At 39.5% G+C, this 144,179-nt stretch overlaps 2 protein-coding genes and 1 pseudogene across 9 annotated transcripts; 2 read left to right on the top strand and 1 right to left on the bottom strand.

Moving 5' to 3' along the window:
- Positions 1–47,350: 47,350 nt before the first annotated feature.
- LOC107516377 lies at positions 47,351–48,766 on the bottom strand (annotated as a pseudogene).
- Positions 48,767–75,181: 26,415 nt separating this feature from the next.
- Positions 75,182–79,307, top strand: FOXA2 (forkhead box A2). 3 transcript variants are annotated; one of them, XM_016156064.2, is made up of 3 exons: positions 75,182–75,301; positions 76,271–76,340; positions 77,345–79,307. In XM_016156064.2, exons 2-3 carry the CDS (start codon positions 76,272–76,274, stop codon positions 78,647–78,649), a joined length of 1,374 nt encoding a protein of 457 aa, XP_016011550.2. In that variant the 5' UTR covers positions 75,182–75,301; position 76,271; the 3' UTR covers positions 78,650–79,307. The 3 variants fall into 3 exon arrangements, with proteins under 3 accessions (XP_016011550.2, XP_016011551.2, XP_016011549.2); XM_016156065.2 differs by lacking the exon at positions 75,182–75,301 and adding an exon at positions 75,936–75,995; XM_016156063.2 differs by lacking the exon at positions 75,182–75,301 and having other exon boundaries at positions 76,170–76,340.
- LOC107516391 (ubiquitin-like protein 3) lies at positions 76,301–136,197 on the top strand. 6 transcript variants are annotated; one of them, XM_036229729.1, is made up of 6 exons: positions 76,301–76,340; positions 92,000–92,518; positions 105,177–105,309; positions 113,518–113,626; positions 124,169–124,285; positions 135,439–136,197. In XM_036229729.1, exons 5-6 carry the CDS (start codon positions 124,178–124,180, stop codon positions 135,787–135,789), a joined length of 459 nt encoding a protein of 152 aa, XP_036085622.1. In that variant the 5' UTR covers positions 76,301–76,340; positions 92,000–92,518; positions 105,177–105,309; positions 113,518–113,626; positions 124,169–124,177; the 3' UTR covers positions 135,790–136,197. The 6 variants fall into 6 exon arrangements, with proteins under 6 accessions (XP_036085622.1, XP_036085621.1, XP_036085623.1 ...); XM_036229728.1 differs by lacking the exon at positions 76,301–76,340 and adding an exon at positions 81,877–82,034; XM_036229730.1 differs by lacking the exons at positions 76,301–76,340; positions 92,000–92,518 and adding an exon at positions 81,877–82,034.
- Positions 136,198–144,179: the final 7,982 nt, after the last annotated feature.

Genomic DNA, 144,179 nt, shown 5'->3' with positions numbered 1-144,179 from the left:
GCTTAATGTCTTCAAGTTTCATCAATGTTGTAACATATCAGAATGTCATTTTTATTTAAAATCAAATGATATTCCATTGAATGTATCTACCACATTTCTTACCCATTCACCTTTCAGTGAACACATGGGTGGCCTTCATCTTTTGGCTATTGTGAATAATTTTACTCTGAAGATAGGTGTACAAATATCCCTTTGAGGTCCTGCTTTCATTATTTTAGATATATACCCAGAAGTAGCATTTCTGGATTATATGGTAATTCGATTTTTAATTATTTGAAGAACCACCATAACTGTTTTCCATTGCACCATTTTGCATTTCTACTAGCAATGTACACGGGTTCCAATTTCTCTACATCTTTACTAACACTTGTTATTTTCTGTGCTTTTTGATAATACCTATCCTAATGGAGGTGAGGCGATATCTTCTCATTATCATTTTAATTTGCATTTTCCTAATAATTAGTGGTATTAAACATCTTTTCACATACTTATTGACAATTTGTAGATCTTCTGTTGAGAAATATCTGTTCCAGTTTTTTGCCCTGTTTTTAATTGATTTGTTTGTTTGTTTTGGTTGTTGAGTTGTAGGAGTTCTTTATATATTCTGGTTATTAACCCCTTATCATACATGTAGTTGGCAAATTTTCTCCTACTCTGTAGGTTGCCTTTTTATTCTGTTGATTGTGTCCTTTTACGAAACTTGACCTCTTTTGATGCTTGAATACTTCTTCCATCAAGGGAATGAGACCAGGTTGGTCTACTGGAGAGTGAGAGACACATGGTTATTGTCTGAGTAAACAGATGTGTGAGGGAGGCAACCTAGACAACCCAGCTGCAGCCGAGTTGATCCAGTCTAGAAGAATTGCCCAGAAACTGAGAGAACCTGGCAAATAAGGAGTTTTTGTTGCTTTAGACCTCTACATTTGGGATGGCTTCTTACACACCAAAAGATGTCTGATACAGCACCCAGGCAACTTTTTTTGTGTGTTCCAGCCTTATTGTAGCATCCCTGAGTTGGGAATCACATTGAATTACAGCCTCAGAAACTCCCTCAGGACTTGGAATCTTTACTTGCTCGTTCAAAGTTCTGGGGACAATTTTGCTGACTGACAATTTTATCCAACATTTCCATTGGGCTTCAAAGTACAGTTAATAACTGAAATTCTGTAATGACCAATCTAGATCCGCAAGCACCAGATAACAACAAAGCTGCCACATTAAATCTCTCTTGGGAAAAAGCTTTCACAGTAATTTGCATAGAGATAAATGACATTTTCTGTCATTTTAAAATGCCACCAACAATATATGCAGAAGAGTTTTGCCTCAAGGTTGAAATGAGAAATTGGGCTATATGATCAGCAAAATCTTATAAATATAAAATCCTCTGTATAGCATGGGATTTTGAGCTGCTCTTTATAGTAGCTGCACCATTTTTCAACAGTGTCGATGAGGAGGACATGGACACAGAATGTGTGTGATCGTGGCAGCAGAAAAGTTCCTGTCAATGGGCAGAGCAGGATCCAAATCAAATGACCTACTGTTTTCAATGCTGAATTAGGCATCAGGAACCAGTTTCTGGCAAACCTAACCTGGTTCTGCTTTCCTGTGATGCACATGTGCATGCAGGGTGGGGAGAAGAGGACTTTGTGTGGGGCCAGATGGTGGGGTCAAGGGAGATGTTCATGAAGAAGGGATGTTTGGGACACATCTACAGGCTGCATAGGTGTTGCTGGGGAAATCAAGTTCAATTTGATTTTCAGATAATAAGGAGCTATAGCAGGATCCTGTAAATTATAGTGACATGATGTAGAAGAATTTTTGTTTTGTTTTTAACAAGTGTACGTGGTGAAGGGGAGAAGAGGTAGGAAACAGGAATCTGCAAACATCGGTTACTAAAGAAATTAGGAAAAACACCTTGAATGCCAAGAGGAGCAGTCAATCCTGTGATGTGGTCACCAAAGCCTTCAGATACTTGCCTCCATCAGAAAGAAAGAAAGAAAGAAAGAAAGAAAGAAAGAAAGAAAGAAAGAAAGAAAGAAAGAAAGAAAGAAAGAAAGAAAGAAAGAAAGAAGAAAAAAGGAGCTTTTCTTAAAGAGACTCAGAGCCAGAGTTCAGCTAACATCCCTGAAGGATGAGCCTTCCTTCTGGGAGGAGCGGATCACAGGTGTGACTATCTAAAAAGTCTCCAGCCAGGTCTGGCTTTGAAAGTGAGAAGCTGAGAGGAAATGTGTCATCTCCAAGCCACGCAGAGCAGCTTGGAACCTGGACACTTCCTGAGGGGGTGAATACACATCCCACCATGTGTCTCTCCCTTCAACATAACTGTTTGCCCACCTGAGCCCAGCCAGATGCCCCGTCTCCCACTGCTTTGCAGGAGGAACTGTGGACAGCTGTGCTCCAAGTGAGGTCAGGAAGCACCTTGAGGTCCTCCAAGGGGGCTTTGCATCACAAGGGCCTCATTATTTCCTTGCCTAGGAAGGCTGTGTTTGTCCCAGACCCCAGGGAGCTGACGAGGTGAAAATGTGGGAGCCCATGGTGTTTCTGGGCTCTGCAGCAGAGCTCTGTCTGACAATGGTCTGACAATGACTTGGTGAGTCTGGCTACATGGAAAGCAATTGCTGCTGGCCAAGATGATGTGTCATGCTGGTTGCTTTGAAACAGCGCAGATTAGAGATCTTCCCTGAACACAAAGCCACAGGCAGTTCGTATGCCAGCAACTGTTTCCATGATGGACAATGTCTCTCTTTCTAAGTAGACCCAAGTGCTACCTGTGGCAGTAAAGCAAAGAATGCGTGGGACTTGGAGCATCCTGGTGTGTCTCTTCCTGCGAGTCTTTTGCATAGGGCCCCATCCCTCTGTAAATGGAGGTGACAGCAGAGGAGAACTTGAAGTTTTCAAAACCATTCTAGAAATGATCGACAACAGAGAAGAAACTAGTACACTTGCCCAGATTATGTAAAACAAAACAAACTCACAAACACTAAAGGCAGACTGCATTTTATGCTTTAAAATGGAAAAACTACTAAAGCTCAACACGGTGTGAGGGTGTTGCCCACAGTAAACATGAATGTTTCATGAGGAGGAACATGCCATGGTTCCAAGACGGCAGGCGGTCCTCAAGCAGAGCTGAGGCAGAACAGTTTCTTTGCCCTTCCCTTGCACTAACTGGTGGGTGGTTTGGTTCACGGAGACCCCAGGTGGCAATCCTGGGAGCCACCATGTGCAAATCAACCTCCGTTATATTTAAAATGCAACCTAGATGTGTAACATCTGTATTATAAAATGTACTTGGCCTGTACCTCAAACCCCCCCACAACTACACTTCTGGAAAGGAGGGACATTCCTTTTGCTTTTAACACTGGCTTATACATACCAGGAGCCAAATAATCATCTACTAAATTAAGAAATTCATAATATTGTTTTATCCAGAGCTAAATTTCAGCTTCCAAAATAGTAGAAAAAAAGTGCGAGTATTACCATACTCTGCAAGCAACCTTTTGCTGATTCTTTGATGATAGTTCCCAGGATTAGTTTCTCCCATTCCTTAATATTTCAATATTTGAGACTCATTCAGACCTCAAAAACTAAGTTGTAAAAATACAAGTCATGGACTTTAAGAATTTTGGGTGGCTTTCCGCAGGCCCCTCTGTGACTCCAAAACCTTCTGAGTGACCTTCACTTCCATGGTATTTCCCCAAAGCGCTTTCAGAATGTCCATCACCACATGAATGAATAGTTACAGAAGCAGAAGTCTCTCGAATGGATTATCTGATCATATTTGTAAGATTAAAAATTTTATAATGGATGTGAGAACATGCTTTGAAAAAACCTGACAAAGCTCCATGTTTAAGGAAATATTTTAATATCTGACAACTTATTCATGTATTCTTCACTTCCCCAAGGGTAACATTTCCTAGTATATTTTGTTGTGTTCTGTGATTTGGTGCCTAACAAGATCAGACCTGATGTAGCCACACTTTCTAATGGACCTGATCATTTGCTGATTGTCTGTAATTAGCAGCTCCTCTGGGAACCTCTTCAGAATCTTGATCTGCTCCCTAAGAGTTAATGATTTTTCACAAGAATGCTCAGAGAGGAGTCAGAGAGAAAGAGAGAGAAATCTGCACTAGTGATTGTAGCATTATTGAGAATGAAGGCTTCTTTTAAGGTTGCATTTTTAGCAACTATTGAAAGGGGGAAATGTTATAAGTTCTATAATATTGTTAAGTAACTTTACTAATCTACTTTAACAAAATGTTTACTTTAACTTGAAAAACAGTGCATAAAATATTTCATCAATGTAACATGTACTTTTTAAAATATACTTTAATTTATACTTTACTATTGGCATGATTTTGACAAATAGCAATTTCTTAACCATTGTGCTAATAATTTAATGTCAGTGTTTATTTTCTAGTAGTACATTAATACTGGAGGGCTTTCCAGAATCTAGAGTATCCTAAATTCAATGGGATACATCTTGGGTAGGAAGCATAGTGTTTACTCAGCCCACTGACCATGCTTGGTGTGATTTCCCAGCTCCTGGGAATCATTCAAATTCTCTCCAAGAATATTTTGCCCCCAGAAGGTTGAGGTATTACTACTTTGATCTATCCTATTATTTGTATTTTCTGGGTATAAAATGCAACAAAGTGAATAGTCTCACTTTCAGGCTGGGTATGTAAATCTGATAGTTTTTCATTGGTTGATGTGGAAGGCTTTGCAGTTTTCAGATTGGCTGTATTAGCACCAAGCATCTGAGCCTTTTCTTAAGTACTCAGCCCAACATTGCTCGGAATTGTCTCCTAGAGTTTCTCCCAATTCCCACAAGTGCGTAAGTTACTATTTAGAGGAATCTGTGGCCAAAATCTTCTGACAACCCACTGTGTATCTAGCACAATGTAAAAAAAAAAGTATAAAACCTGCAAGTAAACTGTTTTTAAGAATTTGGAGTTCGTTTGCATGAGAATGCATAATAGGAAATATGTTAATGAAAAAAAGGATCATTGACAGTTGTTGTGGGCAGTCATATAGCCTCAAATCAAATAGACTTGGGTTGGAATCCACAGCAGCATTTCGAAGCTATGTTACCTTGGGAAAATGAGTTAACCTCTCTGAGATTCAGTTTCTTCATTCGTTAAGTGGAGACAATATTGCTTGTCTTGCTATATTCATTGAAATATTAGATCAGATGAGAATAAAGTACCATATTTGGCAATGGTAGGCATTAGCAAAACATAATCACCTATTTCTGTTGCACTTGCTCTAATTAGTCCTTGAGTGGCTTTCCAAAAAGCTAGCTGGAAAGTTCTGAAAGATATTTTCTGATTTTTCTTTCCAGTGCATTTTTCTGATCTCAATAAATCCTTTCTAATCTTTGCTACCATTGTCGTACATGGCTCTAAGCCAGTTAGTACTGAGAAAACTCAACCAAGAATGACTTGAGGTGTCCCTCAGTACTGTCTTCCTTTGTCTGAGTTGATTTTCACTTATTTTGTAATTGTCTCCAGCTGTCCTGGTACAGGTTGAAATGTGACCATTCAGAATGAGGTGGTGGGGGGGGGAAGACTTTGTAGTTAGGGTTCATAGTCCTTTCATTTCTCATTCTAGTAGATGGGTATCATCTCGAGTGCTGGTATCCAATCTTGTGGCAGTTCACACTACTTGTGCGGAGAGGACAGAACAGGAGAACATTCTCCAGGGAACAACAGAGCTACAAAATCCCGCTCATATACTCAACTGGTAACAGATGAGCCCAGCATGCTGATGCTTAAAATAAGACCCTGAAATATCCAAGGAGGATGTGACATACTTCATCCCAGGAGTTGGAGCTAATGCAATTATATTAGGTGAGAGTGTCATGACCTTAAATGTTATTCACTTCTTTTAAAAAATAATGGAGAATTTCAGGTCACTGTTGATCACCAGCATATATAGGTTTTGTTTCCACAAAAGATAGGTTTTCTTTCATGTGATCCTGTCAACTGGGGAAAAGAATCTATTTGGCTATAAGTCCTCATTTCTTTGTAAATTGGAGGAAAGCTGAGCTTGCAAAATGTGGGTCAGAACCCCTCCTCCAAATAACTTAAAGGTGTAGGAAACCCTTCCTCCGTGGGAAGCCTTGGTTTCCCCTCATCTAGTAGATGGATCTTAATACTGACTGTACATCAAAATGACAGGGAAGAGCTTCTTAAAAATGTGTCCAGCCTTCTCTCCCCAAATCAATTATATCAGAATTGTTGAGAAGGGGACTAGACATCCGTAATTGTAATCATAATCCTCTGGTGAAAGGATATCCCAAGATAAAATAGACCCTTCTCAGGACATCTGCTGTTTATGAACCCACTTAAATGGTTCTCTTTTCTAGATGACTCTGTGGAAAAGGTCAATGAACACCCAAGGCAGGGAAAGCAGCATCATTGGTTTGGCTATGGGGACCTGACATATGTCTCCCAATTCCTAGGAGATTAGAAAGTTCTCTCTCTCTCCTTCAAGAGTCTTCAAGAAAGGAGAAGTGGCTATACATTTTCAAAAGGTATTTCTTTCCTAATGTTAAGCTTTAGGAAAAAAGCAGTACTTCTCCCAAATACTATATTCGTATGTAAAGCTAGAACCATCAATACAGCAAAAAAGGAAATAAATATTTCCAGTTATAGTGGATCTTGACTTAATAAGTACTTCATTCATTCAATAGCACTCACAGCAATGCATCAACAGCTCTTAAGTTTTACCAGAGGCAAGACATTGTCTAACTCTGAGGCTCCTTAACCACCTTTAGGCATCCTCATTGCCTCCATATGGAGGAATTGGTCTCTCAGTTGTTGAGGTGTGTGTGTACCTGTTTGTGGGATTTCAGTTGAGTTGGATAAATTCCTTGGATAATGTCCACTTGGAGAATTTCCGCTTTCAGCCAACTCACCAACTTGTGCCTGATGGTCTACTGACACCAGGCTTGTTGGATCTGCCTCTTTCTGGGAACCTACTTGAGAAACCCAGTGAACACCAAAGTCTGCCCACCTGAGCATGCATTGAGAGCTAAGAAGTGCTGATAAAAAAAGCTCACTCATGATCTCTGGATTTTGCTGTGAACTGCTTGTTCTTTCTGAGCCTTGGACAGAACTCAGAATCAGAGTTCAGGATTCCAGACTCCATTTGCTAATTTTGTATCCTTGGTGAAGTAACTTTACAGATAAGAAAACTGAGGTAAAAATGAACTGATAGACAATTCAACAAGAAATCCGTAGTTAGTAGGTCTTAAGAAAAACTATGAACACCAATGTTTACAGAAGCATATTTAAAATAGCTAATAGCTTGAAGCAACCCAAGTGTCCATCCACAGATGAATGGATAAACAAAATGTGGTATACATATACAAGGAATAATATTCAGCTTTAAAAGTGAAAAACATGCTTTCACATGCTATATAGCATGGATGAAACTTGAGGACATTATGTGAAGTGAAATTAGCCAGTCACAAAAGAACAAATATAGCATGACTCTACTTAAAGAAGTGTCTAGAATAGTCAAATTCATAAAGACAGAAAATAGAATTATGTTGCCAAGAGCTGGGGGAAGGGACAAATGTTTAAGTGGTACAAAGTTTCAGTTTTGTAATATGACAAGTTTCTAGAAATGGATAGTGGTAATGTTTGCACAATAATGTGATTATTCTTAATGTCACTAAACAGTACACTTAAAAATGACTAAGGTAGTAAATTTTATATTATGTGTAATTCATCACACACACACAAAAAGACTGATTCTGGTGCAGCACTCCTTCTTTCTAACTTTTTTTTTCAGTTTTACTCCCTACTCCAATGACATTGCCACAATAGAAGGGTGTCTGGTTGTTCTAGAGAATGAGGGTTGGGACCCAGGGATCCAGAAAAGAAATTCAAATGTCAGTTGTTTATCAAACTTTACTTATTTTATTTTATGGTCATATAAATATGACTGAGAAGAATTATAAGAACATTGTTAAAAGTTATTGTAATATACTGTGCTATAGCAATAATTAAATGTCCAAAAATATATTTGTTTTCCATGTAATACAGGGAAAGGACCCCGACTCACCATCTGTACCCAAAGCAATGTCAAAGCTCGGTAGACCTGAGCTGTATAGAGTCAGACTCACACCATATTTGCTAGACTTACATTTTTCAGGACAACTCCAGGTCAAAGAAGAACAGCTAATTCACTCAAAAAGTTGTTTAATACAATATTGGCATCACATAAAAACACCTGGAAAGGAGGAAATGATGCAGAGAGGTGACCAGTTTGCATAAGATAAACTTCAGCTGACAAAATACAGGTAATCAAACAGGAAAATGCAAAATTGCTCATTAACTTCTGAAAGTCAATGAACCTGGTCATAAATATTCAACGAACCAAAGAGAATCCACCCACAGGCCCCCAGCTGGCCTCAAAAAACACCAAAGAAGGCATTGTCCTCCACAAATGACGTAAGAGGGAGAAAGCAGCAAATGTTTTGTCCACCCAAACTCCAATCAGTGTCAGCGGGCCCACAAAGGCAACCCTACCCAAACTGGGCTCCCAGGGAGAAGTTGTCCACAGAACTGGAGATGACAAAATGTCTCCACACTTTCTAAAAATATTCTGAAGAACCAGAGACACTGCACTCATGTATCTGAGTGTGAGTTGTACACGTGTGAGTGTGTGTACTAATTGTGTGTGTCTATGAGTATATGTGAATGACAGTGTATGATTGTGTGTGAGGGAATGTAAATGTGGGTGTGTGGCTGTTTATGAGTGAGTGTATGTGAGAATGTGTGTATGTATGACAGTTTATGTGAATGTAAGTCTGTGAACTGAGCATAAGCATGTGTGTTCCCCAGTCTTGTTGAGTTGTCTATGTGAGTGTATGCATGTGAGAATGTGTGTGTGAGTGTGTATACATTTGTACATATCCACTGATGTGAACATATTTTTCTGTGTGTTTAGATTATGTGCACATGTGTGAAAGTGTAGGTGTATAAATGTCTGTGGTTTTGTGTGCATATTTCTGTATATGTACGAGTGAATTAGTGTGCCGTGTATGAATAAGTATTAATGTGTATGCACAGTTATGTGTGTATTTTTGTGTGTGTGCATGCTGTATGTATGTATAGATTACTGTGTGTGTGTGAATGTGAGCATGAATGTGTATACATGATTTTGCGTGAATATCTGTGTGTGAGTGTGTGCATATAACAGTAGCTGTGCCCTGTGTGTTCCTAGTTCTCTCTCAAGGCTGCTCTTGCAGTGACAAGAATGTGCAGGCACTGGATTCTTCCTCAGTAATTGTGAGCTCCCTTTACCATAGGCACATGTAAAACCCTTTTGTCCCCCTTTCTTTTCAGTCTGAAAGCAACTCTTGAAGTGTAACGGGATTTGTTTGGAGAATGTCCTCTCCTTAGGTGAGTCCTGTTTGTTCTTGTGAGCAGCAGGCCATGAACAAGATGTACAGCCCCTAGCTTTAAAATAGCTGTGCACATTTTCCTCTGTCCGCCAGACACAAGAGCAGCCCTGTGGCCTCTCAGATTCATTCTCAGGTAAACACCCTGTGACAGGCTGCAAGCCAAAGACCAACCAGCCTGGTCACAGCTGTGCCACACCATGGTGCCCGACACCAGGGCTGTGCAGGAATGTTTGCCGTCACCCCAGGCTGTGGGCAGCAAATATTTTCCATAGCTCCCTAGGGAGAAGATTTCATAGGGAGTTTCGCATACATCAATTCTGCTGGAATCTGTGGCTGTCTTGTTCCAGAGTTTATAAACCCCATGTAAGGATTCTCTTAAAAGTATTAAATTGAATTCTTAATGCTCAATCTTACTTAATCTAAAGCTATAAACTTCTTAAATCTTGTAAAACTCCTTCGATCTGAAAAAGTACTAATCCATTGCAGGGAAAGATGAGCTCTTCAGGCTGGAAAGCAAACTGCGAGAGGAATCCAGATGTCCAACATCTGTTTACAGACCATGACTCACACTCTGTGAAGGCGGAGCCTTTTCCCTAGGTACCTGGGGCACGAAAATACCTTGGCTTCAGCTCCAGGGAAATGAATTTGCTGTTTGAGCAAAAACATTAAAGTGAAGCAAAGTTCATGACTGCTAAACCAAATGGTTAAGATTCCCCAGTAGATGGAACATGGAGAAAGAGTAGGAGTGGGCTTCAGAGTAAGCGTTTTCAACCCATTTGGGAGGAGAGAGGAGTCAACCAACCTCTTTGCCATTTCTGTACCACTTGTCTGGAGAAGATCCAAGGCCCAATTTGGAAATAAACTTCTATGGGGCTCTGCTTCTTCATTCTTCCCAGGGAAAATGTGCTGGCGATAGACAAGCTTGGATCCTTCTGCCAGGGAAATCTGCCTCTCCAGTCCTCTGATCTCCTGTGTGCTTTTGGCAATGGCTACAAGTCTCCCATCTATAAAACAGGGTTGCTGGGAGCATCCGTAAAATGGGATACTATGAGGAATGATGGACACTGAAGGAAAGCTGATGGCATCAGCTTTTCCATTTAGTCCCATGAGGATGGACGTTTTTGTTGCTTCTTTCTTTTCTTCCAATAAACAATGTTAAAATAAAGTGAGAGGGAATATACTCATTCATTCCAAACACATACTTAGATGTACTATGTGCAGCATCAATTACACCAAATGCTGGAGATGAAGTAATAATGAAGCACATCTAGGTCTCAAGAAACAAAGAAGAGAAATGTCTTTCTGTTGTGCTGCATAGAATCCAAAGGGGCACAGGGTTGCAGGTGGGAGCAGTTTCCTTAATCACTACAGAGGTGCATCTTACCACCCACCAGGGTTCCTGGGTAGTGTGGTCAGATGCATTTTCCAGAGATGGTGGCATTCTTGATTTCCCATTTTCCATGCTGCCCTTTCAATGCAATCTCCCACTTCTCTGTGAGAGGTGAAGTACAAGTTCCTGCCTCTATACCAGGCACACCCGTATAATTACCCTGCCAATAAAATATGGTGGAAGTGATGAGGCTTCTGAGGCAACATAGTAAAAGGTAATGTGATTCCATTACCTTTCTCTAGGGACCTGCAGCTTGAGAACCCTGAGACTTTGTGTAGGAAGACACCACGCTGAAAAGGCCTATGAGACAGACGCGCCAAGGGGCTTCTTGCTATGTGCAGAATTGAATCCAAGTACCAGCTGTGAAAGTGAGGAGTGTTCAGTCTTCCATCTGAAGCCCCCACATCCTGGAGCAAAGATGAGCCTTCTTCTCTGCGCTATTTCTGAATCCTGGACCCACAGGCTCTGTGAACTTAATCTATGTCATTGTTTTAAGCCATTGTTTTGGAGTGGCATATTATACAACCACAGTAACAGGAACAGGCAACAGGATAAAACATTTTCTAAGGGAAGGATTTCAACCTGGCTTCTGAGAAGTGAAAGATGTGACAAAATTTAGAAGTCTGTTCTTTCCTATCAGACATTCTTTTATGAAAGCAAATCCTATGGACCCCCTTGTTACCGGGTTATGATCTAGATCTGGAGAAATAAAAGGGAGGAAAAGCATAACCTAAAACTAAAAATTTCCTACTGTATTCTACATAACATTGGTTCAGTAGGATGTTAATAGCTGTTCTAAAATGAAGGAAAAAAGTGCACTAGAGAGAAAAAGAGCATTATGTGATCAAATTTGAGAAATCCGGAGTGTAGCAGAATTTGCAGTTCTTATCTACATCCCCAAAACGACCATTTATTTCAGCATCCTATTGCAGAAGCCTGAAAACCAGTGCACAGGGCAGGCCAGAATAGCCAGGAAGTTATGTCACATGAGCATATGAAGTCAAAGATGGATTAGAGAGGAGGAAAACCAGCACACCTTCCTCACCTACTGAAGTATCTACACTATCTGCCAAAGGTCTTCAACTAGATTTGACCTTTCACAGGTAACCTGCTCAATAACACATGCTCCATCGGCTCTCCCTTCTCTATCTCTCTTTCCTACTCCCTAACAGTGCTTCCTGGCATCACCTCCTAATAACTACTTACAAATGAAACCTTATATCTGGGTCTGCTGGGGGAACCCAGACTCAGACACTAGTATTCTAGTTTTTCTGTCCAATTCTTTAGAGACAGATATACTAAAGTTTATTGAGACTCTTTCCAAGGTGGACATTGAGAACTCAATGCTTCAGAAAACTATCTGATCATAAAAACCATTTTTTACTAAATATCTCATCATGTTCCTATTCCTTGATACTAGCTTAGAGAAATGTTGCCTTAAAATATTTCTTAAATAAGATTTCATTGGCTAAGTATTCTATGTGTCATAAATTATTTTTTCAGTAACAATCTCCCAACTATTTTATGTTCTTTGAAAGAGGAAAAGATTTTAAATCAGACTGGAAATTCTGCTTAGTCACCTTCACACCAGGGAATTAGATCGCTATGTATAAATATGGGAGCTCCTTATATGTCCATACTTATGCTAATATTAAGCCTTTTTAAAGGAATGACAACATTGTTTCTGAGAAAGTGAAGATATAGATCTGAAACATCCATATGGTCTCAACTAAAACTGAAGAATTTTCACCCAGTAATACTATCGAGGTACATACTTCTCGAACTTGGATGTGAACTGGCCCTTCAGGATCATGCAGTTAGAAAGCAGCAGAGCAACCCAGAAAAAATGACTCCAGGGTCCATACTTTTAACCACCTTACTAATAAAACTACAATATCTGTACAGATGCAGGTACAGATACAGATACAGATACAGATATAGATATAGATATAGATATAGATTAAATATAGATAGACATAGATATAGAAGTAGATACAGATATAGATATAGATATAGATATAGATTATGTTTATGTCCAGTTGGATTCCCATCTCTTCCATGTATTCTCCCTTTATGGAAAGAAATTTGTGAAAATCTTGGGAAGCTTTGACTTAAATATTTAGTATCAAAAGAAAGGCCCAGAGAACCAGAGAAATAGTATAAGTTCCATAATTTAATCAGGTTTGTGGTTAAATGAATCAAGTCTTCTTTACAGATATTAAACATTTGATATAAACTTTCTCTGTTGCCTCTACTCCAGGGAAATAGGATGGATGGATGTAGCTTTACCTGAGTAATGCCTTTTTTATCCTGGTTTTTCTCTTGAGACTTTTTCCCTTTCTGCTTGCCATAGTCTAGCAAAGACATACAGGATAACTGTGTGAAGAAAGCTACTAAGAAGTTAAAAATTCTTAAATATACTGTGGCAACCTGACCCTACCTGGCCATTTTCTGCTCAAATAAGTTCATTCCTGACTGACCCCTCACCCTGAACCCCTGGCTTTCCCAGGACTCCCTGGCTGACGTCATTTTTCTCATAGCTTACCAACTAATCAATGTTCTCCTTCTTTATATCTGTAGCTGTGTAGAAATACAAAACTGTATAAACCTGCTTGCTATGACACAATTGGAGATCAGCCTTTGGATAAGAATCCACTGAGCCAGTGCCGGCAACAATAAACACTGTTTCCTGCTTATAGCCTCGGTGTCCTATCTCTCTGTTTGAGAATTCTGCAACAATACAATTTTAAAAAATAAAGCCAATAGTTCTTTAAATACATTAGTAGAATAGATAAATTGCTAAGAACACTAATCAAAAATAAAAGAGAGAATGAACAAATATAATGTCAGAAATGAAAAAGAGGATGTTACTGTAGACCCTAAAACCATTTAAAAGACAAAAAATTATAAACAACTTTAGCAACATATTTGACAATGTATATGAAATTGACAAATGTGGTTTTAAAAACTGATAGAAATAGAAAAATAAAACTTGAGTAGTCCTATGTTTTTCAAAACCTTGTATCCATTAATAAAAACCTTTCTAGAAAGAACATCTCAAACCCACATTTTCACCAGTAAATTCTTCCACATTTTAAGGAAGAAAAAACATTGATCTTAGAGCAACTCTTCCAGAGAAAAGTATAGTTAATGCTACTCAGTTTCAAACCAATTTAAATATCTAAACTATGTCTTTGATATATCTTCCTTCTCTACTTCCATGGAATCACCTTTTTACAGCTGTGGTGTCTAGTATCTGTGGGTACTGCCTGTCCCCCTCCCCTGACATTTTCTCTTCAGCCTGGGTGGATCTATTGTCTTTACTTTCAGTGATTCCTCTCTTTTCCTTAAATCCATTCCTGTTTCAGTCCTTATCACACCCTCTGTTCAGCTCCTTGTTGAAATTAGGCCAAGTTTATAGCTACCCCAATAATAAGAACAATAAATGAAAGAAAAAATACCATTATGATTTATCCTTTCTAATTAATAAAGTCCTAAAAACTTCTTTCCTGTTGTAATTTATAGGCATGCATAAATTTCAATAGTTGCCACCACATTGTATATATAATTTCATAAAATATTGTTTTATTCAAAAACAGGTTATAAATATTCTTCCACATTGTCTAATAATTATAACTATTATTTTATCAGGTGGAATAAAATTTCAATCTGTGCCCCTCAGGTATATCCTCTTCAAAGCTCTCAGTGTTCCCTAACCATTTCTTTTGGAGGAAAGGGGAAGTAAGAGCCTTCTTCACTCTCTAGCCATAATTTTCCCTTTCTTTAAATCACTCACAATATAAATTTATGATACATATTTACATCTTCGTACATATCAATTTTCTGAATTTGTACTACAGAAAACAACACAGATGTATATGAAAGTATATTTATTACACTTTTTTATAGTTACCCAAAAACCCATTGGCAATAAACCAAATGCCCACTGATATGAAATTATTTAAATAAATTATAGTATATTCTACACAATAAAATTTTATTAGTAAGAATGAAGTCTAACGTGATATGCCAACATGAAAATATGTCATTTGTAGAGTTTAAGTTAAAACAGGATACAATTAGTTTATATAAAATGATCACATTTTTAATCTAGGAGCATTACCAGTAAACAGTTATTTTTAGAAGATAAGTTATAGGTCATTATTATACTTTACAAATTTCTTCAGTTTTCTTTAATTTTTACAACTAAAATATGATATCTATAATCAGGTAAAATGTGAAGAAAAGGATTCAGAAACACCACCATTCCACCATATCATAGGGATAGATGTCAAAATTAATAGTCACTAGCAGGGAGCAAACTGTTTTGTTACCCCGGTTTATAACAAGGAATCATTTCTGAAATTCTGGGTGCATTTAATGATTTGATAAATATTTATTGAGCTAATGCTATAACCAGGCACTGAAACAAGATTTCTAATTTCACATAGTTTACATTCTATATCGTAAAACGGATAATAAATTTGTGAACCGATAAGTAAATAAAGAGATTGCAAACCATGTTATTAGAAGTGAATACTAAGAACAAAATACACATGATGATATTGTAGTGAGAAAGTAGAGACATAGTAAACTGGACAGTTTGAGAGGCCTCAACAAGGGTAATATATGAACTGAGATCTAGAGAGCAGGAGCGAGCCTGGTAGTAAAAGCCAGACAGGGACAGTAGTAGACATGAAAGTAAAGGTCTTAAGGTGGGGGCGGTGCTTGGAGTATTTAAGCAACAACAAGAAATCAGAGTCACAAGAAAAATATAAAATGTGTGATTTGTAGGGCATACAATTTTTAGACCCATGTTTCTGAGAAAGATAAGAGAGTCGTCCAAAGACCAGAAGGCAAGAGAATTGAAATATGGTCTCAGACCCCCACACGATACCAAACATCCTTGGTTAGTTTTGTTTTCTGGTCCAGTAGGAGTTCATGATTTATCCTTACACAAAGAGCCTTTGCATTGATCTAAATACTATCTAAATACCATCTAACTAATCCTAACCTTTCTATAGTGCTTTTTAGTTAAAAATTCTTATCATATTCCAATCTTCAGAGGTTAAAGTGAAAAATTTAAAAAACTAGCATTTATTTGTTAACTACTTATTGCATACTTATGTATTAGGCACTGTTCTAGTTACTAAAAATACACAAAAGAACTAAATAGACCTAATAGCTATCACAAAGCTGGAATTCTTGTTAGAGAAACCAACAATAAGGTAAACCACCTGGTCTATAAGATGACAATAAATGCTATAAAGAAAAGTTGATTAAGGAAAAAAGGGAAATTGAGAATTAGAATAGAATTATTACTTATTAACAAAAGTAATTGGCAGGAAATGGTCAATGATAAGTAGCATAAACAAAGTCCTGAAGAAAAAGGGAGAGGGAGCCATACGAATGTGTAGGGCAAAGGTGTTCCATTTAGGGGAAACAATAAGTGCAAAGACCCTGGAGCAGACTCTACAATAAGTAGAAATGAGTTAATCAGGAATAACAGTAAATGAGGCCAGATGGGGAGGAAGTATAGATCTTATAGGGCCTTGTAAGCCATTATAAGCACTCCAGCTATTACTCTGAGACTGAAAAGCTATGAAGTTGGTTATGAGATTCCTCTAAAGACTGAGACAGGAAGGAAAGGAAAGGCAGTTTAGTTTTTATTTAACACATTCTGTATGATTTAAAAGCTACTCTGAGCATCTACTATTTTGTAATTTATTAGATGGTGTTTAAAGAGACAACAGAAAACAAGTTATGCATTATAAACATTCCCCCAAATATTCTGTGAAAGGCAATTAAGACATGAGTGCTCCTGTTTGAATTTTAATATTCAAGTAATTTTTATGTAGATAAATGATCATGCCTCCATCTTAAGTGCTAAATTAATAAAGATTTTTCCATGGCCTTTCAAAATAAAATATAGAAATAAGAAATATTTTTAGCAAGATTATTATTAATTTCTTTAAATTCATAAAAAGAAATTTGTTCAGGGTGCTAATTGTGTTTTAAGCACTCCACATTATAATTAAGAAGATTTAGACAATTAGAGGTCATGCAACCACCTTGGACCACATGGATAAGAACAAGGCAGAAGCAGGGTGATCAGCCAACTCGACTCATTCCAAAACCTTCTTTTCCCATTGAACCAAGATGGCAGTCAATTCCTGTCTTCCCATTCTGAATGTTCCTTCTCTGTTACATGTGTATTGCCTCTCACTCCAACCTCCTTACCAGAAATTCCTACAATGTTTTTTCTCCCACAACTCATATTTTTTACCAAGTAAAGAATTGATGTTCTCTGTTATTTGTCCATTGGCATTCTTTCACTAATGTTTATATAAACAAGTATGAAACCCCAATACTACCAGGATCTCATGCTGGGTGGAATCACTTATTCAGCACACTGAACAAAAACCCATCTCAAGAGGCAAATTAAAAAACATTCCTCATGGCTATTAGATGAGTTTGTCTCAATATCTTAAATCATTAATTCACAATCATCTGACCATAAATACTAGGAAATCTTTCTGTTGTCACTTTTTTTTCTATTCAATTTTTTATTCAATCTTTCTACTTTTAAAAATGAAGAATAACATCACTTAAGCATGTATATCCCAAAGTGCTATTCGTGTTCCATATTAAGCCTCTAAATTTTCCCTTTCATATTATTGGATAAGCATTGTTACTATCCTCATTTTTTTGAAAGATGAGAAATTTCCAGATTTACTTGAAGACATTTGAGCATTTCTCCTCCTAAATGACCTGGTGTGATAGTGATTATGCCCATTAGTTGTATAATTTTTTCTTCCTTAAGCCCTGTTGACCCTGAATGACTTCCTCAAATGAGCTGTTGGGCTCTGCTTTACCCACCTCTGCAGTTAGCCTACTAATTTCCCCACTAATTAAAAAAACTTTAAATAAAAGATAATTGTCTGACAACATGCTTTTAATTACACATGTTATAGAGTGATGTCGGCAAGAATGGTTGAGCAAGTTTAACTGAAAATTCTCTTGTCTACAAAAACAACAAGAACACTGGACAAAAATTATCAGAATAAACTTTTTCAGAACCATAACGATTAACTAAATGCTTGGAAAAAATCTAAGGAGCATTTATTAAAATAAAAAGGCTGATCTCTATAAAAACAGAGAGCATTAAGGCATTTTAACTTGTCCTATTCCCATCCCAATATTTCCAGATCTATGGTATCCTTGAAAACTAACAGCCCCAAATAGTGAAAACCAGCAGCCTAGCAAACACTTGAGAAAGCAGAATGTGTTGGAACTCCCATGAAGCTTTATTCTGTATAAATCATTATTTGAACTGTCTGGCAGTTCCCTTGAAAAGCACGCTCACAAGCTCATCTTTATTCATCCTGTCTCTAAAGTCTACCAATGCAAACAGACTTTTTGCTGGAGATATTTGTCAAAAACGATCTGTGGTAATTTTTTTTTAACATCATAATTGAATGGGACAATGAGAAAAGTTGAAGCAAACAACAAAACAACAACAATAATAACACCATAGGGGGCTTCAAAAACTCCTACATATACTTAAAAATCTAGAATGCATGCTCATGCTTCGGGGTGAGCATGTGTTCTGGGAAAACCTGAAAACACCTTAAGCTCTCATATTTGACTGACCTTAAGGCTGTGCACAAGCTGGAAGTGAAGGCTAAGCACAGCTGTAAACTGCATATCTGAGCACTGAAATCATGCCCCAATACACATAGAAAACCCCTCACAAAGGCTGGGAAGCTTATTAGTTCCAAGTATTTAATGTTGGACTTATTAGACAAAGACTTTAAATCAGATATTTTATAGATGTTCGAAGAAAAATTTAGAAAAGCGTGTATGACTCATACTAAAGAAAAGTATGAGAATATTGTCACTAAATAAAGAATTTCAATAAAGAGGTAGAATTTTAAAAAGAATAAAATAGAAACTCAAAAATTTAAAATAATTGAAATGAAAATTTATTAGACTTTAAAACAGTATTAAGCTGGCAGAATAAAGGAGCAAAAAGTTGTAAAATAGGTCAATTGAGATTATCTAGTCAGAGGAATGAAAAGAAAAAGAATGATTTAAAATAAACAGTACCTCAGAGGCCTATGGGAAGCCATCATGTATACCAAAATATGCATAATAATGGAAGAAAAAGCAGATGAAGAAAGTTTCAGAAGACATATTTGGAAAAAATGTTTCCAAAACTCGATGAAAAATATTAATCTACATTTCCAAGAAGCTAATGAATACCAAGTATAATAAACTCAAAGAGATCTTTACCTGGACATGCTTAATTAATCTGTCAAAATTCATAGACAAAGAGAAAAATTTTGAGCAGAAAAAAGAGAAGCTATGACTCATGTATAAGAACTCCTCATGAGATTAACATCAGAAACTATGGAGACCGGATGTAGATAGTGTGATGACATATTCAAAGTGCCAAAAGAAAAAAATGTAAACCAAGAATTCTATATCCAGCAAAACTATCTTTCAAAAATAAAGAATAAATAAGACATTTCTACACAAACAAAAACTTAATTTTTATTAACAGTATAATAAATACTAAAGGGCATCCTTAAAACTGATATAACAGAACACAAATCATATGAATAAAAAGAGTACCAGAAAAGGTACTACATAGGTAAGCATAAAAGACAGTATAAACACTTTTTGTTGTAATATTTTTTCTCCTATATTATTTAAAAGGCAACTATATTAAGCACTAATTATAAATGTGTTGAGGGCCACACAATACATGAATATGCAATTTGAATGAAAATAATAGCATAAAGGAAAGGGAATGAATGGAACTGCAAAGGGGCAAAGTTTTATATAACATTGAAATTAAGTTGGTATTAATTTGAATAAGATTATTATAAGTTAAGGTGTTAATTGTAATGCAAGGGCAACCACTAAGAAAATAACCCTAAAGAATATAAGTAAAATAAATGGTAAGAGAATGAAAATGATACCCTGGAAAATAATTTTTAACTCAAAAGATGGCAGTAATGGAGGAATAGAGGAACAAAAGTCATAAGACATAACAGAAAACAAAAAGTAAAAAGGCAAATATAAATCCAGCTATATCAATAACAGCATTAAATGTAAATGGACTAACAATCCAACCAAAAGTCACAGACTGGAAAAATGTATTTAAAAATGATCCAACAATATGCTGTCTAAAAGAGACAAACTTTAGTTTCAAAGACACAAATGACTTAAAAGTAAATGAATGGAAAAAGATATAACCAATTGAATCTGAGGTGGCAACACGAATATAAAGTGAAATAGACTTTAAGACAAATATTGTTAATAGTGGCAAAGAAGGACATTTTATGATGATAAAAGAGTCATTCATTACTTTGGGTGGTGAACAATACACATGTGACATATTATTGACTTGTACACTTAAAACCTATATAATTGTGTTAACCAATGTCACCCCAATATATTTAATTTAAAAACAGTCATATTTTTAAGTTCTAGCAAAAATAAACATATATTCACAAAGACCCAAAATACATGAAGCAAAAACTGACAGAATTGAAGAAAAAATAGACAAATATAAAACAATATTCAGAGACTTGAATACCTCATTTTCAATAATAGATAAAACAATTAGGTGGAAGGTTAGTAAGGAAATAGAAGGCTTAAACAACACTATAAAGCAACTAAACTTAATATAATACTCTACCCCAAAACAGTAAAATATAGATTCTTGAGTATAAATGAAACATTCTCCAAGATAGACCACCTATCAGTCATAAAATAAGTCTCAGTAACTTAAAGATATTGAAATCATGCAATATATGATCTCTGACCATAATGAAATAAAATTAGAAATTAATAATCAAAAAAAAATTGAAAAATTTATAAATATGTGGAAATTAAAAAACACACTTCTAAATAACAAATGAGTCAGATAATAAATAATCATAAGATAAATTGGAAATTACTTTGAAATAAATGAAATAAAAAACACAATATATTAAACTTACAGGATGATGCTAAGCAGTTTTAAAGAAAATTTTATAGCTATAAACATCTATAGTGAAAAAGAAGAAAGGTCTTCAATTGATTACCTTCCACTTTAAGAATACAAAAAATATAAACCTAAATAAACTTAAGGAAGGCAGAAGGAAAAAAATATTAAAGCATAAATAAATGAAAAGAGAATAGAAAATCAGTAGAGAAAAATTAGTGGAACAAAATATTGGATCTTTGAAATATTGGATCAATGAAATTGACTTTTAGGTAAACCATCCAAGAAAAAAGAGTGGACTAAAATCACTAAAAATCAGGAATGAAACAGGATAGTACTACTAACTTCCCTGAAATTAGAAAGGATTAAAAGGAAGTACTATAAATAATTGTGTCAATATACTGAATAGTCTAAACAAAATGCATAAAAATTTCTAGAAAAACAAACTACTAAAAGTAGTTCAAGGAGAAATGAAAATCTGAATAGATCTATAAAATATAAAGAGATTAAATTAGTAACCAAAAAAATTACTCACAACGGAAAGCCCAGGACCAGTTTTCTTTGTTAGTGAATTCTACCAAATATTTAAAGGAGAATTAACACCGATTCTTCACAAATTCTTCTAATATATGTAAGAGGAGAGAATATGGCCCAACAACACATCCTTTAAGTCATCATTAACTTGATTCTAAAGCCAGACAAAGATCTCTCTCTGTCTCTCTCTCTCTCTCTCTCTCTCTCTCTCTCTCAGACACACACACACCCCCCTTAAAGACCAACATGCTTTATGAATAAAGATGCAAAAATCTTCAACAAAACACTAGTAAAATAAATCCAGCAATATATTAAAAGAATTACATATCCTGACCAATTGAGAATTATCCCAAGAAAACAAACATCATTTAACAGAAGAAATTCAATCAATGTAATACAACATAATAACAGAATAAAGAACAAAATACTATATGACTACCTCAACAGATATGGAAAAAAACTTTGAAAAATGCCAACACACTTTCTTTTAAAAAAAAAAACACTCAACAAACTAGAAAAAGAATGAAACTTCTCTACATGATACGGGTCGGTTCTTAAAAAAAGCAAACATTTAACATCATGTTTAAGATGAAAAACTCAAGGTTTCTCTTTAAGATCAAGAACATGAGAAGGATGCCTGCTTTCACCACTTCTATTAAAAAACATAGTGGAGGTTTTTACCAGGGAAATTGGGCAAGAAAAAGAAAAGACAATAATTTTGGAAAAGATAAAATAAAACTCTCTATTTCAAGATGACATGCTCTTATCTATAAAAATCCTAAGAAATTAACAAAAATACTGCTAGTGCAAACAAATGAGTTCAGCAAGCTTCCAATATAAGTCCAATATACAAAAATCAATTGTGTTCCCATATAATTTTAGTGAACGACCTCAAAATAAAATTAAGAAAGCAATTCCTTTTTCAATAGCATCAAAAAGAATAAATATATTGAAATAATTTAATAAAGAAAACAGCAAGATTTGTACACTAAAAACTACAAAACATTGTTGAAGGAAAATAACAAGAACTAAATAAACAATGCTGGGAAAACTGGAAAGCCACTTGCAAAGAATAAAACTAGACTGTTGTCTATTACCACACAACAAACTTAACTCAAAATGAATTAAGGATCTGAATATAAGACCTGAAACAATAAAATGCATAGAAGAAAACGTAGGAACTAAACTCAAGGACTTTGAGTTTAAAGAGGACTTTATGGATTTGACTTCAAAAGTAAGGAAAGTAAAAGCTAAAATAAATGAATGGGACTACATCAAACTAAAAAGCTTCTGCTCAGCAAAAGAAATCATAAACAAGGCAAAGAGACAAACAACCAAATGAGAAAATACATTTTCTAGCAATGCCTCTGATAAGGGCCTAATATCCAAAATATACAAAGAACTTATACAACACAATAACAACAACAACAAAAAACAAACAATCCAATCAAAAAATGGACAGAGGATCTGAATACACTTCTCCCTAGATGACATACAAATGGCCGACAAATATTTGAAAAGATCCTCAGCATCACTAGCTATTAGGGAAATGCAAATCAAAACCACAATGAGATACCATCTCACACATGTTAGAATAGCTATAATCAACAGGACAACTAATAACAAATGTTGGAGAGGATGTGGAGAAAAAAGAACCCTCATACATTGCTGGTGGGACCGCAAATTGGTATAGCCACTATGGAAAACAGTATGGAGTTTCTTCAAAAAACTAAGAATTGATCTACCATATGATCCAGCAATCCCTCTACTGGGTATTTACCCCCAAAACTTGAAACCTCATATCCTAAAAGACATTTGCACACCAATGTTTATAGCAGTATTATTCACAGTGGCCAAGACATAGAAGCAACCGAAATTGTCCTACGATAGATGATGGACAAAAAATGCTGTGGTACATATATACAATGGAATATTACTCAGGCATAAGAAGTTATCTAGATCTCTAATCACTATGCTGTAAAACTGAAACTAATATATTATTGTATGCCAACTGTAATTGAAAAAAAAATCATTAAATTGTGCAATGTAAATACAAGCAACTAATTGTCTATTACATTTCAATAAAGCTGGAAAAATAGAATTGAAAACAATGTGTACATAAATACTGGTACATTAATATTCAAAGCAGCATTATTTATAATAGCCGTTAGGTAGAAACAACTAAAATGTCCACCAACTGATAAATGGGTAAGCAACATATTGTATATTCATACAATGGAATATCATTCAGCAATAAAAGGGAATAAATTACTCATACATGCTAAAACATAGATGTACATTGAAAAAATATAGTAAGTGAAAAAGTCAAATTTATTATTTTTTTCAAAAATTATGATAAAAAAATTATAATAAGAGCCAGACACAAACAGCCATATACTGTATGATTCCATTGATATGAAATGTTCCAAATAGGCAAAGTAGATTACCAGGGGCTGGCTGTAGGAGGAATGGGAAAAGACTGTTAATGGGCAGAAAGTTTCTTTTTTGAGTGATGGAAATGTTTTGAAATCAGATAGTGGTGATGGTCCCCAAATACAGTAAAAACCACTGAATTTTTATTTTAAAACTATGAACTTTGTTGTATGTGAATTATATCTCAGTACAAAACATCATGTTACAAAAGCTTCATGCTCTTGCTATATGTTAATCTTGACCCTAACTGTAATCTTGCATTAAACAGCAAGAGCTTTATGGGCTATTTTACGTTTCTTGTTTCTTACATTTTACTCCAGGGCCCACAGTATGGGATCTAACGATTCATTCTCCCAGTAGGTTCACTCCTCTTATACGATTGGAAGACCAATAATAAAGTCTTTCTATTCTTTTCACTAGATCACACATTCTGCAACCCCAAATACTCTGCCTTCTCATATCTTTCTGCTACCATATAACCTTAAAATCAAACAATTGTGTGTGAACCTCCATTTATGCAACCACTTGAAGCTCATGGTCAGAAGAAAACCATGCCTATGATTGCCTTGCACTGCTAGCACAGTCCCTGGGATACTGAGCTCCTTAACGTGCTTTCTAAATGCCACTGATCTCTTAAAAACCATCTTTTACAACAATGCTTTGGGCTCTTCTTTGAGGAGAATTCAAAGGGCCTATTAACTGCTTTTCAAGCTTAATTGCAACCCATCCTCATTAGACAGGTAGGAGAATAAGGCGTAAGATGCCAGGTCTATCATTTTCGAATCAAAGAACTTTAGGTCTTGGGAGAATATTTTGTCCTTTATCTTATTTTACAGATGACAAGACCGGCACATGAAAAGTCAAGGACCATGCAGGCAATTATGTGCCCTACAACTCAAGGTAGAATCTCATTTTCTACCTTGGTTCACCAGGCCCTGCACTAACTGCACCCTGGACACTTATTCTGTCTCATTTCCCTCCACTATTCTCTGGTTCATTCTATTTTAGCTCCACTGGTTTCACTGCTGGTCCTTGAGGCTTTCACTTTAGGACCTTTGTGTATGCCGTTTTCTCTGCCTGAAATGCTCTTCACTCAAATTTTCACATTATCTGGTCCCCGTTTCTATGTCACTTCATAAGGGGGACCTTAACCTAAAATTGCTCCCTCTAGTCCAATGTTCTACATCCTTTTAGCCTGTTTTATTCTTAGGCTTGGCTATTACCTAAGACCACTCCCTGGCTTGGCTTCTTCCCCTTCCTTGTCTTGCTTCACACCCTCATGAACTCCCTTCTCCTGAGAGCCCTTTCCAAATAAATTCCAGTCATCTGAATGTCTCTCTCTGGCACTGTTTCTGTGAGCCAACTTAAGATACTGTGCATGAGAGAGGCAGAGTGGATATTTAACAGTATTACCAGGTAAAGCTCTGTACATATAGACTTGTCCATTGAGATTGAATGTTTGTGAAATAATACCCAATAAAACTGTTAAGAAGTAATAAGCAAACCCTTAAAAATAAAATCAGAGCCTTAGTTGGTCACTTAGTAATTATACAATCTTTGGTTAACAGTGCCAAATGTCTAGTTCCGGAGATATGTTGAGCATCTGTGCATCATGTTTACCTAACTAAATGTGCAAGGCGATGGTATCAAACTCGGGAGATCACATGGGCAACAGCAAACAGTCAGCAGATGCATGCTGTTTATTTTGGTTTTTTAGTCTTTTCATATGTTTTCATAAACCGCACAGTTATTTTGCTTATGATTATCCCAAACTGATCTTCACTGAGGCATGTTTCCTAAGTTGCTAACTATATCATCTTTAACTCAAGGTATACTTATTATAGGAAAGAATCTTTACTATGTCATGCCCTTTGATAGCAATGCACACTGATGTTCACTAGTTGCTGCTTACTACACTACAGTATATCTTTAGGGCATTTTATTTGGTCCTCCCAGAAACTTCAAAATATGTTATCGCCAACTTCTTCTGAAATCTCTTTGGAAATGTAACTATTACTTAAAAAGTCAGACACAATTATATTTAAAATAGCTTCTATTTTTCTCTCCTCTCTGTTCAAAAGCCTAAGAAAGGCTGATAAATCATAGAGTACATATACAAACTCAGAACTGGAGAAAAGTAATTTAAAGAAAATTCCAAAAAGAAGCTTCTTTAGTGAAAAAGCTGATTTTCAGTTAAGTTGAGAGTTTCTCCATGTTAAGAATTTCTATCCACACATAGATCCATCATTTGAGATTCCATAGACCTGCAGCCACACAACTGAAGCAGAATGCAATGTCTAGATCCTACTAATATTTCTGTGGAAATTTAGTTTTGAACTTAAGGATGACCATGACAGACTAAACATGTGAAAATAAAAGTAAAACAGATGTTACATCCTTCAAAGTAAGATTGTGCTGTGGTCTAGAAATGCATATGCATTTATTTTCTCCAAAGCATGTTCTCTGCAATGGGAATACCACAGCAGGCTAGGTGGGAAAGGAGACATTAAAAATTATTTGGCCAATGTATGTGGGGAATATTGTCACCCAAGACCCCCTTTTGTGTAGTTACAAGGAGTGTTAGCAGATTGCTGGTTCTGAGCAGTCATAGTGCAGGAAAGGAACTCTTTTCATCTTGTTTTAACATCAAGAGCCCCAAGCTTATTCTCCAAGGAACACTTTTTTTTTTTTTTTTTTTTAAGAAATAGGTTTTAGCATCTTGGGAATGAGTGTTCAAAAAATCATATTTTGATATTCACAGTCATAGAGAGCTTAAGGATTTTGCCTTCATCTGTTTAAACAAAAAACTCAACATATTGGACAGCAGCAGCATACTGATATTGAATTCATTTTCAGAACAGGACACTTTTCCACTTTCACTTCTTTTTCAGGAATAAATAATCATGTTCATTAAATATGGAGAATGTTAAAAAAAATCACTTTTGTTGATACTTTTGAGTTGAGACTCGGTAACTTCAAGCAAAGCTGGATTTAACACATTTGCGGTACAGATGGTTCAAATACACTATTTGGCCTTTCTCACATTAAATAAAACTCTTTGAAAAAGAGGAAAAAATTATCCAAGAATTTCTCAATGACTAAAGAGAAAAAACAGTGATGTATATACTTCTAAATTTCACATTTTCACCTTTAGGTACCAAGAATATTGTTGATATTTTTCTCAACTTTTGTCGAAAGGGTATACTATTATGTTAATAAAAATATACTTCATATAAAAAATGATTATTTAAATCTACTTGGTATCTAGATCTCAAGAAGAATATGTGGATTTTTAATTGCAAATAATCTCTAAATCAAATGTGGGAGATCTTCAGTAAGGCATGGACCTCACAGCACATTCTCCTATTTGAAGTTTCCTTTGGCTTTTTTGCATCTGAGTTATCAGGTCAGCTGTTAACATGAATAGTGTCATGTAAACCTCAAATTTCCACAGCTCCAGCATTTAAGCCTCATCACATAGCTTTTAGTTTTAATCCTCTCTGATAAAGGCCCTTTCAATCAACCAAAGAAAATGAATTCCACAGCATGAATTTTACTATGACTAAAAATTGAGCAAGGTTTACAGAAAAAAAGGGCTAAATCTGAGGAATCAAACACTCAGTATTTTTTGTCTTTTCATTTCCTGTGTACTATTCCGGCAAAACCTACTCTTAGACTTTTGTTGACTGTTTTACAAGATCAATAATATACATAAAATTACAGTGTTTATAGTGAGTTAAAAATGAATGTTTGAGAAACAAATATTTAAGAATATAGTCACAAAAGAAACATAATAATCAGATAAAACACCAAAACCTTGATGATGTCAAAGCATTTTACCACCTGCATTTTCTCTTTAGCCACATCCAGTCACCCCCAAAGTTAGGGGTGACCCAAACAAACAGCAGCACCATGAGTGGCAGGTGGCAGGACCCATCTGGCCTTTCCGCAGTGTATGTATTCACACCCCAGCCCCTGCCAAATGTACCCGTGTTTTATTTGACTGTGCCATGCCAGCACTGATTTCAGCATGCAGAGCTGAGGGACAACAAATAATTACAATGAGAATTTGTGGAGAGAAGAGACAGAAACACAACAGGCTGCCTTCTCGGGGATTTCACATTAAAGAGGACCCAGATTAACACATAAAACCCATAAACTCCAACTCCAAATGTTAACGTCATTTTATTTTTCTTCTATATCTTTACAGAATTATATATAAATTCACAGGATGGAAGAACATTTCCTAGATTAGTAATAAAATCCCGGAACAGGCTACCTTGACCTTCACTCTACAGCTATGTCTTAGTCATCTCAGACTGTTCGAGTGACCAATCAAACCATCAAATGATGCTATTTGTTTATCTTCTTTCATCTGATAACAAGAGTGGAATAAATTGTTAACTTATTATTTTAGTAATCCAGACAACAAATTTATTTCAGTGTAGTATATTAAACTACATAATGGAGGATGAGAGAAGTAATTTTTTATGGTCAGGGAAAAAAACCTGAATTGGCCATCAGAATATTTAGCTGAATTGACTCTTAAATCACTTCCTATCAGCTAATATCACAATAGGTTAATCAATCCTAGAAATTAGAAATCAACACATAGATTAGATATAAAAGATATGTGCACACATATATACTTTATATAAAACAAACATGTTGATATATGTGTGTATATCCCATTGGTAGCTTTTCATCTTGGATGGTGCTTCAAATCGTTTGTGAAGAAGGAAATATTTCCAGTCTAGCGCCATTAACAACTACATTAGCATAAAAATGCCATGGGAGACACATTTTATAAATACATAAGAAGTGGGAAACTGATGGTGTTTAGAAGGTCAAAACAGAAATATTTTATTAGTTCTAAAAGTGAAATGGGAAGCACATGACATCCACACATAAAATGAAACCATCTAGAAGAATCAAGGAAAAGAAGCGGGTGCAGCCGCACCACCTATTTAGGACAATCTGTACATATAGCATCTCCTTCCTGATAACCTCTGGACAAATGGAAAGAGGGAGCCCTGTGCCATTTGGTAAAACTGGCACATTATTGATAATTATAACTCAGTAATCTACCCATTTCATTGTTCCATCCTCTGACAAATGGAAAGCCATTCTCTGTAAAAAGCTCTTTTGCTCTAATTAAAACTCATTTATCTGGACTCTTTTTTTTTTTTAATCTGAATATATATACAAACTCTGTCTCTTCTACAGAGCATTAAAGTTTTATTAAATGCAGCAAAGAGATGATGGCTCATTTCCTCGTAGGCCCTCTCCATCCAGCCCCTGGAGAAACAGCAACAAACAAGACACAGCTGCTGACCTCAGGAAGGCCACAGTCTGTAGGAAGGCAGCAATTTTTTTGTGCTTGTCTAAAATTCTCTGGTTCTTTATTCTTCCTCATAAGAACAAATAGAGGTAGGTTTTTAAAAGTTTAGGGAATAGAAAAGGGTAAAGAGTATCAAACACATGGTGATAGATTTGACTTTGGGTAGCGAACACACAATGCAATATAAAGATGATGTATTATAAAATCGTACACTTGAAACTTATATAATTTTGTTAACCAATGTCACCCCAATAAATTTAATAAAAATAAATAAAAGTTTAAGGAAAATCCCACCTTAAATAAATAAAAATTTTATATATAATAATGCATCTCTTCTCTAGTGCTTCCCTTCCCTTTGTTTTTCTCCAGCAAACCCAATTAAAGGAAAATTATTTGGACTGGTGTAACTCCATGTAACTATAAAATAGTACATAAATTTTTTTCCCCAAAAACATTTTCATAAAATGGAGTCTCTATGACTTGACAGGGCAGAAATACAAATGGCAAGGGCAGGTTCTGATTTGACAGGCCAAATGGGTTTTGGGTGATTCAAATCTCCCAGACTCTCCCCACTTGATTTTTGAGGAGTCATTTAAATGTGTGAGCAACACACTGCACTTGTGCTTTATCCAGATCATTAAAACCTCTGAAAATATTGTTCATGAATTAAAAAATAGCTATTAGGTGGTGAATCTAATTAGCAAAGAACTACAGAGTTCTTCAAATAGCTGAGTAAATATTTTCCAGTGTAATTGTGATAATTCCCTATTATGCCTTCTCATACATGGTTAGTGTTGTGGAGGTAACTTCACAGACCAGAGGAAATTCTGTTCAAAACAAAGAACATCGTTTCTTTGAATACCATTTCCTGATGCTAGGCTGTGAAGTAGGTAGTCTGCTTCCAACATAAATCTCCATTTGAGCTGTTTATGTTCATATATATTGCACACACTAATTGAAGCTCTGAGTCCCCTAAATTCTTAAGCATTTATTTTGAAAGTTTATGTCCTTCTAAACAAGGTTTAAAGTTGCATGTTAATTGTTTTCCTATTTGTGTTTGATCAGAAACATTTAGAAGAGATTAAGTGATCCTTAATTCTCTACTGCTTTTTGATTTTATAGGTAGGGTTAAACTGAAGTCTTCTCTGAGATCATTTCTCAGGATGGAAAAAAAATTTGAAATAAACTTTTCCTTTCTGTTTGTTTAGATGAATCTTATATCAGCTCCATATTCTAGGATTTTAAAATTCATTTAAAATTTTAAAGCCAGTTCTTCAAGGTCAGCTTATTATCCAGGGGTTGTTCTTCCAGCCTTCCCCAACCACCTGGCCATTAACACCTCCATTAGCTCTGGGGTAGTAGGACTGGAAACAAGTAGAAGAGAATGGCACCCCCACCACATAGCACTGGGTGAACATATGCTCTGTCACTGTGTTGCTGGGAAACAAACCTGAATCCACAGGCTTCCGTAGCCTCCCTCGACTCCCTCAGTGGTCTCTTGTGGGTGAGGACTGGAATAGAGATCCCACTTTCATTCATGCTGCCTTCTGTCAGCAGAGACCCCCTCCTGTTTCCAGGAAAGCGGTTGCACTATCCTCACTCGGGCTTTTCCTCTCCCTAAGTCAGAGAAATGTGGCTCCAGCATAGCCTTTGGGCAACTGTACTCTGCCATGTAGATGAAGGATCAAAGGGTCAAGATCAGCCAAGGACGCCCTTTTAAAAGAGGTTCCAGCTTTTGAGACTTATGGTACAGACAAAATAATTAAAATTCTAACTATTGGCACAGGGTTAGGAAAGGAGGCAAAAAGACCTAATAGAGCCTAGACATTAAGCCACTCATATATGGAAACTTGACATGAAAAACAAATGCAGCTATGAGATCTCAAAAGAATAGTAGTAAACACTAACTGAAGCACTTACTATATTCCATGTGCTGTTCTAATTCTCTCCATATACTAACTCCTTGAATCCTCACAAAAAGCCTATGAACTTGTGTGGTAGACAGCCTCTAAGGAGGCTCCCAATGATGTCAGCATCCTTCTATTCACTTCCTTGTGGGATCACCTTTCCCTGAATGGGGACTGGACTTATTGAGGAAGAGATTATGGCCTTTAAGAAATAGAATATGACAGAAGTAACAAGATGTCCCTTCCAAGGTTAGGTTATAGAAGGACTATAAGTGCCATCTGGGGTGACTTCTTCCACTCTCTTACTCACTTGTTTTGGAGGAAGCCACTGTGAGCTGACATGTGGAGAGGGCTGGATGGCAAAGAAATGAGGGATGCTTCTTGCCAATAGCTAGAAAGGAATAGAGGCCTTTAGTCCAACTGCCCATTGAGGGACTATACGCTGCCAACAAAGATGAGTGAGCTTGGACAAGGACCCTTCCCTAATGACCCTGCATATGACACTGCAATCAATATACATTGTTTGCAGTCGTGAAAGAGAAATTTGTTACATAGAGATAGATAACAATATAGATAGGTCTTAGTATCATACTCATTTTACAGACAGTAAAACTGGTCACTCATCATCGAACTATTTAATAAATGTACTTAGAAAATTGTGTATCAATTTAGGCAAAAAAAAAAAATGGTTTTCTACCACATACTACTCACAAAAATTAATTATAGCTGGATTAAATATCTAGATGAGAATAATAAAATTTTAAATTATTAAGAAGAAGCTATATAAGAAGATATGACCACAGAATATGAGATTTCTGGAGCAAGATACAAAAAGTATAAATCACTAAAAAAAAGTTAGATAAATTCAAATACATTAAAGTTTAGTACTTCTCTGTATACCAAAATAACTTGCCAACTGACAAAAGATATTTGCAACATATATAATTGACAGAGAAGAGTATCTAGAATATTTAAATTAATAAGATAAAATTCAACTTAATAGAAAAAGAGGCCAAAGACATGAATAGACATCTCTGAAAAGAACAGAAAAAGCTAATAAGCATATTAAAGAAAAGATGCTCAGATTAATTAGTAATAAGAGAAGTAAAAGTTAAAACTATAATAAAATAAGATTTATGCCCAACTGATTGATAAAAATTTAAAGTTCTGAGATTTCTGAGTCCTGGCAAGGAAGAGAAGCGGTGGCTTTCTCCTACTCTGGTAGTGGGAACGTAAATCAGTGCAACACTCCGGAAGTTGGTTTGGCTAGTTCTCAGACCCTAAAAACCATTTGAAGAAGTTTATGCCCAAGATCCCAGTAAGTCCACTCTTAGTTAAATACCCTGAAAAAAACTCATATACAAATGTTTGCTGTGGCATTAATAATAAAAGCAAAAATTATGGAAATCCAAATCTCCATTGAATGGAGAATGGATAATAAATTGAGGTAAATTCATATAATGTAATACTATACAACAATGGAAATAAACAGAAATAGACACATCAATATGAATGATTGAAGTATTAAACAAAGTGTTAAAGAATCACTTCTAGAAGGATACATATGGTATGATTGTTTTTAGATAAAGTCAAAACTAGCACAAAAGTAAGGCATAGGTGAACTACAATTTCTATGGTGCTCTTTGTGGGGAGGGGTACAATGGATGGCAAAGAGTGGGGTCTCTAGAGTATCAATGATGCTCTGTTTCTTAACCCGTGTGGTGAGTAGATAGGACTTGGTATTGTTATTACATTTTTAATCATATATTTTCATTACATACATTCTTTTGTACATATGACATCTTTGATTTAAAACGAATAAACCAAAAAGGAAAAAAGGAAGCTCTTCTATCTTCCTGCTGGATTTGACCTCACTTTCATGACAGGATTGAAGGAGAGAGAACATAGAGGAAATATTGCTGAGAGATACAAAAGAATATAGGCAGAAGAGAGGGAAAACAAAAGCGGAGTGAGAGAGAGCTGTGTTCTGGTTGCTGCATTCTCATTTCTGAATCGTGTCTTATCAATAGCCAGATCTACCTTTGTGGACATTTCAGTCATCTGAGCCATCATTTGCTTGAACTAAATTATGAGGAGAAAGTTACTTACATACCCACAGAAGCCTAACTGATCCAGAATTTCATTTTTCCTGCTAAACCAGCTGTCGCTAACTAACCTTGGTGGTACCAAAGAATCATTTGTGGAACTTTAAAAACCCCAGTGCCAAAGCTGAATTCTAGACCAATGAAATCAGAGGCTCTGGAGGTAAGCCAAGCAAGAGTCTGTTTAAAACTCACTATTTTGTATCAAGATTCAGCCATGTGAATCACCAAGCTCCATGCAATGCTCTCACCATACAAGTTTAATCTGTGACGTGCCAGGAGCTACTGTCTGTAAGATAGAAATCCCCATACTGTGAGTCCAAAATACCTACTGAAGAAGACATAAAGTGGAATTGCAGGCTACCATCACAAGGACTGCTATTATCAACCAAAATTCATTTGTCATTTTTCCAACAGCAATGGAAGTGTGACTAACATTGTGGATGCCTATCTGACTACATTTCTCAGTCTCCCTTGCAGCTACGTGTGGCCATGTTCAGAGTAAAATGTGAGTGGAGGAGTGTAACACTCTGGGTCTGGCCTTAGGACCATGAGCTTTACCCCTCTACACTTTTTCTTTTCCACTGTCTGAAACCTGACCATAGCTGCAGCAGAGCTTTGACCATGGAGCAGTTGACAGTGACCTTGGGGACAGCACAGGAACAAGATGGAAAAACCCTGGGTTCCCTCTTGCCACCTCGTCGAATTCCATACAGACTATTTTGTGTGAGAGAAATGCACTTCTGTTCAGTTCTTAGCTCAGCTGCTATAATAAATACACCCATTGAACCATGCAGTCCAAGATCATGGCCATTTTCAGGGAGACCCAGAGAGTGATGGCCAAAGGGGTTCAAAGGGCTAGCCCTCCTGAACCTGGATAATCTGAATGGTCATTCTACCCCGAGCAGTCGCCATAAGGTTGGCTGAGCCTGCATCAGAGCTTAATCACTTCCTCTGCCTATTTCTGATTTCTCTCCTCCCTTTCATAGGTGGTCAGTCCTAAGGTGCTCCTTAATAAGCATCATGTAATAAACTCAATCTCAGACCCGTTTCCTGAAAAAGCCAACCTACAATTCATGGAAAATACTCAATAAACACTTGCCCAATGAAAGAACATATAAATGCATGAAGCAAGCCTGGATAGTCATTGTGCCAAAGAGAAAGCTGAATATAAAAGAGTAAAAATCAGAACAAAGGGTTGTTGATTGCTTATTTCTAACAGAAACTATTTTGAGGAAATTCTAGTGTTAAACCCCTTTATATGTTTGCATATGATAAATAAAAGTCCAAGTTATTACTACTTTATATTAAGTATTAAATAGCCCATACTAGCAAAGATAATAAACATAAAAAAGTGTCTGTATGTTGGGTTTTTCGGCAAAACTATTCCAAGCATGTCTTTTTTTTCTTGCCACTCTCGAGGTTCAAAGAGAGAGAGAGAGAGAGAGAGAGAGAGAGAGAGAGAGAGAGCTCACAAGTCCATCACTTCTCAAACATCCAACTCAGGCTCTTCTGTCAGATGTCCCCAACCTATAGCTGTGGCTTCCTCTCCATTCTCTATGGGGCCTCCTACAACATGAGCATTAAAATAGGGAGACATGGAGCTGGGGCACCACCAATCTTGATTATTCAATTAGTGGAGACTAGGAAAATAAATGCAGAGAGATTAAAATAAGGTTTTGAAATTTTTTGTATATTTCAATCAATAATTATTTTTAAATCAAATTTTCTGACAGGCATGAAAATTGAGTGATATTCCATCTCAAATTTTCTTAACCGTTTGAATATCCAATAGAGAAGAGACAGCAGGTTGTCTTTCTAATATCCATTTCCTAGCCTTAGTAAAGTATCAGTTTTTATCTGTGCACATTGGCACTCAGTTCAAAGCTACATGCCCAAAACTCCTTAACAGCCAGCAGTGACCATGCAAGTAATTTTAGTTTAATGAAGTATGAATAGATGTGTTACAAGAGGGGTGAGTCTTTTTTCCCCTTCTTGCTGCCTAGGATGGCAAGGGGGCACCATCCAGAATCATGAGTACAAGACCACCCACCAGGGTTGGTGGAGAGCCAGCTGGTAAGAAAACTGAGTCCAGGATGACATTATGAAATTCCCATACCAGCCTTGAATGGTCTGGATCTAGAAATTGTTTCACATGAGAAACTTAAAACATTGATGTCTAGGCCATTGGTGTGAAGAGTCTTTGCTACTCAAAATTTATGGCAATTACTAACTGGTACACCTCAGAACGCAAAAATATAATATTATTTATGTGAAAGGTGAATGAAAATTTACTTACAAAAGTAATACAAGATAATTTAGGCATCTTTGAAAAAGAATAAATTTATATTGTAGCATTTCATAATTTAGCATAAAACTTAATTATTTTTAATATTGTTCAGTTAACACCGGTGTTTCTTGGAGCACAATCGTAGAAATCTAAAAGCATTCTTTATATGTAGGAAAATACAGACGTTCAAAGGGCCCACTAAAATTTGACAAATGGTTTCATGTTATGACATGTATATAAAATGGTCCTATATTGAATAATACAATCTTATTTATACAAAGAAACACACACATAGGAAAAATGGATTGAGTGGACATTCACCAAAATGAAAATGATGTCACCCTGGGTTAAGTAATTATTGGTGATATTTAATTATTTTTCTTTGACCTAGCTCTGTTTTTAAATTTTTGAACAATCGACTCATATTTCTTGTGTCATTTGAAAAGTTTCACAACATATAGTCCTTCTCTCATAACCTCACTCTTTCCTGTTATCCTGTGGAAAATGCAGGGTGTCCAGTAGTTTGACCAAACTCCAGCAACTACTCCACCTGAAGCAGGCAAACAGGCTGGGGAGGACCAACTCTCAGCTCTCAAAAAGCCACCTCCTCCTTTTCTTAGGTTAAAATGTTCAGTTAATTTAGTCATTTTGCTCCTTTTCACTTAAGGTTAGCATTCTGCATCCTGCTTTTAACTACATGGGCAGCTTCAGCGGCCTGAGCCCTAGAAGGGATATTTGTGGCTTGTCTGACCTAGACAGAATCTGCAGGGAAAAATCTCCAAGTTTGTGTGTAGAGAGGTTTGCTACATCCCTAAGTTAATTGAGGCAAATAAAAGCTGATGAGTGAGAATCAGACAGGCCAGATGCAACCCTGAGCAGGCAAGTGTGTGGGAGTACTGCTGCCAGTCCCAAGAGGTACATATGGTGTATGGTGAAGACCAGGCTGGCTGGTATCTGACAGTGATTTAATAGACAGCTCTACACACTAAGAGACTTCAATAAATGTTGTTGACTGACTCCCCAACTGGCTTTGACCTCTCCTGAAAAGGGAGTAGGGATGTTAAATAAACTCAAGGTATTATCATAATAATACCTGCTAACCAAGAATGTTGTCCAGATGAATGTGTTCCTTTGGAAGGGTGAAGTGTGCTTCTCTGAAGAATGACACTGGGTGAATATTAAATTCAACCTCATTCCAATAGAACTTGATGTTGCTTCAACTCTGCCCTGATTACAATACCAGCAAGAGGTCTCTTGGTAATGCAAACACTGTCTTGTCGATACAGTTCAGCCAAAATGTGGCCTATCTGAGCACTAGAGATTTGCTCTATCTTTATTATCTTGGAACCCTAAGATAAAATGGATCTTAAAAGATTGAATACTTCATCACCTCTAAGGCAAGACTGCACCGAAAACATCTAGAGGTGAGTCCCCCTCTCTCTACCCATCACCCCAAACCCAGCCCCAGGAAGAGAAATTCCCCAGCTCTCCTAGGTAACCATTTCTAGTATTTGTACCATATACACTGTCAGGATGACCCCTTTGTGTCGAACATAATCCTCTGAGAAATGATTTGTCAATTATTGTTTTATCTTTAGTGAAAAAAAAGAAAGCTTGATACTCTGTGTTTCTGTTGAGATCCAGACACACTTAAACTAGGCATGGAGACACATGCGCACACTATCTCATTAATTGATCAAGTTGGGGCTTTAAAAAAATTAATTTTGTCATTAATTCAAGATAAACCCTAGCTCTTCTTTGTGCGTTTATCTTTTTCTAATCTCCCTTGTGTTTTTATTACCTATATAGTTTTCAACTCAAGCCAGAGCCTGGTATTTATTGCAAAAAAAACTAACACTTAAAAAGTTACATATAACACAAAACAAATACCTTTTATGCAGTATTGAGGTCTTTCTCTTTTTGTTTGGGAGGAGGGGCAGCCCTTGAGATTGCAGACACAGACATGAAGGGTACTTCTCCTGCCTCATGATAGAGTTATTTGCTGAGTAAGTAGGTTATGTGTCACCTTTACTGAGAAGTCCACAACTTTGTGGCTCTCTACAGAGCCCCAAGAAAACAGCTGAAAAAGGAAAATAAATTAAGTATTTTATATAACTGGAAGCCCAATATATTTCGCTGAATAAAAATTTTGTTTTGTATTAGAGTAGTTCAGTGTAAATAGAGTGAAAATCTACCCAGACATCAGTGATTTTCCTTTGATTTCTATTTGCTTATACTTACCCCATCTGTCTTGTGTGTCATTGGTGTATTATATATGGAACAGAATCGACCAGCTAACATTATCTCTTGTAATGCCCTTAAAATCTAAACTAGGAAGAATGATTGAACACCTGGTCAACAAAGATTGTGGTGATTTAAAGAGACTTAGGCAAAACTGAGTTAGCTCCATCTTTTTTTTTTTTTGAATGGCTTTCTGGAAGAAGCTTGTCTTGAAGTATGTAAGCTATATTGTATTAAATTACAGAAAGCTAATTTTATTTGCATGAATATGCTTGGGATTATGTCAGGGAAAGAATAATTTTTTTAACACCCTGATTCACAACTCCCAAACGTTGATGTGTGTGAGCAATGAACAAGAAGACCCTTTTCTTCTCCCAGCTCAATGTGCTACTGAGCAAAGGTTCTCTGGGACATTTTAATGACTAGGTTATAGAAGTAAAAACAAAAATACATCAACAACTCAATGGTTTCCCTTACTTGCAAGAGACTTCCACAGAGAGTCAAAAATAGTCATTTGTGTGATTTTTTACTAATTTGTCCTGCTAAGCATTTCTGGAACTTTCTATTAGTATCCTCTTCTTTCTATTTTTCATAGTCTTTTAAGAAGAATTTAAAATGTTTCTTTTATAGCTCTTAAATCAGTCTGGTTTATACCTTCAGGTTCTTTATTGAAATATATCTTCTCAAATGTGGATTGAAAGAGCTACACATCCCAGCTCCTATAGACCAGGAATTCAGATTAGTTGTGCTTTCCCAAATGCATTCTAAACTAAAAAGAAAAAAAAGGTGGGGAAGGGGAAAAACAGCTATACATACAACAATGAAAATGTAAGTTATTTCCACATAACCCTAATGCTTGTTTTTTTGGAAACAGTGCAGCCACCCAGATCATGAGTGCAGTCTCAGAGAAATTGCCTAGGTTCAAATTCTAATCCCAGCTGGCCACCCACTAATTCAAGATAAACTCTAGCAAGCTATCTATCCTTTCTGAGCTTCATCTGTCAAATGGGGATAATAATAATAATAGTCTTGAGAATTAAATGAGTTAATGAATGCAAAGCACTTAGAACGATCATGGGACTAGGGTATATACCATCAGGGGGTTCATGGTTTGTAGAGAATTTAAAAACTACAGCAACCTAAAATTATCATCATCATTCATGGGGAATTCTAAACATTGTTGGGGATAAAATTTACTTCTCTGAAAAAAATGCTGGTCTGAAATATGTTCTAAACAATTGCTGTGTTACTGTTGAGTTTTAACAGTATCATACATATATAAGCTTCAAATTGCACATTTTTATTACCCAGTTTTTCTTAAACAGCTTATTTTACATGGAAATTATACAATCAGCCAATTATGCAGTTGACCCTGGACATAGATAGACTCAGCTACATGCACTCATTTCTAGAGGAAGATCATTAGGGTTCAGAATTCTTTGAGCTCAGTTTACTCACAATATTGCATTTGTATAGTGGATGGATGGGAGATCATTGATAACAAACTGTATAACTGAAAGCTTTGTGTATAAATTATTCCCTGAAATGTACAGAATTTATTCGTTCGTATTTTTCTAAGAATACGGTAATATAATTAAAAAGCGTCAATTGATTTCTTGTTTCCTTTTTTGAATTTAATTGTTTTTATTTTTATTATTATTATTTTGGCTGGCATGATTATATATACGAAGTTTAATAAAAAGTGTTCAATGTCTGCTTCTTTTCTCATCATTAGTATTACTTGTTTTATTTCAAGATTATACCAAAAATAATTGTATCATGATGAGTTGTTAAAAAATGACCTGCTTTTGGTGTCAAATCCATGTATTCCACCGCCTGGAATAGACTAAGCTTTCGATAACTGCTAGTTACTATTATGATTAGTATTGTTAGTGTACAGTACTGCATGACAATATCCAGGAAAGGCTTTGTTCATAAGAGCCCAGGGTAGGTATCAAAAATATGTCACCATCTACCTTCTTATCAAGGCTTCACCTTTGGTTTAAACTTCCCACCAGATACCATTCAGCACACCATGTTTGTCAAGTACCTTACCAACAGCTATGAGCTCTGCCAAGAAGCAGCCCTTGGAAGGAAGGCCAATTTGGTGGTGCCTGTAGTAGAGATAAGGAAACAAAACTCTACAGGAAGAAGGTCAGCAGCTTGCCAGGTATCAACTGTGTGGCCCAGGAGCAGACTTGAGCTTCCTGGTGCAAATTATTTGTGTACACTTGGCATCTGACTCCTTTAGAGTCATCAATCTGAATTTACATTTGGGGAAACAGAGGCACAAAAGGATTAATGAATTTAACCTAAAGCAAAAGAAACCGTAGAGGAACAACAACAACAAAAACAGTCAATAATATGAATTATTGGGCTGGAATTTCCTTGAAGATCTTATTTAGTGCATATTTAGAGTAACTGCCTCTTGGCTCTTACTTCATTTTTGTCCTCATAACAAGCCTATGAGGTAAGTCGTAGTCGTATTAACTCCATTTACATAGGAAGAAGGACAGTATGCTAAGGAGTGAAAGAACTAGGTTTTAAACCCTAGTTTATTTTATTGCAGTCACTGCCTTCCAAATACCACATGCTAGTATCAGGGAGCCATTTAGAGTATGAAAGCTATTTTTTTTAGCTTGGATTCCCATATTTTTAATAGGCTAGGATATTGTACCTCTAAGCCAGGTGTCTTCACAAGATGCAGGGAAATAAACCAACATTGATGTGCAACCACCATGTTCTTGAGACTGCGCTCTCTACCTCGTTCAGTTTTGAAGTTGTGTGTCTATAGATTTCTTTTGTCCTGTTCTTTCTCCAGGTCTGCGGCACCTTCTGTCACAAGCATACCATAAACTCTAAATCTTATGAACTCCTAATATTTGTGTTTATTGGTGTTTCAATTCAAACTTATTTTTGCATTATCTTTTCTCCTCAGTGACATTTCCCTGTCTTCTGATTATCTGCTCAAATCTAGGACATATCAATTATGTATCTTATAAAATGCCTAAAACATTGCGATTGACATTAAGATTACAAAAGGGAACAGTAAGAACAATCACTATTTCCAATCTTAGTGCTTTATTCATGTTGGAATGTGCAACACAGTAATATTTATCACATCTCAAAATATGTAAGGTAGTATTTTTAATCACCAGTTCTTTCAACATTTTTAGCTATAAAACACATGCTCACTTTAAAATTTCTGAATTTTTAAAATTCAGAGCACCATAAAGAATCTACCAAAATTCTACAAAATTAAACAACCAGTGTTATAAGTTGGTAAACACCATCTAAGGCATCCATCTCTGCATAGACAGACAGAAAAATAGACAATCAGAAATATAGATAGACAAACAGGCAGAGAGGCAAACAAATAGATAGGGAGAATGACAAAAAGATAGCCAGACAGAGAGAAATAGGTAATTTAATAAAAACTGTGTCATATTATTTATGACATTTTAATTGGACTAAGTATTTTTACTTTAACCAAAGAAAAAGATAGTAAAGTAAAATTTGAGGAATCACTAAAATTCAAATATTTTCCCACTGCAGAAAGTGATAACTTTTAAATAATCTTCCTAAAAGTTAGAATAAAATTAATATAAAAATACCATTGAGATTATAGAAATTATTTTTGTAATTACATTTCAACTTTGGGCACTGACTACTATTATGAAAAAAGAAGAAATTAGCAAAGTTTTATATATGTTTTTGTCCTCTACATCTATAATGTTTCTATTAATTGTCCAATTATAGTTAATTGTGATTATCACAAGCTATGCCACTTACAGAGTTTTAGCACAATAAGTTCTATATTTTGTCATTTCTATTTTATTTATATTATGAATAGGAATATTTTATCAAGGGATGTTCTTAGCTAAAAACAAAACAAAACTCTCTGTCTCATACTATTTTTATTCTCTTTATCTTGAAACTTTTTAGTTTTCAATTTTATTTTAAAATAATTTCAGACTTACCAAAAAGTTATAAAAATCATACAAAGAATTTCCTTAGAAATTGCACTCTGCTTCCCCAAATGTTAACATCTTAATATAATCACAGTACAATGAATAAAATCACAAAAATTAATATTAACACAATACTGCTAGCTAACCTTCCAATGTCACCACTTTTCCTACTAACAAATTTATCTAGTCTAGGAGCCAGCTGAGGATCCTACATTGCATTTAATTATTGAGTGTTTGTTTTTCTTAGTCCTTAATTTGTGGGCTTAACTAGTCCTTCTATAACATAAAGCATTCGCTTGTGGGAAATTTTCTCCTCTTTGGAATCCAGTTCTTCCAGACTGGATTCTCCATCTCCCCTTTTTGTATCTTGTTCAGACATGGTGGCTGCCCACTCATGTGGGCAATACTTTCCTTCTTCTTGAATTTTTCACAGAATCCCCATCTTATTTGGGTCTTGAGCAGACAATCTTAGACAAGATATGCCAGACCAGTAGCCTGGAGTGGTTTTATGACAAAGTCCTGGCCAAAGAGACCTAGGGCAATGTCTGGGCTTTGCTGGGAAGATTCTGGGAAGAAATGATTCTCTGTAATGAGAGGATAGTTAAGAGAGAAGAGGAACACCGCCTTGCATTGTTCTCTAGTTCCTGCCTTTGAATGTCCTGCAAGAATATGATGCTTTGACCTCCTGTAGTAATTTTGCAATCATGAGGGAAAAGCTGAGAGAATTTCAGAGATGTTGACCCAGAGCCCTGATGTCAGGGAGTCCTAAAGTAAGCCAAGTAGCTACTTACCTCCAGACTTTTTATATGAGCAAATAATAATAATAATAATAATAATAATAATAATAAAAAAGACAACTTTTTGTTTAAGGCATCCTTAGCCAAATGTTTTGATAATTGCAGTTGGACATATCCTAATAGACAGAGCATGCTTTATATCTTTATTTTTCTTTTTTGTTCAAATTTATTTGTATAGTTGTTTTGCCACGGTTCATCTTGCTCATGCTTACAGAATCTCTAGCCAGTCATTTTACTTTCTCTGACCTAATATAACTAAATTTTTCTTCACCTCTTTCCCATTCTTATTTGAATTCTGAGTATCTTCCCTTTTGAATTATAATTTAAAAGCTGAGAAAGTTGATCTACATTTTTGCAGAGATTCTATTCTGAATTCAATGGGAAGTCATTGGAGGGTTTCAGGATGGAAGAGATATGATCAGATTTACACATTTCAAGAATCCCTCTTTGTTGTAAGCTGGGAAGAAGCATAGAAGGAGAAAACCCACTAAGCAGTTCCTGAAGTAGTTCAGAGAACTAACAAAGATGTCATGGTGATTTGGACCAGGGAGGCAACAGTAGAGGTGATAGGGGGTGTTTGAAGGTAGAAACAAAGGGTCTTGCAGATTGAACATTGAATGTGCAGGAAAGTAAGAAAGCAAGGACAAGACTTGGTTTGGAGTCTAAGTACCTACATGAGTGGAGATTACTCTTAGTAAAAATAAACCCTGAGGAAGAAGGAAAATCGGACAAAGGAAGGGTGGAAAGGGAAAGCAAGAGTTTCTTAAGCACAAATGAGAGAGAATTATAACATGAAGGACTCACAGTAGAGAATTCTTTTCTCTTCTTCTAATTGGGCTTTTTCCCAGTCTGGATTCTTCATCTCACTTGTGCTCTTGCATGTTGAGGAGACACTATGGTTGTCTACACATTAGGCAACATCCTTACTTGTTTTCCTTACTAGCAGAACCTCAGCTGTATTTGAGTCATAAGGAGAGGCACTGGTCTATATTAGAAGTTTGTGGGAGATCGTGAAGACAGAACAGGAAGGACCGCACTTCACTTACTTTGTGCCAAGGAGAGTGGTATTATGTATGAATTTGTTCATTAAATATTAAGCCTGAAAAACCTAGTGAGATTGCCATTTTATTTTATCCTCGATTTATAGGCAAGGTTATTGGTGTTCAAGAAGTTAAGAAAACAGCTCTTTCTTATATGGCCCAGAAATGCAAGTCAGTGTCACCTCACTCCAGAGTCTATATTGTTCTAACACGCATCACACACTTTCTCTAAGGCCCTACCAAGTCTATGGAAATGTTTCAGTTAAGTTACCTGAAGCAGGGTCTAATTATCCCATTTGCATGACCATCCCAGGAAAGTAGCAAAAATATTCCTTCTGTATACTTGCCGTACCTGTTTCCAGGACAAGTCTCTTCGGGAGTGGTGTTGGGCAATGACATTCTTCCCTTCATTAGAAGGACACATAAGATTCACCCCCCACTTCTTCTGCTCTCACCTTCCTGCCTACAATAGTCCAGAGCAGGAACACAAATATTAAAAGAGAGCATCGATTTTTCAGAGTAGACTCTGGAGAGGAGATCAATGAAAAGATACAATAGAAAAACAGGCCTTAAAATTTGATGTAAAATGTTCATTCCCATGAATGAGAAAGAAGCTGATCAAAGGCAAAAAGCACCGAGGAGCTCGAAGGAAACCTGCAAGTGTGAACTTTTAACAAGTCCCAAGTACTCTGAAATGCCTTTGTTTGAATGTGTCTTCTTATTACAGTAATAAGAAAGGCATTGCCTTAATGACTACTCTAATGTAAAAATTAATGGTAAAATTAAATTTCGAATAAACACTATGAAAAATCAAATATTAGAAATCCATTTCTTAAAAGCTTATAATAGTGACTTGTCAGTGTACTATGTGAGCTGAAGTAAGATCATTTCAGATTATGTGTACAGTGTTGAGCTATTTCAGTCTAATTAAGGTAAAATTGTGTTTTCACAATTCTTATTCTTATTGCAAGAATGCTATTAAAATTATTTTCATTGACATTCTCCTAATAAACTCATTTAGAAATTGCATTTCCATTTGAACAGGCAGTTGTTTTTAGAAGTGGTAAGGCCATAGTGGGAAAGAATACTCTCTCACTTTTTTGTTTTCAGTTTTGCTACATTTTAGTAGTAGATTTTTTTCAGGGATAAGTTTTTAGGTCTTGTCAGTACCAGCAAACAAAGCTTCGAGTACTTTGAGTCTATTATTCTTGTATATGGTGTAAGAAGGTGGTCTTTTTTTTTTTTTTTTTTTTGCATACATCTGTCCAATTTTCCCAGCACCATTTATTGAAGAGATTTTCTTTACCCTATTGTATATGCTTGCCTCCTTTGTTACATATTATGTGATAGTATAGGTATGGATTTATTTCTGGGCTCTCTATTCTGTTACATTGATCAATGTATCTGTTTTTATGCCAGTACCATACTGTTTTGATTGCTGTAGGCTTATAGTATAGTTTGATATCAGGTAGTGTGATACCTCTAACTTTATTTTTTCTTAAGATTGTCATTGCTATTCAGGGTCTTTTATGGTTCCATATAAATTTTAGGATTATTTGTTCTAGCTCTCTGAAAAATGCCATTGGTATTTTGATAGGGATTGCATTGAATCTATAGATTGCTTTGGGTAGTGTAGCCATTTTAACGATGTTGATTCTTCCTGCCCATGAGCACAGTATATGCTTCCGTTTGTATCTTTCCCATTTCTTTTTTCAATGACTTACAATTTTCTGAGAACAGTGAGTACTTTGCAGGACACAGAGTGCTGCCGAGAACCTTAGAAATTTTACGTGACATTGAGAAAATATGGTTCTTGACTTTTGAGAAGCTTACAGTTTGGGGGCTGATAATTCACAGCCTAAGAGTTGAGTCAACAACAAAGTGATTAAAGGCAAAGTCCTCATCCCCTTGTGCTATTGTGGATTGAATCATTTTGGAATTAATGTAATCAAGATGAAAGACAAGACTAGGTTTGGTCGAGAATTCTTTCAGACTCGTATAGTTTTTAACATCCATTTTGGTAAACAGAATTGACCTAATAAACAAGTGAAAGTAAAGACTAGATCTCCTTAAGTACAAGGCAAAAATAACTTAATTGTGGTTACTTATTTCTTTTTTGATCTTTCTCATTCATTTTAATGATCGCCTTAAATCTGAGTATGTGTGTATAATATATTTAACCAGTTCTTATTGATTGACTTTAGATTATTTCTTTTTTTTTACCTTTTTTTACCTTTTCACTATTCTAAACAAGGTTGCAGTGAATAGGATATTTCCTAGTTTAAGCAATACTTTATTATTTTTTTAATGAAGTTTATTGGAGTAACATCAGGACAAGTAATAACAAATAATGGAGAGGATGTGGAGAAAAAAAACCCTCATACACTGCTGATGGGACTGAAAATTGGTACAGCCGCTATGGAAAACAGTATGGAGGATCCTCAAAAAACGAAGAATTGATCTACCATATGATCCAGCAATCTCTCTACTGGTATTTACCCCAAAGACTTAAAAAATCATATCCATAAAGATATTTGCATACCAATGTTCATAGCCTCATTATTCACAGTGGCCAGAACATGGAAGCGAGGTGGTTATTTATTTGAAAAAGCAAGCATTGAACAGTATGACTAAGGTTATTACACTAGTTTAAAAATAGGCTAAGTACTGGCACTGAATTCCACTCATGCTAGCATTGGTCATTTAAAATAGTGAATGTTAAATATGTGGGTTCTACATCTAACCCCCAGAAATCCCACCCAGATTTTAATGTTCTGTGTATCAGATAGCCACCCTGTATGTACTATAAAAGTTTTATTTATCCCCCAGTAAGTCAAAAGTAATGTAAATAGTCAAATTATAATAAGCTAATGACCTGCATATTTCCATGTGGATGAAATTTGATATATCTAATAAATGGCAATTTTATCTGCTTATGTAAAAAAAGAAAGAATATCTTCAGATTTTAAATACTCATCACTTTAAGAAGTATATGTTTTCAGGTTTTACAATCAGTTATTAGAAAAGCAGCAGGTATTCCTGTAGTATCTTGTTAGCATCTAACTCAAAATTATTTTAGATTACATGATTTAGAATACATTATAAACCCATCTAAAAATTTGCAATTATTCTGAAATGGTTCCACGTTAGCCCTAGAATCACTATTACAAAGACTAACAAAGTGAAGTAGAAGAACAGTGAATCAACATGACTAAAAATATGCTCACTTTAAGAAAAACAATCTGGTCATCAGGAAAAATCACTACTACAACCTGGGAACACTCTCAAATGGATATTGATTTAGGCAAGGCACACACTTAGCAGGAAAACTACGAGATCAAGGAGAATTTAGGCCATCCCTGAGAAGCAGCCTATAAATTTCTAGACTGACCATCTTGGACAGCGTAATTGGTCCAATCCCTCTCAAAGCAATTTCATACTATTCTACTCATATTGACCCAAAGTTTGATAATAACTCAAACCAACAAAAGAGCATAGTGGAGCATAAATGAGCAGTTGTGTAAACTCTAGCACATTCTTATCACTGCATTAATTTTGAAGATGAGTACATTCTACCCACAACAGTGTTGTTCTAGGAAGCAGGGCTAGAGTAGTGGTAAATTGGAAGAGCTATTAATTGTACAATCGATAGAAAAGTAAAAATATGTTTAAAAACCTACATTAAACCTGTATCCAAAGGAGTCTTACATGCCAGTAAGGTACTGGACTTTGAATTCTGTGCTACAGGTTTGCAATGGACGTACTCTGGCCTATTGGTGTGGTTGTGTCTTGCTTCCTGTCTGTCAAATGATAAATATGATTCACAGAGCTATGATGGTTTCTAGTGAGTGGTAAAATTCACAGAAGTTTCAGGTTACTCACGTAAAGATTATTCCTTGTGCAAAGTTTGATATAGATAGAGTGGTTTCTTGGTCAATAATTGTAATTTCCTTCTTTTAAAGTCAGGTTTAATTTCATCTATTTCCATGAAAGCAAAACACTTTATACTGGTAGACCTTTTTTAAGCTTGTAGCATTTGAATTCAAAGAAGATAGCGGCAACTTTTGTTAATTTTACAGAATACCTCTGGGAATTAATGTCCACATTAAAATAAACATACGTATCTTCTTTTCTTGAAGCTGCGGGAGTATCTTGTAAAGGAGTTAAATTTATGCCATTCAGATCCTTTACATTAACTGTGTTATAGGGATCAATGCACTGCCCAGCATCTTTCAGACCAATGTTCTTAATTCTGATAGTGAATAACATTCCTAGTTCTGATGACAACCTTGGTAATAATGTACCAAGAACTCTAGCAGGAGAGAAACCAGGAGATCCAACTCCAGCACTACCCTTTTCTTCATCTTCTTCACCAGGTGCTAAAACTCTTCTTAAGTGAACAGGCTGAACGTCTAATGGGAATTCTTTATTATAGAATATTACTAAGAATATTCTTTAGGAGTGGTTCTAGCTTCTCCAAGTCCTCCAGCTTAAATTTTTGGGACTATGTGGACTATAAAGATGCACTTCATAAGTCTAAGCATGTTGCAATTTTGCTTATGGTTTTATTTTGTCCTTCTGTGAACTTAGAATTATTGTGTTGAGCTTGGGCCTTGTTTTGTAGATGTCTTGCTAATATCTGATACGTGTATATTGCCTCCACCACCTGGCCCTAAAAGTCAAATTTGGAGCTTCTCCTAAAACTGGATCGCCAACACTGCAGCAGACTCTAGGTTACCACCAAAATGGCTGGTCCCCTTCCTGTGCCCTCCCTCCCCTACCCAAGTAAGGCTTGGCTCTAGGGTACCATCCTCCTCGGGGCTGGCCCCAACATTAACAGGGCCAAGAGAGACTGCTAAGGCCACCACCTCCACCTGCCAAGGATATCATCTCCCATTTTTGATGGGACTGCTGTGATGATTAAAAGAGACACTACTACAGATAAAGCACACAGCTGAGAATCTGAGGTACATCAAGCACTCTAAAAAGGTTAACTCTTATTATTGTTGCCATTATCACCTTCCATCTATAATTATGTCATCAGCTGCAACAATAATGCAGGTAAAGAGCAGCAGTTGTTGAGCCCCAAATTTTTCAGGTATTTCTTGATTATGGTTCAACATCTGGCAGTCACTGACCAACAAAAATATGAGAAGCACTTTCCAGATTCTGCCCACTCTGTGGGTTGAGTTACTGGAGTATGTTTTAATCCAGACATTGTAGTGCTCGATGATTACTAAGGAGGGAGTAAGGATGAGGAATGCTTAGATATTACCTGGATGTCAAAGTTCAGATTCACAGGCATTGAGCACCTAGAAAAACCATGAGAAATGACGTTTGAGCCAGGGCAGCAGTGGTGCTTCCTCCACATAGAGGATTCACAGGCCACATTGATTATGCACTGACTAATCTAATTTTTAATTTCACACATACTTGTTAAATGCTTCTCTTGTGCCAGGGGCCATCCCATGTCCTGGAGATACTTTACTGAACAAGGGAAAATAAGAATCCTGTACCCCAGCATCTAACCTTCTTGGGGTGAAGCAGATAACAAACAAGAAAAAAAGATAATCCAGAGAGTTTCAGATAGTGATTACCCCTTATAAAGAAAATAAAGAAGAAAATGTGACATGTAGGAAGTAGCAGAGCAGGGGCACAGTAGGCTGACTGCTGATGGGTAGTAATAAGGTGACACTTGAGCTTGGAACCAGAATCCAGAAGAGTCGGGATTACTTAATTATTATATAGTCCTATCTCCATGGCTCCTAAGTCACTTCCCCTTAACTCTCAGGACTAGACGTGAGAGACACAAGTGAGGAAAGAATGGAATTGATCTTTAAATACAGGTTGACGTTATCAGACAAAACCCAAATGGAAAGAAGATATTGGAATAGGCACAGGTTGGGTGGAAGTTGGTCTAGAAAGACCTCAGGGAGGTTATAAGTAACTGGAAAGATAAGGAGACTGTTAGGAAAAATTATCTATGGTTATAAGACCTTCCTGATGGAATTCTTTTTAATATATCCAAATGTCAATCAGACAAGTTTATGACTCTACTGGCTCTTAGGTGGTCTCCTATGACCCCAACTCCTGGTATTTGTGTCCTCGTAATACATATTCTCGTGAGTGTGGACAGGACTTGTGACTTGTTAGAAATAGATAAGTGATGAGCTATCACTACCATGACTACATTACAAGAGAAGTAGACACTCTCTTCACTGGCTTTAGTGAAGAAAGGGACCTGAGACAGCCTCCAGCCAAGAATTAGCTAGAAACTGAGGCCCTCAATACAATAGATTGCAAGGAACCAAATTCTGCCAACAACATCATGAGTTTAAAAAGTAATCCTTTCCTGGTTGAGCCTTGAGATTAGATCACAGCCCCAACCAACACCTTGAATTCAGCCTTGTGAGACATCCTAAAGGATCAGGTAAGCTGTACCAGGACTCCTGACCACAGAAATTGTGAGGTAATAAATGTATGTTGTGTTAAGTCACCAAGTTTATGATATTTTATTATACAGCAATAGAAAACCAATATACTGACATTAATGAAAATGGATAGGACTGCTAAAGTGTTTATAGAACCCACAAAAAAATCACTTGGAAATGAAGAAGTCAGGAGTACAATCATTCCCTTTAATGTTCCACAGAACACATGTGACCGGTGAGACCTGAGCACAGGAACACTGAGAGTTAAGACTTCTCCTCTGTGCTTAAGGAATTCGGCCAAAAAGAGGTTGTCAGACAAATTGAGATGAGGGTAAGGAACAACTGTGGTGGTAAACAGATAGTGGTCTGCATTAATTTAGGAGATGTAGAGTTATGGTCACAGCTGGACTTTTTTGCTTATTAAAAAACTAAATAAGTTTGATTATAACTTTAAAAAATCAATACATGATGATTGTTATTAAAACCAAAGTAATACAAAAAGGTATAAAATAAAAAGTAAGTTCTCCCTCTTCTCTTCTCAGATCCCCATTTCTATACATAAAAAAGTATCAGTCATTACAATTTCTTATCTGTCCTTTGAGAAATTGTCTGTAAATGTACAATGCACATGTATACATTTTACTATAAATTAGATTAAACTATGCATGATATTCTGTCTCTTACTTTTTTCAAGCCAATAATTTGGCATTCTTTCAATATCTGCACATTCCAATTAGCTTGTCCTTTTACATGGCTGCATAATATTCCTTTGTATAAATATATATATATATATATATATATATATATATATATATACTTTAGTTTATGTAAAGAGTCCCCCATTGCTTAGCATAGAAGTCATTTCTATGTTTTTGCTATCATAATAGATACAATATGTGAATCCTTGCTCACTTCTATAGCTGTAGGAAAAATAACTGGTTGTGGGGTAGATTGTGCTGCCAATCTATCCTCAGAAATTACCCCCATGTTACTTTCACACTCAATCTAAATAGCCCTTTTAGCCATACTTTGATCAATGCTACATCTTAAGAATTTTTTGCCAATTGAAAGGGTTAAAATGGTATCTAGTTTTCTTTATATTGTTTACATCTGAATTTTTACAAACACTTTGCAGATTGAATCTACTTAAAGAATGTAGGGTCATGGATAGACGTTAGACATAAGGAATGAAACAGAATGGATGGGAAAAAAATTGTTGTCATGTAAGAATACTTACTATAGGGCATTGTACCCAAAACCCCACAAATGGTCATGATCTTGGCACTCACCCATCAAAGTTTAGAACCTACCTTTTTTTTCTCTAAATTGCCACGTAGTTTGTTTAGGGTAAAATTAGGACATTATAAAAGAAGCAATATGAATCAGGCACAGTTAAAATGTATATTGAGTAGTTAATAAACATCAGAAATTACTGGTGGCTGGAATGTCCTTCTACAGAAATCTTTAGGAAAGGAGAGCTTGAGTTTCTGGGGAAATTGTTATCCTATGTGTGGTCATACTTGAAGATTGCAAGAGCCCAAATATTTTCTCTCTACTTTCTAGTTCTTGAAAGCTAAAGAAAATTGCTTAACAGGAACCTCCCTATAAATGAATAGATATTATTAGGAGAATAAACCTCATAGATTTATAGAAGAAGAAAAAAAGAAAGGCTTAGTTAACATGTATTAATATTCTGTTTCAACTGTGTTCAACAGCTTTGAAGTACCTATGAGCTCACCAGGCTACAGGCTCACTGCAACGGCAAACACACTCAAAGTAAAGGGGCTACTCAGGTCGCTCCATCTTGGAAGAGACTTTGCCAAAGACTGGATTATTTTTTAAGTCTATTTTTGCAGTGAAAGGAAGCCACAGGCATCTGAATGCTGGCTCCCCAGTTCAACACCTAATTTCTGCCAGGACATGAAGAGCACCTTCCGAAACTGCACCTCTGGAATTTGGGTGGGTTTAATTTGATATTGGAGCATTTTGGTGGCTTTTGTGTTTGTTTCCTACCCTGTTCTCCTTCATCCTGGTCTTTCTTTCCTCTGAAGGACACTGTGTGCTCACCACACTTACTCCTGATCATCCCAAAACACAAATTCAAATTCATTTTTTAAAGACTAATGACTGAGGGTTTGTCCTGTATTTTTGTTTTCCCCCAGCTATAGTCTACCTATGCCAACAAAAATGAGTGTATTCATTTATTTTTAAAAACCTCCTACAAATCTTCAGTGACTCTTTGAGTGTAAAATATTCATACCGTGACTCCAAATTACAGCTGGGAGCATAACCGCTCAACAAGTACTTTTAGTTCAGATTCATTTTAGATTCAAGCAGGGGAAGGAAATACGGGAAACACAAAGTCTCCTTTGAACGAATGAAATCCTGAATGGAGAAATTAGTGGGAAAATTCTGCCATTTCAAACCAACCCTAATGCCTCTGCCACAAGTTTAGTTATTTAGGGTTAAGGAGCCAGCTATGAAAACTATAGAAGGTAGATGCAGGGTGAGAACTAAATTGAGGAGCTTCTTGGGTAATAAACTGATTTAGAGAATTAAAGTAAGTCAATTAAATATGACTGTGTCCCAGCTGCATCTACATTTATCACAATTATTCAGCACTTTTAGGAGAGCTACTTTGAGCATTTAGACTTATCTATTCCAGACAGCTAGAAAGTTGATTTTATTACGGATTTGGATGCCATGGGGGAAAATGGCCTAGATATTCAAAACCCACTTCTTGATTTCCATGAAGTGCTACCTGGCAGGTCTAGTTGCAAATCATTTTGCAAATGCAAATCTCAATCCCAAAAGGATTTTTTTATTTCAGTAATCCTTATAATTGTTGTAATCCTGGTATAGATATTTTTAGAAGAAAAATGTTGCTTTTCTCTGAGCCTCTCAGATTTTTCAAGTGGAGACATTTTGCAAAATGGAAGTGAACATTTTATTTGATGATAGTTTGAGGGAAATTTACCAGCATTTGTGAGGTCTGCTGGGCTCTGAGGTCTTTGAAAGGTACAAACATAGAATTACTAAAGGTGATTCTTTTTGCCAATGAGGTTCTACTTTTCTAAAATTTCAGTTAACCGAACTAAGCCCTTTCTGGGAAGGGCCACACCCAAGCTCGTACCAGAATGGCTTTAGGGATCCATCACTGGAGGTCCAGAGGGAGGGAAGTTTTTGAGTTAGTAGGTATAGTAGGATCATTAAGGACCTGGATTCATCATATTTTTCTCATCTTTCTCTGTGTGGTCAGCTTCATACAGTGTAGCAAATAATTCCCAGCAACTCCCACAATTGAAAGCTTCTTTAGCAACATCCAGCAAGGAGAGTGGAGATCTCATCAAAGGAGCAAAGCACTTTTTAAATCCAGACTCCCACAGCATATGTTTACTGAGGCTCTTATGGAGTGTAAAGCCAACTCCCAAACTGCTACCTATGGCCAGGGGATTAAGTTGAGCTAACCAGCGTAGGCCTGAGCCCCAAGACACTTGAAACAGCCAGAGCGGGGCATTAGTATCCCCCAAATGCAAGGACCAAATGGAAAAGATATGGATACCTCAGCTATAGAGCTCCCAAGAACTGACCAGGAAAAAAGGAGATGGATGTTGTAGAGCCTGCTTATTTAGAAAGGAGAGGCCTGAATAGTCACAGAGTGGCAGATCCCAAAGTGGCCACCTGACTTCTGGGGCTGCTGGAAAGGTTATGATCACTTTAGCAGGAGGCCTTCCTGAAGTCTCTCTCTCTCCCCTGTTCATCCCTGGAGCAAATGTAGAACTGTGTCCGCCCCTGTGTCTAGCTTAGACAAAAGCTGTCCCCAGGAACCAGAGGTGAGCTGATGTTGGAAGGTTGTGGTTTGTAGGCCCTTGCCACATGGCCCTCTTCATAGGCCACTTCAGTACATGGCAGCTTACTTCTTCAGTCTAGCCCGAGAGCCTCTGACCTTAATGAGGATCCAGGCCATCTTTTAAGATCTCACCTGATGAAGTCAGGCTCAGCTTGGATCATTTCCCTTTGATTAATGCCAAGTCAGCTGCTTTGAGACCTTAATGACATCTATAATTTTTATTCTTTGCCATATTCTTTTGGCCAAAGCAAGTCACAGGTCCCATCCAGGAAGGGACTCTATAGGGCACAAATACCAGCAGGTGGGAGTCATGTGGAAGATCTTAGAATTCTGCCTTTCTCAGGCTGCACTTCTCTTTCTCCATCTACCCCCTCCCCGAATACAGTGCACCTGTTAAAGTTTTCCCAAGCACTACCAGTGTCATATACCAAATCAGCAATGTTCTGACATGTATCCATAAAAATGAGAATCTAGAGGATAACTACTTTCTGCCCGCCTTGATCTATAACCTTTAGATATCTGTGTTCTACCCTGTAGACTCTTACAGTGTGCTTGCAAACCTATACAAGGACAGCAAAGCCAACTCAAGATTTTTGGCCACATTTTTCTTTAAAACATATGCCTGAAGCAGTGGAGATAGTAGAACTTATGAAGTTACCCAATGACCTGCTTTGTGTTTCTAATTTCTCACCCGAAGGCACTCTTGTAGACCTGAATCAATTAGCATTACAATAGGAGTTAAATATAGTCCAATAAGTAACTCAAAATGAATACACTATGTGGCATTAAAGACTGGTGTGTTATATGGGATTATTGGGAAAACAAAATTGTACAAAACAAAGTTTTTCAAATTTTGTGCCCCAAGTGTAGTGCTATCAACAATTAACATAACTCATAGGCCTGTGGGTTTCTGATTATGTGACCCACAGCCGAAAAACAAAAACAATCTTGAAACTCCCAATGAATTCTGATGGCTTAAATACCATTGAGAGATAAAGTAAATAAGGCCCTCATCCACTAGTTTTTCCCAAAGTTCTGTGTTGTTGACCTGGACAAGCCCCTGGAGAAAGCAGGCACTCCCATGGTGGGCACCTCAATCCCACGGTGGGTCCGGAGAGAAGGCTTAAGGCAGAGCCTTCTTCTGAATGAACACCAGAGGTGGGGTTGAACTGGAAAATCCAAACAGGTGTAGCCATCACAGGGCCAAGAGATAAAACAGCAATTTTTAGGGGTTAAACCTAGGCAACAAAATTTCTTTTAAAGTTTCAGAAACAGGAACAGAGAAATCAAAGACAGCCAAGAAAGAATACCTAGAGGCCCTCTCTGAAAGGGTCAATATGGCATAGAAGTGTCCATCTCAAGGGGCTAGCACAGGAGGACACCATGTCAAACGCCTTACACCAGCCTCTTCTTAACATCTCAGTTCCTGTTCCTCATAAAGGACATTTACTTCTCAATAAGAAGACACAAAGCACCATCTCTTCATAGCAGAACTTTAACCAGTAGGACAATAAAATATTTCAGTGCAAATTCGGTTTGCCTGTCACTGCACCCAACTGTGCCAATGCTAATAACCAGCAAGATGGTTGTCACTCACTATTTTATTCCCTCCACTGACCAACACATTTCCTACCAATAATAATACTCTCTATATTGATTCTCAATTTCTACTATCTGAACCTGAATTCTATTATAAGTATGCTAATTACTTACAGTTAGCAGAACCAATGAAGTTCATCCAAGCCAGCCTCAGAAAAGGCAGAGACCTCCAGCTTTTCACACTTCCAAATGTGGCAGGTGGCAGCACAATGAAGGATGCCAAACCATGTAAAGTTATTTTATTTACTATAGATAGGGGAAAAAACAAGCTGCCAAATCCTGAGCATCTTCTCTTCTCAGGCTCCATCTTGCCCTCTTCTCAGTTGCTTTGTTCCTGGACCGTTGTAATGTTAGTCTATTTTCCTTTTTCTAGTACCTTGCTCTACATCTTGGATGTTTCTATCAGATTAATCTACTACTTTAATCATGTGATTTCCCAGCTTAAAAACATCAATTACTCCCCATACCCTTATTCAATAAAATCTGGGGTTCTGTGCCTGGCATTTAGGCCCAGCACACTCTAACCAGAGTCTGACCTTCTTGCTCCACCTCCTTATGCCCTGCTCATATTCCTGCCCCATTGTCTGTTTCTAGAACATAGTTTGACCTTTCTGCCTCCACCTTACTGCTCACACATTCTACCCATATATAATATTCTCCCACCTCTCCCATAAAAACCCAGCTTAAATGCCACCTTCCAGACCTTCCACTCTGAACCATTCCAGCAATATTTATGCTTCTCCTCTAGCACCCCAAATTGTCATGAAAAGGGTAATTTACATGCGTGCCCAGCCCTTATGACAAGGACTGGGTCACCCATCATAGTCACCACATTATCCGTCATGCCCCATACATAGAAGGCACTCAGTAAATATTTGTTGGATGGATGAGCAAGAACAGTTTACAATTCCAAAGTCATTTCTAACTTATTAGATTACTGTTTGGATTCATCATTTACTATAAAAGGAAGATTTACATATATATCTAATATATAGATAGTCATGTGCTGCATAACGATGTTTTGGCCAAGGATGGACTGTGTATATATGTGGTCTCATAAGACTATAACAGAGTTGAAAATTTCCTATTGCCTAGTGACATCTTGGCTACTTTGATGTCATAGTGTAAGGCATTATTCACATATTTGTGGTTATGCTGGTGTAAACAAACCTACTATGCTGCCAGTCATATAGAAGTATAGCACATACAATTATGTACAGTATATAATACTTGATAATGATGAAAATGACTCTTATTAGTTTATGTATTTATTATACTATACTTTTGTCATTGCTTTTGAATAGATTCTGTCTACTTATTAAAAACAAAGTTTGATGTAAAACAATATGCCATGGTATGCCAACAGCCTCATTCATACATCTCATGTTTACTAAGTCTCTTAATTGCATCATTTTATCTTGTGTTTGATTTAATCTCATGTTGTTTTGTACAGTCACATGCTATACAGGCTTGTAGCTTAGGAGCAACAGGCTATCCTACATAGCTTAGGTATGTAGTAGGCTAACCATCTAGGTTTGTGTAAATGCACTCTATGATGTTTGCACAATGATAAAATATCTAATGGCACAAATCTCTCAGAATATATCCTCATCAATAAGCAACACATGACTGTGTTTGTGTATATAGGCATACCTCAGAGATATTTCTGGTTTGGTCCAGACCACTGCAATAAAGTGAGTCAAATCTTTTTGCTGAAGGAGGGTCTTGTCTTCCATTTGAAATAAATAAATAAATGCAACATACTTGAAGTGTAATAAAATGAAATGCAATAAAATGAGGTATACTTATATGTTGCATTTATATTTGCTAAAGTTTATCTATACACATATTTGACATTTTTCTCAATAAATGGTAGCAAGGTTGAATATATAAAAATAAAGATAAAGAAGTTTAGGCAAGCATAAAAGTACATATGATGTAATGTCCAATTTTAAAAGAGAATGAAATATCAGGCATTCTATTGTAATTAGGTAAAATACATATGAAGAAGGCACAATCTAAAAAAAATATATAAATTAAATGTTTTTGTGTTGGAGTGGTGAGATTTAGTTTATTGTTAAATCAATTAGACAATAATGTAGCAGGAGTGGCATTACACAGTGCTGTTCCCATGTACCAAGAAAAAACTGGTTTATTTCCTATAATTGAACTCAACTTCGAGGTCCCTCCTACCTACATTCCTTCTAAAAACTAGGAGAGGTGGAGAAAGCCTGAGCAAGCCTGCTAATTAAAAGTCACACCATCTCCTCTATTTAAGCAGTCTCTGTCAGTTAATTATTACATTTATTCGAAAGCTACCTTCCCATCAGAGCAATTTATCCCTCTCCTTCTGTCTCATCAAGAAGACTCCAGTTTTAAGGAATGCTTACATATCCTTAGGTGTTGGGAGAGGCCCCTGGTCAGACCAGGAACTTTTCTAGGTCTGACTAATCTCCCATGAGGAACTGCTCCCCTTACTTGGTCTAGACATTAACATTGGATGTCACCATGAAGTGTTGACCCTACCTGGTTCTTCCGGGAGACCATGGAGTTCCCTGTGCTGGAGTGTCTGCAAAACATGTACCTGGATCAGGGCCGAGGTGGGGGGGCTACACACAAAACTGACTCTCACGTTTTGGAGCTGCAGATTCTGAGTCCCAACCATGTTCACCTTCAGTTCCCACTTGAAGTCCCTACCAAACAGACTTTACTTCAGGGATTTCTGTACCCCTCACCCTAAAACATTCAGCAAGCAAGATTAACCTCATCCTTCAATGACTGTATGCACTTGCCCCTGGGAAGTGTACCCTTGCCCCCACAGGGGCAGGGGAGGAAGACAAAATACCAGGTCAAGACCCTCCATCCCAATTCCATTTCCTTTCATCATATTCTACAGCTGCTCTCCCTTATTGGAAAAAGGAACATACAGCCAGATTTCTTCAGAGTCTCAGAAAACATAATCTAAATGTTTTCATACCCCTCCATCATCCAGGGATTTGACCTGAGGAGGAATAGCCATGGCCCACCTATTTATTACTCCTATCCCTCTGACCCTCTCAGGAACCAGGAGGCTTTTCCCTCCCCCTTGCTGTTTGCTAGGCAATGGTTCTACATCATACCCTGCAACCTTCCTTTATCACGGTTATGGAAAGCTTTAGGGTCAGAATCTATCTGTCCACATTCTTGACATGTAAAGAAATATTTGAAGTTTAAAATATATTTTTCTTTTCCCCCAAAACTCACCTTTTAAAATTATTTCCTTGCTATGTACTTAACAAAAAAAAACTTTGAGCCTCAAAGCTGGTTAATGACCATTTTATTCTAGACTTTTGATATTCAAAGTATGGTCCTCGGAATGTGGATTGACATTACCTGGAAGCTTGTTGAAATGCAAAATCTCATGTCTCTATAGACCTTCTGCACCAGAATCTGCCTTTGAATAAGACCCGTTAGGTGACTCGTGCACACGATAAAGTTCAAGTAGCATAGGTTTAGAAAAATCTATTCAACCTTTCCCTCATGGACTCACTTTCATAGTAGACAGATTGAAAGAGAATGTGGTTTACAAAATAACCAGAAAAGCACTGGTTAAATATTTTCAATAATAAGAGTTTACTCTTAATTGTTAAAAAAAAAAAAAAAAAAAAAAAAAAGATCTTGGAAGAATTAGACCTTTCCTATGCCCTGAAAAACTGTAACTGGTTTATGAGAGGAGTTCTCAGAGCCTTTCAGCTTGCATCCCCTATATCTCTGAGCACCAAGTTCTGGGCCAAAGCCTCTGTCCTCCTACAGTATCATATCGTAATCTCTGATTGAGTATGTCCCCACCCTCTTTAAAGGTTAAAGTTCTGAAGTTCAGTGAAATTAAAAATTCACTCAGGGTCACTCAGCTCCCAAAAGACAAAGCTGGGAATAAAGCCTGGTCATTCAAATCTTTTGCCAATGCCTTTCCTGAGCTGTTGAGGAGAATGCCAGCAAAAAGCTTGTTTCTCTGGTTTTAGAAATAACCACAAAAAGAATAGAAATGCTTGCCTTAAGTCAAAGCAGTTGGATCTTCAATGTAACCTTCTTCAGGAGAATAGTATGTGCCTCCAAGATATCAACTTCAAACATTAGGATTCCTGCCTCCCTATAATGATGATGAGGAAGAAGGAGAGGGAGAGGGAAAATAACAACTAGTTAAGTATCCAGTTTTATTGGAGAAAGCATTAACTATCCTCAAAATAAATATATCCTTGCCACCCTTTTTTCCTCCTGAAGCAGGCATCTGGCTGAACAGATGGGCAGTATGGGAGATGCAAGGTAAGGCCTGCAGCTGCCCTGGATAACATCACCTCCCAGAGCTCTTGAAAGGGAGTTTCTGGGGCACCACAAAGCCTGTGTTGTAAGTCAGACCACTTCTAAATTTAATGACAATTCATTCAACTGTTTCCACAACCTGCAATAGCCATTATAGAGAGAAATCTTGTACTTTTAAGGCCATGATTAATACCTTTATTGGGCTTACTGTGAGCCATCACTAGGTGCATGACAGGCATGAGCTCCACAATGCTTAGAAGAAGGAATAACCATTATCTCCTTTGAAAGATGAAGAAAGCAAGCCTTAGGAAGGCTAAATAACCTAGCCAAGGATACCCAGTTTATAAGTGGCAGAATCAGAGAATCAAGTCAAGGTCTTGATTCTGAATCTCATGCTCTTTACCACTGACATCCATCAATCTTCTCCTCAATCTATGAAAACCTTTGGTCTGGACCACCTGTTAGAGTTGATGATAAGCCTCAGGGAGGAGCAACCCTGGCAGAGCCCTGAAGGGAAAAAACTTTCAGCAGGGGGCTGAAGAGGAACTTGTGGGGATAGAGGGACAGGAATCCCCAGACATCAAAGATAATGACTAGCAGAGAAGGTCCTGCTCACCATGTTGACACAGTTGCAAAGAAGAGGTGCTGATGAGTAAGGCTAAAGCAAAGCTGAGATTTTCCCAGCCCCCATTCCAGCTCCTTTTCACACAACCCTCTGAGAAACAGTGGTTTCAATATGCACTAGTGGTGTGCCTTCATCTTTTCTTGTAAAATTTTAAGTAAACTCAACCATAGCTACTCCTGGTACTGGGGATATGCTGCAGTTTTAGCGCAGGCCATGAAACATTTTAGTGTAGAATTTCCTACCAATCTGATGACCAACCATTCTTTTCCCAGTTAATTTTCCAGCACACTTTCCCAGAAGAAAAAGAAGTGATCCATGTAATTGCCTACATAAAACCAAGAAAAGGATACCTCTGGGTTTTCAAACTCTAAGAAAGAGAGTGTTCTCTAATAAAGAGATTATTTAAGGGAAAAAATCAAGGCCCACCACCTACCCCTCAACAACTGCACACACACCCCCTTTCAACCAGTTACTGCTGGTCACTCAACTCATCCCTTCCTGCCTCCCCAAGTCCAGCCAAAATGGAAGCCTTCATTCTGACACCTTATGATTGGCTGCTGTTTAGCACTGATGTCCAATCGGTATGCTCAGAGAATATAGACCTTGCAGCAGACACCATCCATTGGGATGAATACCAATTCTTCTGCAAAAACCACTGGAGAATTCATTATGAGAGTTGTTCTGAACATTCCTTCAAACATGCAAATTCTTTTAGCACTGTTGTACTGGTGATTGAATAAAATTAAAGGCTCAGCTCTTTATTTTTATGCTCAGATCATAAAGTATGTAATATCTCGTGTGTGCGTGCGTGTGTGTGTGTGTGTGTGTGTGTGTGGAATTTTAAACTACAGGGAGTTAAAGCTTTACTTATTATTCAGTACTATCCAAAATGAGATTAGAAAAGGGAAGTAGTTCTTCAGATGTTATCTAGGTTCAAAAATTTAAATACTTAATGTCTAGAACATAGAACTCAATTATAGAAAGGACCATTGGGATAGTAATAAAAAAAAAGAAAAGAAAGGGCAGAATTTACAGATAATTCTGAAGGGTCTTGTGACTGATTTAAGGTCCCATTAACTTCATGGGGATCCAATCAAAGGCTTTCTGTTGAAAGTAAATTTGAGACTCAAGGAGTGAGAGTTCTTACAAGAACTGGAGAAATTCCATCACTACTTTGTAGAAACGATCCTGAAAATCGGATGTCTTTCCTCACACATGGTGGGAATGCTACAGTCCTGGGTTTTGCACCAAAGTGTTTAGAGTTAAATTATAAGAGCTTTCCTCTATGATCTATACCTTATTTTAGCCTCCAGGATATTATGCTTTCTGGCCTCTAGGGTTTAGAGAGTAGCTAGAGAGTCAGCCTTTATATGAAGATTTTCCTTGGTGATATAATTTTATCACAAGTCCCCTTTCACTACAAGTGAATCATCTCACCAGGAAGCAAGGCAATAGTTTACTTTCTATTTAATAGGGAACAAAGTTCACCATTACTCAGTACTTCAACTGACTCTTTAACACTGTTGGAAATGCATAGTTTTAAAGGTTTCTTCTCAAACTGGACATTTACACCAGCCTTCCTTCAAGTAATGAAAAGGCCTTATGGTTCAGTGAGTATTGCAGTGGAAACAGAAAAACTCTAAATGCTGTCAGCCCTCTTGTTGACATTGGCCTCACTGTTCCTAGATGTTATCCCTAAAAGGTGGGAAAATATTACTAAATTCTGAGGCATTTTCCTGAGCGGCTCATTTAATAGTTCTAGAGGTAGTTGGCAAAAGAGAGCTTTTGGTGGATGCAGATGATTCACTACACATGAATCTGAAAATTCAAATTTGGAAGATTGATTCTCTCTTGAAGATGTTGGAATCATACCTTCTCCATACCTCAGAATGCAATCCTGGGTTCAGGGAATGTGATAATCATTAATATCATTATACATATACTTGCCCCTTGCCTCCACGTCACCCATTCTGAAAAGTATTGTTTGAGAACTAAAGCAAAGTCACATTAAACCTCACAACCATTAGGAAGCACTTATCATCGTTGTCCTTGTTTTATGATTGAGTTGCTAAAGCTCACAGGAGATGAGGTCTCCAATCTCTTGGCATTAAGAAATGGAGACACTAGAACTTACACAAATGATGTCAGGGCCTTGAATATATCCCCTAACACCACTTTCATTTTCCAGCATCTGTAACTTTGTGTTTGAGGGTGTTTTCTGGCAATAGAATCCTACTCTTCCCCCACTGAAATACAAAGTGCTAGAAAAGTAAGATTCCTCAGTAGTAGCTGTCAATCAAGGACTGACAGGAGTTGGTGGAGATATATATATATATATATATCTTACCTCCTCTACACTTGATAGGAATATGTCTGAAGTGTAAGTTCCAGAGGCCCTGGCAGTTTAAGCCTCAGTTGTCCATCATAGTATAGCCCAATCGCCTATCCTTTAGTGGCTGCCTTCCCTTCTTGGACTCACTTCCTAACTTCTTTTTAGTGTTTCCTGGGCCAAACACACTGTTTGCATTCAAATCCTTGGATCTACTTCCAGGGGAGCCAAGACTAAGAAACAGACCTTTTGACCACCAGTTCTATATTTTCATTTTACCTGATGCTTTCCTGTGCGTATCAGGTTGGAGTTGTCTGAAGAGACCACCAGAAGCCAAAGGTAGATCTCTTCTTCAATAACTAGTCTGTCTCTATTACTGCATAGTGAAACCATAAAATGTTGGCTCCAGATAAGCAGTCCCCCAACTTAGATCAGTTCCAGTGTCTCAGCGGGGTTCCCTGAAGACAGAGTCTAAGTTGGAGTTGAGCACGTGTCAGGTTTATAAAGAATCAATGGAGTCAATGCCTGGCAGAGAGGATTGAGTGTGGAGGGAGAAAGTGGGAATGTGCAGAGGGAGAAACTGAAGCCCCGAATCAGCCTTAGAGACCCCTTGGGGAGCTTTAAGCCAGTATAACACACAGTTATGTCTAGAGTTGGACTGAAATGGCTGGGCCTTTGTATACTCTCATGCATTGATATTGGATGTTGGCTAGAACTGCTGTGACCTCTAGAGGCAAGTTGACCCTGAAGGGGCTAACAGTTTTGAGTGACCTGTGGATGGCACTATAGCAACCAGCCAAGAAGCCCTTCCTTGACAAGGTACAGCTGAGTGGTGATCTTGGGTCTAATCTTACTGCCCACCACACTGCCAGGAGAACAAACCTTTGGTGGCTCCCAAGAAAAGAGACTAAACTCCTTAGCCTACAGATCCTCTGGCAATTCTCCCTTCTTCCAACAACTGGCTGCCTCTCCTGGATGTCCCTTCCCCAGCCCTGCTGCTGAGTCAGGCCCCTGCGGTTTGATCAGACCACGCAGTTTGGATACACCCACAATGTTGGACATGCTCATTCATTCCCTTGCACTGGCATTTCCCTCCACCAGAGTAGCCTTTGGTCCCTTTGAGCCTTACAAACACTTCCTCTTCTTCCAATAGCCTCTAGGACAAGAGGTGCTGTACACTTCTATTCAAGGAAAATCATCTCACTGCTATCTTGAGAGTGCATGACTTGTTGCATAGTACCACAATGCATTGTGTTTATTTCTGGTCAGCTCCCAACTCCTTGAAGGTACCTATAAGCGAACCCATGGGCATACTTGGAATTCAGTAAATATTTGTCAAATGCATATTGGCTGAGCTACTCTGAGAGTATGAATAACTGTGCCTGTAAATGAGAGCTAAGACCAGGATTAATTTACACCTCCTGTCACAACTGTTGCAGAAATTGAAAAGAATGAGGGCCACATCAGAAGCTTGAGGATCACAGAATTCTAAATTCTTGAGGTTGTAAGCAAGGGAGAATCATGTCTTATCACTGCTACTACTGGCTGCAGCCCAAAGGAAGAAGCTCCAAGCAAGAAGAGGCTAGACTTGCCTCTTGACTAGAACTACTAGTATTTTAATTGGTTGATGCTCTTGGAAATATTTTAGCATAACTTAAATGCACAACCAACATGTGGGTACATTCTCTTTAAAGAAAATTAGAACATTACAGATAAGGGCAAAGTTTCTTTTAACACCTGTCACCTCAGTGTATTCCCCTTTTCTCCCTGGAGATAGCCATTATAGGGTATGGTGTGAATCTTTCAAGAACTTCCACGCACTAGAGAAACACAGTAATATCCATACACGGACGTGCACACAAGTATTCATTGCAGTATTCTTTATAATAGCAAAATTTGCAATTCTCCTGTAACATATAATGTTGGTACACCACTCACCTTCCCTCTGTTCCATTTTTGCCATTTGGCGTGGGACTTTCAGTCTCTATCAGAGCCTGCCCTTGGACTCTGGAGGCCACTTGGTATTCTCCCACAAAGAGATCCAAGTGCCTGGGAATGTAGGACCCAAAACAAGGAAGGCACAGAAGTGAGGACTCACTTAAACCAGAGTCTCCTGTGGGATCAGGCTGCAGTTCCTCTCTGCAGGGCTTTGCCTGAGATGTGCCTTGCTTGAATCCTCCACCTTCCTTCACCCCCTTACTGACTTATCCTGAGACCACTACCTTAATAAATTACATCCACATGACATTCCCGCCCCCCTTTAAGGCTCTGCCTCTGGAGAAGTCACCTGAGACACTGACAACAGTCGATTGGCAAAAGAAAAATGGAATATTCGTGTTACATAGCAATGTAAATTAAGGTCATTCTATATGTGTCAACATGGAAGATCCAAAAAGCAAATTAAAATATGATATGGATATATGTGCTAAAATAGCATTGAAGGAAAAGAATATCACTGAGCAATGCTATCAGAAATTTAAGAAATGCATACTCCTCTCCAACCACCCTGAGGTGCTCCTGCCTTGCTTTTTGATTCTGCTGTCTTTTATCAGCCTGACTTCTGTTTTTCCAAGCAATGAGCAAAACAACTGCTGATCCTGAGGACCTCACTTCTCACCAACTAACCAGGTCCCATGGGAAAATAATTTTCTACAACAGCAAGGTGTCTATTCTTTTATGGAACAGGTGGCTACATTAGTCAGCCTAAGAGTATGAGATCTTCAAGTTACCTAAAATAAATCAAGGCAGAAATCTAGGGGTTTTGTTTGTTTATCTAATAGCTGAAACTTGGGAAATGTTCCACTCCAGAGCAGTTCCCCGAAGCTGATCTGAAGCAGCCAGTGGAAGAACAGTGGCAGGTTGGCTCTGGCGGCCGAGGGTCCTTCAGTGAAGATGAATGAAGGAGGCTTCTGCCAGATTCGGATCACCTGGAGAACATCATTTAATTGGAAGATGGCTTTATGCATGGAGAAAAGGGGAATGTAGGGGCTGTTAAGGAAAAAGAAGACAATCAGAAAGAGGAATGATGAGCAACATATTGCTGGGAAAGGTAAAGAGGGGAGTTGCAAAAACACTTGGAAGCTGAGGCTTTCTGGAACAAATGACTTAAGGAAGAAGACAGGAAAAAGAGCAATAGTTTTAGCATGTAGTAAAGGGCTCGGAAAGAATTAGAGGCAGGAAAAGGTTGGGGGTTATTGTCAAAACAAAAAAATAAAATGCTGAATTTAGCATTCAAAGGGAGGAAAAGCCATGGAGTTGAAGCCAAGGTCTAGCTCTTGGCTAAGAAGAGTCCAAGTGGGTAGAACACAGTTGCTAATCGTGGAACAGTTGTTGGTCTAGAGCTCAGCACAACTCTTATATCACTCAGAGATGAGAATGATCTTTTCTAATATGTAGTGTCATTTTGAGCAAGTTATTTATCTTTTAAGTGGGTTCTTTTTGGTTAGAGTTGAGAAGACATATTGTAAAATATAGGACTATAATGCATCTCTCTGTGTAAACATTAAGATCTTTCTCCAGTGTAATGCTGAAAACTGCTCAGGATGCAAGAGAGGAAAAGCAACATTGATCAGCTGCTCTCAATATGCCAGATGCCAGGCTAAGCCATTATTATGTGCCTCAACCCATTTTGTCTTCACCTAGTCCATGAAGGTGTCTCCCTGCTATTATCCCATGTAGTAGCTGAGAAATCTGAAGCTGTGTTGCAGAGGGTGCTAATGAGTCCTCACTCCCCAGTGTACCCTGTGTTTTAGGCTTTTTAGATGAGAACCCACAGTAAGAAATGTATATTCCCCTCCTGATTCAGATAACATACACATTTATAATGAAAACAGAGGTTTTTCAACACTACCCATGGCCGTACTATATGACACACACTTACTTTATTTTATTCCTTTCCTTTATTTAATGATAGTTTCAATGAAGTAAACTGATACCACAACATATTAATGAGCCATCAGTTCAAGTTTAAAAAGCATTCACCTAGGATTTGTCGTAATCTGATTTGTCCCTCCCAAACCACAGGTAAACTACGAGTTTAAAAATCAGTCACATAGCATTTATCCTCTATTTTTCCATCTACCTATTCATCTAGCCAGTCATCTAGCCAGCCATTCCCTCAATAAACATCTATTTGCATGTAGAATTTAAACCGACTTTATGGTCTGGGTTTTCCATTACAGGAATTAATGCTATCTTATCAATTCCCAGCTCACAAGATGGAGAAATTGGAAACATCAAAGCATGAAAAGAATCAGTAAATGGCAGATACACACCCTAGAAATGCCCAACAGAACACTTATAGTTGGTTCCAGAACTAACATCTTTGGGCATAAACTATTCCCCCTCAAAAAAAAAATAGAATATCTTCCTTTAGATAGTCACAAAGACAAAGAGAACAGTGCAAAAAAAGATAAGTGAAGCAGTCAGTCAGTCACTGTAGCATTCCAAGATGTCAGTGATGGAAGTCTCATGCAGCATAAAAATGAATGGAGAAATGAGGAAAATTGAAACCACATCATCCCCGCAGCACTTTCACTTCTCGCTTCTGAATTTGTTGTGAGTCCTGCTAACCATGACCACAAGCTGTTTAAAATTACACCGTTTGCCTTATTTAATTTTCTTCTGCAGTCATAAATATTAATTATGCTCAACCACAGAGAAGCTGCATTTCAATCCATTCACTTCCTGAGGACCATAGGCAATTTAAGTACTAGCTAGTTCTTTAAGTCTGCACTGTGGCATTCACTCTTTTTATTTTAAAATTAGGTCGGATTTATTAAAACTTAGTGGTTTCTTTTTCCTACCTAACTTCTGGCCCGTAGGTGTTCCCAATTGATTCTCTTCTTGCAAATATAATCTATGCTCCTGGAGCAAACTTGCTCATTTTATCTAAAACAAGATGCAGAAAAGTGTATGTTTTGATTAATAAGGACCAGAGATATTTGTGTGCAGCCTGTGAACTATCCAGTAGCAAAGACTATGCATTTCAACGTTTGTTTATTTAATATTATTTAATGACAAAACATTAGATACAATTGTAATAAATGAAGAATATGTAAAGTAGAAAGTGAAAGCCTTCTCCCAACAGCTCCAAGTCCCAGCTTCTGGGGATGTCATTGTGAGTAGTTTTGTGTGTGACCTTCAAATTTTTTCTATGTATAGATAAGCAAATTTCATTTTTATAAAAATTAAATCAAATTACCCATATTTGCAACTATTTAACCCTTCATCATAAAACAGATATAATTTCCATATGATTTCATAGATATATATATCATTCTTTATAATGGCTGTACAATATATAATAAAATTGGGTTATTGTTTATGTAATCATATTCTTCTTGAATTATGATTTTAAGCATATTGTAGAACAACTAACTATATGCATGTGCGTGTGCACACATAACAATAGCTGAAAACTACCTGAGAGTATTTTCGTTTCTCCCATGCTTCTGATATCTTCTCCATCTCACTAAAGGAATGTTTATTCAGAAGGAAGAAAATGTAAGGTGAAAATAGGTCAAGATTTGGGTCAGAGAGCCTGGGCTGGGATTGAAGAGCTGGGTGACCGGAGACATCTCTCACTCCCATTCCCAGGGCAACCCACATGGGAAAGGCTTGCTTGAAACATCTAGCCTGAGGCAGATGTTAGCCCCTTCCACAGGATCTCTTCATTCTCCAAGATCCAAGTCACTTGGGGTACACGGAACTTGGGAAGTGAACATAAAGAAAAACTTCTGTATTTCTAAATCCAACACATTAAAAAGGAGAAAAGAATGAAAGAAACAGGGAAATATGGATAAACCTTCCCTTTCTAGTTTCTATGTAACTCTAAGGATTGGGGAGTGGATCTCAGGTCTGAGAGGCAGGACTCCCACCAGGACCAGATGTTCCTCTTCATTAGCATTTTGTTAGCACTCTATTTTGAAGACTTAGAGGAATGAATTTACCAGGTTTCACTCTTAAAAGGAAGAGCTAAACTCAGGATTTTGAAAGGTATAGACCTATTATATAGACTACTTTGGAGAATATTATGCAGCACTTATAATTTTTCATTGCGAACAATACGGTCAAAGTCAGCAGTACCTATTTCAAACCTTTAGTCTGACAGAGGCAACGTATAGGGAAATTTAATAGCTAGGTACCAAAGGAAGAACTGCAAAATAAACTTATACTTTATATCCATTCCATCCAGGGATCTCAAAGCAGCTTAATACAATCTTCTCACCAGCTTTCTTATCCACAATTCACACTGCTTTAACATCAAACATAGATTAAGTACTTGGTCTGAAATTCTTAATGTATTTACATTAATCCTTCATGTGCTTTTATTAATATGGTAAAAATAAGAAGGATTTGCCTACAGAAAAAAACTTTCCCTCCCTTTTAGCAGTTCTTACCTGGAAGGAAGAGACCCCTTTCAGAATGAATGCCTTATTTAAATTCCCACAACGGGAAAGATGGTCTTAGCACTAATTATGAGTGCATATTGCAAATAGAATAAACATTAAGGAAACATCCTGAATTTTAAAATTCTGCTCACTGTTGAGACTCAGGTTTCAATTTCTAAATATTTCTTAATATGTATGTTAGAAGATAATTGGGTGACAAAGCAAGGGAAACTGTGTTTCTTAACAGGGAGGTTAATTTGGGTGTTGTCTGTGGGTTCAGTTTTCATTACTACAGGTCACGTTCTGTTTCTCATGCCAGCAGCGCCAGTTCAGCATCGGGTCAAATTCTGTGGAAGAAAACCCCCATGCCCAGTTGCTGTCACAAGAGGCCCAGGTCTTTTCCAGGAAGAGATCATGCAAACCTCACTAGACACTCAAACAACGGGAATGGGGAATCGTATTATCACTTTCTCTTTCTTTTGATCTTTCTCTTTTACTTCTTTAAAATGCATATTGCGATCTACAGGCTGGAGAATGTTTGGGACAGGATCAGGGCAGGCCCAGTGCCTAGAAATCAAGGCAGGATAAACCTGGGATCCCTGGGGCCTCTTCCTTAAAGAGAGTAAGTTAAGGGACCTTGGTGGGTCTTAGCTGGTGCAGTGTGATTGCGGCTGAAACTTTGCTTAGGCTATTTTTCCAAGCTTGAAAAATGACAGTTTCCATGTTGCAAACTGATAATCGCTGCATGACCCTTCTCTTCCCCAGTCAATTAGGGAGATTCCTCTTTCCGGAAAACTTGGCCCAGGAAAGAAGGTGCGGGAAGTGTTGGGCGCGCTAACAATGTGTGATAGGGGGCTCTGCTTGGAGTGTGTTTATTTCAGGCTGCAGAGTTCTGAGTCCTGTGGGCTGGGAAAGTGAATCATGGTGGTGAGGAAGGCCAAGGTGGCTAGAGAAGGGTGAGAGGGGAAAACTGACAGACGGTGAAGATGGCCTTAACACTGCTCATTTTATCAAATCACATCTCAACATCCAGCTTGGGATAGTCTGAAAGATGAGTGAGAGAATAAGGCCTTTAAGGCCTATAGTCAGAAACTGGCAGCAGCAACATCACCTGAAAGCTTGTTAGAATGCAAACTCTCAAGCACTTCCTTAGATCTGCAGAATCTGAATCAGCATTTTAACAAGATCCCCAGGGGATTCCTATGCACATAAAGATTTGAGGGGTGGTCCCAGGCCTGGTTAACTACCCCAGACCCAGTTGGTCACTATTTCTGTAATAAGCTACCCCTCCCTGTAAAATGAAGTTCCCTCCATTTCGGGATGCTTCATGATCCTTCTTTTGGAAGTACTTTTGGAAGTAAAACTGACAGAGAATATGGACACATACATTACAGACACCTGAGGGCTGAGCACTCCCTATGTACCAGTCTCTCCATGTTCTCAAACACACAGGACAGGGTTCTAAAGCCAGTGCCCACTGCTAGTAGGAGCACTTCCCTGCTACCCTCCTCTGTCTTTTCAAAGCTAGAATCCCCCAGTACCTGTTTGATGGAAAACCAATACTCTAGAGATTATAAATGTGGGACAGGATTGGTCTACCACAGTGCTCCTGTATGGCTGCACTCTGGTCAGATGTATTCTGCTGATGTCATGCTGCCTGCTTTAAAGGATTGAGACGTTGGTTTTCCTATCAATTCTGGATCAACACAGGCAGAACTCTTCTTGGGTTTTAGTCCATCCCTCCCAGCAGGTTTCTGAAGGGTGAAATGTGGATTCGTTTTGGAATGGGATATTAGCACTTGTAAATTCCTGGAACATGGTTGAAAGGAGACTTGAAAACATAGGGAAAACAAATTCTGCTGGAAGCTCTCACAAAAGAAGGGAGGAGGTAGAAGAAAATAATCTTTCTAAGCACATGGCTTTGCCTACCTTATTCAGGGCCGTATCTCTACCATCTGGAATATAGTAAGTACTCATTAAAATAGTTGATTAATGGACAAAAATATATAAACTTGTCTTAATTGTCACTGTTTGATGTTAGAGCAAGTTATATGTTATTCTTTTATGTTTACACAGAGTCCCCCACCCCATATCACTTCGAGATGGAAATAAGAAGCAAAACAACTGCTTCATAAGCATGAAACTAAAATCCAAGCCTGGCTAAACTCTGATCTCCACATCTGTCAGATGCTTCATCCTTTCATACTTATTGGAAGCATATTTGTTTATTCAAGTAAGTAATCAGTAATTTATAGATCTAATGGAGCCACTTCTGAATTATCTCTCTGTGTAAGGCAAAGAGTTCCTAAGAAGGAATGCTAGGGGGCTGATTCTCCAGGTCTGTGACTGACTCTCTGCCACTCCTGTTCTTGATGAAGTTTACTGCTTGCCTTTTCTGCAGGAATTTCCTCCAAGAATAATATCCAAATGTATGAAATAGCTTAAAGGGCCACAAATGCAGATGTATCTAATTTAGGCATCCCTCAAAGGGGAGTTTATTCTCACTCCCATTGACATGTTATTATTACTACTAAAAGCTGCTGTTTCTTTATTTTTATCTCTTCCAATTACTTTAATTACCTGCTATAATAGTCCCACATACCAGAAATGTGCTTAAAAACTCAAGAATGGCAGACAGGATGCCAAGTATATACCAGAAATATCTGTCAAAACTTGGACCTGAGTGGGCAGAGAACTGGCCTCCCCACAGACCCCACACAGACGGGAGTGGAGTCAAGCCCATAAAAGATGAACAAACCATAACTACACTCGGCCTTCCAAATAGCTATCCACTTCTGTGCGCACAGAGAAAGATCTGAGTGTCAAATTACTCCAAACAGTATCCTGAGGACAGAGTCTCTCTTTTTCTCCTGCACTATGTTAGGTATTAGGAAATCACCATCTGTGGTTGGCATGAATACCACTTCCTGTCATCCCTCAACTCAAGAGAGAACACAGTCCACCTTCTAACACAGGTAAGAAAAAATGCTGTTGAATGATAGCTTTGCTGATCTCCTTTAAGTGTGAGAATTGAGTGAACATCTGTACAAGTTATTTTGTTAAAGTTTCTATGACACTGGATCTAATATTCTTATTACATATTTCACTATAAAATAATAAAAAGTGTAATAATAAAATAATGATACAAAATGATATGCCTATACTGCAGGAAAAAATATAGATTGGAGATATAATTCTACCACCCAAACACAATAGGAGTTATTAACATTATATTTATTTTACTTTATCATTATTTATTATTGCTCATTTCCCATCTTTTTTTTCTGTGAATCTTACCCAGGAGAAGTGGATTGTATGCAAATGCACTGTGTATTAAACTTACAATGTTGTGTCTTGTTCCCGCCCCCGCCCCCCCCCCCCACTTTTGTCAGCACTTTCCGGAGTTTTTGTGGAAGAATGAATGCGACATGCTGAATCTTTCCTGCAGTCTTTCCCATAAATCTCTTTTGATAATATACTCTTAGCTTACCTTTTCAATTGTGCTCTCCATAAACAACTTGTGTTTTGGCCATCCAAGAACTATGAAAGCCAGCAAAAGAGTATCTGAAGGTATGCTAAGTGCCAAGTAGACTACTTTGAATAGTCTGATTTATCAAATGGAATCTCAGAAATAACAACCCACACAGAGAAAGTGAAATTTTGATTATAACCTTTGACACAGCTATATGCCTTTTCTTTATTAAGACTTGGGATTCACCCTGAGAATTCCAAGTTGTGAATAGGGAGGTGTGGGCCTCTGAATTCTGCCAACCTAAACGCATATTTGAAGGTGAAATGCATATTGTCACAAGATTTTCCAAGTCACCTGTCTCTTCTACCTTAATCTCACCTTAGACCTGCCTGATCATGCCTTAAAGCAAGACTTGTCCTGGATATATATTCTCTGAAGGGCTTCAGGAATTGATCAGCAGAATGAGGCTTCCTCCACCTTTGGTATTTGACGGGTTATGGCTCAGTGAAGTTTAGTTCTGTTTATCAATGTCTCTTTCCCAGACTAGTTTCATGTGACAGAGGGCTCTGGGAGGAGGCAGTTTTGCTAGGGGATGCGGGATCGTAGCATCTTCTTCCCAGGAAGAGTAAAGGAGGCCTAGTTTTGAACCCAAGTCAAATCCACTGGGGTAGCATCCAGACTAAAAACAACGTACTTACCCCAAGCTCAGTTATCGATTATAAGACGGCTTTATATGGAACAGAGACAGCACCTAAGAAAAGGAAGAGAATCTTTTCCTGGGCCAAGGAAAGCTTTGTGATTCCCTAGATGGGTTTAAACTGAAGGGGAATTAGGGGAAATATCTGTTTTCAGCCCTAGTTATGAGCGAACTTTTTCCTGGAGAGAAGTTCCCCGGAGCAATTTACAGCATTCCAGCCTGAGGCTGTTTTGCCAGACACTCTGAATAAACCTTTAGAAACCGAAGCCGCCGGGTAGGACCAGGAGTGTGTAGGGAAGGTAGCGCCTCCGAAGACGTCCGCGCTGGGGAAGTAAAGCGACCCTCAAGCTGGGTGAACGCCCCTGCTTCCTTCACAGCCCCTGGTCCCGGATTTCCCGCTACTCGCCTTCCCCACCAGCTGCCGCGCCCAGGGAGAGTCCAGGACTCCTGGCTGTGTCATAAGTAGCCCAACCCTACCCGAGCCCTAGGTGCCTCCAGTGGCGGGAGGGAGACCGGTTTGAGTTTACTGAGAATTTCGGGGGACTCCAAAGAAATTCCAACCACTCGTAGGCGTTTTCAGGGAGTCTCCGAGAGGCGGGGAGAAGGTGCGGGGTTGTGGTGTGAAGAAAGCAGTGGTGAAAGAGGGGTTTGCTTGGTCCCCAGGGCCGCGTGGCCGACAGGGGTCGCCTTGTCACTTCGGAAGCTGCAGACGAGCGCTCCCGGGTGCCAGCAGATGCTGGCTACCGAGGGTAGGGGAACTTGCAAGTTCCGCTCCTTAGGAAGGTAGCGTCCCTTCCTCCCGCTCAAGAAATAATTTCTAGAACCATATTTCGACCAGGAGCTAAAAGGGAAGAGGGAGTGGACATTCACATACACACATTCACAGGCCAGAATATTCTTTTGAGTTTTTATTCCATACACACCAGGAAGCTGTCTGTCGTTTTTTCGTCCAGTCGGTCTATTTGTTTGGCATCTCTTTTCTACTGAATAATAGAAGCACCCCGTGGGGAGGAGAAAGAGCTTCGGTGGTGGTGGTGGTGGTGGCGGCGGCGGCGCCAGCAGCAGCAATGGTCGTGTGTGCCTTTCTGCCCTAGGCCTGCACGGAAAGCTTTGAAAACAGGCAACTCCCCTTTTGAGCGCCAGTGTTCACCCCTCTTTTGCAAGCTTTCCGGACCTCGCGATAGATGATGTCTGGTCCATTTGGCTCTCCTGTGCACACTCCCCACAGTGCAGAGGGCAATGCCAGCAGCTGCATCTTTGGTTCAAAGAGATGCAGGGCCTGAAAGACCCGAGGTAGAGATAAGAGGTGGGAGTCCCCTGCATCCACTGCTCCTCCCTGTTTTTCTTCTAGCCTGAACCACACCCAGTACTTCTGTTCCCAATGCCCAGCTCCCTGACTGACACCTCGCCTGTCTTCGGCCACCACTATGCACAACTCTGGAGAGGTGGGACAGGTGCCCACGATTTTCTAGTTTTTCTCAATCTCTTAAGTGGAGGCCACAAGTCCGGATCCTCACAGCCGAGCTGGATGTTTTTAAACCTAGAAAGAGTGTCCACATCCAAACACCTATAATACAATACACAGCCCCTCAATCTAGGCTCACTGGGGTCTTGGGGCTGGCTCAGGAGAGTTAATTTAAACCCAGAAGCTGGAACAAAAATAAAAAGAAGCATATGGTTGCCGGGGTTTCTAATTCTTACGAAAACAGTCCCCTCAGGGAAGCAGAGAAGACAGAGACCCTCCTGAAGTGATTTCATGTGCCTGATATTGATTCTTTTATTCCGCTCTCTTCCCGCCTCACCCTCCCCCCACCTCCTGCCCTGTTTGTTTTAGTTACGAAATGCTGTGGGCACCTCGGTCGTGACTGAAAAGTAACCTTGAAACACGCCGTCCTGAATGTCAGAGACAAATTGCAGTCTCTCGATCGTCGGCTGCAGCTGGCGGGGCCGCGTACGCCCTGAGCCCGGCGCCGGGACAGCGCTCCTCCCTGCCTGTCGCCCCGCTGTGGGTCGCAGGAGGCCAGGCTCCGAGATAGCAAAAAGCCAAGGCGGCCGGACCAGGCGCGCCCCGCGCTTTCTGGAGCCGCTCCGTGTCTTAACAGTAACAGGGAGGGGCCTCTCAGGAGCAGCAGCGGGCGAGTTAAAGGTGTGTACATAATTTTTCTAAATACGACAGAGCTTTGCAAATTAGCTCTGTCACTGTCTCGTTGTTTTGACAGGGTTGAGCACTGAAAGTGAAGAAGCCGGGATAAGTAATTGGGGCTTTTGTAAGGCTCTGCAGAGGGAACGCGCCCTCGGACAGGCGCACCGGGCGCCCTGCGCTACGGGACAGGGAGGGGTTCAGAGCTGTCGGCTGCTCCCGGGGTGGCTTCCTCCCAGGGCCCTCTTTCCATGGGTGCTGCCTATGGACACTGAAAGAAAGAGGGGCGGACGGGGTAGCCTGCGCGCCCACTCTCTGGGATCGCAGATCCCTGCACCGTATGCGGACGCGGCGGGCGGCAGGAGCCGAAGGGCAGGTGCGGGGCGCTGGCCGCTGCTTCCTCTCACCTAGGTGTGAGCTGATTATTCAAATGTGCTGCCCGGGGTTTAGGGATTGGAGGCCCGCTCCCGCTCGCCGCGCTATATCACCGGCCGCCCACGTCACTGCGGCACTTGTCCGCTCCGCGGTCCACACCTCCTCCTCTTCCTCCTCCTTCACTCCACCCCCTCCCCCACCCACCCCCGCGCCGCGCGCCTCCCGCGGTCTCCCAGCAGCTCAGCACTGCCAACCTCGGCCTCCACCCGGCAGCCCGTGAGCGCGGCGGCAGCGGGCCACAGGCGCTGGGGGCACCTGGACTCCGGTCTGGGCCACCCCCCCCCATCCTTGGTCCCCTCCTCCCGCGACTCACCCCGTCCGCCCACTTCCAACTACCGCCTCCGGCCAGCCTAGGGAGAGGGAGTGAAGCGGGGAGAGAGAGAGAGAGAGAGAGAGAGAGAGAGAGAGAGAGAGAGAGAGAGAGAGAGAGAGGAGACGGTGCCTTAGCTGACTTTTTTTTTTAAGAGGGTGGGGTGGGGGTGGTTGCTGGTCGTTTGTTGTGGCTGTTAAATTTTAAACTGCCATGCACTCGGCTTCCAGTATGCTGGGAGCGGTGAAGATGGAAGGGCACGAGCCGTCTGACTGGAGCAGCTACTATGCCGAGCCGGAGGTAGGCACTCGCCTTTTCCGGGGGGATGTTGGGTGGCGGCGTCCACTCTTTTCCCAACCTCGGGACTGCTTTCCTTGCCGGCACCCGCCCCCAACCCCTAGCCGCTCTGGGCAGCCGCCTTTTTCACCCTCCTTCGACTCAAATGGGTCTCTTTTTTATACGACACACTGTTAGCCTTGAGATAATATTAACTTTGTGATCAAATATTGACTTGCGGCGCCTCCAAATCCTCTTCGTGGCCGAGCCACGCACTATCCTAACAGAGTTATGTTTGGCAGCGCGCGGCTGGGGAGGGGTGGGAGGTCGGCGGCGAGGGGGTGGGGGAGCTGGAGAGGAAAAGGTGGGCAGGAGCTGGGGGCTGAGATAGAGGCAAAGAGTCAAAGACTAGGGGACAAAGAGAAATTTCGTGGCCGCAAAACCCAGCCGCGTGCAGTTCAGTTCGCGGTCCCCTCCCTACCCCTCCATTCAGTGTCTCCGGCTGGCCAAGGGCTCGGAGCAGGCACGGAGTTTCGGTTTCCTTGGGGCCAAGGTTGGGGTCCTGGGAGGAAAACTGAACAGAGAGGACCCTGAGACAGTCTTCTCTTGAAGCCCCCCGGGGCTCCCTAGCGGGGTCCCACAGGTTGCTCGTTAAGACCGAGGGGCCGCAGCGCCGTCTGGGGCCGCAGCGCCGGCTCGTATACTGGCCAGAGAGTTGGGGTGACTCTGGGGAGTACAGATGCATTTAGGGTGCCTGGCTTGGGAGTGCTCCAGGGGACCCTTGTTTTAGAATCAGAGCCAGCCACAGAAGGGCTAGGAACCAGTCACATGCACAGAGCAGCAGCCAGCTCGTCACCTCCCCAAGGGTGATCACAGCGCACTCTGGGTGAAATGGTCCCGGTGTCGGGGGCGGGCGAGGAAAGAACTCCTCGTAGGCCTTCCTGGGTGGCTGGGTGGGTGGCAAATCAGAGCGCATTCAAACCGCTGTGCTAACTCTGTGCGCCTCCGTCCCCGGGCTCTGTCCGCAGGGCTACTCCTCGGTGAGCAACATGAACGCCGGCCTGGGGATGAACGGCATGAACACGTACATGAGCATGTCGGCAGCCGCCATGGGCAGCGGCTCGGGTAATATGGGCGCTGGCTCCATGAATATGTCGTCGTATGTGGGCGCGGGCATGAGCCCGTCTCTGGCCGGCATGTCCCCCGGGGCGGGCGCCATGGCGAGCATGGGAGGCTCGGCCGGGGCGGCCGGCGTGGCAGGCATGGGGCCGCACCTGAGTCCGAGCCTGAGCCCCCTCGGGGGTCAAGCGGCCGGGGCCATGGGCGGCTTGGCCTCCTATGCCAACATGAACTCTATGAGCCCCATGTACGGGCAGGCGGGCCTGAGCCGCGCACGCGACCCCAAGACGTACCGGCGCAGCTACACGCACGCCAAGCCGCCCTACTCATACATTTCACTCATCACCATGGCCATACAGCAGAGCCCCAACAAGATGCTAACGCTGAGCGAGATCTACCAGTGGATCATGGACCTCTTCCCCTTCTATCGGCAGAACCAGCAGCGCTGGCAGAACTCTATCCGCCACTCGCTCTCCTTCAATGACTGTTTCCTCAAGGTTCCCCGCTCGCCTGACAAGCCCGGCAAGGGCTCCTTCTGGACCCTGCACCCCGACTCCGGCAACATGTTCGAGAACGGCTGCTATTTGCGCCGCCAGAAGCGCTTCAAGTGCGAGAAGCAGCTGGCTCTGAAGGAAACCGCGGGCGCCACGGGCGGTGGAAAGAAGGCGGTTGCTGGGGCTCAGGCCTCGCAGGGTCAGCTCGGGGAGGCCTCTGGGCCGGCCTCTGAGACTCCGGCGGGCACTGAGTCACCCCATTCGAACGCCTCTCCGTGCCAGGAGCACAAGCGAGGGGGCCTTGGGGAGCTGAAAGGGACGCCAGCCGCAGCCCTAAGCCCTCCGGAGCCAGCACCCTCACCCGGGCAGCAGCAACAGGCTGCGGCCCACCTCCTGGGCCCTCCCCATCATCCAGGCCTGCCGCCCGAGGCTCACCTTAAGCCGGAGCACCACTACGCCTTCAACCACCCCTTTTCCATCAACAACCTCATGTCCTCGGAGCAGCAGCACCACCACAGCCACCACCACCACCAGCCTCACAAAATGGACCTCAAGGCCTACGAACAGGTGATGCACTATCCTGGCTACGGTTCCCCCATGCCAGGAAGCCTGGCCATGGGCCCGATCACGAACAAAGCAGGCCTGGACGCCTCGCCCCTGGCCGCGGACGGCTCCTACTACCAGGGGGTATACTCCCGGCCCATTATGAACTCCTCTTAAGATGGCTGCAACCCGGCTGGACAAGGACAAAAGACAGAGGAAGTGAGGTGGAGACTTTGAAGTAGGAGTGTTGGAGAGATACAAGGGAGAAGAAAACCATTACACCCCCATCCCCATGACAGTAGTTTCCCCTCATCCTTTATAGCTCTTCCCTCCCAAACAAATGGGCCACACTGATATGTATTATTATTCTATATAAGGAGAGAAATGGGGGTGGGAAAAATTAACAGTAAAAAAGGAAAAAAGTGAAAAAAGCCCCCAGTTTCCACTACTGTGTAGATGCCTGCTTCTTGAAGCATCTGGGAATTCTGATTTTTTGTTGTTGTTCTCCATTGCTGTGGTTGCAGGGAAGTCTTACTTTATATATATATATTAAAAAAAAAGTTCCACAAACTTTTGTGACTCAGTGTAAAACCATGTAGTTTTAACAGAGAACCAGAGAGTTGTACTATTGTAAAAAAGAGGGGGAAATGATGTAAAGGTCTGTTGTAAGTGACCAAGAAAAAAAAATGCATTCCCATTCTTGACACAGTGAAATCCGGGTCTTGGGTCTGATTAATTTATGGTTTCTGCGTGCTTTATTTATGGCTTATAAATGTTTTCTGGCTGCAGGGGCCAGAGTTTCACAAATCTATATTAAAGTGTTATTGCTGGTTTTATTCCTCAAATTGTCAAGATTTTTTTGTTTCCTTTGCCCGACTTAAAAAATAAACAAGTCTGAAAATTTTTTAAAAGTGGAGGGAGGGAGGAAAATCCTGGCTAGTTGCAGTTTTTATTTTTGGGGGATGGGGGAGTGCATTTTTATTTAAATTTTCAGACATACTTAAATTGAACAGGTTTTACAGAAAACCCACATGTACCCATTTCCCAGATCCTACAATTATCATTTCACTGTACTTATTATATTGCATATCTGTCCATCTATACATTTCCATTGGTCAATTCAGTTTATATTTTAAGGGCATTTCAAAGTAAATTTCAGACATCAGTACACTTCCCCTTAACACTTGAGCAAGTGCATCATTAAATAGAACTCAATATTGTTTATGATTACTTTTTGAGCTTGTCTTTACACACAGCGAAATAGAGATCTCAGGTCAACCATTCCATGGTTTGATGCAGGTTTATCTTTCAAGCTGGAAGCAAACCACATATCTTATTTTTCCACCCAGGCCATTTGAAAGTGCAATGTCCTTGGCATCTCTTGGGCCCTAGGGTAGACTTCTCTGGGCAGAAGCCTGGATTTTACATATTTTGCAATATTTCCCATTTTAGCCTCCCTTCCAGTTAGGGAACCCAGATTGAATTTGCAAATTCCTGGTGCAGCACTTTTGCCTTTTTATTACTGACTCTGTGGAACCTCTTTACCCTCCTGTGGAATTTGAATTCCGCTTGGGTCTTACAGCCTCAGGCCTCTAACTCCGCGACCCTATCCCAGCCTCCTCCTTCACTTAGGTGCTTTGAACAACCTTGGGAGACCTAGATGCAGCCTGGGAGTACTGAGGTGTCTAGGACCATCTCTGGGGCACCGGGTCTGGAGAAAGAGAAGACTTTCTCCAGGAATTGGTTAGAAGAGGATTGCTCAGGGTGATGTTCCAAATCTCCTTTTAAAAAAATAAGGTATATTTGGGGTGCGGTGCAGGTAAAGGGGTATCCTGCGCGGCTTGCCAAGTAACCATAGCCAGTGAAGAGATCCCAGAGTCTACAGATTTGTTTCTTCTCCCCGTCTCCCCTCCTCCACCGCCTCCCCTCCCCACCCCCACCTCCCCCCCCCCCGCCCCCCACGCCTCCCAAATGCCGACGCCCTTGAGCGGCGTCCTGATAACCCGGCTGGGTTGGCAAGCCAGCATTGGAGGCCGAGGGGATGAGGGGTATTTTGTAAGCTTTAAAGGAAAATCCAAACGTATAAAGAAACCCAGAATAAATCCTGACAATCGTGCTGTCTCTCCCCACAGAAGGCCTAGCCGCCCTAAATCGGCGGCCAACCACAGCGGAAACGCCGGAGGTGCAGCCAGGCCAGGGTACGCAAAGGCGGCCGGCTTTGGCTTTGTATCGGGCACCTGAGGGCCTGAAAGTTGGCCGGGGGAAGTCAGGAGCCAGAGTTGTCGCGGGCCTCCCAGACTTGGGGCCATCCTGCGCACAGCTAGCTTGCGGTGGGTAAGAACTTTCCACAGGCCTCCGAGGCCAACACTTTTTTTGCCTAGGTTTCTAAGCCCAGGCTCCTGTTACCCAGACTAATCTTTGATTTTCTCGACCTTCCAAACCTGGAGCGTTCCAGCTGAGCCCCAACCCTGGAGACCGCCTCTCCGTGCGTTCTCTGCTACCTCGCAGGATCCCTGCCCCCTCAAGCCCTGGACTTCCCACGCGCTTGAGGGTGTTTGCCCTCGCTTCTGCCACCCCCTCCACCTCTAAATCCTTTTTTAACACACCACATTGTCCCGAGGAACACAAGGAAGAGAAACTAGGGCGGGGATGGGGGGATCCGGAGGCCGCATCCAGTTATCAGAGCTGTCTCTCTCCTGGCAAGGACACACACGTCGTGAGCCCGGCCTGAAATGTGTTTCATTATCACATAAAAGGCTCCTGTGGCGAAGAAGCCGAGAGGCAGGGCCGGGGGCCGAGTGCGGCACAATGGAGGCTGAAAGCGCTGCCCTAACCTGCTATGTTTCGTATCGCACGCCCATTGTACAAGGGTAGTTTTAAACTACTTAAGCGCGCCCCCCTCCACTGATCCCGGCCGATAAGATATAGTTCTGTCCGAATACATAAAAAGGATGTCGGGAGTGGGCGCTTTCGGAGGTTTCTGCGCTTCTTATGTCTTTCACACACCCCCACCCTCCCGCCACCGCCCCCTCCCCCAGCCCTAGCTCCAAGCTTGCTAACTTGCAGATCACCCCCCCACCCGCTTTCCCCAACCCTAAGTATTGTGAGTGCAGCGTTTCTTTTTTTTCTCCCTCTCATTTTTTTTTTTCTTCCTTTTCGCCACGCCGTCCTCGCGCCGGTTTAAGCAACCGTGATCTGTGAATAAACAAAGTCAGTAAACAACTGAAAAAAAAAATTCTAGATCCGAATTCCAGGAGGGTAAACTTTCCATGCCACGTCACACTTCAGCAAATTTGCACAGATATTATATTGCCTACCCCCTCCTTTATAATTTTTTTTTCCAGGATCCCATTGTACTTAACTGAATTTTATAACGCTGATCGATATCTAGGTAAAATATTCATTTTTAAACTAGCGGGCAGTGAAATCTTTGCTTTGTGTGCTAAAGTCAACAGTCGCTGGGTTTGAGCTCAAATAAATGCGGGAATGCCTGGGCTGGGAGCAGTCGGCCGCCTCCCTCCGCGCGCTGGACGCTTCGCCGCCCGCCAGCGGAACACCGCAGGTAGGGAGCGCGCCGGTTCAGGGGCCGCGCCCGGGGCCCCTCCGCGGCGTCCGCCCCCCACCCGTGTTGGCGCGCCTTCCCTTCCAAGGGCTCTGACGCCCGGGGACGGGAGGTAGAGTGGCGAAGGAGGGAGTGAGAAGCTAAATCAGTGAAGACTTGGGGGTTTGGAGGGTGTCCTTTTTTGCAGGGTATTTCTAAGAATGCACGGTGTGAGGGGGTGAGGAGTCGAAGAGTTACAAACCCGCAATAAATCTGGGCTCTGAGCACAACTTGGTGGGGCTCCGAAGCTTCAGAAAGCCACTGGCGGCCCCTGCAGCCCCTCTGGGCTGGGGGATTCGATCCGAGAGCCGTCCGTTTCCCAAGGACAGTGTGGAGGTGAGGGTGGGGGGACGCCCTTGGTCTCAGAATCAGGGATGGAGGCCAACGGGAACTGGCATGCGGGTAGCAGTTGGTTGCAGAAGCAGAGGCCCGAGAGCGGCGACGCCCTACATTTCCCCCCGCAGCCCTTGGACCCAGGCGGCGGCTGGGGTAGGCGGCCCATGAGATTAGGGGAGAGGCAGTGCCTCTCCGAGAAGCGAGTGAACTTTTTGTTCTGGCGACAATAAGGGTTTGGTGGCCTTTAAGCACAGGTGCACTTGGCTGCAAGCACGTTTGGGAGCATCGGGGTTAAGAGTTGGATCTGGGAGAGAAAAGGCAGTAACCAGCATCAGGGCCATTTATCACACCACTCTCTCCGCGCGTGGCCCCGCAGGGGCGCTTCGCGGTGGCCGAAGGCGTGAGTTTGGAGGCTCGAACAGAACCTACCGCATCTTTCTGGGAAGGAGCAGGCTCGGAAAAGTAGTTCCGATGCTGCCAGTTGAAACTACGAGACCCTCGGGTTTCGAGGACAAGGTACAGAATAGGTGTCTTTCCCCTGGGGTGTACCATGTACTCCCCTGAAATCTGCATCCGCCCTCGGGTTTTCCTTTAAACTGCCTCGTGAGAGGTCCATGCCGGCTCGGTTACTCGGTATTTCGCCAGGCGGTGAGACGCGCTAGGTAACTAGCCCATCGAAATTGCCCGCCACTCCAACTGGAAAGCTCTTCCCGTCTGCGCCAGAGTCCCAAGATCCGGAACCCAAATGGGCAGAATCGTATTCGATAATTGGCAAGGTCAATTATGTAGGCACCTCCACCACGCCCCTGTGGAGACCCTGGGCCCCCTCCCCTCCTTCCCTGGTGCCCAGGTCTTCGCGCCTTTGTCCATTGCCCCAGAGGCCGGCTGGGGAGCGCTCCCGTCGCCCTCTAAACCCGGTCCCCAGCTCGCGTAGCTAGTTATCTTCCCTGAACAAGATGAAACGCCTGCAGGACATACGGCCAGGCTAATCGTTTTTAAATAATTAATGCCTCCCGGTTCTGCTGGTAATGCGCGGCCTCGAATAGGTCAATTACTTGTCATTAGACGTGTGTCGCCCCACGAACTTCCCTCGGGCCTTTGATGGCGCCAGGTCACCTAGCCCAGCCCACTCTAAGGCCGAATGAAAAGGTGTCCGGCCTTTGAGAGCCGGTGCAAAGTAGCTGTGGCCCTTAATTTAGTGTGAGTTTTGAAAGAAAGCTCCTCGCTGAAGAGATGTAATCTTCCAAATGGTCAATTTAAATGCCTGATCTTATCGCCCTCCTTCTTTTGGCTTTATAAAGAGAAACTTCCTCAGTGCTTTGGGGGCCTTTTAATGCTGGGATGGGGAGGGGAGAAGTAGAGGTATGGTTTAATCCAGCAGACGGGGAGGTGTTTGCTCCAGAGGTACCCGGAGGTACCTCAGGGTAGCTGGTTTGATCAGCGGCAGCACATACATCTAAGCAGGGGTAGGGGAGGGGACTGGAGGTCTTCCTGGCTTGGGACTGGGAGGTGGGTCGCTGAGACAATATCTTGTGTAGGCCAGAACTGTCTGGGGAGAGCAGCAGGGCATTTTCTAGCAGTGAATCTTTAGCTTTCAAGAGGCCATAGAAAAGGAAACGTTCTCTGAGATCCTATCCACCGTGGACCTGGCACTGCAGAACAGTCAGTGCCAGCTATTGCCACCAAGTCCTGCTACACAGATGAGACACTCATCTCCCACTCCCATCCCTTCTTTATACACACCTTAGGAGCACCGGTCCTAATCTGCTGTAGAAGAAGAGCACAATTTTGGACCCTAAATGCCTTTGCTGGATCAGGGACACCCTGGACATCAGTCCTGCCCCAGCACCACCATAACCCAGGGCAGCCAAGGATTGGTGGAGTGAAATTTAACAAACAAAACATAAGAAAAGACTTACCAAAAGTTTGCAACTCTATTTAATTACACTTCTGCTGCTTCCTTCCCCCACCGAATGTTCTTTTTGTAGTAAATAAATATGTGAGGATCTCAAAAACTTATATATTCCTTTTTGAGCCAAAATAATGTGCAAGATCTACAACCCTACTTGACTTTAAAGACACCTCTCCTCCCAGTTTCACAGCAGACTTCACATCACAAGTTTCTTACAGCCTCTACCCCCACGACTGGCTTTCCTCTGAGAGGAGGAGAGAAGAAAATGTAGGGAATGGATAAAAAGATCTTGAGGCAGTGAGATAAACTGTTTTTAAAATTAATGGAGAGAGGCTGACTGGTACCTGCCTGTGTGCCTGGCCGGCCTCTCCAATTTTGGCTGCTCTTTAGGCCTTTGGCTTCAGACTCACATCCTTTCTAGGGCATGACACAATGATTGGGATTTTTTTTGAATCTTTTTTGATGAGATGCATCAGATATGGACATCACCTCCAGAGATGAGCAAACAAAAATTGCATGAAATTGATATATGTCCCCAGTGGCACTCAGCAGGATCCCAGCTCCTGGAGGTCTTCTTTTGACAAAAGTCCTAGGGAGTGCCCAACCTCTGAGCGCTTCGGGGGTTGCCTCGGAAGCCTAAATCCTGGGGCATCTCCCTCATTCTGTTCACAGCCTTCCTGCCCACTCTCTTATCCTTTTTCTCCTTTATTCTTTAAAACAATCATGTGTGTCCCCCCTCACTCCCTCCCACCATTGTATTTGTTGATGACCTAACACGCTCACACCAAAAGCCACACACAGAAAACCAACAACGTGGGATGGGAGGAGAGACCAATTATGATTGAGGCTAACAAGCAGGGAACACCCAAGTTGAGGCAGGCTGTCTCCTGGGAGACTGATGGAGGCTTATTTTACAAGCTGTCATTCCTCAGTGGTCCCTATTGCCAAACTGGAGGTGATTCCTATTCTCCCCTCAGCCCCTGCACCCTTGGGGCTTATTCCAGATTCTTTATATATTCTTCGTAGAAGCAGCTGCTGCCAAAATCCCTCTCAAGCACAGGTAGAGAGGACAAGATTGTTTTACAAGTACATCTTCACAACGTTATGCTTATTTTTCACATTAATGGCTGTTCCTCAGAACTCTGAGCTTACTGCCAAGACATGGACTGGTCAAATGTCACTGTCATACATGCTCTCCCTCCCTTTTAGGTTTCATTAGAAGGCACTGACATACACATTACACTATTTCTCTCTCTCTCTCTCTCTTTCTCTTACACACACACACACACACACACACACACACACATTTTATTATTAGAAACAACTGATAGCTGGGAATACTGAAAGAAGCAAAACAGGTTAAGTTGTATTCATTCATTCATACAAAACTGGAGGTTGCATATTCTCATCAGGGCAAGTGCCTGGGGTTTACTCTCTTCTGAAGCTAATCAGAGGCAGCAATAGTTCATGCAATGTCAGGACACCATGTCAGCAATACCATATATTTTTTAAAAACTTAAATACATCAAATTAACTGAGAAGGAACATATACGTGTAATGAAAATACACTGGCATATTATACACATTAAAACTTTGGAATGAGAATTGTTTGCTGTGTTTTAGTTCTACTTGCTTAAGCAGTTTCACTTCTACTTACTAAAATAGTTGCAGACTAGACTTTTTCATAGCCAAATTAGCTTTTCCTTTGTTTCATTTGTTTGAAAAGAATACAACACAGGTTTCAAGAATAAGCAGGAATGTTTTTGGACCAGGGTTGGTAATGACCTCAGCAAATCAAAATAGGATTGTATATGTGTCAATTTCAACTTGCCATTTCATTAAAAATGTGATCTCAATCCATTATTTCTTCTCTTTTTGCAACACAGACATAATTTTGCTGGGAAGTTTTTGCTCAAGTAAAGAAAAGCATATAGTTCCTAATTTGAAGTCATGAATGTTAAAAGTACATTACTTGAAAGTACAAAATATCATCTTGGGAAGTGTTTGGAACAGAGGACTATGGGAAGCTAAGTCATGAAGTGGGTGGCTGGAGAACTGGGAAGGGTAGATAATTGTTACATGACATTTTCTGTGAAGGAACAGGGTGAAGTGTCAGCGAAGGCAGGACCTGGGTCATAGGGGAGTTCCGTATGGATGCGAGAGGCATCTTTAGCAAAGAAATCAGGAGGTCAATGTGTATATACTCTAATATAAAATATACAGCCCTATGCTCAAGCTTTCTGGTTCGGTATGTTCTAAAACCCAACCTAAGAAATTCAAAATAAAGGAGAATCAATTCCACTTTATATTTTCCATTTAGTCTGCAATTCTACATTAAACTGAGTCTTTCACACACAGAAAGAATTTCTAATTTTGATGACCTAGTTGAGGAAATTCACCCTCTACCCAAAAAAATAAGTCTATTTTCTTGGCAAAATTGCCCTTCATCCTGCCATCTTAGTGTTTCTACTCTCTTTTCCTCTCTTTGTGTTATAACTGTATTCAATCCAACCAAAATAGAGTGGGGACTCCTGTGCATCATGCAAGGTGTCTCATGAATATGACTTCATTTAAGCTTCTCCATGTCCCACAGGTAGATGTCAGAATTTATGGCTGTTTGACTTGGGTTGGAGAGAAATTAGGAAACCTGCTTCAAATTCAGAGCTCAGCACTGAATTCAAGTCTTTCAAGTCTATGTTCTTTTAACTTCTCTTGGTTTCATATGACCCTGAGCACAGACCTCTCTGATTCAGACCCTGCCTTCACCAGAACCCCCAGGTTTCTATGTGAGCTGCTGCTGGTAGGGAGTGAAGCCTGGAATGTTAGGAGAAGGCTGGAAAGAACCAGGACAATATCAAGAAGAGCGAGGCTTGGATACTCCTTCAAAGAATGGCAGAGATTCCACCCATTTCCCTAAAAGGGAATAGGGTGGGTTACGTCTGGAATCAGGCTGGATTCTTATTTTCTCTTTTGCAGCAACACAGTTAGATTCCCATGTGACCATGGTCCCTCAAAGTCAGCCGAGGTTCAGTCAGGCCTGGGCCACTCTTCCTCATTGAGGCTCCCAGGACCAGCTGGCAATTGCTGGAAGGAGACAGATCTTGCATTGTGATTAGAAAGAAAATGCCAGAGAAGAGAAAAATGTCAGGGGCAGAAAGAATGGCCTGACCTGTGGGCTTAAAACAATACACATAGTCAAATTATTTCTTGAGAGGCGGCCTGTCAGCCTTATTTCTAACTGGGGATTCTGAAGCAGGTCCAGGAATGTCTTGAGAGACTCTTGCTTCTGACCTCCCCCTGACCCGCACCTGGTGGACTGATAGCACAGGTGACAGCACAGCTGGAACGCTTTAGCATGTCCTCACTCCAGCCCAAGCTTCAAGAACAGTAAGACCCTAGCCCCCACAGCATGCCTCCTTCTCACATTATATAAATGCAGATTTGTATAAACACCTGCCTTGGAGGTTTGCTCCTGAATAGGAGGCTGACCTAGGCATGCTGGTCGGCTTCCATCACAGAGGGAAGATGTGTCCCAGCACTCAGTAGGCCTGCAGTCTGGGAGAATAGTACCACCCCAGAAGAATGCTCCTGCTATGTTGCACATGGGCACGTGAGTGTGCAAGCCAAGGATAGCTGACACCTGCTTGCGCCAGGCCCTGCATCATGATGCTACCTAGCACTAGTCTTCCTAACAACAGGGACTCAGGCTAGACATGGAGGGCTCCTTTTCTTTTCAACATATTGGAAACTGAGTTCCCTGGACTGTTTATTTTAATGGCGTGGCATTTTCTTCAGACTTAATATCTTCCATTTGGGGATTTCAGGGGACAACTGGATTCTTAGGCCAGCTGCACAGATAGCGATGTCCAGGGCATGGGGATTGCCAGCTCTTGAAAGTGAATGGAGTTATAAATTAAATCAAACTGCTCACTCCAAACTGGATAATTGAGGCATTAGATTAAGGCAAGGAGAAGGCATTGAGAATGACTTAGTTACCCAAACTCAGGTTAAGCGCTGAGCCTTCTAAACACTACAAGAGAAGAGGAGAATGCAATCTTAGCACTGTTTAGGGGGAAAGAGGCAAGGGATGAGTATCCAATTTGTATTTTGTCCTCTCTCTATTTAAATTACCACTCCCCTCCCACCAGCAGAGTTTGCCAATTAAAGGCCAATCTCTCTTGATTTCTTTGCTTTAAAAGGACATTTTGATTCACCCAGACAATTAAATACCCCTCTTGCCTCTCCCTTCCCAGAGCTCACGAATAAAATGCCTCCATATCTTGCCAGCATCAGACAGTGGGAAGCAGTTGATCTCAGGTGCTAACCTGCAGTTATCAGAATGCCAGACTCATTTAGGGAGCTCAACTCTGGAACCGAAGGTGATCTTTTCATTGATTGTGGAAAGTGCTGTTTAGATTTTGTTATTGCTCAGTCAACAACTAGAAGTAACTACCGGATTTCTTTCTTGCATTCATTTGTTGCGCTCTTGCTCTCGCTCTCTCGCTCTCTCGCTCTCGCTCTCTCGCTCTCGCTCTCTCGCTCTCGCTCTCTCGCTCTCGCTCTCGCTCTCGCTCTCTCGCTCTCTCTTCCCCCGCCCTCATGCGCGCGCGCATACACAAATATATACACACGCACACCCTTTTTCTTCTTCAGGCTCCTAGTAATCAGAAGAAACAACCAGACCATGATCCTTTTATAACTCTAAGCTAACCCCGACCTCCAACAGCTGAGTCTTTTGAGGGGTTCTACATCTTCTGAAAACTCATGTCTCTCCCAAAGGTCATAGCCTCCCAAGTTCCTAAATCCGTGTGGAAAGCTCCTGAGAAAGAGTTGTCCCTTTGGGGCCCCATACCCGGCCACCTCTGAAAGTCCTCACCTGGCTAAAATACTTGCCAAGGATTTTTCTGGGCCGTCCTTCCCTCGCCTCCCTTCCCCCACCGCAGACGTCGCAGAGTTCCCGGTGGGTGTTAGATAAGCCTGTTGCAGTTCAGACCCAGCTGAACAAAGTTGGGAGTGGGGGCGGGTTTGCGGTCTGCAATGCAGGAGCGCGGCTTCTGCACCTAGACGCTTGATCCTGGGTACAGATCTCTTTGGAGATAAAAAGCGAATTTAATTGTTAAACTCACTCTGATGGTCAAAGTTTCAAGGTTCTTACCAAGATCCCCATTTACTCATCAATTACAAATAGAAAAAGAGAAAGCTGTTCCCTTTAGACCACAATTTGCAATTCTCTTAATAGACTTTTTTTTTTTTTTTTTAATTTGGCCCCTTCATTTAGCTCTATCTCTAGGAATAGGTTTGTTCTGAAGGGATCGTCTGGAACATGCACACTTTGTTATTTATTTGTGTAAAATAAATAGACATAATTGTCAGTCATCAACAACAATATAAAAGATTAGTACAATTCCTAAACAATGATAATTTAAAATTCAATAATAATTTTTTTTAAAAGGAAAGATAAAGAACAGTTTTCCTGAAGGAGTTTGACACAATTAGCCTTAAGTGTTTTCAGAAAATTAAGGAACTTCTTTTTTAAAAGTTGGTACTATTTCAAATGGAATTCTTTTCTTGTTTGCTTAAATGCTTTTCACATGATAGTAAAAATATTTTTCAAATTAGATCACCTCAACTTAAAATACAGTTCTCTAATATTAGTCAGCCTCAAGCAAAAAGCTTTTAAAAAGTCTCACAAAGCTAATTTCTGGATCTGTTCTTTCCAAGATACCAAAACTCTAATATCTTGTAATTAATTTTTAAAAATCACCGTCTTGTCCAATAGAAAAAAAATCCTAAAATATAAAAAAAACTATGATTTGTAAATTCTTAGTATTTAAAATAGAAATAGCTTCTACAGTATTATGTTTCATAGTGATGAACATTAAGGAAATACATATTTTTTAAAAATAAGGGATAGCTCCTGAAATTAGGTTGCTATTTTATTATATTAGGTACTCCTGGACAAACTAAGAAAGTGTCATTTCTTTGATCATCTTTCTAGCAGAATTTTGTAAAGTATAACATGCATTTGGGGGCTTGATATATTTATTATGAACCATCTATCTACATATTCGATGAGGCTTACATATTTCTTTGTACTATGTATGGTCCGTGGCATGTCCTGAGGAATCGAAAGAATGACAGATGGCTGTCCAAGTGAGTTATACAGCCGTTCACAGCATCCTAGCTAACGCTATCTTGATAAATATCAGTTTTGACATGACTAAAGCTAAGTACCCAATTTCACTTCATATTTTCCTATAAATTTTATGTTTGATAAACTAGCTTAAAGATGCTAACTAAACCTCTCCTTACAAAGACTATTTCTTTTTATTTCTCAATGTTCGTTTTTATAGCTATGATATGTACCAGAAAAACATTTTTAAGGGAAGCAAATATGTCGATCATTTTTAGATTGTTCGAAACATTTAATGAAATATTTAAAAAATACTTCTGGGAAAAATAGTGCAGATTCTACGTATAACATGAATTGTTTTCTTTACCTCTTTCCTTTGTGCAGTATTTGTGGCGGTCTCCCCACACCTGGGGAGTAGTTTAGATATTTTGTAATTAGTTCACCACCTCTGGAACCCAGGCAAAACCATACTAAGTTCTGAAAAATAATTCAGGAGAAAGCTGCAGCTATCGCTGGGACGCCGGATGAAACCTCCCATGGCACTCTGAGACAAGCGAACTTCTGTTTGGTGTGAGGGGCGAAAAACACGACCTAACAGTGTTTACATGTGTATTCAGCCATGAAATTGAATATTATCAAAGTGTAAAAAATGCAAATCAAATTAAAACCAGGGAAAATTGTCTTTGGAATTATAGCAGCTTCGAGCTTCCCAGTGTTTGCTTAAACTGAAGCATTTAGAAAATGAAAAACATCTAAATTGCCTCCCTGTGTTCCCCGACCCCTAGGTAAGAAATGTGTTCTTTAATTCTACTAGAAGTTGAAGCTCGGGCATCAATCAATCATTCGTTTTAGGCATCAATCACGTTGGAATATAACTTTTTTCTAAAATTAAACGTCTCCCTTTACCTAAGTGTTATTAAAAGTCGGGCCTGGTCCCGAAACCGAGCGACACCCACTTTCCTCACTCCGTAATGAGCCCCAAGTTGCTAGCCGCGAGGGGCGGAAGGCTGCCGCAGTCTCGCCAAAGCCACCCAAGTGGCACGCTCTGGGCGGCCGGCGGTGCTCCACTTCCCAACTGTCCGCGCTCGCGAACCCAGGTCCGTGCATCCCGGGCCGCTTGGCCGCTGGATCCGCGGTGTTGCCAGCCGCGCACCGGATGGAGCCTCTGCGCTCGTCCTGCCGGCTTCCCCACGTCAGAGATGCGCAAAACACGAAAACGTGGAGGGACGCCCGGAGGGGGCTTCGCTTCGCACCCCTAAATGCTCACTTCGCTAACACAGCACTTTCTAGGGTCTTGGTGGAAGAGGCCGAAAAAAGGGAAGTTTTATATATATATATATGTGAAAAAAGAAAAAGGGAGTTATTAAAAAAAAAAAAAAGCGCAATAGGCAGACCAGGGGCCGTCTTCCAAAATTCTACAGCACAGGGAACAGATTTGATGGGGCCAATCTCACCCTGTCGCCTGGGTGCTCAAAACTATTCCCCTCCCCTCTCCCCAGTCTCCCTCCTGCCTCAGATAAAACAGGCACGCCTGTTTTCCTGCAGGTGCCGTTGGGAGATGGTCGGCGCGGCCCTGCAGGGCAGCGGCAGGACAAGCAGGTGAACGCGTCCGGTGGCACTCTGTATGGACCCAGTCTGCGGCCAAGGGTGGAAGCGGGACCCAGCTTGGGTGGAAGCTGGACTAAGGCAGCCACGCCCACCAGTCTTAACTGGGACTGCGGAGAACGCTGCAGACTCCATCAAGGGGTAGTATGTGCTGGTGCGGCTTTGGAACAACTTTCATCTCATTCGATGACCTCTGGAGATTATGGTTGAGCCCCGCCGCCTGTGCTTCCTCCAGTTCTAAGACCCATACACCCTACCCCAGCCTAAGATCTTAGTGTCAGGCCTGGGTTGCTTAAGGGCGGCCTGGTTTTTTCTCCCCTGGGGAAGGAAGATCATTGGTGGTCTCAGCGCCACTGCGTCCTCCCTCCTGGCCTTCTCCTCGGTCCTCTAGATTTGAAGAGCAGACCCTGTTCCAGAAACGCAGTTAACTCCGGTCCACCCAACTTCGATAAAAATGCGGTAGGGAGTGGCGGAAGCCGTTTTCTATTTGAAACCTGCCCTTATATTTCCTTTTCAGGAACCCCTGGATCAAGATCAGCTCAACGGTGGCTGAGAAAACAGACCCATGTTCCCCAGAGTTTCTAGCCTGCTCATAAGTGGTGGCAGCGGTTTGGAGATTTGGGACACTATTTCCAGGGAGAGCTATGGGGGACATGTTTGTTTTTTTCAAAACTCAGCATAGGAAACAGAAGACAATTAAAAGGAAATATTTTTATTTGCCTCGCACATTGTCAGTGATTTGTCCCTGGGGATCCACAATTTTCCCAAGCCTGTTAGTGGGTGACAATGAATGAGTGCCTCGTGTAATTTAATTTTCCTGTCACACTAAATAGAGCTACATTGTAAACCTTAGATCTACTCTTACTGATACGATCGCCTTGTTTTTCCATTTGCACCATAAAGACCCCCAAAAGGGACACTGTATTGTGGCCTCTACTCTTGAATTATTCAAGAACTTAATGACATTTTCCATTTTAAAAAGGCAACTAATTGCCATTGATGTAAAGCATGTGACCTTCTTTGGGTGCTCAGTATGAGAATGTAACCCTCTGTATGCTATACAGGAGCTCCAGAACTTAGGCAAAATAGGGGGAAGATATAAACAAATGAACTCAAAATGGACACTAGAATCAAGCATATTATTTAATTCCACCCCAAGCCACGATGTGTATTTACACAAAGTTCTCTTACCTAACCTAAAATCAGTATATAAAATCACATTAACTCGGGCCTGTTTTTGGACATGACATGGCATTTAATCTAGGACAGAAACATTTAAAAAATTGACATTGAGATCCTTTCATTAACGTGAAATAACTGGGATGTCAAACAAAATATCTAATAATCTGCTCCCCTTCTCTCTCTCTTTTTGCTTTTCTTAATTTAATTACTTTCTTAATAGGAAAAAGAAACTCATACTGTAAAGAAATTGTACCTCAGTATTTACTATTTGAATCAGTCTTGAGTTTTCAATACCAGAATTCTCCCTCTTTAAATTACTTTAAAATGTATGCTTATCTTTCCTCAAAATAAAAAAGCTACCAATGTATTTCCTACTGTCCTTTCATTCTTTCCCCAGCTCCTGTAGGAAAGCAAAAGGAGAGAAAAATAGGCTTCTAGCAACGTTCTTTGGTTTCATAATTCACAGGTCAGCATACAAAGATGCTCTGATGCTTTTCCTTATTTATCTATGTCCGTAGCCAATATTAACCACTTTAAAAGTTTGATTGAATTCAGAAGTAAAATACTTTCTTGTGCTGGGCTGCAAATATTTCTTTTGAACGTTTAAGTGATGTTTATGGCAAAGAATTGTCATTTCCATAGTTCCTTTTAAAATGACACTCTCAGTAAACATACCCTGGCTTCATTGAGAACTATCCTCTCTGTGAATCTCTATCTTGTAAAATTTCTGGAAAAGAATATAAAGTACATTTGAACACCTAACTTGATTTTAATGAATCCTACATTATAGCAACATACTTGACACAATTGCTGTTGTTGCAACCTGTAGACAAACATGCAAACAGAATTCCTGATGCTCCATACGTAGGAGTGAATTAAACGCTATTTTAAAGGAGATTGCCATAAAACTATTACTACCCAAGTTGTGTAATAGAACAAATGTTTTCATGTTTCTTTGAAAGAAACTGGTTTCTTCCTTGGTATTATGTGGTCTTTGTGTACAGTAATATGGCAAAAAGAATAAGTAAAAGAAAAGGATACGGATACATATTTCTTATTGTTAAATTCTTATTGGACATAAGTGTGACATATAGTTGAAAACATTTCACATCGAGAAAAGTTGATGGACTGAGTGGAGATCCACCATCTTGCAGGTTTCCTGACAACCCTTTATGGGGCAAATGTTAATTTAGTGTTACAGATTTTTCATTTAGTTCTCCACATTTAAAAAGGTTTTAACAACTTGACGTGGACAACGAGACAAAGAAGAAATTGTATGTCTCTCATATCATGTGTATACTCTCTCTAGCATTCTATAGTTTATAATCCAGTGTTTTTTCACAGTGACAATATACATTCAAAATGAAAATTTCATTCACCTCTCAAACTGTCACAAAAGATGAGTTACAAGTATTTTTCTTTTCGTCTTAAAGGACAGCTCTCTTTATGTAGGACCACTTGGAGATTTTAAATACTGTGGAAAGTTTGGGGCATCTTTAGGGCACAACAAAGCCCTCTCCTGGACCCATTTCTGGATATTGTCTTCTTCTGAGTGGGTTTCTTCGTTGACAATTTAGAGAGCCAAGAGGAGGGATTTTATCTTCACTGAGCTCAAGTAGATGATTATAGAGGAGTATGCAAGAGATTCTGACTTAGGGTATGTTTCATTCACTTCCAATCTCCACCTGCTCTCCAAAAAAAAAAAAAAAAAAAAAAGTGTGTGTGGGGGGCAAAACAAAACAAAAACATCAACTTTGAAAAGCATTCTCAATTGGCCTTTATAAAGAGTAAACTTAATACCGCAGGGGGCAGGGATGACCTTTTAGTTCTTCATCAATAAAATGGGTTCCCTCTTTCTCCATTAAGCCTGGTATGAAGGGAAATGCTGGGGATCTGTGGTTGAGTCTCTTATATTGGGGGAGATCAAGAGCACTTTGCACTTTGGTTATTTTTAAAGACACTGTGCACACACTAGAAGGGAAGAATGAGGTAATTATTGAGGGAAAATAAGGTAGCTTATGACACATAGGGAGATAAGTATTATCACGTCAGCGCTGTTCGCATACAGTTCCAGTTTCCTAGATTCTAGTAGATGTTCAACCACTGCAGTATGCCAACAGCCTGAGAGTCTTGTCTAGGCCAGCCACAAAGAGCAATTGGTGTATATTTGCACCCTCATTCCTGAATTTCTTTATACCCCTTGTCTCCTCCTTTAAAGATTTTAACTGCTGATATGTTTTTTAAAATGTCAGAGCTAGCAAAGTTGATAACTCTTTGTCTATTTTATTTATCTGGATGTATGCACAGACACATATTTACTGGTCTTCTGTCTGTCCATTTTTCTTCCCCTGGATAATGACATCCCCTGAAAAAAGATAGCTCAACTGACAAGATTACTAAAAAATACTTTTTAAAAAACTCGGTTTCTTCTGTTTAACAACTACTTATTTTGTAATCATAGATTGCAATCCAACTCTGTGTCAGGATTCTGCTTATCCGTGGAGGATTGTTTCTGACAAAGAAATGGTTATGATGTCACTCAACAATGACATTTTTTCTGGTATAAGCAAATGTGTCTGTGGAAGGAGAAACACTCTGTTCTGGTTGTCTTTCATTTTGTTGTCTTTCCTCATGGAGCTCAGGGGTACAATGCTCCTAAAGGATTGTCTGTATGGTGGATGAACTTCATGTGTTATTATACTGGTTCTCTAGGGCACAGAACAAGTGTTTGGGTGATGGAGTAATTAAACCATGGATAAAATATACTTTGAGTTCACAGAGGCTGAACATTCTAGGCATAGAAGGCATTGATTTTGTACTAAAAATATAGGAACTTTTTAAAACATGCCATCAGGATGTCGTTCATTTTTCAAACAAAATTTAATGACTGCCTAACTCTCCTTGACTGCATTCTTAACGTTTTCTCTAGATTTGCTTGCTCACAACTACTGGAACAAAAAGATGAGATGAAGGGAAGACATTTGTTTTCCTAAGATTCCCATGTGACTGAAAGTACATGAGCATCTCCCCATGTTGAACTTTAAAAATCACAAGAATGTCCCTAAAAGGTCATAACCCTGCTGTCAGACTGTTCTGGATGCTTTCTTCATAGTTTTCCATAGTTTTCAATAGAGAAGTAATGGTCCAGGTCCAGATGGGTGCTGTGCATGAATACAGACCTCTCAGGATAAGAGAAAAGGGCACCTGAAAATAAAAATTCAGTCTTGTGCCAAATCTCCAAACTAGTAATTATTAAGATTTATCAGCACAAAGATATTAAAATATAAAAATATTGACTTATCTAGTTGGAAAAATTGATATTATGACAGTCAAGTCGCCCAAGTAGACTTTAGTTACTAAAGTTTGCTATGATGAGTGGACAATTTTTATAAATCCCTGGACTAAGTGAGCTTCTGGCTTAAGACATCATTACTTTCAATGACCGGAAAAAGTCCACAAAATCAGAGTGATTTTTTGAGCAAAATATGGTTAGTACCTATACCTTGTGGGCCTTTCTTTGCTGCCCCATACAGTATGGGAAATGAGCCTCTGCCTCACAGAAAGGAGAATAGTGGCCAGAAGATAAACAGGCCCTGTGAGGCCCCCAGGTGGGCAGAGCTGGTGTACTTCCCGCCCCACCCCCCAGGAGCCCTGAACCCAACAGGGCACACAAACAACCCAGAGCCCACCCACTCTGCCTCTGCCATCTGACCCCCAGGGCACACATATGTAGTATTGACAGTGCTACATTCCAAAAGGAAGGGGGTCAATAGGACTGGGGCATGGCCAGAGTAGAGAGAGTTGAACTTTTCCTAATACCATTTCTATTTATTGGGGTGAAGAAGGCCATAAAAGGAATGGAACTCAATTTGTTCAAAGTAAAAACTGTCAATCCCATGGCACACAGCCCACCTCTCTTTCCCTTTTGAAGACTGAGTGTCCTTCACAAGTTGGCCATTTGCTTTGGGTGGGTGGTGGGGGAGGCGTTCTAACATAATGTGATTTTTTAGTGTGCTTTATCTCTGTGGAGAGGCTTCAGAAGGCCCTTGAAATCCTCAGCCTTAAATCTATGTTAATAAGGAAAGTATTTTTTTTTTTTTTTTGGTAGATGGGAAGGTTTGGTTGGCAGAAATATTAACCCAGACTGCACTCTGGGTAAACCAGGGTAAAAGACCTGATATCGTCTGCAGGGTACTTATTAACTAACCACTGCTCATTTGTGGGATCGGTATTTCCAGCAAAGAAGTCAACACTCAAGATATAGCACTATGTCTCTCTTTTTTTTTTCCTTGACACACAATTTATTTTATAAATGCATCTGCAGGAGAAGAAAAGGCAGCACGAAGGACTGTGTCTTTTATCTCTGGGATATGCAAAGCACATTTATTTTCAGCTTTTATCTCCGGAATTGTATGTTGATCCCATACATATAGATTGATTTTGTTCAGGTAGATAATGAAAAGTCAAGTGGAAAATTACACAATGGCACTCACGATCCTGGTCTTATATCGGTATATAAATTGGTTTATTATTTCATTCTATTAAAGAGGTGCCTTTTCCTTTTTTTCTTTTTTTCTCTTCTTCTTCTTCTTCTTCTTTTTTTTTTTTTTTGTACCAGTAAAACTTCAAAATGCATCATGTTCTCAACCTCCCTGAATTTTCTTTTGGGGGAGTCAGTGGGGAGGGGAATAGAGGGAGGCGATTTCTTCTGCTCTTTTTGCTAATTGTATTGGCTAAATGAGCTTTCATAGGGAGAGTCTTTGCAGCTTTCTGTCCCCCACCCCACTTGGGGGTCATACACGTGGTTTCTATAGCTCCGGGGCCTTTCTGGGCCAGAACAAAGATGTCCATCATACACATCCTGTTACATAGGTGAAATTTTTTTTCACCCTAGACAACTCTAAATTTTGTCACAATGACTGAAGGAGGTGAGCACCCCCTGGGCACCAAGAAGCCAGGGGTGAGATGGTGGCAGCTGAGTAAAGGCCACCACCAAGAGACAGCTCGAAGCCAGAATCCTGGAGCAAGCGTTATTAATAAACATCTTCTGGACATTTGGTAGCCCGTGGAGCTTGCTTCAGCTTAAAGCAATTAATTCAGGACACTGACATCAACTCTCCAGGTCTTTGACAGCTTGGAGCCGAAATAAAAATGCTAGTTCTCCGGGGAAGAGAAGAGGCTGGCTAGCTCTTTTCTGGACTGTTTGCTTATAGGCCCAGAGAGCAACCTTCCTTGCAGAATGAAATGCAAGGGCACAAACAATGTACCAGGGAGAGAATAGAAGATGGGAATGAACAGTTTGAACTATTTGCTCAGCAGAAGGGCACCACAATGCTGGGGCAGTGGTTTTCCCATGCATGCACCGTCTCTTATTTGGGGTCTTTTGTTGTCCCTGTCTTCTTTGGCCAGATAAGAGCACAGCTGCAGCATTGCAGCTAAATAAGGCTGCACTTATTCCCCTAAATCTCAGGGTGCCTTTACTGTAACGGGTTATGCTTGGCTCTTTTTTATTTTATAAGGCGATGGTGAGGGAGAGAATGGAAGAATGGAGGGAGGCGGAGGGAAATAGTACTGTGACATTGCCTGTGTCTGATTCATGATTGTTTTTTTTTTTCTTTCTTAAATTCAAGCTGTGATCAGACACAATCTTTGTGGAGCATTTAAATGGAAAGGTTCAGTGGTTTGTAATAGTCACCAAGCCAAAATGTTGCCTTTTCGTGAAAGGCAGACAGAGAAGGAGGTATGTGTGTTGTGCAGGGAAAAGATGAGGGGTTGAGGCAGAATTTGGGGTTTAAATAATCAGACTTCTCTGGCAGCTGAAAGGAGGAAAATTTTTGAATCAACAATTTAAAAACTGTTCAGACACTTCTGAAAATCATTTTGGAATCCTCTTTTCCACACATTTTGTTCAGAATCCTAATAAATAGAAGTTACTGGAATGAGTAAAAAAGAATGAACTGGAGATAGGACACAAAATGTACTTTCGAAATTGTCATAATTTATACTTTTAATCAGAGTAAATGTCACCTAAAATATAATCAAGATGTTCTTTTGCATTTGTTTTTTAAAGTCAGGACCTATTTAAAATGCCATAAGAGAAAGTAGATGTGATAATAACATCAAAATAAGCACTAAGTGTGGTTTATATTTGATTTTAAAATCAAAATCCAACACAGGTTCTCACTGTTAGGTATTCCCATTTAGTGGGTTTTGCGACCATGTTGATTTTGAGAGCCAGGCTATAATGCTTAATTCTGTTGTAATAAGGTTTGTTTAGCCTGAATTGTTTTATAAGGTGAAAAAGTAAAAAGTTTAACACCAAAGAAAATTAATGGTTTAGTACTATGATTGAATTAACAATTGAATGGCCAGAAGCCCACCTGCAGGAAATACGACGTTTCAATGCTGTTTTTGTTATTGTTTGTTTGTTTGTTTTCACACTGACAAAACTCACAGAAAAAACTCTTCTGTATAATTTTCCTGCTGGGTGGTCACAAAAAAAGGCCATGAAGCCAAAGGCCTCCCATTACGATGCTGCTCTGCAAAGGGCCGATCTCACGTGCCGCTCGCTGCCTGGGAGATGAAAGCACCTGTCGTCTCCGTTCTGCTCTGCGTGGGGGACAGTCACGCGCCTGCCCCCACAGTGGGAACAGGGGCTCCCCTGTCAGGAAACACCTGACATGCCCATGCCAGGCTCAAGACATCCTGTAAAATGTCCCTGAGGCTATTGTCCAGTAGATCTGCTAAGTCGTTTTAATGGTAGTATTACATTTAGTTAAAAGAGTATATGTACTCATGTGTTGTGTGCATGCCTCTGTGTGTGTGTGTGTGTGTGTGTGTGTGAGAGAGAGAGAGAGAGAGAGAGAGAGAGAGAGAGAGAGAGAGTTCTGGCCTTTATGTGATGCAGGGGGATGGGATGGAATATAGGGGAAGGGTTCTATTTAGACATTTGCAAGAGTTTGATAGTGTTATATAAAAAAAAGGATCCTATAAAATACATAAGTTTTGCTATGATTTTGTCTAAACATATATGGATGGATGATAATCTCTTTTTCTTTAAGGCTTGTAATAAAACTATCAAATACAAGTTGTTCTGTTCTGTATTTCCTTTGCAAGCACAACTTTTAAATTCTTGTTTTTAGTACAGCAATATTATCACATAATAAAGGACAAACACACTTTTTTTCCTGATTAGGCACTTAGAATAAATGTATTCCATCTTTATGAAAACCAAGGCCCAGGTGAGGAAATTGTTGTCTGTCTGGGTAGATGTATTTCTTTTTTCTAACTCTTTTATTTTTTCCCCTCTAACTCTTGACATAAAACAAACAAATAAACAAACAAATGAACAAAGAAAACTTGTCCAGGGAAATTTTTCCAGCATGGCAGTTTAAGAATGATCTGAAAATAATGTTGAAACATCGTGGATAACTCAGAAAAATGACTTTCTTCCTTTTGAGATTATAAATTTCCAAGAGAAGGGAATTTTTTTTTTTATTGCCAGTTTCTATAAAGAATACACATACAACGTGTATGCAGTACAAGCTGCATGTGTAGGGAGGCTTTAGGGGAGGAGTGCCACAGCAGAGGGCAAATACACAAATAATGAGTCGAATTTGAAAGACTATGGTCAGAAGCAAGGACCAAGTGATACTGATCTTATATGAAACTGGCTCGGACATTGCACCAGCTGCCACAGGGTTTGATTAATGAGGCATTAAGAAGATCGAGTGACACTTACAGCTAGTTACTTATGGTTCTAAATTCAAAACACTTTGCAATAGATAAAGAGACTCTGCTCATAATGCAAAGTAATTTACGGTGTGTTCCTTGTGGATGCATTTAGCGAAGCAAATATAGTTATGCAGAATTTAAATTAAGGTTGACACTAATGTAAACAGAACCCAAGAACCACTGTCCAATAATGTGATGAGGACACAGGTTTTAATCAAACCTCTTCAACTAAAATAGCAATTTAAATCCTCATCGTTTAAACTGGATAAAAATACTTAAGCCATGAAGGTTGGGGGAAAAGTAGAAATTTACCAGAAAAGAAAAAAGAAACACAATTTGGGGAAACAGTGACTATACTTAGACTCAACAGAAGGATATTTATGTTGATTTAAATATCAGGTTGATTTAAAGCCCAGATTCCATGAATTTAAAGGTATTTGCCATATATATTTTTGTTGTGTGGAATGACGGTTTAATACATTCTGGTGATACTGATCTCAGAAAAAAAGACAATGTGGTAATGAGAAAATGGAGACCCTAAGCTCATTCAGAGGCCCCAGAAGTATTTATTTTATTTAATAAATGGAGAGATATTATACTCCCTTGCCTCCCCCTTCCCCCTGTTGCAGCTGATTTCTATTTGAACTGAAAATTTCCAAATTGCCTGGGGGTGGTGGAGTGGGGACAGGCCTGGTTAACCATCTTGAGGGGTAGCTTTTCCAGGAGGTATATGCATTCATACACGACATTTCTAGGGTTTGCTACTGGGGAGGGGTGTGTGTGTGTGTGTGTGTGTGTGTGTGTGTGTGTGTGTGTAGGAGGGTGTCTGCCCAGGTATTAACATTAATTAAAATGCCAGCAGCCCAGTTTTCATGGCCTGAGAGGCCTTGTGTATGGGAAATAAAATAAGATAGCAACTTATTTTGTCACTTCTGTTGGAAGGAAAAGCAAGTGAAGGTTGGCACATCTCCTAGGGTCTCCCAATTTTACTATTGGCCAAGGAGTAGGAGGGTGAAAGAATCCTAAATGCTCTGAATTGTAATCTGACTGCTCCAGATCATGTTAATAATGTAGGGGAACGGAATTTGTATAAAGTGGTATGTTTTTGATACCTGTTCCAAAGAAAGGGCTAAAATCAATTTGAAAAAAAAAAATAACATTAAATGTAAAGTGCTCTGAAAATGCTGCTAGCAATCATTTTCATGGCCATCCATGTTTTAGTCAAGGGTGAGAGATGTTACCTGAGGGAAAGCAAGGGCTCAAACTCTCTGCCTTTAAGTATGTCTAAGAGGAGAAGAGAAATTTAATACCCACGTCCTTTGGAATTAGAGAAAACAAACTGAAAATGTATCGGTGTAAATCACAGCTCTAAGAACAGTGATTCTGAAAATACTGAGTCTGTATTGCTCTCTGTGTCTAAAAGACAGACTCTTTGATGTCTTAAGGTCAATCTTTATGGTCAGAAGACAGAGAAGCTAGGGTATCCTCGGGAGGTGCCCCAGAGCCTGTGTGGCTGAGGCCCACACACTGGGCTCTACCTCCTCTCTGCTAAAGGAGGAGCAGCAGAAAGCATGCAAGGACAATGGGATGGGAGGAGAGAAGCATGCAGGGCAAACTTGGCATGTCACATGGTATCTTCCAGAATGACGTAAGGCAGGAAAACAATTCCTGGGGTGATGACTTTGGTGTCTCCCACTTTTGGGGATGTCTTGGGCTTCTCTTGGGCTCTATCTCCCAGCCTCCTCACCCTACCTCTGATGCCTAATGTGACTCTGAAGAGCTGTCCCCTAAGGATGTGATGAACCTGGAATTGACAAAGAATGCTGATTTCTGCCATCCTGTGTGTACTGACCAGGGTGGGCAAAGTAACTGCTCACACCAATTCTCAAGACTTGGAGAACAGAAGCAGGTGCTGCTCCTCTGGGGTCAGTTCTGATAGACATTCCTCCCAGTTCTTCATGGGGTTAGGGCTCTCTAGAGCCTCTGCTGCTCATGTCTGTGACCAGCACAATGAGGTTTCCTTGAGTTGGCTTTTCCTCCTCCCTGCCTCATCTTCTGCAGTCTGTCACTCTTGCTTCCTTCCTGGAATACACACACACACACACACACACACACACACACACACACACACTTTTCTCTTTCCAGGTGAGTTGTCCTCCAGTTATTTCCATGCACTTGCTGGTCCCGTCCATCAGTCCATGTTTGAGGAGAACCCTTTAGCTATCTCTTCCATTTTAGCATTCTAATTGTAATTCTGGAGACCTCACACCTCTGAGGTTGCTTGTCACACACTCTCAAAAGCATACGACACTTTCCTGCTTTGATACACTGATTCAGAATTGACTCAAGGGTTGCATTTTTATCCTTGATGCCCCCTAACATGGGTAAAGGTACAGAAATGCCAACTTATCTCTTTTCACCTCAGTCTTTCTCCCTCTGTCAGATGATAAAATAAAACAATTGCATAAACCATTTAAAAAAAAAGTTTGCCTCTAAAAGTTTCCTGGAAATGAATGATGCCAATGATGGTGATGTGTTTTATACTCATTTCTCGTTGTAGATACTTGGGGCAGAATAGGTTTGTGAGCAAGGCCAATGAGTGGTCAGCAGTTGGCTCTTCAAATTCACTGAGAAGCCCTCACATTCTTTTCCTGCTCTGTGAAAGAAATCCAAACCTGTTTCTCCTGCCCTACCTCTAGGTTTGGAATCTCAGTGCAAATCCCAACACCAACAAAGTTGCTATGGTTTTTTATGATTATCTTAAGAATTTGTCTCAAGTGAGGCTCAAGTACTGCCAGGAGAAGGTGCTGGGATCCCAACCTGCTAGCCTGCCGTTCTCAGCTCAGAATATATCACTCGCTTTTCTTCCTTCCTGTTCCCTGTATTGCCAATGCCTTCTTCTGATGTATAAATCCTGCTTTCTTACAAGAACCAGGATCTTTTGCTATGTAACTTTGGGACCAGGGATCTCCATCAATTTCCTCTCAAATGGAGAGAAATGACTAAATTTTTCTCATCCCTTTAAAGTATTCCCTGTTCACAGAGAATGTGGATTCCTTTCACATCAGAGCACCAGGACCTCCCTGTGTTCTGGCCCCTCAACAGCAGGCAGGTCACTGAAGGGGTCTGATTTTGGGGGAATGGCTTTTTCCAGGCACCAGCAGTCCCACACAGTCATCCCCATTGTCGTCTGATTCTGTGTGCCCATGTGGGCCATCTCTTGTCAAATGCCAGTGTCTGCAGTTGAGTTTCTTCTCAGGAAGATCCCTGGGAGTGGGGAGACCCTTGCCCTGATCCAATGTGGATAGCAATGGGTTGGAAAATTATTATTATTTTTTTTTTTGGTCTGGGAATGTCTACTGATAAATAGGTTTAGTGACCAGTTGTGGGATTCTCCACTGAAATTCTAAACAAAACCCCTGAGATGTGCATTCTTTAATGTATTTCTTCTAATAAGCATTTTTGGGACCAGTTCCAGGATCGAGTGGTTTCTCTCAGATCTTTACTTCTATGTTTCCTCACCTCCTTTCCCCTTGCCTTTTCCCTCACCTCCAGGGCCCAGGTTTGGGCTCCCAGGTGTATCTTGCTTCTTCTGTTAGTCCTTATACTTCTAGGCCCCCAGGCTCTGTCATGCACAGAATCTTTAAGAACATTGACTATATAAGAGAACTCACAAATTTAACTTATTCTACAGAATTTTTTATATGTACAGAGGTGCTGGCAGCTTCCCAGTGTATTTACTGAACAAATTCATTACATTGGAACTGAAGCATTCAGGTATTTTTCAGATAAATAGGTTAATATTTGATTCCCTTAAAATGTTGTTTAGCATATGACTCAGTTTTTTAGAGTATCCCCTAACAGTGTGTCTCTTTGTTATTTACTAGCAGTTTTTAAAGAAATATCTAGAGATGAAAGGGTGGATGCTGATGGCTTAAAGATATTTCCGGGGTTATCTGAGCATAGCGGTTATCTGTAAAGTTAGAGCAATACCAGCTGGAGTGTCCATTGGCCTAAAGCAGCAGTACATTTTTCATGTTCTTGTGAAATTTCCAATTCACATTCTTTTGTTACTTGAGAGTCAGTTGGCCAAGGTATTGGCAATAACTCAACTCTCCCTTTCTTTAATTATTTACCAAATCCTGTTAATTCTTCTTTTGTAACATCACATTTATCACTACTTTTCCATTCTCTCTGCCAGTATAGGTCCTTTATGACCAGGAAAATCTTTATGGCAAGAAGAATCTCTTTACAACAAGGAATGTCAGCTTCCAGTACCATCTATGTTGCTACCAGTAGTTGGTTTCTAGAAGACTCTGTCAACATCCACAGAGGTGGGAAGTTTGTACAAGTTGCTTTACCCCTCCATTTATCATTGTACTTATTAAGTATTGCACACCTACATTTCAGTGTCAGTGACAAACTGCATTCTGAACATGGCTTTCATTTTTGAAAAAATCAACTATAGTTTGTTATGGATATGAACATCTAATTTTGAAATTTAAAAACAATTGATGTTTTATATGTATTGATCTACTGGTTATAGGGTCTTGAATTTTCTGCTAATCAAAATATATTAGATTTTCTGTAAGAAAATAAGAACTTGTATTTTCCTGCCAACATAATGGAAGGTATTGAAAATTCACAATAGGCAGATGTGGTAGATGGCCTCTGAACCCACATATCAATCTGAACATCACAAAAAAAGGGAGGCCATAGACATTTGCACCTTCTGATGTGATGCAATAGGAAACACTGTATTTTTTGACAAAAAAATCACACATGAACCTAATCACAGATCTAACTCCCAGATAATAGGAGATACAGGGGTTGGAGAAATCTGTTAAACAGCATCATGTGGGTGGTGTCAGTAAAATCCAGATGGTGGGAAATAGGACATATTATTTGTTTTTTCAACAAATAATACAAAGAAAAAGAGAGGAAGAACTTATTGATTAAAAAAGACAGACAACAAGTTAGCTAAATGCCAGATGTGGGCTTTGTTTGTATCATGATTTCAATAAAGCACCCTCCCTCAATAGTATGAGATAATTGGGGAAATTTAAACGCTTAAGAGCTATTCACGAATTACTGTTTGCTTTTTAGATGTGGCAATGGCATGTGGCTATACTTTTTAAAGACTGTATCTTTTAGAGTAGCATTCAAGGAATTATTTAAAGAAGGATGATTTAATATCTAGAATTAACTTTCAAGTGAACTAGCTGGGCAAAAAGTGGGTAGAATAAAGACGAATCAGGATTGGCTGTGGGTTGGTAATTGTGAGATTTACTATTCACTCTAATGTGTTTGAAAATTTCCAAAATATAAAGTGAAAAAAAATGGGGATCATGTTCATTAAAATATTTGCCCCAAACCTCTCAGCAGTTTAACGTTAGAGATAGATGGGAGTTTGAAGTGCCTGTCTTCTGGTCCATTCAAGCCACATGCACTTCTTGATTCTCTTCAATTTCCCTCCTGCTGACCTGGTTGAAGAAATCCTCTCGAAGAGATGCTGCAACTGCCTTGCTGCTGAACTTCTTCCCAAATCCCCCACTGTTTTGTTTGCTAATAGCATTTGCAAAGGTTGAACTTTAAATCACAAACCCAAAGACCATATCTCTGTGACCGTGGCAATGGGAGATCCCATGCATCAGCCTTTCCTTCTGAAAAGTCTCATTTCCTTAGTTTCCATGATAATGCAGCTAATGATTTTCTTCCGATGCTGTGATCATGTCCTTAACTAACTGCCATTCTCCTGCCAGCCATCTATGGAAGCCACTCTGTGGGTCCAGGGTTCAGCTCTCTGCTCTTTCTTTTTCTTAACTATTCCATCTGAGAGGTTTCATTTTCTTTAAGTATAGCCATTACTTTACATTACTTTAGTGTAAAGGACTCTCCGCTCAGCACCTAGCCTCATCTCCCTCTGAGCTTTTTCATCTCACTTCATAAACTGTTCACCAGACATTCCTACTTGGAGTTTCTGTCATTACGTCATACTCAGCGTGTCTTGTAGAATTACTTGCCTCGCCCTCTCCTTCCATATTTCCTGAGGTACCATACTTACTGTGAGCTCTTCTTTCAGAATGTCTCATTTCATGTTGATCTCCATTTTCATCTTCATCTCCAACGCTCATGTTCAGGCCCCTCTATCTCACCTTCTTGCTGGGTGCTCTCTGGACTGGCATCTGGAAAGTATTCCTGAGCTTCTCTGTCCTTGTGCTCATACCTCTGAGGCCATCAGACAGTTCCTATTTCTTGTAAGATGATATTCTCAACTTGTCTTTCCATCATCTTCTATCTGATCTCAAACTACTATTTCAGTCTCATTTCTCACCACACCAACTCCACACTAACTTCCTAAATGACGACATCTTTCCCCAAAGTTCTGAACCTTTCTAGCTCCTTTCTCCTGGAGGTGAGGCAAATTCTACCTATGTCTCAAGACCCAGATCTCTGGCAGTCACGAATGGGGACTCCATCATTAGCTCGTCTTACCTGACCTTCGCTCGGCACATAGTGGAAAAATGACTTAACCAGCTAGTTCTCTACGGTGTGTGGCCTTAAATCGGTGTTCATTTTCTCTTGTCCATTTTAAAATAGAGGTAAACCCAACTTGGATGCCCACAATGTGTGGATAAAACTGGGCACTGTGCTGTGCCATTGGAGCCCTTAACAATTAACTTATTATTTTACCCATAGCTTTTTTTTTCCCTCTCTCAAATGAGAATATAAACCTTATAGGGTTGAGAGTGTCTCACTTACTTTGTGGCTCTTCGTCCTCGGTACAGTGTTGAGAATTGAAAGTGTTCAGTAAGGATTGTTGAGTAGATTAATCATTTGTGATCTTCCTTTCACCCAGTTCTAAACCCAACCCTGCTCCTCTCAGTCACAGGTGTAAAGATGCCTGCATGCCTGAGCATGTGTCAGCAAATTTTTTTGGGAGGTGCTCACTTTCAAACACTCTGCGATTTTTTCCCCAATGAGTGTACTTCTCAGATTGTGTACTTGCATTTCTTGGTTAAAAAAATATATACGTGTGTGTATATATGTGTATGTATATCTATATGTATGTATATCTATATGTATGTATATATATGTGTGTGTGTGTGTGTGTGTGTGTGTGTGTGTGTGTGTCGCTGACTAGGGCATAATTTTGGTTTGCATGGGATAGAATGTTCTAGATGATGTCTCTCACTGGCCTAGGCAAGTTGGAGGGGGCGGGGCCCACAGAGAGGACTGGGCAGATGGATGCTGGGAAGATATGTGACTCATTACATATAATCTCCCGGTCTGAGCCCTCTATCTGCCACTTTAACACATCTCACGTAAGCTTCCATTTCACTTTTTAAATATAAAAGATAATAAATTATCTGAAAGGTAATTTCTAAACATACTTTTATGTTCTAAACATTAAAGTAAAAAAAATGTTATTATTTCAACAACTTTTTATTTAACCAACATATTTGGCCACTTGCCCTGTGTCAACAACTGTTCTATGAACTGAAGTGCAAGTGTAAAAATTATATTATTCCCTGAAAAGTTTCTGACTCAGTGGAAGACAGGCAAGCCCACAGAAAGAGAATTTGGCTACTCGTTTTTCCACATTTTCGGAGTCATGTGTAATCAGTGAATCAGAACAACATCTTTGGAAAAAGAACATATTAGTTTCCTAGGGTTGCTGCGACAAAGTACCTCAAACAGAATGGCTTAAAGGAGCATCAGTTCATTGTCTCACAGTTCTGGAGGCTAGAAGTCTAATATCAAGATGTTGGCAGGATTGGTTCCTTCTGAGGGCTGTCGAACAGAATTTGTTCCATGCTTCTCTTCTAGTATCTGATAGTCTGCTGACAGTTTTTGGCTTGTAGATGTATCACTTCAGGCTTCACAAGGTTTTCTCTTTCTGTGTCTGTTTCTTCACATATGATCCCTCTGTGCATGTCGCTTTCTATCCAAAGTTTTCCTTCCCATAAGGACACCTGTCCTACTGAATTAGGGCCTGCCTTAATTATCTCAGTTTTACTGGATTATCTTTGTAAAGATCCTATTTCCAAATAAGGTCACATTCTGATGTACTAGTACTTTGGACTTAAATATATTTTTCAGTGGTGGGGGCATGCCATTCAATCATAACGTAGAAGAAATTAAAAGGAACTAATTTCAAGTTCTGCACCAAGCTGAGTTATCCTTGAGCATTTCCTTATATCTCTCTAAGCCTATTTCATAAAGTATAAAACCAAGATATCAACATTTTCCTTGGAAGATTGAGATAATCAACTCAGTTAAAAAGCACACAGTATGTGTTCAATAAAAATCAACTACCATCATTATAAAAGCTACATGATATATATGTATATATACGTATAATGCATATGTTAGTCGATTATATTTTAAATTAATTTTTATTTTTTAAAAATGTTCTGGCTGGAGAGATAGTATGATTTATTTGGAGCAAAATGAAAATGTATACATTTTATTCTATATATTTATTATTATAAACAAGGCATAGAATGGGCATAGACAGGAAATAAATTGGGAATTTCAATAAATTTCTCCATTTTCTTGTCTATCTATCTATCTATCTATCTCTCTCTCTATCTATCTATTATCTATCTGTCTATCTATCTATCTATCTATCTATCTATCTATCTATCTATCTATCATCTATCACCTATCTATCTGACTGCCTGTGTGTCTGTCAGTCTGTCTGACTATCTCTTCATGTCCCTCAGTGCAAGTCAGTTGGTTGGGTGATAGAGAGGCCAAGATGGACATACCACATTTCCTCACCTTCAAGAGTTTATACTCTGCAGGAAAGGTTTAAATATACAAACAAATAGTTTTAATTATAATATGGAATGTGCTAGAGTTGATGAATGAAAAGGAGCTAAGAGAACCAAAGGGTGTCATTTAGCTCAAGCTGGAGGCTCTAGAAAGACAGTCTTTGACTGTTAAAGAGTAAGACTCAGCCAGATGAAAGAGATGGGTGGCACTATTTACGACCTGGGTACCATCAATGCTGGAAGCCCAAGCAATTCAACAGCACCAACAACAATCACAATAGCTGACATTTATAGACATTACTATGTTCCAGGCATTATACTCAATTCTTTCCATGTTATTTTAAATTTAACTTTGCAAAAACCTCTGAGGAACCCTCATTCCCATTTTACAGAAGAAGAAGCTGAACATGGATGGTCTGCATGGTTTGCTTAAGATTACCTAGAAGAGCTCATCTTTTAAGAACCTCACAAACTGAGTGTCAGGCTTAGAAAAGATCTGAGAGAGAGAGAATGTGTCAGAGTTGTCAGCAGGGACTTGAAATCAGGGTGAGGGGTTAGAATAGGCACCATGGGGGTCAGTGATAAGTGATCGGCTGGGAATAATGAGTTCAACTGTGCAATCCAGTGAGGAAGATGGACTATAGGGGCAAACATGGGGCTGAGGAAATGAGGCGGGAGCTGTCTCAAGTTGTTCTGAGGACTTCCTGGGGTTCTTGGTCTTGGATCTCCCCCAGAGACAGTCTGCAAGAAGTATTATCAAATATGTCTCTGGCAACAGCTACAGGATGAACACTCAGTTGCAATGGGAAACCTAACATGGGAATCTCATTTGATTCAAATAAAAACACACAACTTATTAAATGCCTGCCAGGAGCGGGATGGTAAGAGGCAGGAATTTTCTAAATTTTGTACCATTTAATCCTCTCAGGAACCATCTTCTGCCTTAACAGTTTAAGAAAATCAGGGCTCTGCAGGGTTCAGATTCTTGTCAGGTGCCTTGTGGTTTAAGTGGAAAAGCCTCATTTCCCGCTTAGGTCAGTTTGACCTCAAAGGCCATACTGACCACCCATGTACCCTGGACCCACCTTCTGTTTAGTCCAGGGAGTGAGGACTGAAGCACAAGTATGGCCCGGCAAACCTAGGGACTGCATGCAGGGTCATTTTGCTATGTAACGCCCTCGCCTCCCCATTATTTGATGGGGGGTAAGGATAAAGAGGTAGGTGGTGGAGATCCTCACAGGGTCCTCCTTGTTTCCAAACTGTCAGGACCAATAATGAATTTCAATTATAATAAATTTTTGCTGTTTTACAAATTTTGACCTACTGATGCAGTTTTGCTACTGGTCTGACCTAATAGTTTTAACAAAACTTCCAAGAGACCTTCACAATCTATTTTATTTATAAAAGCTTTTCTTGAACTCTTGAAATCCTAGTTGTCTCAGAAGAGAGATTCCAGAGGAATGAGCGAAGTACAATGAAAGAATCAGGGACAAGCATCTAGATTGTTGGGAAATTAGAGGTGATTTTGAAGATGAGTAGGAGTTTTCTATGCAAAGGAGATGAGAGAAAGGCTATTCCAGGTCGAGAAGATCCTGTATGCCATCTCTAAGTCATGGATTTCATGCTTGTGTCAATGGCACTACCTTCTGTTACTGAATTGGGTGGGAAGTGAGACTGCTTTATCTGTCTTGCCCCCGTCTGTGTCTACAGTCGAGAGCAGTGCCTGGCACAGGGTAGTCACTCAGTAAATACTTGTGATGTTGAACAAATGGCATCCCCATACCCTGCAGTAACTGGATGTAGGAAGAGTCATTTTTATTTTCTCGATTCTCACACTGTCAGTCTGTTGTCACACCCTTTTCTTCTATTTCTGCTCCCATCCCCCTAGCAAGATTCTCATTACTGAAACTGGAGCAGTGTCCCCATTAGCAATCTCCCCACTTCCTGTATGCACACTTCATTTATCCTACCCACCACTGTCAGTTTGATGTTCCTGAAGAAAATTTAGAATACTTTCTTCCTCTGCTCAAAAATCACTGGCGACTCCCCTGTACCTAATGCCTGAGTACAAACATAGCTTGGCTTTCAAGACTTATCACAGTATGAGCTCTCTACTCTTTCAACTAAAGAGCTTATATCTTTTCTCTGTAAGTTTTATGCTCCAGCAAAATTGAAATATTTCCTGTTCCCATGACATGCTCTCTATTTCCTCATCTTTAAACCTTTCCTTCATGTGGTTTCCAGGGTATGGAAGTTCTCTTCCTTTTAAGTATACCTGTTAATATCTGTCAAGGCATCACCATTCCCATGAGTCTTTTCTGATCAAGACTTTCTAACACTTTGCATCTTTCTGATGATACTTAGAATTTTATCCTTCATACTCATGTTTCTAGTCCAGATCCTTGAATAGAGTGAATATTTTACAACATCCATGGGATTGAATTAAACACCGGTTATGTACTAAGCCCTCTGTTAGATGCAGGAATTATATAGTGAGGGTGATACAAGAGAAAGAACAATTATTTTGGAAGTAGTCTGGAAGTAGGATGCAAATTTTAGGTATATAAAGATGATGACAATAAGGATGATGATGGTGAAGATGATGAAAATGGTGATGGTAATGATGCTGAATGTGCAGAATATTCACATTTCTCCCTCCAGATCTAGTCTCAAACTTTCTCATCCTTCTCTTTCCCCTAGAAGGTTGACCACTGTTGACTCTGTCAGCCACACTCTCATGTCCTTTGGTTCTTGTTGGATTCAGCCAATAGGAAATATATCAATGGGAAATCAGTTAGAGGAAAGAGAATTTGAATATTTATTACCCCAGCTTCTTTTGCTGGGCCTCAGTTTGACAATGATTGCATTCTAAAAGTCACAATCCCTTTCAGCTGATTCTTCATGTATAGTTAAATTTCCATACCAGTCCCCACCTTGGCCCTTCAGGATGAAGATGGTAATGCCTCCTTTCCATTGTTGCCTGGCCCAAGATGCATCATTAATAAGTCCCCCTAACCCTGCTGTAACCACCTTTTTCACTTTTCAGTATAGCTTCTGCTTTTCTTGCTGAGACCCAAAATGACTGGTGATGATGGTGATGGTGACAGTGGTTGTGGTGGTTTTTCTTCCAGCCAGTAGCCTGAGAATCTTAATAAGTAACTTTGTGTAGAAAGGCTGGAGAATTGTAGCAAAGACAAGGAGCTCACTGTATTAGTTATCTATTACTGTGTAGCAAGTTACCCCTAAACTTAGTGGCCTAAAAAAATAATAATTTATTATTTTTTATGACTTGTTTTTGCTCCTTCATTTCTAGAGCCTCCTTTTGAAAGCTGAGGGCTCATTCCCTTACAGGCCTAGCAGTTGATTCTGGCTGTTGGCTGGGACGCTATTTGGGGCTATCAATAGGAACATACATATATGTCCTCTCCAAGGTAGCCTGAGCTTTCTCACAACATGGTGGATAGAGTCTCAAGGTGAGCATTCAGGCACACAGAAGGAGTGAGCCACGCCAAAGCCATATTGTCTTTTATAACTGAGCCTCAGAAGTCTTGCATTGCCACTTTTACCATGTTCTCCTCTTAAAGATAGCTATAAAGGTCCACCCAAATTCAAGGGGTGAGACTGTAGGCCCCAACTCTTAGAGGAGGAGTGCCGATGTCTGTGATTGATTGTTAGTTGTATAATGTGGAATAAAGTGAGGTAAGGCACTTTTGAACCTACACATACATCTCTAAGAGCCACCCCATCTTTTTTTACATGCAGCGGCAACTGTGAAGAATACATGTTGAAGATGACAATGACACAAAAGTCAAAGAACCTGGATCTCTGTGTCATCACTTGAAAGAGCATCATCCAATCTGTCTTGACCCTTGTGAGTGTGATAATTAAACATCTAATGTGTTATTCTTCTTAGATTTTGTGATTGTTACAAACATTTTATCCATATTGCCAAACTTTGACTCTATATATTCCTCTTCCTATATTAATAGCACATCTATCAGGATGACAAATATATTATGAAAATAAAACACTAGGGTCAATTTCTTCTTCTTCCTTATAATTTATCACCTCCCCCCACCTCAAGTAATGGTGAGCAGTAAAACGAATATGGAAAGAGAAGAAGGAAGTTATGGGACTGCCTAAGTCTTGACCAACAGGATCACTGACTATATCCAAAAAAGGTCTTGGGCAAGTCAAACAGTAGAACAAGGAAAGTGTTGAGATGACTGCAATAAATATTCAGTCCTTTGGAGGATCTTCGGGAAAATAGAGATTGTTGTGCTGTAAACGATTGGCAGGCAGGCATCTACAGGAGCCTTACCATTCCACAGAGGACATTGTCTGAAGAAGAAAGTGCACATGATGTCTGTCCCAATAAAAACTCTGGGAAACACATCTGTCAAGTGATACTTAGAACTGACATTTTCATAAGGATCCAGTCTATAGAGGGTTTTTGCAGGGCTTGGAAAACCACATTTTTCATTCTTCCCCTTCCCCATATTCTGTAATTAAACAATGCTCGCAATGTTAAATGTATGTGTAAAATGACATGTATTTTTATTTGCTTTTGAAAGCTTTTTATTTGAAAATCATTTTGATAATAATAACAATTTCAATGATAATAATTTAATAATAATAATAATAATAATAATAATAATTTCAAGAAATATTTCTTTCCTGAACCATTTGAGAGTAAGTTGCACAAATCATAGCTCTTTACTCTCAAATATTTCTTATATACTCTTTAATATTTTGGTATACATATTTTTAGGAATAGGGATATTTTTACACAACCACAGTACAGTTGTCAACCTCAGTAAATGCAACATTGACAATATTTTTCTAATCTATCATCAGTATTCTTATTTTATTATTAATTTAAGTCAATAATACACTGTTTAGCATTCCCTGTCCCTTCCCTCCCAGCACATGTCATCATGTCTCTGTGATTGCCTTTAATTTAAAACATTTCTACAACCTTTGTTTGTATTTATGATGTTGGCAGTTTCAAGAATACAGATCCTTATTTTTGTTTTTCCTGTTTCCTCATGATTAGAGCTAGGTTGTGCATTCCTGGCAAAGTACCCACAAATGATGCCATGTCCTGCCAGGACATGACTTTGGTTGCACAACAACCATCTCCCTCATTGCTGATGTTGAGTTTAATCCAAAGGGCAGTTACTTCTGTACAAGCTTGAAAAGGAAGAGGCCTCTGAAGGTATAATTCCCTGTTTTCCAAGTACAAGTCTGGAATTTCATTCTCAAAGAATGAAATATCAAGTGTGAATATTTTATCGATGGAACGAAGCCAGATAAATATGTCCTGAGAACAGCAACTGTGCATTTGCCTTTGATTGTCTGGGAATTGCTGGTTCTCCACTTCAGACAGAGACCAAGCCAGGATACATGAATGGGCAAGGTCCACTGCTGAGGTGGGTCTTAGACACCAAGAGAGGCCCTATATCTGGTGCTCAGTTTGGGGAAATGGAAGCCCAGACTCTGCATTAATTCTCCATTGACTGGAAAATTCCTGAAGGAGAAGATTGGCTAGAAGACGTCCACATAGATAGATGTCTCTGTTCTCTCAACATGACAGCTGTCCTAATATTTTCTCATTCTGCTTGGGTAAAGAAATAGAAGAGATGCTCAACCCACTTTCAGGTTTACTGATTGTAAGGGGGTGACTAACACATAGTCTCAGGGGCAGAAGAGATCTAACAAACTGGACCTTTATGTGATTAAAGTCTATGCTGAGCATCACAAAATTACCTTGTGTATTTCCTGGTTCTAAGAGAAGTTCCTCTACCTTTTATTATTTCTCCTAAAATCTATGTCAAAGACAACTAGCTATATAGGTAGAATAGTTGTAAATAGAAAATCTACCTGTATGTTGATAAAAGTTCAATTAATTGTCACCTGATTTTTCTTCCACCATTAGTTGCACTATTCAGGAACACACTTTTTATCAATGTATAGTTTGATAAAAGTGTGTCCTTCTTATTATACAATTCCAGGAGTTTTGACAAATGCATAAAGTCATGTAATCAACACTTAAATCAAGATAGAGAACCGTTCCACTCCCAAAAAAATTCCCTTGTGTTCCTTTGTAGTGAAACCCTTCACTCACCCCAGCCCCTGGCAATCACTGATTTGTTTTCTATACTTATAGTTTTTCCTTTTCCAGAATGTCTTATAAATGAAATTACATTTATGTGACTTTTCTGCATCTGGAATCTTTTGCTTAGTGAATGCATTTGAAATTAATTCATGTCGTCATAAGTATTAGTAGTCTGTTCCTTTCTATTGCTGAATAGTATTTCATTGCAGGATGTCTCACACAATGTTGTTTTGTTTGTTGTTTTTAGTTTTGGGCTATAATAAATAGAGCCATTGTAAACATTCATGTCCTGGTTTTTGTATAAATACATGTTTTCATTTCTCCTGGGTATATAGTTATGATTAAGATTTCTGGGTCATATGGCAAGTGTATGTTTAACATTTTAGGGAACTGATCAACTGTTTTTTAAAGCTGCCACACCAGTTTGCACTCCCAGTAGCAATGTATGAGAGTTCTGCATTTTGATATTGTCAGAATTATTAAAGAAATGTTAATATGGGCATATTGGTATCTCATGGTGGTTTAAATTTGCTTTCCCTGGTGATAAATGATGTGCAACATGTTTTCATATAATAATTTGTACATATACCTTCTGTGGTGAAGTGTTTGTTCAAACTTTTTATTGGAGTATGTGTTTTCTTTCTATTTAATTTGAAAGTTTTCTACATATTCTGGGTAAGTTTTGCAAATACTGTCCCCAGTCTATGACTTGTATTTTCATTTTCTTAACAGTGTGTTTAAGAATAGATGTTCATTTTAGTGAAGTCTATTATATCAATTTTTTCATTCATATATTGTATTTTTGGTGTCATATTTAAGAAACAATTATCTAATCCAAGGTCATAAAGACTTTCTGCTATGTTTTCTTTTTGAATTTTTATAATTTCACATCTTTGTCTATGGTCTACTTTAAGTTTATTTTTATATTTGGTATGAAGTTGTGTATATTTACCATGATCAATTTTTATTTGTTTTCCTGCAAAGATAATATTAAGTCAGAAATGCATCTTACATATGATAGAGTATTCAGTTGAAAGAAGCACAAGAAATATAAGACTAGTGTAGCCTGGCTTAGTTTTTGTAAGAAAGACTTAGAGTTAAGGTAAACTACATGCTCACTTAATATCCACAGTGTGCTTCGGCTGTTAAAATCATGGCATCCAGGCCAAAGGAGGTACTAATCCTACTATTTTCAAGATATGTTTAAATTTCTGTTAAATTTTCATGTGATTTTTTAAAAAGAGATATTGTCAAAAAGAAAGAAGGATGAGAATGATCTTGGTGAGTTTTATCTAGGGGTGGAGGCAGGAAAGCAGGGGAGGCGAGGGTTTCAATATCATTTCTGAGGACCAATAAAGTCTTTGTTCTTTGGAAAGGCAGCCTAAGGTTAAAATTCAAACTTTGACATCAGCCAAACTGGTTTAAAATTCCAATAGTTTATCACTCCAGCTTTGGAACTCTAAGGGGCTTGCTTAACCTCTCTGATTTTTTGTTTCCATATCCATAAAATGCAGATAAGAAAACTACCTATCTCATAGTTTTTATTATGAGCAATTAAAACAAGATAATCCATGCCAAACACCTAGCTCAATGACTGGTGTTTTGCATGTGTTTAAAAAATGCTTGCTATTCTTAGTATTTATTCTTCATACACTGAAGTTTCATTCATTGAACTTCTACCAAGTATCAGGCACTTGACATATAAAAATGTGATAGTAATTCCTTAAGAGGCTTATCCTAATAGAATTAGAAATTGAACCAATGGAGACAGGCTAATAGAGATTGAACTTAATTTGCGTAGAAGCTAGTGTGTGTGCGCGCGTGTGCGCGTGAACTGTGAGCTATGACTGAGGAAGTGTACATTTTCCATAATGGGATTTTTGCTTTACTGCAGAGATAATATTAAGCCAAAGATGCATCCTACAGATGATGAAATCTTCGATTGAAAGAAGTATGATAAATAAAAGAGAAATGAGCCATCCGAGTCAGCCTGGGGCCAAAGGCCAGACATAGCTTTCTAGAGGGCTGACCTTTGAACTAAGATTTGAAGAAATCAGCCAACCTGGAGTGGGGCAGAGAGAGGACATAGAACATGATACACACTGAACAGTCAACCAGTTTTCTAGAGCATGGTGATGAAGAGCATAGGTTTTGAAGCTAGATAGGTCTGATTTTGAAAATTTTGGGCAAGTGACTTAACCTATTTGAACTCTGTTCACTTCACTCATAAAGCATTAATAATTTTTGCAGCCTAGGTAGACATAAAGATGACAGGAAATATTTGCATAGCCCCTAATGAGCTCCTAATTGTCACCACTGTTTTTCTATTTATCCTCATAACTCAAGTGATCCAGTTAGTTTGGAGCAGAGGGTGAAGCAGAGGATGGTGGAGGAGACTTGAGAGGCAGCAGGGACAGAAGAAAAAATGGGTTGCGTGCTAAGGAAGTTGGATGTTATCTCCAAGGCAATGATTAGCCAGGAAATGGTCTTAAGCAAGGAGTACAGATTTTAGAAATAGTGCTTCGGCACCAGACAGAACAAGTTGCAGAAGGTCTGACTGGAGGCAGGGAGAGTAGTTAGGGGACTTACAGAAATCCAAGTAAAAAATGAAGCCTGCAGGAACTGAAGCCATGACAGAGAGGGTAAAGAGTGAGGGCAGAGTGAGCTGCATTCAAGAGGCAGCACTAGAGGCTTGGTTGGCTGTGAGGTGAGTGAGAGGTGGAGGTGCGGATGACTTTCAGGCATCTGACTTGGGCGTGATGGGAAAAGATGGGTTGGAACAAAAAGTTTGTAGGGGGAAAAAATTTTCGCATTCATGTTAAGGTAGCTATTGTCCATCAAGTGGAGAAGCCCTATGAGCAGTTAATATTTAGGTCTAGAGCCTAAAGGAAGGATGGTCCCCAGAGAAGCCAACATGGTAAAAGTCAAGAGATGGGAAGACAGAAACTTCAGTGAGGACAGACTGAGCAACAACCAAATAGCCTCTGCTTACATGACTTCTCTGACTGACTGACATATTACATAAGCACTCTGAACCTTAGTTTCCTCATTTGTATAGAGGAAAACATGTTATCTCATATAATACAACACTTCCAGATGGCTATTATCCTCACTGTACAGCTAAACAAAACTGAGGCTCAGAGAGGTTGCAAGACATCCTCAAGGTCACACAGCCGTTTAGAATGGAGTCTGATCTCAGATTGACTTGAGCTTAAATTCTAAATCCGTTTTTAATTTTTTGAGAAACCTCCAGACCGTTTTCCTTAGTGGCTATACCAATTTGCAATCCCACCAAGAGTGTATGAGGGTTCCGTTTTTCCGCATCATTGCCAACACTTGTTCTTTGATTTATTGATGATAGTCATTCTGACAGGTGTCAGGTGATATCTCATTGTGGTTTTAATTTGTATCTTTCTGATGATTAGTGACCTTGAGCATCTTTTCATATGTCTATTGGTCATCTGTATTTCTCTTTGGAGAAGTATCTGTTTAGGTCTTCTGTCCGCTTTTTAATTGGATTGTTTGTTTTTTTTGGTGTTGAGTTGTATGAGTTCTTTATATATTTTGAACATTAACCTCTTATCAGATACTTTCTCCCAGTTGGTTGCCTTTTTGCTTTGTTGATGGTTTCCTTTGCTTTATAAAAACCTTTTAGTTTGATGTAGTCCTATTTGTTTATTTTTTCTTTTGTTTCCCTTTCCCAGGGAGATATATTCAAAAATAAATTACTGTTAGCAATATCACAGAGTTTACTGGCTATATTTTCTTCTAGAAGTTTTATAGTTTCAGGTCTTACATCTATTTTTGAGTCTATTCTTGTATACAGTATAAGAAGGTGGTCTAGTTTCTTTGTTTTGCATGTTTCTGTCCAATTTTCCCAACACTATTCATTGAAGAGACTGTCTTTACCCCATTGTATATTCTTACCCTTTTTGCCATATATTAAGTGAGCGTATATGAATGGATTCATTTCTGGGCTCTCTATTCTGTTCCATTGATCAATGTATCTGTTTTTATGCCCATATCATGCTATTTTGATTACCTTAGGCTTGCAGTATAGATTAATATCAGGTAGTGTGATACCTCCAAAAACTAAAGCAAAACAATAATTTGTAAAGATCTATGCATCCCAATATTCATGGCAGCACAATTTATGATAACCAAGATATGGAAGCAACCTAAATGTCCATCAACAGATGATTGGATAAAGAAGTTATAGTTCATATATACAATGGATTAATACTCAGCCATTAAAAAAATGAAATCCTACCATTTGCAATGACATGGATGGGCCTAGAGGTTATTATGCTTAGTGAAATAAGTCAGACAGAGAGAGTTAAGTACAATATGAATTCATTTATATGCAGAATCTAAGGAAAAAAAGAACAAACTAATCAAAAACAGATTCACAAAAAAAGAGAACAATTTGGAGATGGACAGAGGAGAGGGGGTTGGGGGGCTGGGAGAATGGGGTGAAGGGTTAAAGAAGTACAAATTAGTAGCTGATGGATGGCCACAGAGATGGGGAGCATGGCATAGGGAATGCAGTTAACATTAATATGTTGGCTAGGCGAGGGTCAGGGGAGGGAGAGAGCAATTAGAGGAATCATTTTATAGATTATATAGATGTCTAACCAATGTAGTATATACTTGAAACGAATAAAAAGTAATTATAAATCCAATAGGTAAAGGTAGAAGGGAGGAGAAATGGGCTCAAATTAGAAAAAACATTTTAGCAAGTACAAACATCTGGTGATGGATTAAACCATATCACAAAGTAAGAAGGCCCATCATGTTGATGTTGGAGCACAGTTTGGATGAATAGCCTCTAGGAGGAACAGTCACTTTGTATTATATACGTACGTTTACGTGCACTGGAAAATTATTTTCTTGAAGTTTTATTCATTTTTGAATTTCCTGACTTACTGCATTGCCTAGGGCATAATGAGAGCTCAACAAGTGTGCGAGCTGGCTGGCTTTAGAAAGGATTCTCGTACGAAGGAATTAGACATGATATCTGTGCTTTAAGACCCTTCTTTGGTCTAAGACTCTGATTTTTTTTTGAGCTACAATTATGAAATATTCAATGGGGGTCAACTCTGAGCACCAGAGGCTAGAAAAGGAACAGCAAGACAAGAAGGAGCATATATTTGACCTCCTTTATGCAGTTTGCAAATATATGGTAATGAAGAAACTAGACTTTTGGTGGTGAACACACAATAGGGTATATAGATGTCAAATTATAATGTACAACTGAAACTTATATGTCATTAACCAAACTTACCTCAAAAAAAAAAAAAAGGGCAAGAAGAAACAGGTGGAGATCCCAATCCAGGATGCTAGTCCAGGGACAAGAACCAGTGGCATGTGTGAATGGGGAATTTAGAAACCCAGCACACAAAGGGTTTACTACAAATGTCTACCTTTAACAACTAGTCCTATGATGAAACAGAGGCATAGTATAGGATGGTTGGCACTGAGCCAATCAATCAAATTTTCAGGCTCTGTTTTGTTGGAGAAACTGGCAAGTAGCTTAGATTCCAAGGGGCCAGACAATGTTTGCAGTTACCTCCAGAAATCCTGAGTGAACTAAAGTATTGTCACCTGGGGATGCTAGGAAGGAAGTAAAAACCCTTACTTATCTGGCTGGACAAGGCAATACAAGAGCGTCTTTGAGAATTCTTGCAGAAATGCTTCAGAAATGAAGGATCAGTAGCAAAGCATGTCATATACCTTATATCATTCAGTGCTCAAAGCAAACCAGCCAAATTTGCGTGATGATCCTGTCTTCATACAGAATGGTACTGAGGCTCAGAGAGTTTCAGCATTGAGTCTAGGATCACAAAGCCAGGAGACGGGGATCGTGGAATTAAGCTTAGGCTTCCAAGGTTAGGAAAAGAGAAGAGAGCTTCTTAGATCATAAAACTTATTTAAATTATTTTTTTTCCTCAGAAATATCAACACTAGAAAGAATACATTGATGTAGAATTAAGGCTGTCTTTTTAGAACTGAGGAATCTCATTTGGAAGAGAAGAAAGATTTTGTCTGTTGGGTTTTTTGATTCCAGATGCAGGGCTATTAACCCCACCACTTCTGAACATGACTGGAATCACTCTTAAAGTCAGAGCAGTGTTAATGTGTCTCAAAATATGGAATGGTGGTAAAGGTAATGTGCGTGTAATACACGTGAGTGTGCACAGCTGTTATGTTAGTTTTCTCAAAGGATGCTGTGGGGGACTCATTCTGTGTGGAGCTTGGAGAACATTTTACAGCAGGCTCTACATGAGAGCTGGATTCCAGTTCTCCAGGTGGCAAGTGCCTCTCAGTGTAGCTATCTAAGCATTAGACTTGGAGAATGACCTCCAGTCCCTGGGGAGTGCTTTGTTTTTTGCTCCCTTCCCCCACTGGCCTTTGTTCAAGGTGGAGCTAATTTGGTTCAGTGATTAATTAGCACCTAGGCCCCAAAGTTAAAGAGAACAATGACAGAAACACTGGTGGTTCCCTTTACTTGGCTTCCCAGTTTTAGGAGGTGGGTAATAGAGTCAGGGACTCTTGCATTCACATCCCCTCTGCCAACCTATTTCCTCAGTCTCATGATGTGCCAAACTCTGTTTCTTCCTAAACTCACCTGTTGGCATGTTGACATCCTTAGTAAGTCCATGGGTTGTTCTGGTGACCACTAGGGCCCATTTATAAGAAAGCTAAGGGTTTTTTTCCTGGGAAGTAAACTGCCAATCTCTGCAAGGTTGGAGAAAGGCCAAGAAATCCAACTGAGCTTACTGAGGGTAGCTAGGATCCTAATTCCCTCTAATTCTTAGAAGGACCCCAGCTGGCCTTAGCCAATGGACACCCGCGGATATACTTAATGGATGCAAGGACAAAGTCAAAGCCAGGTGGGAATTTGTCCTCCTAACTCCCATTCGTCCCTAACCTCAAATCTCTAGTATATATCTGGAGGCTAGTTTCTCCTTAATTAATTCCCTCTGAGCCACAAGAGAATATATCTCCACTCTTATAATGCCATAAACCATAAAGGTTAAATGGAGTGTAAGGTCACAGAAATTGTTAGGATCCCCAATCTGCCACTCACAAGCTACAGGATGATTGACCCAGTCCTGTGACCTCTTTGTGCCTGAATTTCCTCTTTGGTAAAATTGGGATGATAGGACTTAATTCACAAGGTTCTTCTGAGGAGTAAATGAGTTACTATGTGTAAAATGCTTAAAATGATGAATTATCATTATCTTTGTCATTCAAAAAGAGATAAATAGTTGTGTAATTCTAAGAACTTTGGTTTGTGAGAATAAAAACTATGAAGCAGTGATTTTCTGGGTCCTTCATGGTCTAAGATCATTTCAGGGTGTTTTATAACACAACTGTCCACTGATGAACTTGTATTCTACTTTTTCTTTTCTTTTTCTTCTCCATTGCCATATTTTCTAAATGTTTTGATACTCTAAGGTAGTAATCAGCTGATATTATTGATTAATCAATTTTTGAAGGAATTTTGAAAAAGACTAGAAATAACTAACCATTATATAGGAACTTAGCACTCTAAAAATACTTCTCTTTATGTGGCATACAGTCTCTAAGATGACCTCCAGCGGCCCCGTGGGGACCTCCTGGTATTCACGGCAGTCTGTGATCTGTTCCTCTGAAGTAATGTGCTTCTGACAAATGGAGTGTGGGCACAGTGAAGAAATGACTTTTCCAAGATAAAGTTACAAATGATTGTGACTTTCTGCTTGTGGTCTCTCCCTCTTCCTGCTTTGATGGAGCAAGCTGCCATGTTGGGGAGAGCCACATGCTAAGGAACTGAGGATGACCTCTGGCCAACAGCCAGAGAGGAAATGAGGACCTCAAGAAACTGAATCTCACAAACAACAACATATGTGAGCTTGGCAGTGGATCCTTTTCCAGTCAAGCTTTCAAATGAGACCCTAGTCCTGAACAACAATTTCGGTCTCATAAGAAACCCTGAAGCTGAGTATCTAGCTAAGCCAGGCCTGGTTTTCTACCAAAAGAAACTGTGAAATAATAAATATGTGTTGATGAAGCCACTCAGTTTTAGGGTAATTCATTATACAGTAAGAGGTAACTAACAGCACACACTAGATTATTTAATTTCATTCTTGCATCATTTCTCAGAGAGGTTAAGTAACTACTGCCAGCTTATATAGTTAGAAAGTCACAAATTTGGCACTTGAACCCCTTCACAGCTACTTCTCAGAAAAGACTACGAAGCTAGGATCCCAGTGTGTCTCTTAAGATTTTTTTTATGTATTTTAACCTCAGTTTTCTAGAATGACTCCCTTGCTTCCATTGTCTGGTGTGGAAAAGAAACTAATGATGACTGATCACCAATTCTGCCAGGGACTCGCACATATTCTCACACTCAGTCCTTCCAGCTTGGTAAGGTGGATGTCATTGTACCCTATGTACTGGTTTCCCAAGGTGAGTTTTGCAGGCACTGCTCCTTCCAGGTACTTTGTGAAAAGTGTTTCATGGCCTAATAGGTTTGGGAAACACTGTACACCTCTCTCGGAAACTTACTCTGCATGTGAGTCCATTAAAAGTCAGAGGAATTACAGCAAAGAAACCTGATTAATATTTTCTAACATAAATTCTAGTTCCTTCAGACGATGAAAATTCATCATCTCACAACTCACATCTCAAGGAATGTTCTACAAAATATACTTTTGGGAATGCCGGCTTACAGGCAATTTTGACACTTGAAATTTTTTTTCAACCATACTTCTCAAAAACTTTGTAATGACAGAATAACATTTTCCATTTTATCGATGAGAAAATTGAGAGTCAGAGTCATGGAGTCATTCTCAAATAGTGTTTGTCCTGGGATGGCGGCTGATCTCTGCAATATTTCTGTTTAATCCCTTTCCTCACCCTCCCACTCCCATCACCTTTAAAAAAATTTATCCTAAGGTCATAAGACATTTTTTTTAAACATATTTTAAAAATTCTCCTGTGATCTGGCTGCACCATGTCATGTTCTCTTTGCATTTTTCAGACGACTCCTTATTTTCTGAATTCTTACCATCTATTTTTTCACCAAATGTTTACATTTCTGTCAGTCTTTTCTCTTCTACCTCCTTTAGCACCTCTCCCTGGGTGGTCACCTCACTCACGGAGCTTCAGCTTAGCCCTGGGAAGGTGTTCAAGTCTAGCTCCTTCCCCATACCCTACCCCTGGGCTCAGATCCTTATGCACAGTTCCCTAATACTCCTCCAGATAGACACTCTCAGTGCCTCAGGTTCAACCTAAGTTAATCACCTTCTTCCATACTTGTCTTTAAGCTTTCCCTTTCTTTTGTGTGCCCTTTGTAGGTGGGTGACATCAAGTCCAGTCACATATGAATTTCTCCTTCCCAAATAGTTATATTCAAGTCTTACAATCCCACATCCCTCATCTGCTCCTCCATTGGCCTTCTGTGTGCATAGCTTTTTAATCACCACCCTTCCAATCAGCTGCTTCCTTCCATAGATATCTTCATACCTGTATATTTGATCCTACAGTCTCTTTTTGGCACCTCAGAAGGGGTCACCATTATCTCCAGAATCGAGTCCATGTTCTTTAACATTGCATGTGAGGAAGTCTTTGGGCTTCCCCCAGCTCGTCTCTCAGGCCATCCTGCCCATTCCTAGGGGTTCCATGAACTTCCCTCTCTATATAAAATCTCCCTTCCTTCAGCTTGGACTCACATTATACTCCTGGCCATCCATATACTTAATTCATTTTTCAAATTCTGCTCGACAAATGATCACATGTTGACAAGTAAAACATTCAGCCTTGTAGTACGATTTGGGAGATAATGCATAACATGTATCAAAAATTTTTATAAATGTTTTTACCTTTAATTCTGTAAATTCACCTTTGATAATTCAAGGTTGGGAAATAGTGTATTATATAAAATATGCTTTGGACCTAGAGATGTCCATCACAAAGTTATTTATAATAAAGAATGTTTTCAGAAGCAGGATAATAATCAAGTTGAATATTATTCCACTTGAAGGAATATACTAATGTGATAAACATAAAAACTATTTAGCAATTTGTAACTGCTATTTAAGTGATAGGAACACAAGTGAGGCAAGTTGTTATATGCCATATTACCGCAATTGTTAAATATGTGGGAAAAAGGGTGAAGGAGCAGCCAAAATATCACTGGATTAGGGCTTTGAGATTACAGAAAGATGTCTTTTCTTTAAGAAAAAAATTTGTAGTTTATGTTGTTTTATAATGAAAAAGTAATATTTTTATATAACGTCCCTCACAGATTTTGAAATAAATAAAGGAGAAGTTGTATTCTCTGAATCTTTAATCTGGCAATGCTGAAAAGTCCACATTGGAGCAGCAAACTTCCAAAACATCTGGAAAGTTTCCCTAGCCGGATGATACCTGTCACTGTGTGAAAGACAGCCTTGGGATGGGCATGGGAGGTCGAGACTGCAGGCTCTGGAGCCAGGCCGCTTATGCTTGTTTCTTTGTGCCTCAGTTTTCCTTTTTATAAAATGTACATGATAATAGAACCCATGTTATAGAATTGTTGTGGGAATTAAATGAGTTATTTTAGGGAAAGTCTACAGAATGGTGCTTGGCAAGGAGTAAGGCCTAAAAAAACATTAATTAGTATTACTATTGCATGGTTTATGCCTCTGTGAGTTTCTTGAGGGCCAAAATATATCTTGTCCATATTTACCACCTAAGGTTCTTATATATGGAAGGTCTTCAAAAAGTATTGTTTCTGACTCATTGAGGTAAGTTCCCTGAAAAGAACTTTTGTTTTAAATGGACAGCTAGGGCCCTGCCCCAGGAGAGCTGGGGCCAGAGCTGAAACTCTGGGACTTTGAGGCCTCTGGCAACCCAGGAACAGGACAGGGGCAGAATTCCAGGTCTCCAGCCTTGAAAGAGTACACAGCAAACTGCTGCTCTTAAATTCTGACCTCTCAGTCTTGCCCAGCCTGGTTGGGAAACCAGGAGCTTTAGATGTGACCTTTTGAGATGTGACCCTAGCTCTTGCTGCCTAAGAACAAAGGGCAATTACGCCTCTTTTGTAAAAGGTATTTTAAGTGGAACCAAAGTGCTAGTTCACCAAAAGCTGGCTTGATCACTGGCTTGTTTTGTAAAATAAATGCCCTGTCTGTACCCAATAGTCCTTGTTGGTAATATCCCAGCCTTTGCCTCCAGCTCTCCTGGTACATTTCTGGAGGACCATGTTGATCTTTGGGATCATTTTGGAACATTTCATCCCCCACCCCCAAGTCTGTGGTCTCCAACACAAACTTCATGCTCTGAAAAAATAGGCTCTGTGAACCCAACTTCAAAGCTTGGTGACGTGGACTCCTTGCAGAAATATTGGACGCAACAATGGACTTGAACTAGGGCTGAGTAGGACTGCCCAAGAAGTGCTCCTTAACTTGATAACTATTGTGTTCAAAGTCATTGCTGTGCCCACAGTTAAACAATGCGTTTGGCAACCTAACGAGGTCTTCTTTCAAAGCACAGTGACTCTTGCCAACAGTACCAAGTGGAGAGCCCTGGGTATAATAACCTCCATTTATTTGTTTTCAAAATAAAATTTAAAAATGTAAATCTTTTTTTTTTTAATTTTTAAAAATAAATGTCATAAAACCACATCAAAGGAAAAATTTGCATAAAAGAAAGAGAACATCTTCCTGTAATCCTAACCTCATTATCAAATCATCAATCTTTTAGATGCCTCTATTTCTAGATTTTCTGTTATTCTTTTTATTTAACATTGTTGTAATAAGTATATAAAAATTTGCTTCTCTTTAACTTGTTTTTCTTAGCATTATAATAGGCATAAAGTTGCTATTATTATCTTTTTACCTACTGTTTTAAGGGATATAGAGCATTCCTTCAGAGTAACATGCCATAACAAATTCAAACCTTTTTTATTTGTTTTGTTTTGTGTAAGGGGAGAATAATGTGCTATTATAAATAAGACTGTAATGAATATTCTGGATTATATAACATGTTTTACTGGGTCAGAATTTATAACTCTTTTTTCACTTTGTTTTGCATTTTAATAATGCTATCATTTTCCTCCTTAAAAATGAAGATTCTAAATTCACTCATTGGGTTATAAGATTGCAGTTTTCAGTTAAGGTAATTTTTTAAAGTCTCTCAATAATTTATCATGAAATATTTCAAACAAATAGAAAAGTTGAAAGAATTTTATAATAGACATCCATATACTAATTCAGAGTGACTTTTAGGTGCAAATATATGTCTTTGAAGATACTGAGCAGAAATTAACCAGTAGGTAAAGAAATGTGTCATCTTCCAGGTAGTGCTCCTTGGACATAATAATCATGGCAATCTATTGTTATAATATCTTATAGGCTGTAGTATTTTTCAAAATGCCTTCAGGTCTATTTATTTTATTTTATTTTATTTTATTTTATTTTATTTTATTTTATTTTATTTTATTTTTTGCTGAATCCTAACACTCTCAAAGTATAGACAGAATAGATGTTATTAGGTATTATTTCTGTATTCATAGGTGAGGAAACACATGATCAGAGAAGTTGAGAGGCTGCCTAATGTCACACAGCAAGAGAGGTCCTACTGCAATCCCAGTGCTGAGAGCTCAGCTAAACCACACTTCTACAAAAATGTTTCCCTTTAATTAATTAACAAATTAATAAATTACAGATTTTCTATGGTCCTTTTAGCTCCCTGATTCTATTTGTCTGTGGTTTTGGACCTCTTCAGAATATAAGGGCAGGGGCATATGGCATTGGTAGTACAGTCGTCATAAAAGCCAATGTGAGGATTAAAAACCATCTACAAAGGGAGTTCAAAGCTCTACATAATCCCAATACTTTTTGAAGGGCACAATTTATCTTTGTATGTAAAAGTAGAGCTAATTAGACCCAAAAAGTAATTGTGTATATGTGCTGGGTTGTCTTCCTTGGACGAAAAATTCAGGAAGAATCTGGATGGTTTGAGAGGCAAGGGGTTTGTGCTGGAAAAGTAACCACCAACATCATTTTTTCCCAAGACTTGTGCTGGGGACTAGCAAAGACAAAAGTCCTTGCCCCCAACTCAGTTGTGGATTTTCCTCATTAATGGTGATTTCTCCAGAGTAAATCAATGGTCCAAATTTTAATTTCTCACCTTAAGGATGTAGTCATTAGGGCTCAAGAACACAACCAAAGATGAAATCTCTGCCCTCATGTGACATGGCAAAATGCCCTGAGATCTGGAGCAGGAGCAACTGTCATTGAATTTCATAGGCTGCACTTCCTCAACTTCCTTTTCTTTATTCTTTCATAAGAGCAAGTCAGCTGTCTCCATTTATGCTCTAATAACACCTTAACATGCACTGAGCCCAGTGTCAACACAGTCATCATTTTTTTCCATTCTATGAATGAAGAAAATGAGCAGCAGAAAGATTAAGTGGCATGACCATCTCAAAAGAGATCAACTCATATCAAAAGCTATCTGGCCAGGGCTGGAACCCACTCCTCTTGACTCAAGCCCTGTTTTTTGCACCTGTTCGTTGTTCTCACTTTGCACATGTGAGAAAAGGCTGTGCTTATGCAACTTGGCACTCCTCCAGCTTTGTTGTCATTTTGAACTCTGAGACCACTCTCATTTTGCTTGGACAGAGCTATCCTGGTCACAACAAACGTTTATAGTGTGGAAACACATACCACAAGTCAGAGCCAGAAGGTCCACTAAGAATGGGAGCTCACAGGGATAGCTGAACTCAGGGCACAAAGTTTGGGAGATGGCTTTATAACTGGTCAGCTTTTTCTACAGAAAAATACCCTCTGCCCTCTGCATATTCTACAGCAGCCAATCCTATGGTTTTATTTAATTTTTCTTTTCAGCCTCCAGAAGAGCTGAAGGAATAATGAGTGAGTGTTGGAAAACCATTGAGAACTTTTTTAATGGGGCCATCTGCTTGCCCTTTGGAAAAATCAATGAATTTGATTTTTAGACAGTCAGTTCCTTAAGCCTGAAAATATTCATTGGAATACCATGGGCAACAAAGTCCACTTTTTAGCCCTCATTGATTTCTCTGAAGTTGGCCAGATGTTGTCACAATTTCCTCATAACAGGGATGGGGAAGTTCTGTGGTAGAAATAGCACCCAGGAGCTTGCATGAATCAGCCACTAATGGCCGCAAATGGGACAGTATTCCAAGCATAGGATTTTTTTTAAGACATAACTTTTCTCAGAAACAAATACAAATTCTATAACAAAACCCAATGGTCCAGTAGAAATCTAGTGGAGATGCCTCTATAATTTGGAACTTTGTAACTTATAACTTAATATTTTGTCCCAAGCTTAACAATGAAGACCTCCCCAAATGCAATTGGTTATGAAATTTATTGCTGAGTGGGGCTCTTTCTGGGGCTAGTGGTCAGAGAAGCGCTATCAGTTATGATGGATTAGAGGGAAGTAAACCTGGGATGCTGGACACTGGGGAGAGTTTTGCCCAAAGCATATATCTTGGAGACCCACAAATTCCCGCACCTTCCCAGAGAGTTGGGTGCAATTTTACCCTTCATGGAGAAGGGTTCAGGCCCCTCAAGTGCCAATCTATCTCTCTTCACACTGTGATCTGCTAACCTCTTCCTTCAGCCAATAGCTTCAACTTTATTTCATTGCATCATTATTTCTGTGGCCTAGACATGCCAATAAGACATTAACGTAATAGCTTTCTGTTCACCAAGGAATCTCTGGCAGAGAGGACTATAATCAGATAACCCAGTGAGGGGGGAAGGGCACTAACTTTTACTGCACTCCTCCTAAGTCCAGGTGCTTTATATAGATTATCTCAGATAAATTTATCCTAGGCAACAGCCTTGTGAGGATTGTCATCCAACAGAAGAAGAAAGGGAGACTTAGGGAGGTTATAAAAGTTATCCAAGATCTCAAAACCAGAGCTTAAAAGCAGGCAGACACAAGGCCAAAGTCTAGAATCTTTCCACTGATTAAGTACCAGCTTTAAATGCAGAATACCTCTACCTCTTACATCAACTCTTGAGGCCTGCAGAACAGCAGGGGAAGGAGTGATAGCAGCTACCTAGTGTCTTAGAGTCAGGAGGAGGTTCACATGGAACCCCCAAATAAACCAGATCCCAAACCACTCAAGGCCAGTCTTCTTTCTCCAGAATGCAGTGCTCCCCATGTTTAGAGAGAAAGGACTGTCCTTTCGGACAGTCCTGTGTGCAACAGGAGCCTTGCCTTCTGTTCAGTGCTGCAGCTTAAAGTTTCCACTTTGAATAGTTCAAGCCCTCACCTAGCTATCAAGGTATGTAGGGCTGACTTGTCACTTTCATTCTGTACCAGGGAATGGCCAGATGGCATTCAGGCTTCTTATGTGACTCTGGCTGACTAATCTATCCAGGTACAAGAGTAAACAGAGAGCTTAAGGACACCATATGTCCCTGATTCATCGTGCTTGACAGAATCACCATCATTCTACATGGCATATGCTCTCCTGGGCCAAGGTGGGAAGTGAACTGGAGGAAATATGTCTTAAAATTGAAGGTGGAATGATTTAAAAAAAGAGACATATATAGGGAGTGTGCATCTGTTAGCCATATCCTAAATAACATTTATTTTTAAAACGTGCTTTCTTTTACAGTGTTCAACTTCATTCCTTCATTCCCATGTTCAACATAGTACTTGCCATCGTAGGATGTGAATTGAATGGAGATGTTGAATTCTTAACCCATTTTCTTTGGTTAACAGTCTGGAACTTCACCCAAAATTGAAAATGAAGCTGACTCTAGTTTAATTTAAAGGATCTCCTGTTGAGATTGGGACATGGCATCCCCATAGGGTACCTGTTTCTTCTAACCTCTTCAAAGCCTACCCAGGAGAGCCCAAACTGGAGAGCCTAAAAGGGGAATGTGGGAGGTGAGGGTCTTAGAGTCAACTGATCAGAAAACTGGAATGCTTCTAAGAATGAGCACTCAGCACTCGTTAGAAAGATAATGGTTCATAAGCCTTCCATCACGTCTGTTTCTTGGTCAACTAGAGTAATGGGAATATGGGATAGTCAAGGCCCAAGTCTTAAGTGCAGGTCATGGAAGCATTGAGTTAGAGGAGTTATGTTCAATTCATATCTTTCCCACATACAGGGGCATGAAGTAACCCACCTAAGATCATATGGTTGTGAGAAGTCCACGTGGATCTAGAACTTGAGGTCTCTCTATGGGCCAGTGCTTATGTTGAAAGACAGAATCCAGTGGGACCTCTAGTATCTGAGTCACCCTGAGCTAGGAGGCCCAAGAGGTAGATGTTTGCCTTTCATACTGCAGGCCTTCAGGCTATTATCTATGTATTATAACTAAACCAACATGAAGGTTAAGAATTATCCAAAGATGTGATAACAGTGAGTCATTCTAGACTAAATCTTTAATACTATTGAAAGCTTTTCAGCATTCATGGCAGTTTCTTATTCCCTATCCCACCTAATCCTGAAAAAATTGTGAGATGAGTCTAATTACCATTGCACAGATGAGAAAGTTGAGACTTTGAAAGGCCAAATAATCCATGCAAGGGCCCACTGTTAACTGGGCAGAGATAGAATTTGATTTAAAGATAGTTCCAAGGCTCTATTAATAATCTTTAGAAGATAGTTCTTAGTCATATGAAAGCTTATGAATACAGACTGGTATTTTAATGTGTATGCCTAAAATACTTTGAAAGCTTCTGTACAGGGCAGCAGCTGATTGGTAGGGCTGGACAAAGAAGGCCCAAATGGAAACATACAGGAGTGTTTACCTCCACTCAGTACTCCATTTTTAAGCCTCCACCTATCTTGCTGGTCCTGCCACAAAAGACATAGGAGTTTCCTAATTTTCTTTGTACCTACCCCCATAATAAAGCCTATAACTTTTCTTTTAAAACTAAAATTCCAGCTCAAATTTAGAAATACTCATTACACTGATCCATGATAATTTATGTTTACTCTTTAGAAAGTTAGACTCAATCACTGGAACACCCACTTATGTAATAGAGTGAAATTGCTTTTAAGAAATGAAAGTTTAGAAAAATATTCCTCTCGGAAAAGAGAGGAATAAAATCCCATGGCTTCTAGTCCAATAGAGTGGAATTTTATCAAGGGTGGAGACTTGGCACACAAGTTCAATCCAGCCTCACCCTGGTTGCTACTGCTGGGGAGAGGTAAAGGAGGCACACACTAATAACTCTTACAAATGAAGTTGTCTTCATTGGAAGGGATATTTGAAAAAGAAACCACTTTGAAAAGGCTTATGCTAATATAAACCAAATATATTGGAGTCCCAAAAGCATTGTCTCCTGCCTGACTTCTCTTTAGAACTTCATATTGGTGATTTTTGTGGCTATAGTAGCATTTCCACATGCAGATATGTTTCAGCTGGCACATTTTAGTTGATATTGTCAGTGTCCCACATGTATCCCCTTGACACTTGGCTTTCTAATGACCTGCACAAGGCACCAAGAGCTTCTTCCTAGGAGACACCTTTCTTTCTGTCTGAATGCTTTCTTAGGCCTCCTGAATCAGAGTAAGTCAGGAATCAATGGCTCCCTGATAATTTGTGAATAAATGCCCAGCTCTCTAGGTGAAACAATTCTGATGCATGCTCTTTGTTTCTCTCAGAGGGCCCAGTAGGGGTGACAGTATTGCTCCCCAACCCCAACAATAACCTGTACAATTCTATGTTTGTGCCTTCCTTTCTTCATCTTGCTTCCCCACTTACCTATAATGTTTTCAAAAAGTGACCTTACAAATATAGTACTTACAAATGAATCCTTTTTCAGAATTAGCTTTTGGGGAACCCAAATGAAGAAACTTTGCATACTTGAAAAATGTTTCTCTCCCTTCTGTTTTTCCCATCTTGATTAGTGACAATATCCCAATAGCTCCCAAACCAGAAACCAGAGGATTGTTTTTATTCTCTTTCTTCCATATTGGAAAGCCTATCTTTCAGTTGGTCACCAATTCCTATGACTCAAACCCAAAAATCTTTTCAAACAGTCCTTCCTTTACTCTCATTTGTCAGCAAAACCTTGGACAATTTTAATAGCTTCCTAACTCCTCTATATATTATTAATTTATCCACTCTCCAGTCAATTTTCATAGTTATATGACTTATCCCTTAAAAACACAAATTGACCATGTACTGTCCTACCCAGAAATATGATTGCTTACCACTGCCTGCAGAAGGCCCAAGTTCCTTAGCTGTGCACACATTCTTGTGAACAGGCCCCATTCTGATTTTCTTTTTACAATGGGCTTCCTCCCACAGGTCACCCACCATTTACGCTCTACTTGAAAGTTTCCAAATAACTTACCTTCCTTGTCAACACTGGGCATTGCACATGCTATTTTTTGACCTTACAATGCCTTTTTAGTTCTTTTGATCTGATGAATTTTTTATACATCCTCAAATAACCTAGTAGAAACCTCAGTTGCCTGCCCCTGACAGACACATTAGAGAGGTCATTCTCTGTTTTCACACTGGTACTATTACACAAAGTGCTGTGTGTTTTCACATACATGTGTCTTTCTGGCCACTTTGCTTGGTCTCTTTCAGCCCAGGAGGCATTTGGATTTCCACATTTCATGCATATTCTGTCTGGTACAAAAAGTGGGTGTTCGATAGTTACATCTTTCTAGGTGTTTAGGTCAAAAGCTAGGCATCCTTGACTTTTTTTTATGCCCCACATATTCAATACATCAAGACATCCTGTTAGTGCAACCTCAAAAATACATATAGAATTCTGCCGCTGCCCACTACCCCCAGTATTTCCAATGTGCTACACCATTACTTTGTTCCTGCATTATTACAGGAACATCCTCACTGGTTCCCTTGTTTTTGTCCTTGCCTGTCCACAGTCTATTTTCAATAATGCAGGCAGTCATCCTCTAAAAATGTAAGGTGATTTAAGTCACACCCCACTTCCACACTTATCAATGACATTCCTATCTCACTGAGATTAAAATAGAAATTCCTATATGCTCAGCTCCATTACCCTACTGAGATCATTTTCCCCTCAGCCCTTCATCTGCTCCAGTACCACCAGCCTCTAGTCCATCTGGAATGCTCTCTTCCCAGCATGGCTTACATCTTCACCTCTTCCATGTTGTTGCTTCGATATCAATTTTTTAATGAAAACACCAAATTTACAGTGGTAGTCCATTTGCCCATACCTCCCTCATTCCCTCTTCTCTTTTAATTTTCATAGCACCCTTTGGCTTTGAGCATCCACTAAAATTCACTATTTCTTATTTTTATTGCTTACCGGCTATCTCTGCTCATGAAAAGATAACCTTACAATAGCAAAGAGATGGTGAATTTTAGAAGCAGTGTCTAGCTCATAGAATATGGTCAGTACCTTTTCCCAAGTGAATTAGTCATCGAATGGGTATAATTTTTTTTTTGAAATAACTTGAGTATCACCTTAAGTTTCTAAGAAGCCTTTGCAAATGACATGTCCTTTTTCATTTCTTTTCCTTTTTTTTTTTTTTTTTTTTTTTGGTGTGAACATCTGGGTCCTTCTCCATCGGCAAGATGTCCAGTGGTGTCCCGGCAGATATGATATATTTCCTCATCTTGGTGAGTGGGAAGACAAAAGAGTTCCTGCTTTCTCCTAATGATTCTGCCTCAGACATTGCAAAGCACGTGTATGACAACTGGCCAATGGACTGGGAAGAAGAGCGGGTCAGCAGTCCAAACATTCCATGCCTTATTTATCAAGGACGGTTTCTACATGGAAATGTCACAATAGGAGCATTAAAACTTCCTTTTGGTAAAATAACAGTGATGCATTTGGTGGCCAAGGAGACGCTGCCAGAGCCAAATTCTCAAGGTCAGAGGAATCGGGGGAAGACGCGGGAGAGTAATTGCTGTATAATTCTGTGAATGCCACCTGCCGAGTGTGCTGTGCCGTGGCCTCTGTCCCTGTGCTGCCAGGACAGAGGGGACCCACGCTGCGTCAGAGACCACAGAGTCTGCCTGTAAAGCCACGGACCAAATCATGACCCCATGACCACTGTCGTCTTTTCTCATGAAAGTAAAAAGAACCAAGAACATTTTTCACTATGGCTTTTTTATTTCTAGTATTTTTGTTTATGTTAAGCAGTTTTGAAATGTTGGGTTTTGAGTGCAGTCAGTCTCCATGGGGAAAGTTAACAAGTTGCACCTTTGATAGCAGAAATCGTTTTGCCGCCACAAAAGTTATCACCAGACTAACAAATCAAGTGTTCCAAGTACGATTTGCACTAAAAAGTTTGACGTTATTTTCTTTTAATTGAACAAATAATATTTGTTAATGATATTAAAAATAATATTTGATAAATATAGAGTGGTAAATATAGAGAAATTTAGAGTTAAACTCTAAAATATAATTAATCTTAAAAAAAGAAATAGACAAAATTAATTTTACTATTTTATTTAATATATCAAACATATTAGCATGTAACCAAAATAAAAATATTAATAAGATTTTTACTTTCTTGCATATAAAATCATCAAAATCTAGTGTGTATTTTATACTCATAGCACATCTCAGTTTGAACCAGCAATCTTCAAAGTGATTAATAGCCACAACCTTTCAAGTGCTTAATAGTATTAAATAATTTTGGACTGTGACTGACTGTGGGAACTGAAACTGCAAAAAGTGAAACTCTGAATAATGGGGGGCTACTGTACCTGATTCAAGTATTGGGAAGCTTATAAGTGTCTTTGGAACAAATTGGGTATGTGAATCTACTATTTCAATTGTAAGATGAAATCTAAATATAGATTGAGTGTATCTGATGTGAATTTAGTATTTATATTGAGATGCACACTAAATGTAAAATTCACCCTAGATTTCTAATACTTAACTTTTTTAGGAAAAAAAGTAAAATATCTCATTAATACTTTCATATTGATTATGTGTAGAAATTATGCTATTTTGGATATACTGGTTTAAATAAAATATATAATTAATTTCATCTGTGTAGTTTTCCTTTAATATGATTGCTAAGAAATATATAAAATGATATATGTAGCTTCCATTATATTTATATTGGACAGCATTGATCTAATAGATATATATATATTGAATATATACTCACGGAGTATTCATTTTAAATTCTCATAGAACAAAAGAAGCTTCAATAAATACCAAATGATCCATATATATAGATTGTACTTTATGAGCATAATGAAATAAGAACAGTGAGAAAGTTTTAAACATCTCTTTGGTCCATAAAAAAATTATATATAACATACATTACATAGTTATTGGAATTAAGAGGAAATTTTAAGTATATTACAAAATATTTAGAAATGAATAAGAATGAAAGTGTCAAATGTCAACTTTTGTGGCCCAAAGCTAAAGTATCACTTAAACTTTTGCATAATTTTGAATACATTAATATTGAAAACCAAAGACCTAAGGGCATAATTAAAAATATTATGAAAAAAGAAAAATAAAATAAAATAAAAGTAACAAGAAGGAAAGATGTAAAAGAAGTAAAATGAGAAATCAATGAAATAACCTAACCCCCAACTAAAATTGAATTTTTCGAAAAGTGAGATGACAAAGGTGAGCATGAAATTCTATACACCCATAAACTTTAAAATTAGACTAAGTAGACAATGTCGCACACACACAAAAAGCAATCCTTTTCTAGAGGAATCAAAGCAAAGAAGTTGACATGAATCAAAGAAAGCACTTCCACTCCCCAAAACGTGACTGTCAGCACAGATGCACCACATCCTTCAAGGATCTGCACATGTCCCACACTGCATATGAAACACATTCAGGTAGGTGCCTATGTAGTGAGTTGTTTGATGAAAGATCAAGGGGAAACAATAAAGTAAATCAAGAGAGGGGCCTGTGTGAACTTGATGTGCCATGGCCTGAGTATTATTATTTTAATTCTTTGCACTTGAGGAGATGTGTAAAGTTATAAAATGTTATAATTTTTTTTTAATGTTATAAAAAAGTTTGGCATGACTTTCCCATCCCATGCTTTTGTCCTTTCTTGAATTCTAAAAATATAATAACAAATTTAGCATACCACTTCCCGTTGGTTTCTTTCATTCTGCAGTTTCTAAATAGAAAACCCTTTTGAGATGAAGTGGCTTTTATTTCTCCAGGATACATTCTCAGTGTTTAATTGTTCACTAAATCAGTAGTGCTTAGCTGCTACTGAATGATCCTCCATGACAACACCTGATGCTGAGTAGAGACACTGAGGTCTAAATGTGTGTGGGGGGGGGAAGGAAGAGTGGGGGGAGAGAGAGAGAGAGAGAGAGAGAGAGAGAGAGAGAGAGAGAGAGAGAGAGAGGGAGAGAGAGAGAAAGAGAGAGGAGAGATAAACTTTCTTGGTTTCTTCTTTGCTTCTGAAGATACAGTCAAAACGGCTCATTTTAGGACTTATCTGCTGGGCACAGTATCTTAATTTTATAGTTGGAAATCATCTAATTTAGGCAGAAGAGTATGCTTAAACTAAATACAACAGTTGTTCAAAGAGCTGGGGTGTGCCATATACCACCTGTAAAAGAGGATAAAGACATCTGAACTGTCGGAAATACCCAATTGATCAAGACATCTCTTTTTCCTAACATATCCAGATAATGGTCATACCCTCCTTTATGATGGGTCTGTAGGCACAACCACAACCACAGGGCATATACCCTCTGCATCAGTCACAGGCTCTCTTTGTTTGTGAACAGCAAAGAGGGGCAGTAGGTTGGAGCCTCCGCTTCACCAGCTGACTGCCAGGTGCATTTCCATTGGGTGCATGGGCCAGGTTGAGCTCGATTTGCTTCTGTACATAAAGATAAGAAGCCAAGGGCCCCTTTCAAAAGCAAACACGTTTAATTTGCACCACCACCTCCCCATGATTCACCGGATGGAATTTACGATGGCATTAACCCTTTTCCACAAAAGTAGCAAATGAATCAGTCATAATAGGAAAAATAAATCAACAGCAGATGCACTTTGAAGCCCACAGGAGAGATTTCACCGAGAAGGCCACACCACCCATCTAGAGTGTCCCCTAGAAATAAGAGTACAGAGTGGTCCAGATCTTTTGAGGAGAAGTAACTCCAACTATGAGCAAAACAAGTCTTTGCATGTACCAAGTCCTACGGGCCCCTCTCAGCAGCAGGAATTCAGACAAAACTTCAGGAATGCTTTGCAGAGCAGCTGTGGTGTATTCAAAGCAGAGGAACAGCCTTAATCTTTGCAAAACCAACAAAGATAAGCAATAGCTTTAGCTGGGTTGAAATTAGCCAACGCACAGCTACACAATGTCCTTGTTGACCATTACCCAGGCTCTGACCGCCCAATGGCACTGTTCAAGTATGCTGGCAATGTTTAACAAACCATCTGTCTTGTACCTGTTCCCACTGAACAGGAGCCTTTGTCTGAACCCTGGCCTCATCCAGCATGTCCGCTGTCTGCTCACCAGCCAGTGAAATCTCCTCATTGCATTGTATTAATTTGACAAGTCTCTTGATTATGGTTTGTTCTTTAAAGAGTGGCTGCTGCAGACCAGTTTTGAAAGGGGGATATGGATCTTGTCTCTGTCCATCTATTACTTTACATACTATCATGTGTGTAAAAGCCTTACTTGGTTATTTGATTTTTCTCTGATTTTTCTTCTGCTAAGGGGAATTTCGGTATTCATTTTTCACTGCTTTTGATTTTATTTTCTATTCTTATTAATTGTTCTTAAATTAGAAAACTTTCTCTCTCTCTCTCTGAGATATATTTTTTTTATTGCTCAGAAAAAGTATTTCTGCTTAAATAGCACACTTTCAGGAGTTTACTGATTATGTTACTTAAGTGTTAGGCTGAACCGCATGAACTTACTGTTTTCATAGGTCTAAAACAGACAGATATTTGGCATTTTCATATGGTTCAGCATATATATTTCCTTGTGAAACTGACCACTTGACTTTCAGGAGTGAGAAGATAACTAAACATGGTTTTCATGTTGTAAGAAAAAAAATATTATCAAGCAAAATTCTCTTTTCAGAATGTATTTCTCCTGCTCTGCTTTGCCCTACTCAGAAGTAAAATGTCCTCATTTTCTTTTTCCAGATGTCACCATATCCACATAATTACGACTATCTTAGGCATACCTTCCCAATGGCAACAGAGAGACTCACCTTCGCAGTTGAAGCAGTCCTTGAAACTCATTCTTCAGGCCCTTACACCAGCAGGCTGGAGACTGAGGCCTGGACACCAGGCACCACCCAGTTGTGTTATCCCTGGCCCTCGCTTGAGCTCTCAAGACAAGATATTCTTATCTATCAAAGGGATTAGATTTGTTAAGAGGTTAGATGCATGGGGGACTTCAAAACACATGGAGTATAAAGTTAGAAACAGCTCTACGTTTAGAGATATTGGAATATATATGTCTACTTCTATATCCTAGCACCACAGCCTCATTTAGATGGTCCATCTTTATTTCATTGTTCTCATGGGTACGTCCTAAGCACAAGTCTTTAGAACAGATAGACCTAATAGGAAGAATTAAAATACTTATGCTGTCTTTCCAAAAGAAATTTGAAAACCAAAACAGTCATCTCAAAGACAGCAGGACAACAAATTTTGTCCTTAAATCTAAAGTTTCATTGAAGCCAGGAGGGAAAGCAGAGGTAGAGGTGGGGAAACCTCTTCAGATTTTAACTCAGAGTTTCTTAGCAAAGGGAAACAACTGTGGGAGTGTTCTGCAAGATTGGTTGGGGGCTCAAGGAAAAAGGAATTCCTTCATATATTTAATCTCATCTTTCAATTTCAATTTCAGTATTCATCACACATTTTGTAACTTAACCTAATAGTAAATGCATGTTGTATTAATATATTTTATTATATATATTTTTCATTAACCAATAATATATAGTTATATAATATATAATCAGTAATAAAATTATATATACATAATTATATGTATAATTTATTCATGAACATATTAATTCATCTGACATCTGGACATGTGTGTACATGTATTTGTTTGAGTCCCTGTTTTCGATCCTTTTTAGTATATATCTTGAAGTAGAATTGCTGTGTCATTAGTAATTTTATGTTAATTTTTTTGAGGAACTGCCAAAGTGCCCTCCATAGCAGCTACCACATTTTACTTTTCCTCAAGCCTTGTACAAGTTCCAGTTTCCTCACATCCTCCTCAATATTTATATTCCTTTAAAAAAAATGTATAGCCCTTCCAGTGGGTGTGAAATGGTATCTCATTGTGGTTTTGATTTGCACATTCCAGGAGTGGTTTTTGTTCATAGGACTTTTGGAATGAATGTCAAGGACAAGGGTATGCACTCTGCTGTTTGTCAGGAATGAACTGTGGGGCCCTCCACAGGCCCTCCTGGTATCTCCTGAAAGCCACCATATGGCTGCAAGTTCTGATACCCAATAGAGTCCTACTTCCTAAAGGACATCATTGCTACAAAGATGAGGAGTGGCAGTAAGGGGAATAGAAAAGAGTTCTTAACTCCAGACAGTGGAGTGAGGTCCTGGAGTCCAGAGAGTAGAGACCGCTAGTCTTTGAAAAATTAGGAGAAAGAGCACATTGCCAGGCAGATGATCCCATAGTGAGCCAGAGACTGAAGCCTTAACTAGACCGGAGAGCACAGGAGTGTGTTCTGAGTCCCCAGGCCAAGGGGCACATCCTGATGCAAGAGCAGGCAGGAAGCCATGGAACACAGCAAGATCTTGGGTATAGGGAGGCAAGCGGGAAATGTAGGGTCAAGACAGGGATCTTGGGGTCCAAAATAGATAGGCAGGTATACAAAGAAATATATCTGGGAAATATCCCTGCTCATAAGCCTGCAATTGTTTCCTCTGCCTTAGATTTGAATGGTGGTTCTCATCTTGACCTCCTGGGGAGTTTTAAAAGTTCCCAGTGGCCAGGCCAATGAAATCAGATTCACTGTGCATGGCACCCAGTATCAGCATCTTGATGGTCCCCAGGTGATTCCAATAGGCAGCCAAGAATGAGAAAAGTAGAATTTTAAGTTTAAAAAGTAGACTATTAAATTGTTTTATTATAAAAGAAATAAGGGCACAGTAGAAGTTTGGGTGGAATAAAGACGTTGGTGGGAGATGCCATCTGTAGCCTCATGGCCTTATGGTTGCTATATACAGTACGACCTGAGCCCAGTTTGGGACTCCAGTCTTGGAAGGGTGGATGAGGGCTGACAGACAGAGCAGGGCTGTGCTGCTAAGGAAACACAGGATATAATTTCTGTGTCCCCAGTACTGTGGCAGACCTTGCGAGGGCTGCACTCAATAAATGTGTATAGAATGAGTGAATGGAAGCAGGAGGCATAAATTCATGAAAAGCAGCCTAAGACACGGTCCCTGCCCTCTAGGAACTTACAAAGGGAGGTTGAATAGGCATCACAATGACAATAATCAGATGGTAATAATAGTTCCTGCATCAGTGGCTCTGTGTGTCTATGCATGAAACCCTGCAGCCAGGGAAACCAGGGGAGGGTTTTTGAAAACTCTGTTTGGTAGCTATGGCTTCTCTTATCTTTATTAATGCTCTGCAAGGCACTGACACACTGCCCCATCTTGATAAAATGAGTAAACAAGAGTAGAGCAAAACCCAACAAGGCAGGTTGCCAGTGGTACCCAGAGCCCACTTGGGTAGTTACAGAGAGGTCAGTGAGAATGAAAAAAACCCTCCTTCTCTGGGAGTTATTCTGTTGATTGTTTGATTCTTTGCTTGTTTGTTAAGTTTCCCAAGTTCCCTGCATATAAATTAAGTTGATAAGCCAAGATCTCTTTGCCAATTAGAGCTTCCTCCTCTGCAATCGTAGGTGTGATGCAAAGAAAACTTATAGGCCATGGGAGAGCTGGGGCTTGTCTTGTTGTCAACTATCTATAAGACCTTAGGAAAGTTTTATAACTTCTCTGACCTGCAAAACAGGCAGCAGTTTCTGTTCTGCTTTTCTTGTCTGATGGTTGTACAAATTCAGAAAGATGGAATTACTGATCCAAAAGGCATCTTTTACTCCTTAGGGGTTTTTAGCCTCCTTTTACTTACAGAGCTGGAGGTCCACAGGTCTCTCAGTCACAGAACAGCCCACAGGTCAGTTCTATTGACTTCATCTGGGCTACGGTCATGACCTCTGCCGTGTGTCACATGCTGGGCGAAGTAGGCAGCCACCAGTAGCCAGTAGGGACTAGATTTCTACAAGGATACAAAAGAATTGTTACACACAGCTTTATTAGCCATCATTGCTATTTTAATTTCTCCTTGTTTTCCCTCTATCACTCATAGATAATTAACTTTCCGTTCCGGGAGAAAATAGCCTTTTCCCTCACAGTCTATTCTATTTTTTAAAAAATTTGTTTGTTTTGTTTTGTTTTTAAAAAATCCAGATCAAAATGTGTTTGTGTAGCCTTAAGTGGCTGGTAAGTCAGTGATGAAATTAGAGTGAGGACCTTGACCCCTCCCTGCCAGCCTAGGTCCCTTTCATGAAAGAGGACTGTTGAACTATTTACTCTGAGCCTGCAGAGTGACTGTCAGCTTGTGCTGTAGAGACCCAGTGTTGGGCTGATAGGAGTCAGATCATGACCAGCTTGTCTATAGGCCATTTGAAGAGCTGGTATCTCAATTAGCTTTGAATTTTAAAAATTATTTTATATTATTTTAAGATTTTATATATGTTTTGTTAGTCATATCATAGTATTTCTCTGTGTACTTTCGGAAATGAATTTGAAATCCCAGCTCTTTTCTGAACTTCTTGAGGAGAGAGAAGCAGTAGATTAAAAGAGAAATTTTATTGGACCTAGGAGAGAAGCTACGAGATTTGTCTTAGCTCTGCTGATAAATTAGTCTGTGACTTACTAATTCTTCTCTTTGGGCATCATTTTTCTCATCTGTAAGATGAGGAGGTTGCACTGTTCCTGATTTCTCAAAATTTTTAAAAAGATAAATGCTCCTATTTTCAAATAAACTGTTTTGCACAGACCTCGATCTGTACAAACTGAAAAGAAAATATATTATTACTTTAAGAACTAGCTGGTATAGTAGTTCTTAGTCTATATTTATAACATTTACTTATCATAAAGTCAAAGAGAATAAATGATATAATTATATATGGTTAACATAAATATGCAGCTTTTATTATATAAAAAGTTAAACTCGGGGGTCTTAGATGACAATTGCAAATCATATCAATTTCAACAAACAACTTTTAAAATCAATTTTATTGGTTTCACAGTCCATATAAAATTTTGATTTGCAGCACTGAGTAGTTGCAAGTAAAACTTCTAAAGAACA

This window comes from Rousettus aegyptiacus, unplaced genomic scaffold (assembly GCF_014176215.1).
Source record: "Rousettus aegyptiacus isolate mRouAeg1 unplaced genomic scaffold, mRouAeg1.p scaffold_m13_p_12, whole genome shotgun sequence".
NCBI classification, from domain to species: domain Eukaryota; kingdom Metazoa; phylum Chordata; class Mammalia; order Chiroptera; family Pteropodidae; genus Rousettus; species Rousettus aegyptiacus.
Note: the sequence above shows the minus strand (reverse complement) of the source record. Positions and strands in the feature narration are given on the sequence as shown.

Excerpts from the sequence above, each read along its gene's own strand:
- FOXA2 (XM_016156063.2), top strand. The coding sequence starts at position 76,254 with ATGCACTCGGCTTCCAGTATGCTGGGAGCGGTGAAGATGGAAGGGCAC. Across the intron at positions 76,341-77,344 it reads GCTACTATGCCGAGCCGGAG|GGCTACTCCTCGGTGAGCAA; the intron begins GTAGGCACTCGC and ends CTCTGTCCGCAG.
- LOC107516391 (XM_036229729.1), top strand. The coding sequence starts at position 124,178 with ATGACTCCCTTGCTTCCATTGTCTGGTGTGGAAAAGAAACTAATGATG. Across the intron at positions 124,286-135,438 it reads CACTCAGTCCTTCCAGCTTG|ATGTCCAGTGGTGTCCCGGC; the intron begins GTAAGGTGGATG and ends TCCATCGGCAAG.